This window comes from Glycine soja, chromosome 16, assembly GCF_004193775.1.
Source record: "Glycine soja cultivar W05 chromosome 16, ASM419377v2, whole genome shotgun sequence".
Lineage (NCBI taxonomy): Eukaryota > Viridiplantae > Streptophyta > Magnoliopsida > Fabales > Fabaceae > Glycine > Glycine soja.
In genome coordinates, this window is record NC_041017.1 from 29,260,693 (window position 1) to 29,404,871 (window position 144,179).

General features: G+C 31.2%; 9 protein-coding genes, 1 long non-coding RNA gene and 2 pseudogenes across 13 annotated transcripts in view; 3 read left to right on the forward strand and 9 right to left on the reverse strand.

Annotated features, from left to right (window-relative positions):
- Nucleotides 1-15,346: 15,346 nt before the first annotated feature.
- Nucleotides 15,347-20,284, forward strand: LOC114390274 (protein INVOLVED IN DE NOVO 2-like). Its single transcript, XM_028350981.1, has 6 exons — nt 15,347-16,848; nt 17,067-17,248; nt 18,367-18,456; nt 18,558-18,845; nt 19,369-19,578; nt 19,742-20,284. Exons 1-6 carry the CDS (start codon nt 15,873-15,875, stop codon nt 19,970-19,972), a joined length of 1,977 nt encoding a protein of 658 aa, XP_028206782.1. The 5' UTR covers nt 15,347-15,872; the 3' UTR covers nt 19,973-20,284.
- Nucleotides 20,285-20,563: 279 nt separating this feature from the next.
- LOC114391273 (AAA-ATPase At3g50940-like) lies at nt 20,564-23,312 on the reverse strand. The gene is made up of 2 exons (XM_028352350.1): nt 22,163-23,312; nt 20,564-21,315 (listed from the first exon to the last, which is right to left on the reverse strand). Exons 1-2 carry the CDS (start codon nt 23,162-23,164, stop codon nt 20,809-20,811), a joined length of 1,509 nt encoding a protein of 502 aa, XP_028208151.1. The 5' UTR covers nt 23,165-23,312; the 3' UTR covers nt 20,564-20,808.
- A 12,567-nt stretch (nt 23,313-35,879) lies between these two features.
- On the reverse strand, nt 35,880-38,784 carry LOC114389420 (AAA-ATPase At3g50940-like). Its single transcript, XM_028350090.1, has 2 exons — nt 37,573-38,784; nt 35,880-36,888 (listed from the first exon to the last, which is right to left on the reverse strand). Exons 1-2 carry the CDS (start codon nt 38,566-38,568, stop codon nt 36,286-36,288), a joined length of 1,599 nt encoding a protein of 532 aa, XP_028205891.1. The 5' UTR covers nt 38,569-38,784; the 3' UTR covers nt 35,880-36,285.
- A 21,071-nt stretch (nt 38,785-59,855) lies between these two features.
- LOC114390394 (abscisic acid 8'-hydroxylase 3-like) lies at nt 59,856-64,667 on the forward strand. Of its 2 annotated transcripts, XM_028351119.1 has the most exons (9): nt 59,857-60,193; nt 61,249-61,573; nt 62,002-62,151; nt 62,786-63,037; nt 63,362-63,448; nt 63,558-63,636; nt 63,775-63,881; nt 63,981-64,099; nt 64,180-64,667. In XM_028351119.1, exons 1-9 carry the CDS (start codon nt 59,943-59,945, stop codon nt 64,292-64,294), a joined length of 1,485 nt encoding a protein of 494 aa, XP_028206920.1. In that variant the 5' UTR covers nt 59,857-59,942; the 3' UTR covers nt 64,295-64,667. The 2 variants fall into 2 exon arrangements, with proteins under 2 accessions (XP_028206919.1, XP_028206920.1); XM_028351118.1 differs by having other exon boundaries at nt 59,856-60,193; nt 63,558-63,881.
- Nucleotides 64,668-65,094: 427 nt separating this feature from the next.
- Nucleotides 65,095-70,101, reverse strand: LOC114389938 (annotated as a pseudogene).
- Nucleotides 70,102-71,761: 1,660 nt separating this feature from the next.
- Nucleotides 71,762-77,102, reverse strand: LOC114389663 (salicylate carboxymethyltransferase-like). The gene is made up of 4 exons (XM_028350389.1): nt 76,944-77,102; nt 76,061-76,465; nt 73,037-73,291; nt 71,762-72,309 (listed from the first exon to the last, which is right to left on the reverse strand). Exons 1-4 carry the CDS (start codon nt 77,016-77,018, stop codon nt 71,953-71,955), a joined length of 1,092 nt encoding a protein of 363 aa, XP_028206190.1. The 5' UTR covers nt 77,019-77,102; the 3' UTR covers nt 71,762-71,952.
- A 13,491-nt stretch (nt 77,103-90,593) lies between these two features.
- LOC114389939 lies at nt 90,594-93,789 on the reverse strand (annotated as a pseudogene).
- Nucleotides 93,790-96,926: 3,137 nt separating this feature from the next.
- On the forward strand, nt 96,927-100,812 carry LOC114389108. Of its 3 annotated transcripts, XR_003661696.1 has the most exons (8): nt 96,927-97,677; nt 97,751-97,813; nt 97,890-97,972; nt 98,056-98,096; nt 98,207-98,392; nt 99,099-99,292; nt 99,540-99,698; nt 100,535-100,812. It is a non-coding gene; the product is annotated as an uncharacterized LOC114389108 (long non-coding RNA). The 3 variants fall into 3 exon arrangements; XR_003661695.1 differs by having other exon boundaries at nt 96,927-97,813; XR_003661697.1 differs by lacking the exon at nt 99,099-99,292 and having other exon boundaries at nt 96,927-97,813.
- A 7,786-nt stretch (nt 100,813-108,598) lies between these two features.
- Nucleotides 108,599-109,701, reverse strand: LOC114389940. The gene is made up of 2 exons (XM_028350639.1): nt 109,336-109,701; nt 108,599-109,207 (listed from the first exon to the last, which is right to left on the reverse strand). The coding sequence occupies exons 1-2, from the start codon at nt 109,699-109,701 to the stop codon at nt 108,599-108,601; spliced, it is 975 nt and encodes a 324-aa protein (XP_028206440.1).
- Nucleotides 109,702-111,064: 1,363 nt separating this feature from the next.
- On the reverse strand, nt 111,065-113,649 carry LOC114390386 (salicylate carboxymethyltransferase-like). Its single transcript, XM_028351110.1, has 4 exons — nt 113,517-113,649; nt 112,711-113,115; nt 112,299-112,553; nt 111,065-111,637 (listed from the first exon to the last, which is right to left on the reverse strand). The coding sequence occupies exons 1-4, from the start codon at nt 113,589-113,591 to the stop codon at nt 111,260-111,262; spliced, it is 1,113 nt and encodes a 370-aa protein (XP_028206911.1). The 5' UTR covers nt 113,592-113,649; the 3' UTR covers nt 111,065-111,259.
- Nucleotides 113,650-129,599: 15,950 nt separating this feature from the next.
- On the reverse strand, nt 129,600-132,476 carry LOC114390419 (salicylate carboxymethyltransferase-like). Its single transcript, XM_028351159.1, has 4 exons — nt 132,333-132,476; nt 131,519-131,923; nt 130,892-131,146; nt 129,600-130,243 (listed from the first exon to the last, which is right to left on the reverse strand). The coding sequence occupies exons 1-4, from the start codon at nt 132,405-132,407 to the stop codon at nt 129,953-129,955; spliced, it is 1,026 nt and encodes a 341-aa protein (XP_028206960.1). The 5' UTR covers nt 132,408-132,476; the 3' UTR covers nt 129,600-129,952.
- Nucleotides 132,477-141,259: 8,783 nt separating this feature from the next.
- LOC114390326 (salicylate carboxymethyltransferase-like) overlaps nt 141,260-144,179 on the reverse strand; it is a 3,020-nt gene continuing 100 nt past the window's right edge. Inside the window, exons 1-4 of the mRNA XM_028351029.1 lie at nt 144,147-144,179; nt 143,340-143,744; nt 142,868-143,122; nt 141,260-142,207 (exon numbers count right to left, since the gene is read on the reverse strand). The exon at nt 144,147-144,179 is cut by the window's right edge and continues 100 nt beyond it. Of these exons, the coding sequence (XP_028206830.1) occupies nt 141,830-142,207; nt 142,868-143,122; nt 143,340-143,744; nt 144,147-144,179 (1,071 nt within the window). The 3' untranslated portion in view covers nt 141,260-141,829. The remainder of the gene's footprint in view (nt 142,208-142,867; nt 143,123-143,339; nt 143,745-144,146) is intronic.

Sequence of the window (144,179 nt, forward strand, 5' to 3'; positions counted from 1 at the left end):
ATTGCTACTCCTTGTTTGAAGAAAGAAACACCTTGTCCTTAACCAATATACTGATATACAAATAAATTTTATCCACATTTTATTTCAACCTAACTATTATATATACTGCCGGTTTAGTTCAGTAACTCCTTGTCACCAAGGTTATCCTCCTTATCCAATATATTGACATAAAAAATAAATTTTATCCACATTTTATTTCAATATATTGCTAAGGACAGCATATACAATAAATTGGTATATGGATTGGCTAAGTTATCTTTTACCAATCTACAATAAACTGACAGTATATATAATAAATTGGTAGGATTAGTAGATAGATTTTATCTACTGTCCTTAGCCAATCTATCTTCTGCAACTCCTTGTTAGTTTAATTCAGTACAACATAATTTTATTTCATCCATGATAGCTTCTACGACTAAGCATTTGTTAGCTCCTATATCCACCTTTTTATGTAGGAGTAGTTATTACATTTACATTTTTTTAGACCTAACAAAAACATTAATACACTTAATTGACCAAGTACAGATTTAGGCCTCACCTGAATAATATAACACAAGCCGAAGTCTTGAAAGCCAGTTTTGTAACAAAGAACGGTGCATTCTGCATTTCATTTTCAATAATGAACTTCATTCAATTCCTTTACCAAGACAAATAGTTGCATTAAGATAATTTGTCCAATGTTACAGTTACATTGACTCAATCCCTAAGCAAACTCCAAAATCATCTCTATAGAATGGTTCATGTCGTCCTCTGCATCAAGCTTGATGAACTTGGTATCAATATGCTTTGGTGCAAAAGATTTTAAATGCTTATACATTATCCTGGAAACATTTATTGATACAACAACATGCACATGTAATCGTGCATGTCAGAAATTAAGAGACAAAGAAAGATAACGAGTCACTTCCTTGAATTCTCCATTCCTCTCGTTTCTCTACTTTCTATTAAAGACAAATCCAATTGCAAATAGCAAGACAATTTATAAATAACAAAAGTAAAAACAAAAAATTGAATATCATTTGAATCTTAGTACATATGGAGATTGCCACCTTAAGAGTTGCAATCCTATCGGCATACAGTTTTTTCAACTCAAGATCCTAACACCAACATTGTGTAGACTAGTTATAAAGAATGAGGGGATAAACACATACATATAAATCATTCATCCATTAACTCGTCAAGGTCAACCTCCTCATGTACTGAACTTGATTCTTATGCTTTCTCTTGAGCAAGCAATTCATGCAGGTATCATAGTACATGCTAGATTACACAAATATGTTGTTGTTGGCATAATAATTATGCATAACATAACTCTTCAAAGAAAATTAAATTAGCTTAAAAACAAACCACATAACTGACATAAGACTCTCGAGAAAGTAGTACTTCAAACACTATCACCCAAAACATACAGCATTTAACTATTCACCTGATAGGTCCGTAGTTCATCAGAAGCCCAATAAAGAAGGAAGGATCAAAAGGAATGTGAAGATACCAACTCACCTCCAGGATTTCCAACATTAACTTGTGTTTTCTCTCTTTTGGTTGTTGTTTGCATAGTTGAATATAGTTGTTGTTTCCTCATGATTGAGACACGTGTATGGTGATATTATAGTGCCTTTTATCGGAATTTTTACCAATATATACACTCTCTCTCCAAAAAAATTCTCAATATACATTACTTTGACTCTTATTTTTCAAAGTCCACTATCTATACGTAACATTGAGATTGAGAAGTCAGGATTTGCCAATCCGACTTCTAAATTGAGCTTTAGTTTTTTTTTTCTAATTTAAATTTTATTTTTAATTTTAAACTTATGTTTTAGTTTAAATTATTAAAAATATTTTAAATTTAAACTTCCGTAATTTTTTATTTTAAATATTATATGATATAAAAAATATTTTTAATTGATTTTAAAAGTAATTTTTTTATTAAAATAGTTTTTATTTGTTTAAGAAAATGATGTTATTAAATATATATTTTTTCTTATATTATTTAATTTTTAAAAGTTGAAAATATGCTTTGTTTGATAATATATTTCATTCACTATAATTTGTTGTTAACATGGTATTAGTTTGTTAGAGAATTCTTTTCCTCTTGCTTCTGCATTCTCTACTTTCTTTGTATTGATCGGTGATATCTTTCTTTCCTTTTTCACGGCTTCTACTCTCGAGACCTCTGACTCTTCTGTTATAGTCACCTCCTCCTCAACCAATTCTTTTCCTCAAGACATCTTCAATCCCTATTATGTTCAGCCTAACGAGAATCTCTCAAGAAAGACTGTGTGTAGGTACTAGTAAAATGAATTTTAGGAATAGAATTAGAATCAGCATAACCAGATTGTATCAGGTAATATAGTTCCTTAAACTCTCTAGCAGTGCCAATCATCTTATGGCTAGAAATCTGCTGCAAAAAACGAAGGTTGTGAGTGAAAGTAGCTTGCCTTAGCTGCTGCAAAACATTGGCATTTACCAATTAGATGTTAACAATTCGTTTTTACATGGCGATTTGATAGATGTTTACATAACAGTTCCTCTTGGGTTTACCACTCCTAATTCTGGACTAGTTTGCAAGTTGCAAAAATCTTTATATGGATTAAAACAAGCAAGTAAGCAATTGAATGCCAAGCTTATCGCTGCCCTCATTTCTTTGAGTTTCCATCAATCTTCTTTTGATTATTCTCTGTTTGTGAAGAATCAGAATTCTCATATTACCATTCTCCTAGTTTATGTTGATGATGTGGTTTTGACTGGTAACCATCTCGAAGAAATTAATTCTGTCAAGATTTTTCTGGACCAACAATTTAAGATCAAGGATCTAGGAGAACTTAATTTTTTTCTTGGCTTAGAGGTGGCTCGATCCAAGTCTGGAATTGTTCTATCTCAATGCAAATATGCCTTGGAGTTAATAATCGATGCTGGCTTGTTAGGCTACAAGCCTGTTTCGATTCCCATGGTACCCAATACCAAACTTTATGCTACAGTTGGTGTTCTCTTATCCGATCCAACAAGTTATTGAAGACTTATTGGCAGGTTGATATATTTGACTAATACCAAACCTGATTTATGCTTTGCTATGCAAAAATTGAGTCAATATTTGTCCAATCCGACACAGTCACATATGGATGCAGCTCGGCACATTCTGAAATACATCAAAGGTTGTCCAGGGAAAGGTCTTTTTTGCTCTTCAGCTAGTGACTTCAAGCTTCAAGGTTTTAGTGATTTAGATTGGGCAGCTTGCCCAGAAACAAAGAAATCTATCACTGGTTTTTCCATCTTCTTTGGTTCCTATCTTGTGTCTTGGAAATCAAAGAAGCAACCTACCGTTTCTAGATCATCATTAGAGGCAAAGTATCGGGCCTTGACAATCACTGTCTGTGAACTCCAATGGTTAAGCTATTTGTTTACTAATATGCATCAAGAAACTTATTTTTCGATTACTCTATATTGTGACAACCAATCAACCATCAAAATAGCTCGAAAACCAACATTTCATGAGCGCACTAAGCATATAGAAATAGATTGTTATCTAATTCGCGAAAAAGTACAGAATGAAACCATTCATCTCATGCCAGTTGCATCCAAGGATTAGTTGGTTGATTTACATACTAAAGCGTTCTCTTTTTCTATTTTTTTTCTTCCCTGTTGTCCAAGCTGAACATGATTGATATTCATGGTCTAACTTGAAGGGGGTTGTTAATATATTTCATTCACTATAATTTGTTGTTAATATGTTTGGTACAACTGTTAGTTAGTTTCAAGTATAATTGTTACATTGTTGTCAAATGACTTGTATATACTTTTATCTTATTGATGAATAAAATTGAGGAATTCATTTTACCAATTCATTCCGTTAACACACCTTCCCATTTGTTTGTTAAAACGTTTAACCCAAGCCCAATTACACGAAAGACACACTCAAAGGTTGTGTTATTATTGTGTCAAAAAATATGTCATTAGCCATCGTTGTCAAGCTCATAAGTTCCTTTTACTTTTTGTGGATGATGACGAACTAGCTCTGGTAGGCAAACCGACAGACATGACACGTATCCCTATTGCAAGTGAGGACCCGAAAGAACCCCAACTACGTCTTTATTTATTTGCCCAAGCTCTAACAAGGGTACCTTCTCCATAAACACTGCATTTTAAGAGGTCCATTAATGGCCAAACCATGATGATTCTTGTGGACTCGAGAAGTTCCCATAATATTTTGCAGACAAGGTGGGCTAATCAATTGAGACTAACACTAGATCCTACTCTGTCTTTTGTGGTAATGGTAGGAAATGGAGATCATTTGTTTTGCTCTGGTCTCTATCATGTTGTCCCCCTGGTGATTCAGAACCAAACTTTTGATACTCCCATGTACTTCTTACCGATTCATGGTGTTGATGTGGTATTAGGCATTCAATGGCTCAAATACTTAAGGCTCTAAAAAATTTGTCCCACCCACCTTAGCCATGTTTAATCAATTCAAAATCCTTCTTCATCAAAATAGTAGTGCCTTCTTACATCTTATTTCTTTTATAGAGCATGACCCACCCATACATTGGTCCCACACCCTTTACCCAAAGCAACCTTGAATTCTCCAAGTTTCCTATCATAATCCAACCTTTACTCCTGGACTTCTCATCCATTTTTTATGAACCCCAAGGCTTACCCTCCCCCCTCAGCACCATGACCACCAAATTCCTCTTCTACCTAATTCCAAACCAGTGAACGTAAAATTGTACCCTTACCCTCACATTCATAAGGAGGCAATGACAAAAAGCATTTAAGAGATGTTGAATGAAGATTTAATTGTGCCAAGTCACAGTCTTTTTTCTTCCCCGGTGTTATTGGTTCGCAAAATGATGGAACTTGGTGTTTTTGTGCGCATTATAGAGCTTTCAATGCCATCAGCATCCGAGATCAAATTTCCTATTCCAACAATTGATGAATTATTGGATAAGTTACATGGGGCAACCATTTTTCTAAAATTGATTTACTGTTGGGATATCATCAAATTCGCATAGTGCTGAAAGACACACACAAAACAACTTTTTGTACTTATGATAGACACTATGAGTTCCTTGTGATGTTGTTCGGTCTCACTAATGCTTCGGTAACGTTCCTAGTTGCCCTAGATGATTTGTTGCCCCCTTATTTAAGACGATTTGTGTTGGTGTTTTTTGATGATATGTTAATTTACAGTACTAATATTTCTTACCATTTACAACACCTAGCAATCATTTTTAATTTATTGCAAGACCACAAGTTCTTTGCTAAGTTGGTGAAATGCATTTTTGCAGTGGCCTAACTTTCATATTTGGGCCACATTATTTCTAGTGAAGGAGTTAAATCAAATTAGGAAAAAATTCAGACTATTCTTAGGTGGCAACATCATAACTCTCTCATGAATTTGCAAGGTTTTTTTAGGCCTTATGGGGTTTTACTGGTAATTTATTCGATAATACACTTATCTTGCTACACCTCTCACAGAGTTGTTAAAAAAAATCCAACTTTACATGGACACCAACAGTAGATTTTTCATTTATAACTCAAAAAAGCCATGACTAATGCTCTTGTGCTTCAACTCCCTCAGTTCAATATTCCCTTTGATCTAGAGACAGATGCTTCCTCTGTGACCATAAGGGTTGTTCATTCACAGTAAGGGCATTCAGTGGCTTATTTCAGTAAAAAAGTTATGTTCTCGAATGCTAACTGCATCTGCCTATGCAAGAGAAATGCTAGCCATTACTGATTCTGTGAAGAAATGATGCCATGATTTGATATGCCACAAATTCAAAATCACACGGATAAAAAAAGCTTGAAACACTTACTTTCTCAGGTTTTTCAAATGCCAGAGCAACACCAATGGGCACTCAAGTTGCAGGGCTTTGATTATGAGTTGATATATTGCCCGGGGCAAGAAAATTGAGTTGTTTATAGTCTTTCTAGGTGTCAAACTAAGGAAGAACTTCCTGCAGAATCTATGTTGTTGCTCTCAATTTCTTCGGTGGTTCCCTCTTTACTGGACCAATTGCGACAATATTGTTCTGCTAAAGAGGAAGGTAAAACCTGAATCGTTTAGTATAGCATAAACCCGATTTTCACATCTAGGTTTGAAGTTTGAAATGTACTCATCATGTTTAAGGAGTGCATTTTTATACTTGATGCTTATGAATGGAGACAAACCATTTTGACATAAATGTATGCTTTTGTTATTGGTTATCACTCAGGACCCAAACCAACACTTGCTCGCACAACTTCTTCATTGGCCGGGATGTCTTATGATGCCAACTTTTATATCCCAGTGCCTTGTCAGCCAATAGAACAAGTATAGTCCAACCAAACAACCGAACCTTCTCTAGCCTCTTCCAATGCCAACACAACTGTTGTCTAATATCTCCATGGACTTCATCACAAATCTACCCAACTTAAGAGGTCATTCAGTGTTGTGGGTGGTGGTGGATCGATATACCAAGTATGCTGACTTTATTGGGTAACCGTCCAAATTTTCTGCACCATCTCTGGTTGCTTGCTTCACAATAGAAGTTGTTTTCCTTTATGGAACACCTAAATCAATAGTTTTGGATTGTGATAAAATTTTCATTAGCAAATTCTAGAAGGCACTATTTAAGCTTTAAGGAACAACATTAAAATTCTCCACCACTTACCATATGTAAATCAACAAACAAATAGAGGTGGTCAACAAATCCATTGTGGCTTACTTGAGGTGGTTCACCTTAGATTTTCCCAATAGATGATTTCTATTTTTTCATTTAGCTGAGTATTGGTATAACACCTCAGTCCACTTAACTATTGGAATGACACCATTCCAAGCAATGTATGGTCGTCGGCCTCCGCAAGTGTCAGATTTCCTCCCCTCAGACATTGTTCCCATCCCAATTGCTCAGGCCATGCATAAAAAATGATTCATCCTCAAAATCTTGAAGGAAAATCTAAACTTCAATCACCAAAAGGATGAGAGACTAAGCGAACAAGCATAGAAGCAACGTCACTTTTGAAGTGGGCGAATTTGTTTCATTGAAGTTGTTAGGAATTTTATAATTCCTAATTAATTAACGTGAGCTACATATTATATTAGAACATTTATATTAGTTATTTATATTTTTTATGTGCTCAATATAAGTGATTTAATTTGGTGAGCTTATTAAACTATCAATAGAAAATTAATATGGGATTAATGAACGGAAACCAATTTGGTCCATTAGGGGATAATGAGTATCCTGATATGTTTAAAACATGAGACATGGTTATGGTCTCCAATACACCAAATCATAAACAGTTTTCTTCTTTTCCCATCTGAAGAGAGAAAACGAATGTCCCATAAGGAATAAGGAGATTTGATTGAGGAAGACCATCAAACCAATTGTTCATAATTATTTTTCAGATTCCGCTGCGTTGATCAAACATCAGGGATCGAAGTTGGTATTCCTAAAACTCTTCTTGATAATCTAACTAATGTGTTCCTGGTAGTTATTGATATTTTATAAGAATTCCCTAATATTCTATTAGAAGGTTGACGTTACCGGCAACATTCAGCTTGCAATCAGAGAGATTCCAAACTTCACGGCCACTTTTGTGGGCCTTATCACATTCTCAAACGCATTGGGGTCGTGGCTTATGAATTGGAACTTCCGGCCACTGCCAGAATCTATCCCGTGTTCCATGTGGGGCTGCTTCACCGTTACAAAGGACCCCTTCCACCATCTTCTTCAAAATTTCCTTCATTGTTGTTACTAGAGGACCAATGTGAAACCTTACGCCAACTTCAAGAGTCAACCATTCCTTCATTGGCTCATCTCGAAATGGGAGAGTCAGCATCTTCATCTCTCACCATCACGCCAACCAATGGTGTCCATTCACTGGATTTTAATTTCCTCCAATAGTCAGCACTAGGCTTCTTCCCAAGACCACCACTTCTGCCTTTGAGGACAAAATCACTTTTGAGAGGGAGAGTATTGATAGGCCCATAGTTTAGTAGAAGCCAAATGAAGAAGGAAGGCCTAAAAGGAATGTGAAGATACCATCTCACCTCAAGGATTTCCAACGTTAACTTTTGTTTTCTCTATTTTGGCTATTGTTTTCATAGCTGCTGATTACAGTTGTTGTTTCCTTATGATTGAGACACGTGTATGATGATGTTGTAGTGCCTTTTATCCATATATAGCCACTCAAGGGTTGCTTTAATAATATGAAGAAATTATTTCATAGAATATAGCCATAGCTATTTAGTGTAGCCTTAATTTTAGACCTAGCCGTCACTGATGATAGAGTCATTATCTATCATCACCATCTATGGTAAGCTTCTTAAACATAGCGCTATATTAAGAACATTTGATAAGAACACAAGAAAAGGATAATTAAAGGAAAGGAGTTCACAGAAAAAATCTTAACAGCTTCTAGTTAGAGTTAGTTAAACCTGTTAGGTTAGTTATGGTTAGTTACAACTAATCTAAAGCTGCTTCATGTACATATATACTATAGCCTTCTGATAATAAAACTGAGATGCATATTTGATCTTCCTAAACATCAACTCACTTCTTTTGCTGCACCTTGCAACTCAGTTATGGCTTCCATATTCTCTTTCTCCTTTCACCAAAACTTGATCTTCAACATGGTATCAGAGCTCTTCAAATGAGGAGCTCTGCTGCGCACATACATCTCTCTCTTCTTCTCGAACGATTCACTAACCACCATGAATGAAACAACTTTCAACAATGTCGAAAGCTATCTGTATCTTCATCCTAGTGAAAACCCAGCTACTGCCCTTGTCTCCCCAGTACTGGATTCAATTAACTATCACTCATGGAGTCGTTCCATGGTCACTGCTCTTAGCGCCAAAAACAAATTGGAGTTCGTCGACGGGACTGCACCGGAACCATTGAAGACCGATAGGCTATACGGGGCCTGGCGGCGATGCAATAACATGGTCGTCTCCTGGATCGTCCACTCCGTTGCAACTTCCATAAGGCAAAGTGTGCTCTGGATGGATAAAGCAGAAGATATTTGGAGAGATTTAAAATCGAGATATTCGCAAGGTGACTTATTGAGAATTTCCGACCTGCAGCAAGAAGCGTCAACATTAAAGCAAGGAGCCCTTTCAATAACTGAATACTTTACCCGATTACGCGTAATCTGGGACGAGATAGAAAGCTTTAGGCCTGACCCAATCTGCACCTGCAACGTCCGGTGTTCTTGCTCGGTTTCCACCATTATCGGACAAAGAAAGCTCGAAGATCGAGCTATGCAGTTCCTGAGGGGTTTAAATGAACAATATACAAACATTCGATCTCATGTCTTACTTATGGATCCCATACCACCCATATCGAAGATCTTCTCCTATGTGGCACAACAAGAACGACAATTATTAGGTAACTGTTCTCCTAATCTCAATTTCGAAGCTAAGGAAATTTCCATTAATGCTGCAAGGTCTACTTGTGAATACTGTGGACGAAGTGGCCACACAGAAAGTGTGTGCTACAAGAAGCATGGTATGCCCTCTAGTCATGAAACAAGATACAAAAGCAATGGGGGAAGAAAGACCTGTACCCACTGCGGAAAGATGGGCCACACGGTTGACGTATGTTACCGAAAGCACGGATACCCGCCGGGATATAAGCCCTACAATGGAAGAACCACAGTTAACAACGTGGTAACGATGAATGACAAGTTTCAGGAAGATCAAACCCAGCATCATGAAGCCCAAGATCTTGTTCGATTCTCACCTGAGCAACATAAGGCTTTGCTCGCTTTAATCCAACGGCCGTCGACGGGAAGCACGGCGCCGGAACAAACCAAACAGGTTGCATACATATCATCTTGTACCACTGACAAACCTTCTATCCCAGGTATATCTTCATCCATCATAAGCTCCTGGATACTAGATTCGGGAGCCACCGATCATGTGACTTGTTCCTTGAACTATCTTCATGCATATAAACCTATTAACCCAGTTGCAGTAAAACTTCCGAATGGTCACCATGTACAGGCCACCCATTCAGGCACAGTACACCTTTCGAAGGCCATAACCTTGTTCAACGTCTTATACATACCCACGTTCACTTTCAATCTCATTTCTATCTCTAAACTTGTGTCCTCCACTAATTGTGCACTAATTCTTTCTTCCAATTCATGTATGCTACAGGACACGAACAAACGTACGAAGATTGGTATAGTTGAGGAGAGACATGGCTTATATCATCTCATTCCAGACCAACACAATAAAACTGTTTGCTCGACCATTGTCCACCCTAAGAGCAATGTTATACCAATTGATCTCTGGCATTTTCGAATGGGCCATCTATCAACAGAAAGGCTTCAATGTATGAAACCCCATTATCCTATTCTGAATCATGATAAAAATTTCGTGTGTAATACGTGCCATTATGCGAAACATAAAAAGCTTTCCTTTTCCTCAAGCACTTCACACGCATTGCATAATTTTGATTTACTTCACATGGACATCTGGGGTCCTTGTTCGAAAACATCCATGCATGGTCATAAGTATTTTTTAACCATTGTAGATGATCATTCAAGGTTCACGTGGATACATCTTATGCATTCTAAGGCAGAAACATGAGACATCATTATGGGATTCATTACATTTATTGAAACTCAACATAACAAGAGAGTGAAAACAATACGGAGTGATAATGGGCCTGAATTTCTTATGCCCGGCTACTATAAATCAAAAGGAATCGTGCACCAAACATCATGCATAGAAACACCCGAACAAAACGGTATTGCGGAACGGAAACACCAGCATTTGCTTAATGTAACACGAGCCTTGTTATTTCAAGCCAACATGCCACCTAAATTCTGGAACTATGCATTAATACACGCAGCATATTTGATAAATTGCATCCCCACTCCCTTTCTACATAACACATCACCATATGAACGTCTTCATGGGCATATACCCGACATATCTCATCTGCGTGTTTTTGGATGTTTATGCTATGCTAGCACCATTAAAGCTAATCGTAAGAAATTGGAACCTAGAGCTCATCCTTGTATTTTCATTGGGTTCAAGCCAAACACGAAAGGATACATGCTTTATGATTTGCATTCACATAACATCATCACATCACGCAATGTCATATTCTATGAGGATCACTTTCCACAGATTGTTGATACACAACATTCATGCATAGAACCTAGCTCAACTCTACCAGAACCTTTCTCTAACATCCATTATGAACCAACTATAGAAACTACATCAACACAACCTTCTGTACAAGAACCCATAAGCCAAACACACACAATGGAACCCACTTCTCCGCGCCTAGACGCTCAAACCGAAGAACACAAGCACCCACATACCTACGCGATTATCACCATGCTCTCTCCTCACTCGATACCAACACTTCAACGAAGGTTCGTTACCCTCTTAGCTCAGTTCTTTCATACTCACGACTCTCACCCACACACAAGCATTTCATCATGACGATCACCTCCACAGTAGAGCCTTCTTCCTATGCTGAAGCCTCCCAACACGACTACTGGATTAAAGCGATGCGTGCTGAATTGGATGCTCTACAATCAAACAAAACTTGGAGATTAACTCCTTTTCCTCCACATAAAACGGCCATAGGGTGCAGATGGATATACAAAATTAAACACAGATCGAATGGTTCCATAGAAAGGTATAAAGCTCGTCTCGTGGCCAAAGGTTACACGCAAATGGAGGGCCTTGACTACCTTGACACCTTCTCCCCAGTCGCAAAGCTAACTACTGTTCGTTTTCTGCTTGCCGTTGCCGTCATGAACAAATGGCACCTGCGGCAATTGGACGTTAACAATGCCTTCTTACACGGCGAATTAGATGAAGAGGTCTACATGCAGGTTCCACCGGGATTAACAACTCCGAATCCAAACTTGGTATGCCGTTTGCAGCGCTCCCTCTACGGGCTAAAACAAGCAAGTCGTCAATGGTTCTTAAAGCTTTCGAGTCTTCTAACAGCTCACGGGTTCCACAAGTCTCAATCCGATCATTCACTCTTCCTACGCTTTACAGAATTAACCACCACTATAATCTTAGTCTACGTGGACGATATCATTCTAACTGGGAATAGCAGTTCTGAAATACAAACGATGATTACCATACTTGATCACACCTTCAAAATCAAGGATCTCGGAGACCTGAAATACTTTCTCGGCCTTGAAGTCGCGCGTTCCTCTAACGGGATTCATTTATCTCAAAGAAAATATACCTTGGATATTCTATCTGACTCAGGAATGTTGGGTTGTAAACCACACAAGACCCCGATGGATTACTCCACTAAGCTACACGCCGCCGCAGGCACCCCATTATCCGATGAAGCATCATCTTCTTACCGGAGGCTTGTTGGTCAACTTATATACCTCACGAACACGCGTCCTGACATCGTATATGCAGTACAACAATTAAGTCAGTACATGTCTAGCCCAACCAATATGCACCTTCAAGCTGCTTATAGGGTCCTTCGATATCTTAAAGGAACCCCTGGTTCTGGCATTTATCTCTCCGCCGTCGGCAATCCTCAACTAAGAGCCTTTAGTGACTCGGACTGGGCAGGATGTCAAGATTCCAGACGCTCCATCACCGGGTTCATTGTATATCTTGGCTCCTCTCCCGTTTCATGGAAATCTAAGAAGCAAACCACGGTTTCCCGCAGCTCATCGGAGGCTGAATACCGAGCTTTAGCTTCAACTACCTGCGAACTCCAATGGTTGACTTACCTCCTTCAGGATTTTCGAATCAAATTTGTAGAACCAGCTACCATATATTGTGATAATCATTCAGCTATTCAGATCGCCACCAACCCCGTCTTTCATGAACGAACAAAACATATCGAGATCGATTGCCATATTGTCCGTCAACGGGTTACTTCGGGTCATCTCAAGCTGCTTCCTGTGCAATCTTCCTCACAACTCGCGGATATCTTCACAAAGGCTTTACCCCCTACCGTTTTTCAGACTCTTTGTAACAAGCTGGGAATGTTGAATATCCATTCCCAGCTTGAGGGGGGGATCTTAACAGCTTCTAGTTAGAGTTAGTCAAACCTGTTAGGTTAGTTACGGTTAGTTACAACTAATCTAAAGCTGCTTCATGTACATATATACTACAGCCTTCTGATAATAAAACTGAGATGCATATTTGATCTTCCTAAACATCAACTCACTTCTTTTGCTGCACCTTGCAACTCAGTTATGGCTTCCATATTCTCTTTCTCCTTTCACCAAAACTTGATCTTCAACAAAAAACTTGAGCAATATTATAAGTTAAAGTGTTTTGAATCGTGCACTTCCATTTCATAATTCAATTCCATGGTAGCAGCACCAGTAGTTCAATTTTATTCACACTAAATGAAAACACGTGTAAATTGCAAATGCATAGCCAATTCAAGTAGTAAAAAGAACACTACAATATAAAATAACATGCATCCACCATTTTAAATATATAAATTATGATGCAATGTAGGACATTATTAGTTTCATTCATCTTTGTAAACAAACAACTATCAAATTGCAAAAATGTGTATACAACATCACTAAATCCTTATCCCACTAGGAGAGATCAACTAGATGAAACGTTGGAGAAAGAGGACCTAGGATATCACACAAGTGGTAAGTGTTAAGCGGAAATCACGCTACAACAAGTTCACGTTTACTTAAAATCAATTCTGTAAAATCACATTGGTTGAAAATCAATTCTACAAATGCTATCCAAACTGAAATCGCCCATGAAGATAGGAGACAGAGGAACCGAATGTGGGCTGGGTTGGGGCGGCTAGAAACGCTGGATAATCATGGCCCAAAATTTCTAACTCACTCTTCAAGGACAAAAAAAATATCAAAGTAAAATTATTTTCTAATATATATAGTAAAGTTTATTTTTTGAGTACTAGTGTTATATAAAGTGAAACTCTGATAATAAAAAAAGTAATTTAGTTAGAAGAAAGATTACACTAAAAAAAATTTAGTCAGATTTTTTTATAAAGGTTAAGCATGAGTAAAACTAATAGATATTCAATATCAATCTTAAAGTGATCAATATATATATATATATATATATATATATATATATATATATATATATATATATATATAATTTGAATTCAAGATCATTTTTTCAAAATGTTTAATCGCACGTTAGAAATCCAAGCATGAATTTATCAATGAGAATTAGCTCAAATAATATATACTTAATTTTCTTTTAAGTGGGATTTTGAATTTAAACTTTTTGATTGTAGAAAAATCTGAAGGAGCACTAGTCTCAGCATATAACCATATGGTGGATATTCTCAACTTGAATAAAATAAATGTAGTTTTAAAAGATATGGATATAATAATTAAACTAAAAAATCTAAATATTGTATCGCATAATAAAATCAAATTTAATTATAATTGTTTATAGAATATAAAATCCATATGGTATGCGTAAAAGAAAAAAGACCAAAACCGGAAAAGTGGCATTTTATCATTTTTATGAAATACTCAAATACATCATTAGTGAGTATAAATTCTTCCAAGTAATAAAGAAAACCACCGTTCAAAAGGTTAGACTGGCATTGGTTGTAAATAGTGACAGTGTCTCATTTTCATAAATTGTCATGTAAGTAACTACTATAAAAAAAATCATTTCTATAATTGTATAAGAAAAAATATAAAATATATTTTCATTTAATCACAAATTATCATTTATAATAAATCATCATTATCTCTAATAATATTCTCAAATTAATTAATTTTAATCCACATAAGGATTGATTGAAGTTGTTATTAAGTATTGAATTCGATTTTAGACTGATTTACTCTACTCCCCAAAATTGATCAATCATTTGTTACCCTTTTTTGCAGATTAAAATGTTCTTAACTGTTTTCATTCTTAGATCTAATTTAAAACATTGTTATTAGTGATCTTCCTAATGCTCAGCCATGTTTTGCAATATCAAGATCACCATAAACTCTACAAGAGTTTTCACCAAATTATTACAAGAATGCAATATTAGCATTCCTCTAACAAATAGTATAAGATGATTAGAGTCACCTTAATTAAGAAAATTAGGCTCGTCACGTTCTGCTGGTGCTGGCCGAACGGCAACGAAGAACGCATTTTGTGTACACTGTTTCCACGTACTCGCACCTGGGGGCCACGCGCTCCACGCTCCAATGAAAAATCTCCACGTCACTTGTTACACCACACGTTCCACACACCGTGAGCCGTGAGCCGTGAGCCGTGAGCCGTGAGCCGCACGCAATACAAAACCACCCAGATATACAGAGTCTTCTCAGTTACCATTTTCTCATTCCGATTTTTCATTTCCCAGGTCAATTTTCTCTCTGCATTTTTCATCCAATTCCTCAATACTCTCATGCACGATGCATGTGCTCTTGTTCTTATTTTGTATCAACTTGTATGCATATTAGGACTGTCTATAATGTATGATTCAATGCTCCAATGCTGCTTAATATGTATATTGTATTTTGGGTTAAGCACCGTGAGGGTATTTGGCTTCTCGATGGAGCCTAAGTATCTTCACAAGCTTCGGTTCTTTAGGCCCATTATGAGATTAATGCTCGGTCTGAGGGTTAATATGTATATTTAATGCCCTTTTTTTTAGTGTGGAAAAGTTATTAATCTCTCAATGGTTCTGCTTGTTATGCTTTTTTGTGTTTTTCCCCCCATTACATTGTGGGTGTCATGGTTGGTCTCTTATACGGTGCCATGCTAAGTTCCCGTTTCACATTTCAAGGAACCTTCTAATTTCTTATTTTTCAAGTAATGGAGGGTTTGAGTGGATGAAGTGATGTAAGAAATAAATTATTCGAGTTTAGTGCTTTTCCCTGGCTCTGAATGTGGTAATTAATGGAATTTGTCTGGAGCAATGGAACAACAATCAGTTCTAACCCTTTTTTTTTTCAGGTGGTTTAGTATAGTAGGAACTGTAATGGCTAACGGAAGCTCTGATGAGGATACTGATATTAGTGAATCTGAAATTAGTGAGTATGAAGACAAGTCCTATGAAGAACTGAACAATGGAAGTCAGAATGTGAAAACCTCGGATGAGACTTTTACTTGTCCATACTGCCCTAAAAAGAGAAAACGGGATTATTTGTACAATGAGCTCCTTCAACATGCTTCTGGGGTGGGTCAGAATAGTTCACAGATGACAAAAGCTAGAGACAAGGCAAATCATTTGGCTCTAGTGAAGTATTTGGAAAAAGATCTAATGACTGTAGATGTTCCATCAAAAGATTCAAAGCCGGTGGATGAAAATGAGCCTTCTGTTAATTCTGATGAGCAGTTTGTGTGGCCTTGGATTGGAATTGTAGTTAATATTCCAACTAGGTGGATAGATGGACACTATGTTGGTGAGTCCGGTACCAAGCTGAGGGATGAGTACAGAAGCAGGGGTTTCAATCCAGTTCGAGTCACTCCTCTGTGGAATTTCCGGGGTCACTCTGGAATTGCTCTTGTGGAATTCAAGAAAGACTGGCCAGGCTTAGACAATGCATTGGCATTTGAAAGAACATATGAATTAGATCATCATGGGAAAAAGGACTGGTTTGCTAATTCTGAGCAGAAGTCTGGCCTTTATGCATGGGTTGCCCGAGCAGATGACTACAAAGTGAACAATATCTATGGAGAACAACTGCAAAAGATGGGCGATCTCAAAACCATACCTGAGCGTATGGAAGAAGAAGCTAGAAAGCAGGATATACTTGTCTCCAATTTGACTAACATTATCCAAGTCAAGAACCAGCACTTAAAAGAGATTGAAGTGAGATGCCATGAGACTACGAACAAAATGAACCTTGCTATGAATGAAAAAGATAAACTCATTCGAACTTATAATGCAGGTATCTGTTTTATTGAGCCTTAGGATCAAATAGCCATATACTGCTTGAATCATTGTAGTGGTTGGCACCATAGGATATACTATTGCTAAGTTAATTTCCTAAAAATATTGTGCTGGAATTCAATTTTATATTTTAACAATTGATTATTATTTTAAAATTCTGCTGATCTGTTGTAAGTTGTAACAACATTGTTTTATGCTATAATTCATTGTCTTCAGAGATAAAGAAAATGCAGTCAAGTGCCAGTGATCACCTCAAAAGAATTTTTACTGATCATGAAAAGCTTAAATTTCAACTGGAATCTCAGAAAAACGAGCTTGAGCTGCGGAAAATTGATTTGGAAAAGCGTGAGGCACATAATGAAAGTGAAAGGAAAAAGTTGGCAGAAGAAATTGAGGAGGTATTGTGTTTTTTTCTTTTTTATGCTGCATGTCCTGTTGTATACTATTGTTTTAGATTGATTGATTATTGTGGTTGATGTTTAGATCAATCTTTTATGCTAGTAGATCTTGCCATGTGTATGGACAAGATATTAGGACTGTTATCTTCTGTCTATTTAGTGCACAATTCTCATTTGTAAGGGACATGGAAAATTATGACAATTAATGTTTAGTTTCTTTTTCTTTTTTGTGTTAGCTTCTTGCATGGTAGCCCTTGTGTCATCTTCCTAACATGCATGCTGTTGAAGGCCCTAAATCCAAAACATGTTAATATCTGGATGGCTGGTCGTTTTCTTTTAAAGTACACTATTTAATGGTTCAATCCTTGGTGGCAGTTTGTAATTTGTGTGTTTGTGTCTTTGATTTTGATCTAGGAGGTGATCATGTCCCTTGTTATGTCACAGATTCACATGAGACAGCTTAAGATTAGATGGAAATGATATCTAACAGTAAATGTTGAGTAAAATTAAAATTATGAGCTCTATTGAGTGGTCATATGCCAAAGACCATGTATTTAATGAAATGTAATTTGGGGAAGCGAGAGGGGACTAGAGTGATCAATATATAGTTGTATGCCTAAGAATTTCATGCCATAGGTTTTCTGTTTTTCCATTATTCTGTTTACTCCCATTAAAGATTTTGATTAAGGACTATGTAAATCATTTTTACATAATCTATTTTTGCTTTGTGATAGCAGACCTATAGTTAAAAAGGTCTATGTTAGTTGGAATAGGGGGAAAACTATAGAGGGAAATGTAACTAACAATTGAGGAGATGACATTTATAACTAACTGTACAGCTGTAATAAATTGGGGGGGGGGGGGGTCATTGTTGTAAATCAGATTTGGGAATGTTTGTGGACTCTTGAATTATCCCTATTGTATCTTTCGTACCTCTGGGTCGCATTGATCCAGAAGGGATTCTCAATAAATAGTCTCTTTACATTCAATTCTAGTTCTTCTCTCTAATTTCTGGTCGAACCTTGTCAATGTGCCTCTTAAATCATTCAAAATAATGTGCTTAAAAGGCTTATGGAAGGATTTGTTTAACACTGCTGGCATTTTTATTGGATTTGCAGAATGCAACAAAAAATAGCTCTCTTCAGATGGCTGCTCTGGAGCAAAAGAAAGCTGATGAAAATGTTATGAAACTGGCTGAAGATCAACAGGTGTGTGTTACCTATCTTTTAGCTATGTTAATAACCGAAAGTGTCCTTGTCAACACCAGAATGACATAGTATTAATGCTATTTGAATACCTATTTATACAGAGGCAAAAAGAACTACTCCATGCTAAAATCATTCAGCTTCAAAAACAACTTGATATGAAACAAGAGCTGGAGTTGGAGATTCAACAATTAAAAGGATCATTAAGTGTGTTGAAGCACATGGAAGATGATGAAGATGCAGAAGTTCTGAAGAAGGTAGATACTTTACAAAAGGATTTAAGAGACAAGGAACAGTCACTTGAAGAGTTAGATGCATTGAACCAAGCACTAATCGTTAAAGAGCGTGAGAGTAATGATGAGCTGCAGGAAGCTCGAAAAGCATTGGTTGATGTAAGTGTGTTTTTTCTAATATTTCTTCCTACTGATTCTTCAAATTAATTTGTAAGAGCATCTCAATGAGATCCATTCCAGTGTCACTATTCTTTCACATGGCTCATGGGATGGTAATGTTTTTATTGGTGATTTTTCTTGCCCATTTTGAGTGTTGTATGAATTGAAAAGCAGATGGTCTTGTAAGTTATAAATTTACATTCTTTTAGAGAATTCCACTTTTTCTATATTTGGTTAACTCTGTTGTTAACTTTTATGATTCATAGCAAGGTAGCTAAGTGACTTGAGTAAAATTAAAATCTCATGAGTTCTATTTCATCTAATAGACTTGTAATACTCGATGTTTTTAATGGCTCATTAGTTCATTTGATTATGCAGATGAGAGCTAACTGTGATTGTGTGGATATTCTCTGCTTATGTTATTTTCTGAAAATATTTTGCAATTCTTAAAGCTTTCTTGAACTTTTAACTGTCCAATATTGCTTATTCAAGACTTGATAGGAATCTTTTCTCTCACTTGCAGGGTATGAAAGAGCTATCATCTCATAGCAATATTCGTTTGAAGAGAATGGGAGAAATTGACACTATACCATTCCTTGACGCAATGAAGAAAAGATATAATGAAGAGGAAGCTGAAGAGAGAGCTTCAGAACTGTGCTCATTGTGGGAAGAGTATCTAAAGAACCCAGATTGGCATCCATTCAAAGTTATCATGGTTGAAGGGAAAGAAAAGGTGTGCCTGTTAAACATATAGATCTCCTGAAATTATCTTGAAGTCTACATGCTTCATTGCATGTCACACTTAATCAAACTTGGTTCACTCTGTTATTTATCTATATTCTCTCTTAATGACAATAAATGTTTTGTAATCTGGTTTCATGCATTTTTCGTTTCAGGAAATTGTTAGAGATGATGATGAAAAGCTGAATGAGTTGAAAAATGACTTGGGTGAAGGGGCATATAAAGCAGTGGTACAAGCTTTGTCAGAGATAAATGAACATAATCCTAGTGGGCGATACTTAACCTCAGTAGTATGGAACTATAAAGAGGGAAGGAGAGCATCTCTGAAAGAAGGAGTACAATTTCTGTTGAATCATTGGAAAGGGGAATGGTGTGAAGGTTTGTAGATAACTATATTAGGTTACTGAATTTTGTCTTTTGAACTGTGTAGCTATAACTAGATCTTAGAGAGAAAAAGATCTTAAAAGCTATTGGTATGCAGCTTAGTTCTTATAACTAACAACCACCTAGAAGTTAGCCTCCATATCCTAGTATGGGAGATGACATTGAAGTTAAACTTTATGACTATATCAACTGGCTTTTAATTTTAGCATGTTTCTTTGAGTAATTGGCATTTTGATATAAGATATAGGTTTAAATATGTTTTTGGCTCCGGTAATATATTGTCCTTTTGGTTTTAGTCTGTATAATTTTTTTTCAAAATGGTCCTTGGTAAAATTCCTTTTCTTGGTTTTAGTACTTGTTATTTTGTTCCTTGTAATATATCTTTTTTTCATTTTAGTTCCTATAATATTTTGATTATTTCGAATTATTCCCTTTGAAAATAATTTGATAGGAATTAAAAGCAAATGATCTACATATTACAAGGACAAAAACAAAAAAATATATATATTAGAAGGACCAAAACTAAAAAATGAAATTTTGCAAAGATCATTTTGAAAAATATAGTAATTTTATAAAGCCAAAAACCAATATAGTGCAGGAAATAAAAACATATTTAAATTTAAAATATATGTTATTGTCCATGATCCAACTAAGACAATTGTTGGATATAAAAATCTGTTGTATTATTTAAACATGAGCTAAATCTAAGTTAACGGATTTTATTTAATATCAACTGTATGTAAACGATTAGAGTACCTACATGCGAGGCAAAGTCGTAACTACTACTATATTTGGGGACACACTTTAGAGTTTAGACCGTTCCAAGGTGCTAAGCTGATTACAAAGGACGTCCTCTTGTCCTTCTTTGAGTCCCCACACCATTTTTTCTCTTGCTGATACAAACTGGTCTTTTCTGCTTGCAACCAACTTTGGACCTTTTAGATTGGTGAAGTTCTGTTTTATCTGAACCATCATTCTCACACACGTCTCCTTCCATCTTCTTCCTCTTGAGCAGCTTTAGGAACCCTTCTAGTGCCGTGTCAGCATCTTCGCTCTTCATCAGTTCCTCTGCCACCTGTGCTGGGGTTATCTGCATGTCCTCTATCAGCCCTTCAATCTCCCCGACAAGGCGGTGATCCGGGGCAATGTCTAGGTAGTTGGAGGCCAAAACCTTGAAGCCGTGGTAGGAGCAATAGGACATGTGAATGTGCATGTCCATTCTTCCTGGCCGCAACAGTGCCGGGTCTAGCCTTTCCTTGTGGTTGGTGGTGAGTATGATGATTCTCTCGTCTCCACAACTCGACCATAGCCCATCTATGAAGTTGAGTAATCCACACAAACTCAACTGCATCCATCCACAAAATTATATTGATTGTTTAATTTTGATTTCATTAGAACACATAATTAGTACTCTAGCTCAATAAACGATCGTTACTATTTACTATTTTTAGAATAGTACCAATATATATATGGACATATAAAGGAAAACATATTAATCAGAGTGGGAGATGTAAAGAAGAATGAATCTAATCCACTCGAATCGGCAACTAGTGAGAAATTTGAGCACGGGGTCTTAAATTCAAACTTCGCTATTTTTATTGTACAAAAAAAAATGTGTCACTGTCTAATTCTATTATGGAGGACATTCATTTCTCATGAAAACTCAACACATAATGTTCAGAGGGAAAAAAAATTAATCCCTCCTTCCTGCAAAACTGAAACCAAATGAAGGACAGAACACATAGGATAGATTTTCTGTCCATCCAGCTTCCATCCTTTGTCTTTCCTGTGTTCCAAACATACCCATGAGGAAATAATAAATAGGGAAAGAATGGTTCTTGAGGAAATAGTAAATAAATAGTAAATAGTGAACAAGAAGTTAAAAAAAAGAAAAATAAAAACAGCAAAAAGAAGTATAGGACAAGGAAGGCTTGTGAATGCTTGTATGCATACTACAATGAGAACCAAGCCATGTGATTGGATTGGAACTATGGGACAACCATTTCAAGCCAAGAATAATTCTTGGACAGAATAGTTACCTACCTACCTTTAGCAACTAAATTAGAATAGTTGGGAATCATGTAAAGCCAATCAAGGTACTTTGCAATTCAACAGACATAACATATTATAGCAATTAAATATGTACTAATAGGATAAAATAGGAGAGGAAGATACATAAGAAGATCACCAACCTGCACATCAGGTTGTTTACGGCCATCTCCATGCCTACGCCCTGGCAGATCGACGCTGCAATCAATGTCTTCAATGACCAGAATAGACCTGTTTGCAGTTGCCAGCAACAACTTTCTGAGATCAGAATCGGTCACTAAGTTGTCAAGCTGAAGATCATAGATATCAAACTTCAAGTAGTTAGCCATGGCCGCGATCAAGCTCGATTTGCCGGTCCCCGGAGGGCCGTACAACAAGTACCCGCGTTTCCAAGCCCTCCCAACTTTCCTATAATACTCCCTCCTCCTCACAAACCTGTTCAAATCCTCCATGATGGCACTCTTCTGCTCTGCCTCCAAAGCCAGTGTCTCAAACGTTGAAGGGTGGTCTAAATTAATAGAATCCCACTTGAACCCTCCATAACCGTATGAAGTATTGAGAGTGTGCATCTTCAACACCCTCTCCTCATCCTTCATCTCCTTGTCTTTCTCAAGAATGAAAGGCAAGTAACTTCCCAACACCATCTCCTTGTGCTTCTTCTCAAAGCTTAGCTCAAAGTACTTCTTTTCTGTTCTTGTTGGGTTGTTTCTGCTGTGATCATTGGAACTATTGCTCTTCTCAGACTCTGAGCAGATTAGTTTCCAATTGAGCTTAATCCCATTAAACCAATCAACTAGCTCTTCACCCTTTTCAAGCCTAATGGTGAGTTTTTTCTCCTTTGGACTCTTGCTGATGTTGAGTCTCTCATTTTCAGGGGTGATTTTGGTAGACAAGTAAACCTCTGCAGCGTCATAGACATGGTTGCGCGCTATGCCGCTGCAGTACTCTTCAATGGTGAGGGTGAGGACTTTGCAGCGAGCCTTGAAGAAGTAGCGGAAGGCGTTGGTGAGGTAGCCACGAAATGGTTGAGGAATGAGGTCGTTGGTTACTGAACGCAGGAGCATGATGGAGGCTGTCATGGAAGCATAAACAGAGAAGATTGAGGAGGGTGAAGCCATAGCCATGTTGCCTCTAGAGGAAAACATGGTGGTGGTGAGGGTGGCTAAGTGTGCAGAGACACGAGAGGGAAATTGAAACAAGTGCTGGTGAGTAGTGATGATGCCAATGTTGTTTTTAACTAGTTCTTCTATGCTTATGAGAAGAAAAATGATTTATGAACATGTATGTGGCATGATTCGGGACTGTTAATTTTTCATATCACACGTAATTGGTGTTACTATTTTTTTTTTATAAATTTAAAAACTTAAATACATATTATATAAAGATTGGTGGGACAATAAGCACATGGTGATATCAGAATATTTAATAATTTTTTCATGTAAGTGTTACTAAACACCGAGAAAAAGATCCAGATCAGATATAATATATATATATATATATAACCCTTTTTATGTAAAATGGTAATTTAGAACCTTACACACACAAATTATTGTATCATTGGAATAATTTTGTATCATCTTGTTGCAAGTCATAAGGTTCATGAATGTGTCTACAAACCTGGTACTGATACGTACACAGTCTAACCCCGTTCCTTTTAAGTTTTAATGGTCTTCCAATAACATAAAAACAATCATGTTTTAAGGCTTGATAATTTTAAGATAATTGTTATTAATGTTAAAAAAAATTATTAAGGCCAATAAATTTAACATATGATGATTTGTAATTGAATGCAGAGTGTTTATAGGATAATTTGATTTGATTTTCACATAAAATTATCCTAATTAAATATAAAATAGTGTTTATAGGATAGTTTGATTTGATTTTCAGATAAAATTATCCGAAATTAAATATAAAATAAAACAAATTAATTTTTTGAGGTTTGATTTAATGGTTTTTTAATTTATTAATTAAACTTATATAATTAATGTTATATTATTTTCTTAAAAAATACTTTTTTATTAAATTTTATTTAACATATTTTAGTTAAAAATTATTATTTTTACTTCTATTTAACATTAATACAAAATAATTTATTAACTATTTTTAATACAATAATAATTTATATATCACTCAATATTTAATATTATTTTTTAACTATATTACATATTTTTTTAACGTACAAAAGAAAAATAATTTGAATGAGTGTAAAAATACTTTACGGTACCCTCATATATCATATTTTCTCATCAAATCAATTTCTATCAAATCTATTCGATTTTTTCAAACCTTAATGCATATAAAGTTCTAAAAATCAAATTATTTTTTGTCGTTACAAAAAAGATTTAAGAGTTTGGTGCCTTGGTCTATTGGTTGGTATTGGAAAAAGTTCTAACATAGTTGTCAATTCATATGCAGCTTTATATCTTCTCTCTTTATAAAAAGCAGAAGCATGATGTAAAAGCAGCGGAAAACTGGAACAAGTCTCGTAGTAGAAACATCAAGTATGTACCACCCAATTCTTTTGTGTGGAAAATGGACAAAAGCATCAATAATTTGTCAACATTAAATTTTAGTGATGAAAAGTAGTGATATATATTAGATTAAGTAAAAGTAAATTAATAATTACCTGTACATTCTACAAATGACATTATCTTACCCGTCATTTCAACAAGTCTTCCTCAACCGTGTCCTGAAGAGTGGTTACTGATGCCAAACTTTCTTTAGGGTAGGGAAAAAAAAAGGAAAACATACTAAAATTCATTTATTTTTAATATTCCAAACACACTTTAGGCTTACTTTTTATATGAGATTAAGTATATAAATCAGAATATATATATATATATATATATATATATATATATGTTTGCATTAATTTAATTTCTTGAATTTAATTGGGAAACATTCATAGTGTAATACTCTTTATACCTAAGAATGGATTGACGCGTAAAATATAATTATTGGTTTTCGTGATAATTAGTTTAAAATTTGTATGTAAAGTGGTTTTTAATTAGTTTACAGTATAAATTATATTAATAACATTAATTTTTTTATACTTTTTTCACAATTTTTTATGATTTTTAAGATCGGATTGACCCGTTCAATTGATTAAATTGAGAATCGAATTTATATGATGGATTCAAAGACTCTAAAAAATTAAAACATTTTAGAACCAGTGAAAATCGGTTAAGAATTAATCAAACCGATCAAAAACAAAAATAATATGAAAAATCATAACTGAACTAATCTTTTTAAATTTTTATTATTGTTTTTAAATTATTTTTTATTTAATTTAAATTTTTTTAAGTTAAATAAAAATACATTTTTAAATATTTCACATAAATATCAATTATTTCCTTAATTATTATTAGCCTTTATCTAATAAAACATATAATTTAATCATTTATATTAATATATAATTTTTTAGATCCTAATTTTTTAATTATATATTATTCTATGAATTAAAATATTATATAATATTAAAAAATATAAAATCGATTCCACCACGATTCGATTCAACCACGGTTCAATCATTAAATAAGTACTTCATCTGTCGGTTGAATCACCTATGTGATTTTAAAAGCATTGTAAATTTTTAGCTGAATAATTTTATATTTTAGGAAGAACACTTTGCTATCTTTAGTGAAAATAGGTGGTATCTTGTATGTCAGAGGAGGAACCCACACCAAACAAACAAGTCTAAGATGAGAACTATGTTGGACCTCCTATAAATTGTTTAGTAACACAATTTTGTATTTCACTTTAACATTGGGCTATTATTATCTTCTAGAAACCTATTGAGTTATATATATTGGATTATTACAATTACGTATTCTATAAATTTGTTTGTTTTCTACTAGATTCAATCTTATCATTATGAGCTCTACAATTTTGACTCTATGATATTGTTGAGGCTAAGCTCCTCGTGAGATAAAGTTTAAATGATACTAGATTCAAGTTAGTAATGATTTTTAAGAATGTGAACTAATGATTTTTTAGAATGAGTATATAAGAACGTACAGGATTTGATGATACATCACAAAGAGCATGTATCAAACCATCAAAGATATAACTTATCCAAGAGTAGCTAAATAAGTATTTGATTGGAACGTGTAATATGAGAACGTACGTTCATATATTTATGCTCATGATGTATTTTTTTTGTTGAACGTCATATATTATCGTTGAAAGTAGTCATGATACTCATAATAACCATTGCATCCTCACACCACATAATTTTGTTAGCTAGTTTTTCTTCCGACATCTTGAAAATATTAATTTATCATAACTGATCCAATTGTTGAAAATTGGTTGGGTCCTTTTTTCTCGATCCAAGTAGGATGCTCACGTTGCAATGGAAAAATCACAAGCTCCATTATTGTAAACTTCTTCAACAAGGAACATAAGATGAGAAAACCAAATTGGTCATATATTTCTTTACTTTTGCCGAATGGAGAAATTATGCCTTTAAATGCATTTCTTCTCTTCCTTCATGAATTCAAAAGGTGGACCCGGGACCCCATGGTTGAGCAATGCAAATTTCTCGAGAATTACTGACAGAGACAATAATATATATATATATATATATATATATATATATATATATATATATATATATATATATATATATATTTCTTTTATTTCTATTCATAACTTTTCATTCAAATATTCCATTTTGTGAGATTTTTAGTTGAAGATTTAAATTTTTTAAAACTAATAACAATTTTTCACTTTTAAATCTTTAGATTTAATTTTTTTTATTTTCAATTTTAAAATTTGTTGTTAATTTTCTTGTTTTCTCTTAAAAAGGGTTTATGCAAGATGACAAAGCCGCACAAAAAAAGATGAGGTAATTGAAAGAAATGCAAGCTTAACATACCAGTCTTAGTGACATGGATGGGTAACAGTGACACTAGCAAGGCTATTGCTTCTTGCACCCCACGAATTTCTTCCTACACCCCATAATTTTTTAAATCCCCAAATTGTCCTTCCCATTTTATAACTTCCAATGGTGGTGTGAACAAGGATTCCCTTCCCTCTTTTTTTTTTTTTTGTTTTTGTTTTCTGGCAAAGAGGCAACGTTATCCATCTAATTCTTATTGTGCCCATATATTGTAAATGAGATTCTCATTAATAAATGGATTTGCAATCATTACGCACTTTCAACCTACAAGCCTTAATCAAATCCATTAGGCTACAAGAATCTAGTGTGAAGGCAAATCAGACCGAATACAATCCAAAATAGGGCTAGTGGGTTAAATGCTTCACACAAGAAGGAGTTGAAGAGGAAGTGTTCAAGGATGGAGACTCTAACGGTGGCATACAGGAAAGAAGTAATTGTTTGAATACTTTTGGATTGACAAATTCATAATATACATTTTTTTGTGCCTTTATGTTGTTCAGGAAGTATGCAAACATAATTCTCTATTAGGTTTTCTGGAATCCATGTTTTTCAAAAAAAAAAAAAAAAAAAAAACCTAATCCAAAATCATGTTTGCATCATTCCAAACCTTTCAATATGAAAGTATGCAAACATAATTTTGGATAAGATTTTCCAAAAAAGAATTTGGATTCTGAAAACCTAACTTGGAGTTTACATACTTCCAAAATTATTGTTTTGTAAAAGAGGGGGACAATTCTGCATATTCTAGATTGAATTTTTGAATATTTTGAATAGTTGGCTACGGAAGCAACAAAGTGGTTTAGGTTCGAAGAGACATACTGACATGATGGTCTAAGTTTGAAGAGAAGCGATGGAGCTATGTTTTTAGTTCGAAGAGACACGACAACGCGATGATCGACATTTGAAGAGGAGCGACAACACAATGGTTTGGGTTTGAAGAGACGCGCAATGGTAGATGAGGAAAAAGGGAAAAGAGCTAGGTTGAACCAATGAGTGAGGGGTATTTTGGGATGGTGATGTTTATTTTAAAGTTCAAGGAGGTGCAGGAAGCAACATCCACCAGCAACTATAGAGTGAACACATCCTGTATATCCCAAAAAGACTCTACAAACAAAAATATTCCTTTACCAAGGCACCCTATTTTGAAATGGCTATTTCTAAATAGGATACTTTTCAAGAATAGCTATTTTAAAATATAATTTTTTCATATTTCAGAATATCTATTATGGAACACATTTTCCAGAATGCTTATCCTATTCTAGAATAGATATTCCAAAATATGATTTTCTTGCTCCAAAATCTAAAATAGGATAACTACTATAGAAACCTACTCTGGAATAAGTGTTCTAGAATATGAAAAACTATACTAGAGAATAAGTGTTCTGGATAACAGAAAACTAAAGGAAATGAGGCAAATAAAATTGGTATAAAATTCTTCATTCAATATATCAATTATTATATTATTTATAGTAATGAGAATAGAATGACCTAGAACCTAAGAGGATAAAATGGAATCAAATCATATTCTCATAAATATAATATATATGCTCATAAATATAATATATATGGAAGGAAAAATAAGGAAAGGAAAATAATGTTCTGCTGTCAAATAATTTAAACAAGGATTATATGTTTCCTTATTTAAGCTAGGATTATATGTTTCCTCTATTAGCCCCCCACAAGCTGGAGGTGCAAAAATGTTTTGTAACTGTAGCTTGGAAAGATTGGTGTTGAAGGATTGAGGAGGGAGAGCCTTTGTGAATATATCCACAAGTTGATTTGAAGAAGGGACTGGGAGCAGTAACATGAGTCCAGCTTGGGACTTTTCACGGACTAGATGACAATCAATATCCAAGTGTTTGGTGCGTTCATGAAAGACAGGATTGACAGCAATGCGAAGAGCACTATGATTATCACAATAAAGTGTGAGAGTCTTGGAAAGGGGAATTCGTAGATCTCTTAGAAGGTAAGAAAGCCATTGTAATTCACAATTTGCAAAAGCAAGTTCTCGATATTCAGCCTCGGAAGAGGAACGTGATACTGTAGTTTGCTTCTTGGTTTTTCATGAAACAAGCGAATTGCCTATAAAAAAGCAATAACCAGTAATAGAGCGCCTAGAGTCAATACATGTTGCCCAATCAGCATCACTAAACCCAAGTAGATGAGGAGAGCAAGTCCTTGGAAATAATAAGCCTTTGCCTGGACACCCTTTGAGATATCGAAGAATGCGGACAGTTGTAGCATGATGGGCTTTTGTTGGTTTGGACATAAATTGACTTAGTTGCTGTGTAGCAAAGGCAATATCAGGGTGTGTGCTTGTCAAATAGACTAGTCTTCCAACTAGGCGTCTATAAGATAGGGGATCATCAAGAAAACCAAAGGAATCATAATGGAGTCGAAGAGAACTATCCATAGGAGTGGAGGATGGCTTACACCCAAGCATACCTGAATCTTTCAGTAAATCCAAACAATACTTGTGTTGGCATAATGAAATTCCGTTATCAGAATGTGCAACTTCAATTCCCAAAAAATATTTCAGTTTCCCCAAATCCTTAATGTGAAAATTAGTGTGAAGAATATGCTTAATGCGTTCAATCTCAGCAAGGGAATTACCGGTCAGCACAATGTCATCAACATATACAATTAAAGCAATAAATGCAGAATTATGAGCCTTGATGAATAGACTATGATCAACATGGGCATGTGAATAACCACAAATCAGCAATAGATTAGATAATTTTTCATACCATTGTTTGTTGGATTTCTTTAATCCATAAAGTGATTTCTTCAATTTGCAACTCTGACTTGATGTGTAACCAAGCAAGCCAGGAGGATCTCCATGTAAACATCCTCCCTGAGGTCCCCGTGTAAGAAAGCGTTGCTAACATCCAATTGATGGAGGTGCCATCGATTAATCGATTCTAGAGCAAGAACAACTCTAACAATGGTCATCTTAACAACATGGGAGAAGGTTTCAAAGTAATCTATGCCCTCAATTTGAGAGTATCCTTTTGCAACAAGACGAGCCTTGTGACACTCGATACTGCCATTCGGTAGTCGTTTGATTTTATATACCCACTTGCACCCAATTGGTCGTACATGAGAAGGGGTTTGAACAATGTCCTAGGTTTGATTCAACTGTAGAGCTTCGTTCTCACATTTCATGGCATCACGCCAACATTGATGTTTCACAGCTTCATGAAAACTGGTGGGTTCGTGCTAAGATGACAGAGTCATAAGGAAATGGCGATGAGAAGGAGAGACATGAGTGTATGAGAGGAAACTCTGAATTGGATATGTGCATGTTGATAAGGATTGAGCAGACTTAAGGGAAGGAATTTGAAACTGATAATCAGAAAGGTAAGAAGGAGGATGAGTGTCGCAGTTGGAGTGACGTGGTAAAGCATGGTTAGTCGGTGGTTCTTGGATGTGTTGATCAATTATGTTGGGATTTGGTGTGTCAATTGCAGGAGGAGTTGAAGGATTTGGGAAAGGTGATGGTGAGCCATTGGGTTGAGGAATTGTTGGTTCAGTGTTTGTTGTGATAGGTGTGGATGGGGTAAATTGAGGTGGTGTAGGTAGCGTATGTGAAATTGGGTCTATATGTAGTGTATGTGAAATTGGGTCAATATGTGAATGTGATTGGGCTTTGCTAGTAGAGAGGTTTTGGTTTGTGTGGAAGGGAAAGAAAGATTCATGGAAAACAACATTTCTGGAAATGAATATTTCTCTTGTGTTAATGTCTAAAACAACATATCCCTTGGTACCATTTTGAAAACCTAAGAATGCCCTTTTTCTTGAACGAGGTTGAAACTTGTGAGTTTGATTATGAGTTGATGCATAGCATCAGCAACCAAAAACTTTGATCATAGAAAAATCTGGGTGAGTTTTGTATAAAAGCTCAAATGGTGTTTTATAAGAAATAACAGGAGAGGGAACACGATTTATGAGGAAAATGACATGTTTTATAGCATAGGACCAAAAATTTGTTGGAAGTTTAGATTGAAACATAAGGGCCCTAGCTACGTTAAGGATATGTTGATGTTTGCGTTCCACTCTTCCATTTTTTTGAGGGATATACACACAACTAGTTTGGCGAATTATACCCTTTGAAGAAAAAAAATCTTTAAGATAAAATCCAAGACCATTATCGAATCAAATGCATTTAATTTTTGTTTCAAATTGATTTTCAATCAAATTAATAAAATTTTGAACATGTGTTTTCACTTCACTTTTTTTATTTTAATAAAACCACCCAAGTATATCTACTAAAATCATCAAGTATAGTTAAGAAATATCTATGTCCATGAATTAATGATTTAGAAAATGGTCCCTAAATATCCATATGAATCAACTAAAAAATTTTAGAGCTTCTACTCGAACTAAGAGAATAGGGCAATCGTTTTTGTTTAGCTAAATGACAAATGTCACAAATTTCATTAGAATCTTTTGAAATAAAAGGGAATTGTTGATTTAAGACATTAAGACGATTACCAGATAAATGACCTAATCTAAAATGCCAAAGCTTGGAGGTATTGATGTTGGTGGCGGTGATATTATTGGTAGATGGGCTTTTATCCTTTCCAACTATCAAGTGAAAAGGCCTTCCTTCAAGTCAGTCAAACCAATCGTCTTCAACGTGCTCATGTCCTGTATTTCACAAGAAATTTTAGAAAGATCACTAGAAAAAATAATACATGGGAAAGTATATAATAACTTTGGGATATACATAAGATTGAAGCTAAAATCAGGGACAAAAAGAACATTATGGATGATAAAATCTGGAGTGAATTTTATGTTGCCCGAAATGTGGGCTTGGATAGTGGATCCATTGGGTAAATGAATCTTTACTGGTGCAATGGTAGAATATGTATAAAAACAATCTAAGGAACAAGTTATATGGTCTATGGCTCCAGAATCAATTATCCATGGTGCAGTGTGTGAACTAAGAGTGTTAGGTGTGTGTGTGGTGGAAATAGAAAAAACAAAATGACTACCAAAACCATAATTGTGAATTTGATTTGGGTTAGAATGAGAGAGGTTGGTTCGTGTAAGAGTAGTCTCTGAGCTTGCACCACCAAGTCCAGAGGATTTGCTGAGAAGATTCATCAATTGTTGGTATTGGGCCATTGTGATGTGAGACAAGGAAGGTGGTGGTGGTGGTGGTGGAGTAAGATCGTCCTCACTAGATGAGTCGGAAGTAGCCATAGGAAGATGGCGACTGGAAGCTTAGAAGGCTCTTGATATCATTACAGAAAACTAAAGGAAATGAGACAAATAAAATTGGTATAAAATTCTTCATTCAATATATCAATGATTACATTATTTATAGTAATGAGAATAGAATGACCTAGAACCTAGGAGGATAAAATGGAATCAAATCATATTCTCATAGATGTAATATATATGCTCATAAATATAATATATATGGAAGGAAAAATAAGGAAAGGAAAATAATGTTCTACTGTCAAATAATTTAAGCTAGGATTATATGTTTTCTTATTTAAGTTAAGATTATATGTTTCCTCTATTATGTAGTATTTAAGCTAGGATTATATGTTTCCTCTATTACTAGAAAAGTGTCATATTTTGGAATAATTATTATGGAATAGGAAACAATACTCCCAGACATCAACCTCGTCAGAATCACACTATTGCGGCACTTGCATCTCAAACCCATTTCGATATGCGACAATAGCACCAACCTTAACCTTTTGTCCCCTTGTGCATGGCTACAGGTCTTGATATGCAGTGTAGGGAAGAGGGGGTAAAGGAGGACAATGGTGTGTGGTGCGACGGTGGTGTGTGTCAAAATAATGCTGTTTTGAAGTTGGTGCAATGGTGGGTGATAACGTTACAAGAGGATGTTGAAGGGCGGGACATAACAGGGTGGGAAGCAGGATTAACGTGTGTTACTAGTTACTAAAGAAAGAAGATTAGAAGAAAGAGGAAGGAACATTTTTGTCCATTCAATTTTCTTTGAGAGATGCAGAATTTAAAATGGGAGGTGCGGTATTCAAATGCCCATTTGCGGAAGAGGAGGCCCAAGTCTTGGTAAAGATACTTGTGGTGGAAGAAGCAAAAGTGATATAGTTGATCATGTGTAGTTCAAAGAAAATTGCAGAAGCGTAGCTTTTTTATTAATGCCTAAAGGGGTATATATATGGACAAGTTGCTGCTAATTACAAGAAAAGAATTTTAAATGAATTCCATACCAATAGGAGGACATGTTTAAGCACAATTTAATCATGTTATGACCCACATTTAGTCTACGTGCATGCTAAATTTTCATGTTTTGTTGATACCTAGACAACCACATGTACATGACCATCCCCATGTATAAAAACTTGGACGATCTTTCCCAGGCAACTAGACGACTATTCTCAGACAAAGTTGCTTAGAAGCTTGGACGAGCTATTCCTAGACCAAAAATGATAAAATAAACTGAATGTGTGCAGCTCCTCAAAATAGAAGCACTGGATGTGAAAGGCCCGAGAAAATTAACACCTAAAATTTGCTACACCCAAAAAAATAATGAAAGAAGAAGAAGACGACCTAGGTTGTCAAGTCGAAATAAAAACTATTTACAAAGATCAGGATATTTAAGAATTTGACTTCTCAAATGATAATCAACTATGCCTATACAGTAACAAATAAACAATCATACACAAAAGTTAATTGGCGAGGCTATAAGATATACTACAAAGACTAATAGTTCACAACTCAAGGATTTTTCTATATACATCAAATAATCATATATACTATGATAGGTATCAATTTCGTATCATAACTAACTTGTGTTGGTTTTGGAAAATTATTAGTTAACTAAGATTAATAATACACATTATCTTTGTCTCATAGGCTCGACATCCTAAAAGTTATAATGTATGATTAAGTTTAAGCTTATAATAAAATTTTCTTAAAAAATGTATTTGGACCTAACTCAATTTTATAAAATCTCTAACATGCATCCTCACATAAGGATTAAACATCTCGAGCATAAAAATTATAAGATCAAACATATGTTAATAATTCGGACTTTGATATCATATTAAAAAATGAATTTTGATATAATTCAATTCTACAAGATCGTTTTATAAGACAAGAATTAGCTTACACTAATATACATTATTTTGGTCTCATTACTTGTCAATGTGTGATCTCCAACATCTCCACCTTCTAATTTCAATACTTAAAGGATTTTGATCGGGATGATTAAACTTGAACCTATTAACTTTTACCTTTCAGGCTCAACAATTGAGGTTATAGTTCATATCATCATAAATTGGTTTATCATTTTAGACTAATTGGATTAATGGTCAACCTACACTTAGCATTGTCTTTATAATGAGTCTTAAAACAATATTTTGTCCATTACAACCTTGTAACGATGTCATAATGACCCAGCAATCCACAACGACTGCTATTCTACATAATGTCTAGTCGGTTGTCATGAATTGCTATTAAAGAGCCTTAACATAGTGATTGGTTGGTGTGAAGTAGAGGGGATGAAAGAAGAGAGATTATTTTAAACTTTGGTTGCTTGATTTAATTTTTCGTAGGAGGAGGCAGGGGAACGAAGAGAGCAAAATCACTCCTTATCTAATATTTACTCCCCACCTCTAGGCAATAGGGGATGCACATTGTTGGGTGTAGGGGGAATTACCCTCACAAATTTTATTTTTACATAGATATATATAATAATATTTATTTTTTGTCCCATAAAAATATTAGTTTTATTTTCATAAAATATTTTTTAAATGAATGTAAAAAGTTATAAGAGATAAAAGAGATAATAAATTGATATTAATTTTATCACTTTATTTTTTAATATTTTATAGCATGTGACAATGAAAAAATCATATAATATTTTTAAAATATGAAAATGTGCAAAAAGAGAAATTATAATTTATAAAAACATAATTATTTTAGATTTTTTTAACCTATTATTTTGTAAAAAATATATATTTTTCTAGGAAAATATTATAATTTTTTCCCATTAGAAAGAATTTTTCAGGAGAATTTGGAGGGGAGGAAGCAAGGACATTTAACCCCCTCTCTTTCCCTTGTGAACTAACAAAATAATAGTTACCTCCCCCTCCTGTCTCTCCCCTCCTTTGAATCATACAATCCATAAGATACATGGTGAAAAACAACTCACCCAGAGACATCGGTCTTTTGCCTTGAGAGGACCTACCAATATTCTCGTGAGAACAATTTCATATTTATCAAATAAAATTAACTGAAAACATTTTCAAATTCAAATATTAGCCTATGATGTTTATTGTATGAAAATGTCATTTTCGATTGTCATTAGAGTAATAAATCTTTATCATAGGGCTATTGTTATTTTGAATCCTATGGAAATAGATTGGATTTGTACAAATTATGGTTACTGTCTTTGAACAAATTATCGCTCCTCATGCAAAATCAAATTTTTAAACTTCATTTTAAAATACTAAGATTCATATGTAAAGTCTTTATGTAATATTTTTTTCATCTTTTATTTGTTTTTTCAGGAATAGAAGTACTTCTTTTGCAACTTAAAAAAGCTTGAGCAATAACTTATTCAAGTTCCCTGTTCTCCGACCTCGTCGTTGTTACATTGCGATTCCACCTTAAACCATTGTTCAATCAATGACCCGAGAACAAATATTTACGTTTCAGCTATTTTAAATTAGGTAATTATGAATGAAGTGTTAGTTTCCAATAGCGACAATTGCATAATCAACATCCAATAAGATATATATTCATAGTTCAGCTATTGTTAATTGGATTCATATGCTTTGCATTCAGGGATTCTCTGCATTCATGTATTTTAGGTAATTGGAACTGATTCGGATATCAAATACCATTTACCAACCATGGAATGTATACACCCAATTAGAATTATAAAGAAAACAATAGGAAGTAAAACACATGATAAGTGTATGACATGATGAAAAAAAAGATGTGGAAGGTAAAAAACAGAGATAAAAATATGGTGGACACGGTTTGACAATGGACATCCACTCCCGAACAGTAACAATCCTTTTGTCATCAACAGTGGTTATAGTATATTCTTTGGATTTAACAAGCAGAAAGTGAAAAAGAAAAATAAGTACCTCAAAATCTCAGGAAGATTCAAAACGATGGATAACCATACAGCACAATTGTATAGTTCAAACCAAACAAAAAGGTAAACTTTTATGTTAGGGACTAATCTTATCTGACCCTACAAAATACAAAATTTCAACAAGTGGTATTTAACTCAGTAATGCTTCTCTCTTCGTTATTGTCATCATCACTATCAAAATCTTCTTCACTACCATCATCAATCTCCTTCCTCTGCTGTTCCTCTTCGTCTTTAGCCTCCTGTTCCTTCTTTTAAGCCTCCATTTCCTGAGTTTCTATCTTCTTTATCATGAAATCTAAAAATTGTTCGAGGCTAGTTTCTTCGTTATTGTCATCATCACTATCAAAATTTTCTTCTTCACTACCATCATCAATCTCCTTCCCCTGCTGTTCCTCTTCGTCTTCAGCCTCCTGTTCCTTCTTTTTAGCCTCCATTTCCTGAGTTTCTTTCTTCTTTCTCAAGAAATCTAAAAGTTGTTGCTTCTTTTTAGCCTCCATTTCCTGAGTTTCTTTCTTCTTTCTCATGAAATCTAAAAGTTGTTCGAGTCTAGTTTCAATGCCCCTGCTCTTCAGAAGCTGCTCTGCTACCTCAGCAGGAGTCACCTGGGTTTTCTGCATCTCTTCCTCGATCTGTTCGAAGAGAGAATGCTCTTTGATTCCTAGGTAATTGGAAGCTAGCTGCCTGAAACCACAGGGAGTGCAGTAGGACATGTGAATGTGAACATCCATTCGACCAGGGCGAAGCAATGCAGGGTCAAGCTTGCCCTTGTGGTTTGTTGTGAACACTATGATCCTCTCATCCCCACAACTTGACCATAACCCATCAATGAAATTCAGCAACCCCGATAGTGTAAGCTGCAATAGTACCAGAAATTATTAGGCTGAAAATAATGTATTTGCAAAAGAAATTTAGGAGCCCACCAACTACAGTTTGCAATTGTCAACAACAGAACCTATTAGGAAGACTCAGTTTTGCAGTGTGAAGAATAAGTCCAACACTTACAACAAAACACATATTAATTAATATGAAATTTAATTGTATATAGAATTTAACAAAAATTAGTGTCTAACTAGATATTACCCAGAATGATCATTAAGGTCAGAAAACATACAAGAGGGCAAAAGTGACAGAATTCATGTTTGTTGCAATTCGTATGCAAATCCAGCCAAGGTTTTCAGTTTTCACAGCAGAGCAAAATCACAGTAATTAATCTATTAACAAAAGACAGAACAGAACAATCACAAAAAGAACAAACTTTTTCTATTTCTAAAAAATATTTTTACTTTAATAATTAAAAAGAAAACACGCATTGAACAGGAACAATTTTCCATCCTATAACACACACGTGTGACAGCACAACTTTATCCTCCTTTTTTTCAGTGAATCTCCACTCCCCACAACAGAATTGTACAGCCACATTGCTCACTCCACTTACGATCAACGTTTTAACAAGTCAACCAAAGCAACAATTTCCAATCCAACAACACAAAATTTCCACAGCAAAAGCAGATAGAAACATTAGGTCCAAGAATAAATACCTGTGTATCGTTGTTATTTCCAGAAGCAGCTCTGGACCTAGTTCTCCGATCATGAAACTCAGCAGTGCAATCAATGTCCTCCACGACAAGAATAGACCTATTCGCCATGCCAATGAGCAGCCTCCTGAGCTCCGAGTTAACCTGCAGCTCCGTGAGCTCCAAGTCATAGACATCAAACTTCAAGTAATTCGCCATAGCAGCAATGAGGCTCGATTTCCCAGTGCCCGGGGGACCATGCATCAAATACCCTCTCTTCCACGCCTTGCCAACTCTCCTATAATACTCTTTCCTCCTCACGAACCTCTCCAAGTCCTTCATGACAAACTCTTTCACGACGCGCTCCATCGCCAGCGTGTCGAACGTGGCCGGGTGGTTCAGATTTATCCCCACCCAGGCGTCACCGATGTTGCCGTAAATGTTCTGGTAGTCCACAGTGAAGATCTTAAGCGCCTTCGTTTCCTGCTTAATTGACTTGGCTTGTTGGAGAATATAGGGAATGTAGGTGTTGAGTACCATCTCCTTGTGCTTCTTGTGAAAAGTGAGTTCCAGCGAGCGAAACTCTGATTTCAAGGTGGATTTCAGGTCGCGCGGGTTGTAGAAGCTGTGGGACTCCAACTGACGGCAAACGAGGATCCAGATAAACTTCACGCTTCTGAAAACGTCCGTTAGGGGTTCGTTGGGCTCCATGGTGAGGGCGAAGGTTTTGTCTGTCACCGGGTTACTCACCTTGAGTCTCTGTGTGGTGGGAGAGATTTTGGAGCTGAGGTAGGTTTCCGCGGCTTCGTAGATTTGGTTGTTGTCGAGGTCGTCCATCTCTTCGATGATTAGGGTTATGTCCGGGGAGAAGCGCGAGAACATGCTGTGGATGCCGTTGCTGATGAAGGATCGGAGCTCCGACGGAAGGAGGTCGCACGCCACGGAGCGGACCACCATTGCGGTGGCGGCCAGAGAGGCCGCCGCCGAGAGCAGCGCCTTCGCGGGGGCCAAGAAGGACATTCTGATTATTTTTTTTGGATGTGTTTGGGAAGGGAAAACGGTGATTTTGGAAGTGTGTAGGTTTGGGAATGAATGCAAATTTTTTCAAATGGGAAAAAGCGGAGAAGGAGGAAGCAGTTGGGTTTCTGAGACACTGATCCGGTGATCCCCAAACAACGTATTTGACTGGGTAGAGAGTAGACTTGCTTAGCAAGGGAGAACGTTCATTTTTCTTTCTATAACGAATTTTCTTTCTTTCTTGCTTTTCTTTTATTTTCTTGGTAAGTGGAAAAGTTTTAAAAATTACACTTCTTAATGCATGGTATAATTTTTTAACATAAAATTTTGTTGAGAAAAATCGTAGCGATGATTAGTATTCACTCTTGTTGTTATATTTGTAAAACTCATTTGTCTGGTTTACTAGCTTAATAATCCGTGCTTTAAATTTATAGTTATAAATTTTATAATATTATAGTTTTTAATGTATTTTTAAATTTTGTTAATTTTAAAAATATTATCACTATATTTTTTTGTAAAACACATTGTATGCATTATTCCATATTAAAAATGTAAAAATTATAAAATGTTGTTAGCATACAAATTAATTTAAATTCTAAATATCATATTTTTTTTAAAAGGTATTCAAAGAAAAGAAAAAAAAAAGGTTTCCTTAAAGAAAGCAGATAAAAAAAAAGATGAAATTAAAAAAAATAAAACAATAGTAAGCTAAATACCTCTAAAAAAGAAAACAAAAGAATATATGAAACTAAAAGTCTAAAACAAAAAGAAAAGATTAAACTTTACTTTCATAAGATAAAAATATCTATACCCAAAAAATAATAATATATATTTTTCTTCGTATACGAAACCTGTCTTTTAATCATTTTATTTATTTATATAGTTGAGTTACGTAGAAATAATAAAATAAATAAAATAAGCATGCAAATATTAAATATCAATTATTAAAAAAAATTAAGAAAATCCAAAAAGAATGATGAAAAAGGAGAATACTTACCTCAAAGAAGATAAAAAAAAAAAAACTACACTACAGAAACAAAGAAATTCATAGTTGAAAAAAATGATTAAGCAAGTAAAATCAATAAGAATAAAAGCTCTAAAGTTGTTATGTGAGTATATAGATCCATAATCTTGAATATGTGAATAATGGAGTCAAAATGGGAAGACACGTTAAGGCAGAATAAATTCTTACATGGTCTAATGCTCACTCAGCAAAATATTTATATCGTTAGTTAGACATTTTAAAATGGGAATTATTGAATGTTCAAAATCAACCCAATTCAATAATAATAAAATAACAGAACGAACTGTTAGCAATAAAAAAACAGAATGAATTTTTAATTTATTAGCATGCAATAATATATATATATATATATATATATATATATATATATATAAAATCAATTAATTTAAGATTTAATGAATAATTAACTAAATTTAATAGAATAAAATATAATAAATACTAATCAATTATATAAGATTTTAGGTACGTAGGATAGTATAAAAAATATTTTTATTTATTAATCAAAATGAATTAGAATATTATATATGAATTAGAATACGTAGGACAACATAATTCATTTGTTAATAATTAATTAGTTACACTGAATTAATAATAATAATTTAGTTTATATATTTTAAAATAGAAATAATAATAATGTTAAAGGTAATATATGTGGAGTAATTATGACAAAATATTTATTTATAAAAATAAAATAATAATTGAATAATGCCCTGACAAAATAGAATGAATAATAATGAAAATAATATTTATTTAAATGAGTAATTGAATTGATATATGTCATTTAATTATAATGTTGGAGGAATTAAATACGAGATGATCATGTGATATCATTTCATAAAATAAATTATTATTATTATTATTATAATTATTATTATTATTATTATAATTATTATTATTATTATTATTATTATTATGTGATATGATCTTATAAAATTGAATATGAGATTTTGGTCTTTCACCAGCAAAAATTTTACATTTCACGATTTTTATGGTTTGGGGTCACGCCCAAATCACCCCAAACCTTAAATTAGGTCCCTAAGTGTCTAAAGTTCATCCCTAGCTATGTGGTTCCTAATCAATTTTAAACACTCAATTACCTTAAGATTATTCTTCCTTCTCCAGTCGTGACTCTCTGATGACACAAGTTTTTATGTAAAGCAAAACAAAGTGTAAGAGGGAGAGACTAGGTTTTTAATCAAAACCTAATGGACCTTCATAAAACTATATGGGCCTCTCCGACTAAACCCATTTTTAAAATAAAGCTTCACAAAACATAAAACTCTTCCATTTTATTTTTATAAAACCCATAGTTTTTACAAAACACTTATTTTCCAAATACTTGCCTTTTCACGACTAAGCCTAAAAAGCATTTTTCTAAAAAATAATCTTATTTATTTATTTATTTTTAAGTAAGAAAAAGTAAATTATTTATTAAATATTAGGGGCAGGGGGAGATGGATATCAGGTTTACATCGAAGGTTTGTCAGACTTTGCTTTTAAGATAGTGACTATTACCACGACACAATATTCATTTTCATTTTTTAACAACGTTTTTAATTGTGGTTGAATTGCCGTAATTAGTTGGCTTTTGTATAAATTATTTTATTGTTTTAATTATTTGACAATTTACATCATAATGCATGAAAATTAGGAAGTGTTTGTTTGTGTTTTTGCTTTTTATTTCTAAAAAAAATATTTCATGAAATAAATTTTAGAGAATAGGATTAAAGATGAAAAGATATAAAAAAATGCAAAAAAATAATTTTGGTAATTTACAAACCAATTGCATGAAAATATTGGCTTTAAACTATAGTTTTGCTGATTCTTCTTAGATGTTCTAGTTTTTTGAAGTTAACAAACCAATCGTGAAACCAATCATCAAAGCAATTCATAATTCATACCTGAATCAGCTAGTTGAATTTGATTTTTAAAATAACGGTATTTTACTCATTATCTTTGCAACAAAAAAATATTAATCATTTTGTTGGTGTGAAAATCTGTTGACTAATCAGTTGTCGGGTAGGTTAATTAACGAGTGATTCTCTTCTAGATGACTGACTCAAAGCATTATGTTCCTTGATTGGATTTCTAATTCACTTCAAAGAATGTTTTAGGGTTACTCCTATGAAAATGATTGAAAGCTTAAAGGAAATACGGTAAAGAAAATGATTGAAAGCTTAAAGGAAATACGGTAAAGAAAGATGCAAATAAAGGAATAAATAAAATATAAATGAAAGGTAAACAACTAAACATGATAGATTTGATTGATTTTGTTGGGAACTCAATTACATCATGATTACTTCTACTAATAATGTTTTTTAAGCAATTACAAAGCATCAACTATTTTTTTGATAATTGCCCACATTTGACAGTTACGAGACCATGCTTCTATCATAGGGAGTCATCATGGAAATTGCCCTGAACATTTTCCCATATTTTGGCCTATGTTTGCTTCATTTTTCATGTAGAAAAATAGTTGTTAACTTCCCACTATACCCACTTCTCTTACTTTTTAGGAAATCATGGATCCATGCATGCCAAGATTTGGAAAAATTGCGGTGCCTTTTAGGTTCAAATATTCCTTCCAACTTAGTCTTTCCTGAAATAGGTCTTATTTAACACTATTATGCTAACTGACTGAAGATAATATTAGTGGATAGAAATTAGTTGTTAGCAGTGAGTCTACATAAATAGTCATTAGCTACCAGAAATGATTCATTTCATTGTTAACCATTAAAAACAATTATTTTAGTCATCAATCATCATTAGCACTAGAACAAGTTAGAATTCATTGAGAACTAGAACAAGTTAGAATGCATTGATATGCAAGTTAGAATTCATTGAGAACTAGAACAAGTTAGAATGCATTGATATGCATTAGTCGACGACCGTCAACTGAATCAACCAGTGGAATTAGTCATTAGTTGATGAAAAACTGTTAACCTCAATGCATGGAAAACACTTTTAGCATCAATGCATTTCAAATTATCCTTTTGCTTTTATATGTAATATTTGATCTTCTTAATCATCAATCTATTTCAATTTATCCTAGTTTATATTATGAAATTTAATTATATAAAATAAGTTAAAATATTAATAAAAAATTAAAAGTAAAAAGTGAAATATGTTTTTGATTTTTATTTTAAAAATGAAAAATATTAATATTTAAATTAATTTTCTAGCTAGATTAGTCGTATCAAATATATTTTTTTTTTATTTTTCATTTAGCAAAATGAAAAATAGAAAAAAAAAAACCGTCTTTTTTCTTGCAGTAAAAAAAACCTGTCCTTAAACTCTAACTATAATATACTAGTAATATTTCTCTTTTACATGATCGACACAACATTCCTTTCGGGTTTTTCTTCTTCTTGTGTTGTCAGTAATTAATACCAAATACTAGCAAGATATTATATAACATTCATTTTCAGAAACATTACTGAATAAAAACCAAGAGTTACATAATTTAACATGATTTGTGTAAAATTTACTCGACGAGAAAAAAAATACTTTAAAAAACATATTGATAACATATTTAAAAAATAATTTGAGGGACCAATGCCGAAATATTAAAGAGAGAATGGCTTAGTTTAATATATGTTTTTTAAAGCAACTAGTTTTTTCCTTATGCCGACGCCCGGACTCTTACTCCTATTTGAATATTACCATCACATAGGCAAAGTTTAATAAGGATGTTTATTTTTATGATCATAATGTTAAGTTATGTTTAGAAAAAGTAACATAAAGTAAGAATACAAACAAACCTAATGCTATTGTAGATTGTTGGATGATGTTGTTCTAGTAATGAAAGAGAGGTTGCACAATAAAGAGAGATAAATAAATATATACATCAATATTCACCTGAAAAGTAGACATTTAAAATCAATATACTTTAGTGAAGGTGGTATAATAACAAACATCTAACAGTTGTCTTGGTTATGTGATATTGCAACATAAAGAAACCGTTTATAGTAATATTTGAGATTTTTTAAATGTTAAATATTACTAATATTTAAGAATATATATAAAAAATTAACTTGTATATTTAAGCAAATAACAAATAATCATATAGTCTAGTAATATGGTTCAGATTACAAAAATGAAACTTTGTCTAGACTGGTTAATAGAATTATAATTCAAAGTACGATGACAGACATATAATATATTCACGAACAAACAATTATAAAAAAACGTATGAGAGGTCTCATGATGTCAACCTGAAAAGTAGTAATGTTTGTCCCATGCGTCATCCATATTTATTGGTGGTTATATAATGATCATCTTTTTCACTTCCCATGATAATCTTTTGCACCTTAGCAAATATTTAGTCTATTAATTCATATATATATTCTAATAATGTTCTTAGTATATTAAGCACTAACCTTTTAGCATTTCGATGCGTCATCCATATTTATTGTTGATCAGTATAATGATAATTTTTTTTCACTTTTCGTGCTAGAAGAAATATCATGAATACGACTGTATATTTATTGCGATGCTATTACACTTCCCGTAATCGTCAATATTTATTTTCTTTATTAGAGGCCATGTAAAAAAATATTTGAAAGATTAAAAAGATAAACATAAAAAATACGAAAGTCAATAAATCTTGTAATAACATATACCATAAGCGAAAAAATCATAAATCTTAATAACATGTTACTTTATAATATGTACCACCACAATTAAATTGTTCTTAGTAATGTATATTTATTTTATTAAATAATAAATATTTTCACACAAAGAAAAATGTTTAAAAATACTTACAATTACTACTAATAAAAATAAAAATAATGGAGATCTCAGCATATTCATGAACAGATACAATGATGAAGAAGTTTCGTGAACATATATAATGAACAAAAATGAAAGCATGTCAAAATAGTACAACACCCGAGTATAAAAACTTAAAACTCCTCGAATATTGTTCAATAGTTGGGAAGGTGAACAACTATAATGAATAGTTAATAATGTACTTAGTATATTAAGCGCTAGGCTTTTACTGTGCATAATCCATATTTATTGTTGATCAATATATCACAATGATAATTTTTTTCACTTCCCGTAGTAGTAGACTTTTATTATTTATTATGAATATAATAATAATCTTTTTCACTTCCCGTGCTAGACTTTTATTATGAAAATATTGTTGTATATTTATCAATAGTGTTAAAATTCATTATGGAATGACTGAAAATTTAGTTTATTTGGATAATAATAATGTTTAAGTATTGGCAAAAAAGAATACATTAAATAAAATATGAATTTGAAACATGCGTCAAGGTGTAGACTTGTTAATTGTATTTCAAATGAAGTCGTTCCAATTAATTTGAATGGTCATGAAGAATGAGAAGGAGACATACTCATTCTTGGCAATAAATGTTGATTGACATTGATGAATTTGATTTATTTTGATGATGATTAAATTATATTTATTAATTATTTATTGATGTATATATTTAAAAATGTGTTTTCAATTTACGTTTTTTAGCAAATTGTAAATAATAAAATCCATTGCTTGAAAATCATAATTATTAAATTACAACTTTAAACTGTTAAAATAAAATAACATAAAAATTTTTCCATCAATCAAAATGGGGTCATCATCACTTTAATTTTCTAAAAAAAAAATGCTTGATTGTTAAGTACCTATTAATTTAAAATGAAAATTAACAAAAATGTGAATAAAATATGCTTATTAATTAAACGCTAATAAGTTGACAATGATTACGGCAAAAACAAATACAAAATTGAAGTTGTTTTAATAATATGTTAAAATTGATACTGTAATATTTAAAATTAATTGTTAAGTACATACTAATTAGGAATAAATCATCGACTAAATTATGATTATTTTTAAATCCTAACAGAATATGGTTATTAATTTGAAAATTATGATTATTTCTATATCCTAACATAATATTTAAAATTGATTGTTAAGTATCTATTAATTTGAAATGAAAATTAACAAAAATAAGAATAAAATATGCTTATTAATTAAACGTCAATAAATTGACAATGATTACGACAAAAAAAAATACAAAATTAAAACTGTTTTAATAATATATTAAAATTGATACTTTAATATTTAAAATTGATTGTTAAGTACCTATTAATTTGAAATGAAAATTAATAAAAATACGAATAAAATATGCTTATTAATTAAACATCAATACAATATGTAACATTTAATATTTAAAAGGAAAGTTTTCTCTTCTATAAAAGATACATATAATTTATAAAGAAAAAAGATAGAATTTGTAAGATATATGATTACACTTCATCTTTACATGGAAATTTATCTGTAGTTTTATAATTATTAAAATTCGCTTACTGCAAACACTATAAACTTATTTAAATTAACTGACTCAAACATATTTGTTTTAAAAAAAAAGATGGATGCATGATTGCAATTCATCTTTAGATGTAAATTTATCACTATTTTCATAACCAATAAATCTACTTACAACAAACACTGCAACATATTTAAATTAACTTTATTTTAGTATAACTTTTCATTCAAATTAATTTCAACAAATCTGGAAACATATCAAGTACTCGTAAGTGAGATAATATAACCGTATTAATATCGAATGATTATAAAATTGTATTAATCTACAATTGTATCTAAAATAATATAACCCATTATTATTATTATAATAATAAATTATTATATATGATTGTTATTATAAATTATTATCATTAATTATAAATGTTGAACCACGGTCTAGAAGGCTTTGTTTTTGTCTCCAATCATGAATTGACAATATTAGTCTAATTATTTTTATTATTATAATAATATATTATTATAAATTATTATTATTAATTACAAAAAAATATTTTTGTTTGTATTATTGTTATTAGATGTAAGGCTTTCACTCTAACCATCACACATTTGAATTCAAAATGGGATTGGATGTTCAAAAGTATCTGGAGCGGCACATTTATTTTTTTTTGGAAATATTAATTCATTGGAAATAATAAATGCTAATTGACATTGACAGAAATAATAAATGTTGATTGACATTAAAGCAGCAAAAACGTAGAAGACATATAATAGTGCGAAATTGAAGGAAACAAAACGCAGAATCATTAAAAGTAAATTGTTTTTATTTTTAACCTGTATAAGCACAAATGTCAAGAATATCTACAACATAGATTTTGTACACATTGATACGTTACCATGATAAGAACAAAATTGGAGAAGATTGAAGATCACTCGTGAACCTCAAAGTTAATCATAGTAATAGATATCATTTTTTGCAAGTAATACATATATGAACACGGTAAAGAAAGGAACCCGAACATGGAACACAAAAAAGATAAAAATAGGTAGCGAATGCAACACAAAGATCCATATTTTTCCATATTGTGCCATTAAGGCAAAACAACGACAATCCAACTATGTTCATCTGATACCTATGAATGGCGTCCGTTTCCGAGAAATTCAACTGGAATCCAACATAAAGAAAAAGAAAATAGAAAAAGTGATGTCAGTATATAGAAAAGTTAAAGATGATGAATAAATTAATAATAACAATTAAAGTATAATATAATAAATCTAGGCAAAAAATTCGAATATGACCAAGTAGAAGGAACAACAAAAAATTTCATCTTTAGTACTGCGAGAACAAACAAATAAAAAAAATACAAAACCCAAAAATAAAAAATCGTAGTGACAAATCCAAGCAACAGAGATACATGATCGCAATTCATCTTTAGATATAAATTTATCACTATTTTCATAACCACTAAAAAACGCATACAAATGCAATAAGAGATAAAAAGAAAACACAGAAGAAGATGGGGAGGAAAAACGAACCTGTAATCTATCCAACATACTATGATCTATGGTTTTTGTCTTGCAAAGGAAGTAGAATACTCAACCACTGTTAAATAAGACTGAGGAATACAAAAAAAATTCAATCTTTTGTACCGACAGAACCCAGAAATCAAAAGGAGAAATGAAATACATCACACACTTGTCCTCCAAATGTCAGACACTATTTGTTGTCTTTTTTGTTGTTCTCGGTGAGAACTTTACATTGGAGAAGTCTCAGGAACACAAAAAAATTAATCTTTTATCTTGCGAAAAGTCATCATAACCCAAAACAAAGGCATAAGACACAAAAAAATTGAAGCTTTTGTGTTGCAAAGGAAGAACAATAGTCAGCCACAGTCAAATAAGCTCGAGGAACACAAAAAAATTCAATCTTTTGTATCAACATAACCTAGAAATCAAAAGGAGAAATGAAATACATCACAAATCTGTCCTCCAAATGCCGAACACTATTTGTTGTCTTCTTTGTTGCTCTCAGTGACAACTTTACGTCGGAGAAGGCTCAGGAACACAAAACAATTTAACCTTTTATCCTGTGAAAAATCATCATAACACAAAACAAAGGTAGAAGACGCAAAAAAATTAAAGCTTTTGTGTTGCAAAGGAAGAACAATAGTTAGCCACGGTCAAATAAACCCGAGGAACATAAAAAGACTGAGGAACACAAAAAAATTCAATCTTTTATACCAACAGAACCCAGAAATCAAAAGGAGAAATGAAATACATCACAAACCTATCCTCTAAATGTCAGACACTATTTGTTGTCTTCTTTGTTGCTCTCGGTGACAACTTTACGTCGGGGAAGGCTCAGGAACACAAAAAAAATTTAACCTTTTGTCCTGCGAAAAGTTATCATAACACAAAAGAAAGACAGAAGACGCAAAAAAATTGAAGCTTTTGTGTTGCAGAAGAAGAATAATAGTCAACCACAATCAAATAAGCCCGAGGAACACAAAAAAATACAATTTTTTGACCGTCAAATAACTGTCAAACCAAGAAATCACGTGAGAGAAAACAACGGGCAAACCAAGCAACAACCTTTAGGTTTTTTGGCCAAAACAACCAAATGAAAAAAGAAAACACAGAAGGATAGGAGAGAAAAGAACCCATAAATCATTTTTCGGCCAACCCAAGCAAAGAACTGTTAAACCAAGCCAAAAAGCTTTGGCCTTTGGGTTTTCCTCTCAAAAGAGAAAACAACCAAGCAAGAGCCTTTGGGTTTTTTGGCCAAACCAAGCAAATGAAAAAAAAAACGCAGAAGAATAGTTTGGAAAAGAACCCAGAAATCAATGGAGAAAGAACCAAGCATATGAAAAACCAAAACGCAGAAGGATAGTCTTGAAAAGAATCCAAAAATCATTTTTCGGCCAACCCAAGCAAAGAACTGTCAAACCAAGCCAAAAAGCTTCGGCCTTTGGGTTTTCCTCTCAAAAGAGAAAACAACCAAGCAAGAGCCTTTGGGTTTTTTGGCCAAACCAAGCAAACGGAAAATGAAAACGCAAAAGAATAGTTTTGAAAAGAACCCATAAAAAATAATTTTTCGGCCAACCCAAGCAAACAACTGCCAAACCAAGCAAAAAAGATTCGGCCTTTGGGTTTTCCTCACGGGAGAGAAAAGAACCAAGCATCAACCTTTGGTTTTTTCGGCCAAAACAACCAAATGAAAAAATAAAACACAGAAGGATAGGAGACAAAAGAACCCATAAATCATTTTTCGGTCCAACCAACCAAAGAATTGTCAAATCCAGGAAAAAACCTTTAGCCTTTTGGTTTTCCTCAGTAAGAGAAACCAACGGGAAAACCAAGCAACAACCTTTTGATTTTCTGACCAAAACAATAGGAGAATGATGGATTCCCTCATTCCCACCCAGCATTTGGAGAACAACAGCACCAAAGCATTATCTTGGATTGCAGTGGAATAAGAGAGAATGAAGAACGGGTAGGAAAAAAAAGAAAGAAAATGAGAGAGAGAGAATGAGAATGGGAAAGGTGGAGAAAGAATAAAAAACGGGTAAAAAAAAAAGAAAGAGAATGAGAATGAAAACAGTGGAGAGAGAATGTTTGTTTGTAAAATAAAAAAATGTAAAAAAAAGAGGACAGATGAAAACGCAGCATTTTTTACTTCACTATAGCATGATGTGACATTTTTGGGTGGGAAATGAGTTAATGACATCGCGACACGTGGCCACTCGGGGCCTTGTTTGTATAATGATAGATGATTTCAGATGCAAAGAAGAGATTATAAATTTAAATTTTGATATCTGTATCTTTGTCATAACTTTGATATCTAGAGACGATTTGCATTCCCCCAAAACAAATATTCAATAGATATAATAAATCTGTCCAAACTTCGAACCAAAAATTACACGTGTTGTGTTGTGTTCTACTGCATTCTCAATTTTTTATTTTTCTTTTATTTGCATTGTAAAATAGGCCATTGTTTTGTTTTTTTGTCGTACAAAATACAGGCCATTTGGTCTAGTTCTTATTAATTTATAAGTAGATTAGATGAAATGACTTCGCAGTATTGTTGTCGAAGTTGTTGTCTATTGGGTAAAAGCCAAAGGTTGATTGACTGACTGGTTCTATTTTTTTTATTTATCAAAATCAAGAGATATATTAAGACATGTTAAAGAGTGTAATCTCAACTAATTGATAAAGCAATCATCAAAAGCAAAAATAACACACTCAATTATATTATAATCCAAAAAGAAAATAAGGAACCATGGGAAACCAAAACCCAAACCCAAACTCATGTACAATTGAACCTATAACAACAAAACATATTAATTCTTAAAAAACTCTTCCCAAATAAATAAATAAAAAAAGGAAGAGGGTCCCATCAAACCAAATCATTAATGGTAACACTATGTGAGACAAGTTTATCCATAAAAGAAATTTTCTTACTATAAATATGAGACATAAAAAAACAGAATGATAAAAAGTAGATAATTAATTCATTCCATATTAGAAAAAATCATAAAGTCTTTTGATAACATATTTTTATTTTTCAATAATATTTCATAATTCAAATAATTGATTAAATTCTGTAAAACCATTTCATAAGAGTTCATTGATATACATTTTTTTATTAGGTAAATTGACTTCAATTCTTGAATAATATATCAATTTTGTTACTATTGTAACAAAAGAATCTTTTTTATGTGAAAAGATATGTATCAATAATTATGCTTTCATGTATGGATAATTTTTCAATATCTTGTTCATTTACAACAAAATCTTTTCTTTATACTATGAGTTCTATTTCATTTAAGGGTTGGTTTAGGGAAAAAGGGCAATAGAAAATAACTGAAAGAAAAAAAGTTAAATGATTATTTAGGTTATTTAGTAGAAGAGAAAAAAAAAATATTTTCTCTTGTTTGATTATATATAATAACAAAAATAACCTAAATATTAAATAAGAAATGATATAAATATAAGAGTACTTTTTGTCTTTGTATAAAAAATAATTCCTTGCCTTCCTATCTAATTTTGGACATAACATGAAACACTCTTCCTTTCAACATCTATTTGAACCATTATTATTAGCCCTTAGATTATATTTGTTATTAAAATACTTTAATGATTCAGATTAAAATTAAATAATTTTTTAACAAATAAGAAAAAACAAAATGACAACTTTGTCCATATCTTCTTCACCTCCACCCCACCCCAATATTCAGTGAATCTTCAATCTTCCACTAGAATCTGGGAAGTCTCTAAAAAAATCAGTTCATACATGAAAAATCTGTCCACCAGAAAGATATGTTCTTATGGGTATGTCCTGTAAATCATTTTCATAACGTGAAGAACAAAACAATCTTCAATCTTCCATCACCATATACGAATTTGGGGATGACGAGAAGTGATGCATTCGACCAGTACACCAACAACCGCTAGTCCGCAGCGAAGATGACCACCACCGCCGCAAGAACCACCATTGAGGGTCTAAGTTTACGGTGTATCACAACCGTGCATCTAGGTGGGGAAGGTGTTTTCCGCCTTTTCATAATGCGCTCATAAAATTGAAGTGGTAGAACTGATCATTAGTAAGGGGCGAGGGGGAGCTAAGAATAAAGTCGTAGCTAGGTTACTATGAAAGGTGAGGATAAAATGGACTTTTGACCAATAAAAAAAAAAAAACTGATGGTTCACATGTGAACAACCTATTTGATAGTCCACCCACATCCTTAAAAAAAATCATTTGGATTGGTGTATAGTAGAAGGATATGAACCAGGACTAATATTTAAAAATATTTCCTTCACTCTTAAATTTAGGTTGCCTCACAACCTAATGTACGCAACTCTACGATCAATAAAAGTAATTAATGATTATTTTTACCTAATTTAGATTAATTTATTACTAATGATTCTTTTAACATAGTTCAAAAAATTATTCTTTCAACATACTGACTATCTTTTCCTTCAGATCAATAGATTTACTTCCAAAATAATAAATATCTCTTTCTTGTTTATTATATAAGTTCGTTTCTCTAATGTTTTTCATAAAAGATTTTTTTATTAATAAATTTAATTCCTATAATATCTCTCCCTCCAGAAAATAATAATAACTATGTCTTGAAACTATTTACTGTCTTTCAAAAAGAGAAATTATATTACTTTTTAAACTAATATATATTAATATAAAAACATTATTATTATTGGAAAAGTATTTAACTTTGTAAATTTTAAAAACTATAGTATCTTGGTTGTTCATCAAATTCTAATATTACTTTCCTAGTATATCAAGATTAAAAATATGAAGGTGTCTGAAACCCATACCTCCAAATTCCATCTTCATAACAAGCTTGTCCCAACTTAACCAATTGATGTCTTTTCTCATTTGTCTACTTGATCCCCACCAAAAAGAGTTCATCCTTTTTTGTAATTCATCTTCAAGGGAGGATGGAAGGAGGAAAACACTCATGTAGTAAATAGGAGCGAATTGAGCTACTGACTTAATGAAGATTTCCTTATCCACCTTGGAGAGATTCTTGGTGGACCAATGATTAATTATGTTCTAGAGTCTCTTTGAGGAATCCAAAGATGGCCCTTTCCTTCTTTGAATGATAGATGAGAGCCCTAGGTACTTTTTTGTGCCAATTGTTGTTGTGACTCCAAGAGAAGATGAAGTGTTTTGTCTCAAACTAGTGAATGTGTTAGAGCTAAAAAAATACCTTTGACTTTTGGTAATTGACCATTTGATGAGAAGCTTGGCCATAGGAATCAAGGATGTCTTTAAGAACGACACGGTCTCTATATTATCTACCTTGTAAAATAGAAAACAAAAGGTGTGTGAGGATATGAGTTCCTTTACACATCTTTACTCTATGAATGTCACATTTCATTTCATGATATTTTAAAAGTGTAGAAAGATAATGAGTCATCCTACCTAAGTTCTCTCCTGAGAAAAATTTGTCCAATTGAGTATCCATTAATAATCATAGCATATTGGACAATCTGAAGACATATATTAATCCAACTAAGTCATTTTTCATGAAAGCCCATTTTTTTATTACTACCAAATAGCCCCAATTAACTCTATCAAAAGCTTTGCTAATGTCAATTTCAAAGTAACTTCCCCAATTTTTCCTTTTTACTTACACCTCATGTGATGAATAATTTCATAAGCTAAAAGAACATTGTAAAGAATGGATCGATCCTCTACAAAACATTATTGCTCTTCAGAATTATGCAATTTGGAAGGAGAGGTTTAAGACACTTGGCTAAAACTTTGGACACATGATTTTGTAGAGGACATTGCACGGAGAGATTGACCAAAGTCTTTTATACAAACAGGGTTTTTAATTTTGGAAATAAGAACAATGGTTGTAGCATTTACCTTGGGAGGGAAAAGACCAGTTTCAAGCCATGTAATGTCATAGTGAAAAACTTCTAGGCCACAAAGATGTATTATTTTATATATATATATATATATATAAAAGCTGGATTGAGTCCATCAGGAACTAGTGATTTGTTTGAGTTCATCTGAAAGAGAGCAATTCTAAATTTTTCCATGGTAAATACACTTTATCAATAATGTGAAATGATATCAATAAATTAAAATATTAAAACTATAATTAACTTTAGATTTTGTGACATACATATTTGATTTATCACAATTCACAATTATTGATTTTTTTAATTAATAATTATGAATACACTTTATTTTATGTGAAAATAGGTTTTGTATTGACAGTGTAAAATTATTTTATGGTATATGATCATTAAACTCGTATTTTATACATAAAAAAAATACACTTTACAAAAATGTTGGTATGAAAAATAAAAATTAATTACATTTTTCTTTTTCTTTTTCTTTTTAATCTTTCTACATTTTTGTAAAATTGTGAGTTTCAATCCGAGAATAGAGGAATTCTAATGCAGGCTTCATATCTTGCATGAAATTAATTCTTAAGTTCTCAAATGATTTATTGATTATATGCCTAAAAAAATAATTGGTTAATTCATCTCTTTTATTTTCAACCGATCAAATATGCAAAGGCCGAAAAAAGCCCAAAGGCCAAGCTGAAGACTTAACAAATTAGCCTGATTAGTTTTTGGTCAATTAATTTTTAATTGGGGACATGCTAGGTGCACCTAGCAACATTGCTGGTGCACCCAACAATTAGGTGAATGGGCAAAATTGCCCTTTATTAAAAAAATAATTTTTTCTTCCGAAAGAACAATTTGTGTTCTATCGGAAGAACCTTCTTCCGGAGAAGTTATCGAAAGAACTTCTTCCGGTAGCTTCTCCAGAAGAAGGTTCTTTCGGTAGAACAAATTCTTCCGGTAGAATAAATTGTTCTATCGGAAGAACCTTCTTCCGGAAGAAGAAATTTTTTTTTTTTAAATTAGTTTTATTTTTAAACTTTGGCACAAGGGTAATTTTGCCCATTCACCTAATTGTTGGGTGCACCAGCAATGTTGCTGAATGCACCTAGCATGTCCCTTTTAATTGGCATTACTATAGTGGGATTTCAAAGAAATGGGCTTCATTTTTTAAGCTTCTCATTACCCGCATGAGTCCCATTGTCGTTAGTACCTTTTTTAGTACTCCTTGAGCTAATCCCTCATTGTTTTCGCGAATTAAGCTAAGGAATACGTTTATTTGCTAATATGATGGCCGGTCATAGTTCAATAAAGATTTTAAGTGGGTCCGCTTGGACTATGCTATGTATGAATGATCTTTTCTATTTGATAGGAGATCTAGGTCCTTTATTTATAGTTCTTGCATTAACCGGTTCGGAATTAGGTGTAGCTATATCACAAGCTCATGTTTCTACGATCTCAATCTGTATATACTTTAATGATGCTATAAATCTCCATCAAACTGGATAGTTATTTATAATTGAACAAAAGCGAGTCTGAATGGGTATATTTAGTCGTGGAGCATTCCAAGTTCCTTTTAGGCCTCTGTCATATCTAAACACCCCCCTCCTTTCCAAGTATACTCCCATTTATCTTTTTGTTCTTCTAATTTTTATTATCATATATATCCTTTATATCTAGTATGCCCATAACGTTAATACATAACTATTATTCTCGAAATGTACTTCCAGAAACAATGTTTTGTTTCTAACATTCCAAAAAGTACTTTCTAGAACACAATTTTATTTTTAACATTCCAAAAAACACTTTCTAGAATATTGTTTGTGTTTCAGAAATTATTTTCTAAATGTTAAAAAATAAAACTATGTTCTAGAAATTATTTTGTGAAATACTATTTTGTGTTTTGAAAAATAATTTCCAAAATGTTAAAAAAACATTTGAAAAAATTCAGGCAAAATACATGGACCATTAAAAATCCTATAAAAAGGAAAAAATGTACAGTAGTAAAGCAATTGGAGTGGAGAAATCATATAATTGATATTGTTCCTTTAAGTTGGATAACTCTAAGAGATGCTCTACTGCAACAACTTTAACAAATTTAAGATATAGTTATGTAGTTGCATGTATAAAATGAGATACATTCATGGTATTGTGTGAGTGGACAAAAATAAAACAAGGAAGAAAAATAGTTGGAAACATAAATATCCTACATTGAAATCTGGAGGATGAAAAATCCTAGTGTTAAAGCAAGAGATGACTAAAGGGAGGCGAGAAAGAAATCAAATGGAATGAAGGGAATGAAAGAGAGAAGCAAGCGTGGTGAAAAAAAGAGAGGGGAAATGTAATATTTAGGTCTAATTTTTTTTATTGATAAGAATTAAAAATTGTATTTGATAGTTTATAATAACTCATGCATCATATTCAACAAACTCAGTCAGACTCTTTGACATTTAAGTCTAGCTTATAAAATAACTCATTATAAATACAACTAGATAGTATTTAAAATTTGATAAGATTTTTTTCAATAAAAGATTTAGGTCTTCAAAATTAATTTCGTACTTTTACATAGGTATATCAAGTAAAACCAAAAAAGAATTATATTTGCAATTCTTATTTCTTATAATATAAATTATATGTATATTCACGAATAGAAGATTTCATTTTTCTACCATCTTATTTTCTGCTATCTTATTTTGTTATAAGAACACAATGAATGAAGAACTGTCAGACAGGGAGCCGGGATGCCTAAAACAAATAAATAAATGATTTTAAAATTTATTTGAGTTATAATCGAACACATGTCAAAGTGAAGTGCTTGCATATGATGCCCAATTTTCCAAAACCTTTGCATAGGAGTACTTCAAATAAGGACAAAATCAGACGGACAAATGCCAATAAGAGGAGGCGCCAGAATTTGCTGACCTATCCAAACAATTGAAGACCAATCAATTATGTTTTTCACTTTTCAAACAATAGCCACGAGAATTTGCCTGTGTTGGATATATAATTAAAAATTTGAATAAAATGTGTGATAATGTTTGAATAACTAGTAAATTTGTATAAATTATCTGGATAGATGCCAATTGAAAACTATAACGATTGAGGTCCACAAAAAATCTCTATGAGATCGGATGAAAACAATTGTGCTTGAGGTCAGTTAAAAACTATCCTGATTGATGTTGAGAAAAAAATAATCATAATTGAAGTCAATTAAAAATAGTTTTAACTGAAATTGAGAAAAAAATTAATTTATTGTTTAACATTAGATTTAAAATCAAATTGGTTTTAAACTATAAATAAATTTTAAATTCGGCTTCAAGAAAAAGTTAAACCAAGTTTATCTAATTAAATGTATTAAATGTATATGGATTTTAAAATTTAATTGGATTTAGATTGAATTTTCAAAATGTTCAATCCATGGTCACACTTAATCGTTCTTCATTAACTTCTATATAAGATATATGAATTTAGGTTTTTTAATTAAAAAATAATAATCCTTAGTTATAGTATTATATACTCCCACCCTTTTAGAATATGACTTTTTAGAGAAATAATTATTTCAAAATACATGTCATTTTACAAAACTAATGCTATATTAAATATTTTTTTAAAGATTATTCTTAATAAATACTTAGTAAGAGTAGTGTGTAAGAAGAATAAATAAGTCAATAATGAAAGAGATAAATGATATATTAGGAAGTTATCTAATGTTGTCTTTAAAATTCAACAAATTAATTACATTCTTTAATAGTTATACAAAAACCTTAAACTTTATATATTCTAAAATAGAGGGAGTATATAGTAATGCTAATATACATTCTAGTTGATATGCATTAACACTCCACACACAAAAATGGACTAAAACCCTATTTATTCTTTTATTTCTCAAAATTTAATTAATTTAAAAATATTATCATATTTTATCAATTAATTTTTTTAAAAAAATTTCCCTCTCCTTTTTTAGATAGGAGAGAAGTTGTAATAGATAGATAAGAGTAGAAAGAAAGATGTCTAAAAAAGATAAGAGAGAGAAAAAGATTTTTTATTTTTTAAATTAAATGTACAATAATATATCCTTAAATTAAAATTTGAGAAACAGAAGAGCTAGTATTTTTGGGGAAAAAATTTGGTTTTGAATGTTAACACATCCAAATTAAGAGATATTAATAGCCCTATATATATATTAAAGTTATTACAGTGAAAAATCATAAAATTAATTCTTCAACACAAAAATTATTAAAGTAAGTTTGACTCTCCTAAAGAAGTTTCTTTTTTTTTCATGTATGTTAGAATTAAATTTCCATCAGAATGTTTAAAGAATTCAATTGATATCCTCAACCTTATTAATTATATTATATAATAATTAATTAAAGATGTTGTGGTTCAACACTACTTGATAATTTCTTGTGATAGAAGGAGGAACAGGACGTATAAATTAATGTGGAAAAGAAAACAAGAGTGGTCTGTGTCCTAACTCATTTCTCGTCTGGTTGGAATGGTGAAATTTCTATGAGTCCCACTTCATAAAGATCTTAATTTGGTTATTTCTCCCCACTCTTCCTCTTCTATGGTTCAATTCTTTTTTCTTTCTATTCCAAATCTATTCAACCAAACATAATATGTGCATATTTTACTTCTAATCATCCTTTCTCTATCTGCCGGCATTCATGGTACTAAGTGACATTCCATCATATATCAATTCAATTTTATTCTCTTTTTGGAAACAAATAAAAACAAAACTAATATCATTTTTAGTTAAATCACTACCATAACTCATTTGAAGAAAATCTTTAGACCAGTCGAAGTGGGTCGTCACAATTTTGTTGCATATCAGAATCTAAGCTAACGCACCATTCCACTGAGACCCATTGATGTAATCACTGAAAAATGTTTGATTAATCATTCTTAATACATGAGCTCAGTCACTCACAACTCCATTCATCCATCTATAATGGCAGGCGCAACTTGTACCATTTCAGCTGTAAAGGAGCTTTCAAGCAACTGTTGAATAGTGGAAGGCATTTCAATCAGCATCCAAGTTCAGCTTAGGCCACTATTTCTTCCCAGAGAATTATTAGGTGAATCAGTGAAATAAGTGAAGTAAAGTTGAGTCAAGTCTTTGAAACTCAATTTGAAACTAAAGCTTGGCATAAAAAAAATTATGATGTCTAAGTTTGATTTATTTGTTCAAATAAATTAAATTTTAAGTGTATTTGACTTGTTTAATGATATGAAGTTTGAGTACGACTTTTTCTTTTTAGTTTATTGATAACTTAATTATTTTCTTTTTATTATTAAATCTCTTAATTATATAAGCATTTTTAAACTTTATTATTTTAACTAATATTTAATAGGCATTTAAAAAATAATAAAAAGAGATTTATTTTTAGTTTAGACCATAACTATCATCTCTAACTACACATGTAAGTTTTGAACTCGAATTAACTTGAAACAATATCACATAATCCACACTTTGGTGGTTAAAAAGAAAATAGAATAAAAAAATATTTTATATAAGAATTATGAAATGATAATTTTTCAATTAAATTTAAATTTATTACTAAAATTCTTTCTTATTTTAAATAAATATTTGTCATACACATGTATACAAATAAGTTATTAATTCAAGTGAAACTCGATTTAATGAGAGTGTTGTGAAAAATATATATTGAAAAGAAAAACTTTACTGAAAATAGTGAATCAAATTTTTAAAGTAGATATTTGTTTAGTAAAAGAAACAAAGACTACATTAGAAAAAACACACTTAATCAAGCTTTTTTTTTCTTCTTACAACGACAATAACAGGATTCAAAACTCTAACTTCTCAGGCTAGCTATCCAAACTTTCTGCCACTAGTTCAACGCTAATGGTTCACTTAATCATGTGTTTAATAAGTGCAATTTAAATGATTCACGAAAAATACAAAATTTCAATTTATTTTTCCAAAATTATATGCGTCACAACATTAATTGTTCAATAATTTAATTATACCAAAATGATTTCCCAAAATTTAAATTATTACTATATATTTTTTAATAAATCATCATTAATTATTATATCAACTGAGTTATACTCTCTTATTATCCTTGAACTATTTTATCACCAAATTTGATTTTTAAAGATTTAATATGTCATCAAATTATTCTTTCAAAAATCTAAAACATGCCACCGTATTATCATATATAGGGACAAAAGTGGTGGCAAATTTTTTGAGATAATAATTTGACAATAAAGTTAAATATGTGAGGTACTAAATTAGTGATAAAGTCTTAAAGAATTAAAACACAGACAAAAAGAATCCTTTGAGAGAATATTGTTATGAACAAAAATTTAAAAGAACTATATAATTTAAAAGAACTATATGATAACACATAACGTTCGATAACTAATTTGAGATTGTATTTTAAGGAGAAAAATGTTTTCTTATTTTATAATTTCTTTAGACTACTGTCTTCTTGTAATACGAATCTTCCAACTTTTGTGTCGCCAATCCTTAAAAGATGCTCCTCGTTCCAATATTTTACAAAACAAAGCATATGTTGACTTCTGTAACACTGTCGTCACGCCCTTATTATATAACATTCTAAGCTTTATTTGAACCATATATAACAGAGACTATACCTTAGAACTTGGTTTTCTTTCATTGCGATTGTTTTGAGAAAGAGCAACAACAAAACAAAAGAGATGTTGAATCTGTTAAGAGAAGAGGTACTATTGGTAGTGCAGAAGTATTATTACGACCTAATCATGGTCGCATTATTCACTATAGGAGTAACATATTTGGCTTCAAAAGCTTGGAAAAGAGCCACAACAAACAATAGAGAAGAAATCCCTGGCAGGTTGGGATTGCCTTTTATTGGGGAAACTTTTTCTTTTCTTTCAGCCACTAATAGCACAAGAGGATGCTATGATTTTGTCAGACTTAGGCGATTGTGGTATGTGACTACTACTTACTTTGGTCTTCATATTTATAAATTCAAAGTGCTTTTGTTTCCAACAAGAATCTCAAAGTATTATAGACTTGCTCAGAATCATGTTTATTATGGTCACACTCACACATAATGTTCTTATCTGCTTTTCCTCCTGAAGAGAAATATTAAGATTCATATATAACAGATACAAGGACCAAGTTCTAGTCTAGTAATTGATAGTTGTTTATTATACCTAGGCTGAACTTTCTACTCACCTAAAAGTTCTCTGACAAAACTTACATACAGTTATTATAGGTGTTATTTGTACTGTTTTCCAATTTGAATTAGAGTTTTACCCTGGTAATATGCAAAATACCGGTTTGCATTAAAAGACTGCATATTACTAAGGTAAAACTCTTATTCTGATTGGAAAATAACACTTATAAAACTCTAAGTTTTCCCCAAAGCTTTAACAAGTTAGAACATGTGGAGAAGTTAGAACTGATAACTCATGGAAACGCATTGCTTTATGTGCAAGACATAATGAACACGTTTTCTATTCATCGTGTTATACATGGATCACAATGAACACGTTTATTACACTGTTGAATTTTAGATTTATCGTGTTACACAGATTATATTGAACACATTTATTGCACAGTTGAATTTTTAGACTACTATAAATTTCTAGGCAGAGAGTGGTGTTGGTTAGAAAATAATCATTAACAAGTGAATTATTATTTTGGTTCAAAAATTGTACAAAACTAATGTATAGTTCTTAAGGTACTTTTGGTGTTATCCAATTAGAATTTAACTTTCAACTTAGTAATTCACATAATAAAAGTTTGAATTAAGATTAGCATATATTACAGAGATTAAAGTCCAATTCTTATTGGAAAAACTGTATCTTGTACTATATAAACTTGATCATAATGATTTGTAATTTTATATAATATTTAGACCTGAAATTTTAGAAATTAATCAAGTATATTGTAAATTTGTATTAAAGTCTACTTGACCAAAATAAATGGAACCATGAGGCAATGGAACATATATAACTTACTATTTTATTGAAGTAGGAATGGGAGATGGTTCAAGACAAGGCTATTTGGGAAGATCCACATATTTATTCCTAGTCCTGAAGGTGCAAGGACCATATTTGCTAATGACTTTGTTCTATTCAACAAGGGTTATGTAAAATCAATGGCAGATGCCGTGGGACAGAAAAGCTTGTTATGTGTACCCGTTGAGAGTCACAAAAGAATAAGGGGTCTTCTATCTGAACCATTTTCCATGACTTCCCTATCAGCATTTGTCACCAAATTTGACAAAATGTTATGTGGAAGGCTGCAAAAGCTAGAAGAAAGCGGGAAAAGTTTCAAAGTGTTGGACCTCTGTATGAAGGTAAAACCAAAGTTTTACTAGTTTAATTTTTATGTATATAAAAGTTTTTATATTCTCAATCAATTAAAAATTATAATATATATATGACTTTTAAGATAATTAACGAAAAAATCAATAAATTTATTATAACAAAAATTTGTCATTACATTATAACAAAATTCTTTTACATATATTATTTATTAGAAGAAACGTTACATGGTCCTAAGATCATTTAGGCCCATCTAATCTTCATGTAACATTTTGTCAATTCTTTTCTAAATTGAAAAATGTGGTTATGTGTCACTGAAGATTAACTGGAATGACATAATCCGGAACATGAAATAATTTCTCATATTTACTTAGTAAATGGATTAATTTATCAAAATTTGACGCTTCGTCGTATAATGCCACTCTGATTCCTAATGCCCATGAAATGTTTGCATTTAAAGATGACATTTGATGCAATGTGTGACATGCTGATGAGCATAACGGAGGATTCATTACTACGACAGATCGAGGAAGACTGCACTGCCGTCTCTGATGCCATGTTATCCATTCCTATAATGATTCCTCGCACCAGATACTATAAAGGCATCACGGTTAGTGATATTTTTAAAAGTATACTGTATTTTGTTTTACATGTTAGCCACATATAGTTGATCTAAAAAAATAACTAGTTGTATCTAAATTTGTGTTGTTTACTAGGATTAAATTTAAGTGGAGCCAGTTACCCTTTAATCATTTAGATATGAGACACTTTTAGTTTTATTCTCCCAATAAAAAATTTAGTTATTTTAGTCCTTCGAATTCATTGAATATTGATTTTAGTCCACGATAGTAAATTTGAAGAAACAATTTTTTTTAGTTTTTCAAAATGAAGTTGAAGGACTAAAGATTTCCCGAACTTGAGGAATTAAAAAAACATATTTTAATTGGAGGACCAAAAGTATTTCAAATCTAAGAGATTAAAAACATATTTAAATTTTAATTTTTTTTCTTAGCATGAAAAGTTTAAAGTAAATAGTAAAATAAGTAATCTTAGGGATTGATGGAAAAAATAACAACAGTTGATATAATAAATGAAAAACTTTTTTTTTACACAAAAATGATCGACATGTTAGAATATCAAATATTGATTTTCTTAGCAGCAATTGAAATTACTATATTATTCATTTTAACCTAGTAAAATCCAAAGTTTTATTATGGTTGAACTAAAAAAAATTGCTAAAGCAGGCTCGTAAAAGGGTCATGGAAACTTTCGGAGAGATCATTGCCAGACGTAGGAGGGGGGAAGAAACTCCAGAGGACTTCCTTCAGTCCATGTTGCAGAGAGACTCACTCCCAGCCAGCGAAAAACTTGATGACTCGGAGATTATGGATAATCTGTTGACATTGATAATTGCTGGACAAACCACCACAGCAGCAGCAATGATGTGGAGTGTAAAGTTTCTACATGACAACAGAGAAACACAGGACATTCTCAGGGTGAGATACTGCACATATTCTAGTGAAACTATGGACCCAAACCCAATTAAAGATTTTATTATTATTATTATTATTGTTGTAAGTATCATTTTGGTGCTAATAGGAAGGGGCAACCCCTCTTTTATTTTTACTAAGTCTAGTTCAATTATAGTTAAATAGAATTTATGAGTAATTATAAACATTCAGATAGTCATTGATTCTTATGGATAATCATATTTTTCTTTCTCAAGGGGGTATTAGATACGAGAGGGGAGTTGGTTATAAAAAACCATGAGCTCACTTGTACGATAAGATAAAATGACTAGTGTTCATCTTGACTTACAGGAAGAACAATTATCTATAACCAAAATGAAGCCAGAAGGAGCTTCAATTAACCATGAAGATCTCAACAGCATGCGTTATGGTTTGAAGGTTAGAGTTTGTACTTTAAAAATGATGTACAGACTATGAAGTAATTACTTAGCTCTAAACTGGAAGCACCTAATATCAAGAATCAATTCGTCATTCGTGTTCTATCCAGGTAGTCAAGGAAACATTGAGAATGTCCAATGTCCTGTTATGGTTTCCTCGTGTTGCACTTGAAGACTGCACGATTGAAGGTGAGGAACTCAACTCCTCTGAAGATATCAATTCAATTATGTTCATTAAATATTTTAGATTAATTATAGGAGGGCTTTTATCGTTAGTTTTTCTTGTTGTCATGACTGTGTTACTAACTATACAAGTGGCAATAACAGGGTATGATATAAAGAAAGGTTGGCATGTTAACATCGATGCAACTCACATACATCACGACTCCGATTTGTACAAGGATCCATTGAAATTCAACCCACAAAGATTTGATGTAATTAGATTTCTCTAGTTATTTTGGTTGTCTTGATCTCGATTGTTTTTTTGCCACGTTCTCGTGTCAGGAAATTACTTTACGTAGTTACATCTGCAGGAAATGCAAAAGCCATACAGTTTCATACCTTTTGGATCAGGGCCTAGGACATGCCTTGGGATCAATATGGCGAAAGTGACAATGTTGGTCTTTTTACACAGACTCACTGGTGGTTACACGTGAGTATTTTGAACCATGCCAAGATTCTTATTCTTCTTTTTTGTACAAATGGACGACAATTGATGATACTGCTCTGTAGGTGGACCCTTGATGATTTAGATACTTGCTTAGAAAAGAAGGCACACATACCCAGGCTAAGGAATGGCTGCCCAATAACTTTGAAGTCCTTAAGCAAAAGCATGCCAGAGGCATAAAAGAAGGTCGTGGAGATTTACAAGACAAGTATTTCATTTTCACTGCATGAAGGCCTAAGAAAAAAGCAGCAGACAATTGTCTATATCTACAGATTGATGAGATTTGGAGCAAATAGTATCACTGGAAATAAATCCATGCAAGAATTATATATGTCTTAATCCAGTTACTACACTACCAGGGATTGGTAAGCCTAATATATAAATTGAGTAACAAACTGAATGTAAGGTTACCTGGTGGAGGATGGTAACGTTACCTGTTTAAACTTAGGGAGGAATCACAAGAATAACCAGCTGCTTGTTAGAACAATCCGTGTGAGAGAAACCAGCTTCTTTACTTCATATATATTTTATGTGTATGATTTATAAGAATCAACCACAGTATATATAAGTGGAGGGTAAGGTCGTCTTGTGTCTTTTGATAGTGGCCCACTACAATAACCCACACAAAACAGAAAAGTGCCTATGAAGCCACGTGAAAAAACTTATAACTATTGGGATAAACTGATAATCCATGGTTTTTGACATCTAACTAATCAGAGTTTTACACGCAAATAAAATGATTATTCTAGTCAACAAGTAGTAATCTATCAATCTGTGCAAGCCCATCACAAAATACATGGTTGATCCCACACTCACTCTTGGCTATATGTATTGTGGATCGAGATCCTTGGAAGTGCAAGGTACGCTTTCAACAGTAAAAAGTAGTGTTGATATATGGGTTACAGATGGATAACAAACTAGGGGTTTGTTATAACTTTTTCATGAAAATATTGTCAATGGTTACCACTTGCATTTCAAACTGCACCCTCTGCACTTTAGAGGATCAAAACATAATGTCTTGAACATTACTTTTAATCCATTATTTCCAAAATTGTATATCAGTAAATTCTATAATGTTCACAAATTTGGTAGGTACTAATCACAAATAAAAACAGTCATATTAGCAATGTAGCGTACAGCACACTGGCATGAAAAGTACAAACATGTTAAACCTTAATGAATAGAAATTGACTTGTACTGTTTGACTGTATTTGTAATAGCCTGCTCCACTGGAAGTCTTTCCATACTTGAAGCCCCATAAAACCCATGAACTCCTTTGGTTCTCTTCAATACAAATGCTGCCTCTTTTGGACCAGATATTGGACCTGCATATTCCAGTACAATATTCCAAACTGGGACTAAATGTTGGTAAACACTAACCACTATTTCATGAAGCAAAGTGAACAGTGTATGTAGAGAGGTTCAATAACTATATCAAGACTCACCCTTTTCTAGTTGCCAAAATTTACTGACAAAAATTACCCCTACAAACTACAAATTTAGCTCACAAGGTAAACAGCAAACACAGTTTAACTAGCTAAGATGATATGGCTCACACCCCCTACCGCAAAATTTACCATCAACAATCAACAAATACATTCACTAATCTCAACGAATCTCACACCAAAAACTAACACTCAAGTAACAACTCTCACTAAAAGATATCCAAGAAATTGCATAAAGGTTTCCCGTTGGATGTTGCATTCTTCACTGAAATATAATTGAGCAGAGCACCTCAACACTTTGAAAACACATTATAACCTGAGTCCAATCTTTCTCTGTTTAGTGTTTACAGATCAAAGCCTTTCTAATTCCTTTGTACTGAAACCCTTCCTCATCCATGCTTTTTTCTTTTCTTTTTTGGGTTTATTTTTCTTACTCTTTTGGGTTGGCCATACACAATTTAAGCCAAACAAGTTTTCCAATGTGGATGGAAAACATAAAATTATTCAATACATTGCTCTAACATAAGACATAGGAAGGTGCTTTTCAGTTATTAATTAATAATAAGCACTCTGCATTTTGTCACTAGACCACCCAAATAATAACTTGTTTTGATAAGCACCCAAATAATAATAATTGACTAGTGAACACTTAATTTACTATTTAATCTTAAAATAAACATGCATAAAGGCTTCGAGGTGACTTTCATACCTCCATGGCACAACACGATGACACCAGGATTGATCCTATGTGCTGCATCTGCAATAGCTTGTACATGAACTACACTTTCTTTAAGTGAAACAGATGTTTTTGCACCTATGGAGCCTGTTGTAGTTAGACCCATATGGGCCACTATAATATCGGCGCCAACTTTAGCCATTTCAATAGCTTCATATTGATTGAAAGCATATGGGGTTGTAAAGAGACCCATTTTATGGGCTTTCTGGATCATCTCAACTTCCAAGCTGATAATTTAATGGGAAAATGAAATAAAATTGTAAGAGGTGTAATAGTTCAACTAATATGATATATTGAGAAATTCTTTTCCAAATACCCACCTATATCCCATTCCCGTTTCTTCAAGATTTAGTCTAAAATTTCCATCAAATAATCCAACTGTAGGAAAATTTTGTAACCCAGAGAATCCAGTAGACTCCACCTGTTTAAGGAAATAATCCATTCTACGGAAGAGACCAGTTGCACATACACCAGCAAGAACTGGAACCTTCTTTACTACCTGAAAACAAAATATCAATATGCTAGACATAATGTAAAAGAAACAGATTCAGTGCTAGTCTGGCAAGGGGGTTTCATAATTTCAAAAATTACTTAATACCTAGCTGACCTGACCTCGAGAGTTAGTATTTCCACTTTCTTAACTGTCATGAACCAACTATTTAAAATCCTTAAGGCATTATGTGAATGTACTTGAATGGCCTTCTATGTGACCTTTCTAACACATTACCTCATACAAGAGCCCTTTTGGTTTTGAAGCATGGACAAGCATGGGTGCACCTACCTTGTGTTAAAATTTAACTTTTTATTGGAAGAACGAGGGTGGATGGATCAAATTCTAGATCACTTGGTCATAGAGCCTCCGATACTATGTTATGAAGAACTCTTCAAAAGGATATCCTATTAGGTCAAGTCACATGAATGGTCTTTTAAATTACATTTCTATTCTAACATTAACCTGCAGATCAATTAATGAAAAATTTAGTGCCAATAATCTTCTATGTTTATACGAGAACCAGAGAAGTCAAACAACAGAGTCTAAGAATTTATTATCTCCTTTAGGGATCATTACCAGTAAGTTGTGATGATGACCCAGACCCAAATTGCTTTCTGCTTTAGCCATTGGACCTTTACCCTGAACATCCTACTGTTCCCTTCACCTCTTCAACACCCCCCTACTGATGTACATTGTTTTGAAAAAGGTTTCTTCCTTAAAGACTACCAATCAAATTTGGTGACATTTCATTGTTTAGTTTCTCCACTTACCACCACCTATTTGAAATTTGTGTATGTTCAAATTAAGAAGCATCTGAAAAATCAGGCATTTGTAGTGAAAAGTACTTGAATAAAAGTTAGTAGTTGGACAACAGTAATACTTCTAAAGTGTCATGGAACAAGTAAAAAAATAAAGGCATACTGGCAAAACTTCATTGGCCATGTCAAGAACGACAGCATTAGCATCGGAAAAAGGTAATAATCCAGCTAATGAACCTCTTCCAGCCATTCGGAAGCGCCCTGAATTGTACAATACTATTAGATCAACTCCTCCAGCTTCTTCAAACTTAGCAGATATACCAGTCCAAGCACCAGCTCCTATTATAGGAATTCCTTTACGTATCTGATGTTTTAGTTGCTGTAATATAAGCTGTGTTTTCTCCAAAGTTTTTGCTTGCAGAAATGAAAAACATTACTTGCACAGTTAGACATAAAGGAAATATTTTCTACCCAAAGTAATTCTGAGGACCTTACTTCAGTCAAATTGAACAGTAGTTTAACACAAAAAGAAACTATTGGCTTTTAATAAATATTTTCATGCCAACACAAATTAAGTTTTACAGGAGCAGAAAACACATAATGTGAAAAAAATTGAAAAATGAATTCTTTATGGCAAAATACTCAGGAACATAATGCAAATTCAAATGAAATGAGAACCTCTCCTTGCTTCTGGGAATTCACTAGGTGTATAGACAATTGTTGCAATGCTTGACGCATTTGAAACATTATCCTCGTGAAATTGTTCAACAGATTCAGGACTAGCTACTTGTTGCTGAGTAGAATCTTTACTAGTTTTCTCATTAATCTCTAAAAATGCATCAACCAATGCATTTGCAAATTCAAGGTCATTAATATGATGAGGATACGGCTTTACCTTAAAAATACACGACTCTTAACTTCACAAAATCCTCATAGCAATAAATTAAATAAAATTAAAGAAAATTGAAGCTTATAGCTATGGTAAATAATACTATTGACCAATCATTGTACCTGTCAATCATCATTAGTTGGAATAAGGTTTTGTAATTCACGAAGAAGAGTTCCCGATGCCTCTGGATCATAAAAAGGCTTCCCGGGTGCATCTAAAGCAGAGACACACTTTTCTGTAAGGCAAACACAAATCATAGATGATGAATTCTTCAATTTATTTGCTATGAAATCTGCAAATTTTCTGTTCTCATCTACTGTTGTTCGCATAAGTGAAACCTGGAAAGAGAAATAATTGATTTGTTATGTTAGCATAAAAACAACTTCATCCATTTTAACACATGGTAAACATCTTCAGTTACAGCAAATGATAAAATGTATTGTGAATAGTCCAGCATAAGATCACTTATAAAACTACATTGCTTTGGTAGTATTCACAGGATATGCAGCTAGTTCCAAGCAGAAAATGACGGGCAAAATCTTCCATTGGATCTTAAAGTAATCACAGCAAATATGACTAGTTTTCAAGCAGAGACCAAAACCTAACAGTTAATACCTTAATCATATAGAGTAGTCACCTGTTTATTGTGTTCATATATATTTCTCTGCTGAAACTTTAGTGGTATGGTATCTTTCGCTCCAAAGCTCACCATGTCTAATGCTCCCACACTCAAGACTAAGGGGACTTTATTCTCTATGACGGCATCAAAACGAGAACTTTCACAAGCCATTACACCTCCAACTATGTAATCTGCTACCTCTGTTGTTGAAATGTCAAAAACACCCTACGTAAAACAAAAGAAAGGAATATGTGTAACCAACACAAAAAGAGGCAGGAATACACAAAGAAGTATCTGAAATGAAACAAACAGAATACAAGTGAATTTGAAAAGAGGTTATCCCAATTCATCTAATGGATCACACAATTATAAGCTATGTTAAGAGTTTGCTTTCCCAAAAGAGCAAATGTATCATATATCTAAAATAAATTGAATGTGGTATAATATTAATAAATAATCCATGGTCTTTGGTTAGGGAAGTACCTGTCCTCTTGATGTATATGAAACATGCCCAATCAATTGGAAGCTGCAATCACACAGGATCAGAACTTAAACCAAAATCTCGCACGCCACATCCGTAAGGAGCATTGATACAAATAGAAAGGAAATTGTAACATGAAATCCACTCAAACAAGAATCTCCATGCAACTCACAAAAGTCAGATAATAAGCCTCAACAGAAAATACAGTACTAAGTGGCAGCATTCTAACATAAAAGATCAAAGCAAAATTGTCCAGATACAGAAATTCTTATACTAAGCTTTCAAATAAGACTTAGGTGTCTCACATACCTGTATAAACCCCTCTCTAACCAAATTCTCCATCGCCCTGCCACCAACCCCAATTGGGAGAGAGGCGAAGGGAGACGACAAGAGTGACGTCCCTCCACTCCCCCCAACACCGATAACACCACCAAGACACTCCGAACTTTTCTTTACATGAACTCAACAAGCCTCACTGACTCTACTTTAGTGTGGGGTGGGACATCACATCGTAATAGAATAGCCTTGACATTTGGTACTAACTATTAACTAGGGTTTCACGCCATGGATGATACGCTATCTTCCCAAAATCATTACATCTACATTTTTACATATATTTCTGGATATGACTTCTGTTGTTTTTGTGTTGTCTCATTAAAATAATAATGTATAAAAGTTAATATTTGTGTGTTATCTTATTAAAATAATAATGCATAAAAGTTAATATTTAATAATGATATTTAATTTTAAAAATTACAAAAACTATATAATTTCAAAGGATAGCAGAGAGAAAGATAAAGAGAAGTCAAATTCATATTTTTGCTGTCATTTGGATGTTTTCTTATGGGTTAATTATGTTTTAATTTTTTTAGGTAGGGTAAAAATTTGTTAGGAAGAAGTAAGTTTGATTAACATAGCAAACATTTAGATAAATTTTTAAGAATTATATAATATTTTTATTAGTTATTTTAATTATTTATTATATTAATTAATAAGAATAATATAATATTTTTTTATTATAGTAAAAAAATTTAAGAAACTGAATAATTCTTTAAGATATTGAGATTCAATTAAAGAATTCGTTTTTTCTAATAAATATTTTTACGTGAAGTTTCATGTAGAAGACATTCTTGATAGCTAGTGAAGTGATGAAGAATATTCTTTACACCATGTGGTAATTACAATAATTAAGTCTTATGACATAAACACAATGACCATAACAAAATTGTATGGAAGCATTGATAGTCATTTGAGTAAAATCATGCGTCCAGTATGATACAAAAATGATGGAATAAAGAGGGAACAATAATAAGACAAACATAATTTAGAGATCTAAGTAAGATTAAAACTGTAAATAATTTTTTTTCTTGATAAATGTCAGTTATTAGTATTTTGTTAGAATATTAATCCAAGAGATTTGAATTCATAATATTTTTTTTTGTTCGACCATTAACTCAATCTTATAACTCCTACATAAACTTATGTAGAAGAGAGGGAAAGTTGAGTTTCAATTATCTTGAACAAATATATATCTTTTTTTAGAAAGTGAACAAATGAAAAAGGCCACACAAACTGGACTAAAAGTTCGCAAATATCATTGTTTTTCTTTAAAAAAAAAAATTACCAATTTTTACTTTAATTTTACTTTTTGTCGGGTCAGTCGTGTTAAGAGGCCCATATGCAAGAAAGTGAAAGAAACTTGGATGAGAGCTCACAACAAGATTGAGTTTTTCTTCGGTGGTAGGGGCTTTCTCTCGGATACCATGTTAGAAAACATGGTTTTGGGAAGAGAATTGAGAGAAAAAGGAAACATTGCATTCGATAGAGTAAATAAGAGAGGGAATAAAGTGATTACATCTAACTTTTATACGAGCTAACAAATTAATAACAAAGGATTAAGGCTTAATTTAAATTGGGAGTATAGTATTTAATATTGGAGGGGAGAATCTTCTATTGTTTCTTGGTACTTTATTGATACAATAGAACCACATCATGCCTATATATAGCTAGGTATCACTTCACCGCCTTATACATGACGAGTTATTAAAGTTTTTTAAACTACTTTCCTTTACTTTTTATATACTTCGTTAATTGATAAAATCTTGGTTAGTGATAAAATTAAAGCAACTAAAGTAAATTAAAGAGAACTTAAACTTTTATCGAGTTTAATCAATGTGTGGCGAGTAACAACATAAATGAAATACTCCGTATAATAGACGAATCACGTATCGTAATTTCACGTAATAAAATATTTTATAACAGAATGGAGAAAATATATAAAAGAAAGCTCTACTACCAAAGGTACAACAGAATACTCGTAGTTATAATTTGCTAGAAAAAGAAGAACAAATCAAGCAAACAGTCACAATAATTACAACGACAAACCTTTTGAGAAACTTTAGATGCAAACTTCTTGCTTATGGTTTTCTAGTCAATAATATGGTAACATTGATGAACTTAGTTTTCTCCTTGGACATACGATCAGCCAAGATTTCTTGGTAACGGCTGAAAAGCTCATCAATGATAGCTTCACCAAAGTGGCTAACCAGCATAGATTCTGCCACAGCCCTCATGCTCTGTGTCAAATTGTATCCGCTTTCAGATTCAAAGTCAAGAACACTCCATTCATCCCAAGCGCTCCAGTGCACTACAGACACCTCTAAACAATTAATGGCAAATGAACCTTCTTTAAGAACTTCCAATTTCACTTCAGATGGGGATGGAGTGTAGAAAGGGATGTTAAAAGTATCCAATTGCTCTTCCTTTATTATTCCCTGCAGCAAATAGCAAAAAGATTCATATCCATGCATCTTTTAATTTGCTAAATTTATTGATAATTATACGTTTCAACAGATAATTAATGTGCATTGTATTTAAAGCTTGTTTAAATCCAAACAGTTGGAAGAGTTAAGGGCACCAACCGGTTTCCTATGATAATTGACATGAAAAAAAAGGATAAAATAACAAAGTTCTGATTCACTCCCTAAACTATAAAAATTATGATAATTATGTTTGTTGTTGCAAGTATTGTGAAATCAATTTTTCATTATATTATAATATTTAATGATAAATTTAACATTAAATTATAAAGCTCAAAATCAACTTGTCAATAAGGTTTTTGACAAAACATAATTATCACATCCAGCGACTAAATAAAAAAATTTATTCTTTCAGGAGCTAAATTTTAAATTTACACATAAGAACAAATATAAATAATAAATAATAGATAATACTCCATTTGTCTTATAATAAGTGTCTTGCAAAAGAAAAAATAAATACCAAAATATGCGTTAGTATAACTTTTTAATATAATATTTTAATTATTTTTTTTTCTAATATCTCTAATGAGTATCACTTTAGCTTTTAAATATAATATGAAGAATAAAATTATATTTATAAAATTATTATTTTCTTTCATTTATTTATTAAATTTTCTGATTTGTATAAAAAAATTACAAAACTTATTATGGGATAAAGAAATAAATTATTCGGCATCTGTACCTGCAATACCATATCATTAAGAGCCGTAGCCATAATTTCCCAAATGTAGCAACCATCTTTGCTAGATGGATCATCACTTCTTCTTCCCATAATTGTCAAAATCATTCGACCTCCTTCAACTAGTTCCTCTGCACGACACTTGAGAAAAAGAGAGAAATCTCTTTGATATTGCTCATAGTAAGCTCTCACAACATTTGATGGGCTTGTTCTGCCTAGGTAAATATTGCTCTTATTGTTGTCTATACACTCGGGAACCTAATTAAATCAACAAACAATTAATTGTTATTTATATTCCATATTTTATTATATACTAACCTTTATATATCTCTATACCAACATAACATACTAATTATTAATATTTATCGATATATATATATATATATATATAAATTACAAATATTTTTATTTAAATTATTTATAAAATTCTTCAATTAGTTTACACTAATTTTTTTTTACTAATTTTATAATATTTAAAGTCGATGTTAATATTTTTTGAATAACTTAAAAATATTAAAATTAATTAAATAAGATTAAAAATATGAAACAAAATATTAACTAAAATAAATTATTATTTTAATCTCAAATGAATAATTTATATCTCATTAACCTTTTCTGTACGATGAGTTGTTATAAGTCTATAAACTTATCCTTTTTTTACAGATCGTATCATGATTTAAATCTATGACTTCATGCATTCTTTTAAAATTATATTCTACTTCTGAGAAGAAAAATTTACTAACTTTTAAGTTCTCTATAGGTATATTTCTCCATATATTTATATTGTGTGGTATACAATTACTAATAGATATTTTTATATACTTTATATATTCATGAGATAAAAATATTCATGAGTGTAATTATTTATATGTTACAATAATTCAATATAAATATGTATTTTTATAATTTATATTTACTAATATATTTATCTAAAGTTTTATCTCTTGTGATGTACCGAGACAAATATATACATTAAGTAACTTTTAAAAAATTATGGATGAAAACATAATATTTTGAAGACATTGTTTATTTTTGTAAGTTTTTTAAGATTCATATGGCTAAAATGAAAATGTAAGTAAGAATTTATGATCATTACAAATTTATATAAAAAATCATGTGAAATTTCTATCATTGGTGGATCTATAGTAATTTTATACATAGTAATATATATCTAAAACAATTTAAATATAAAGAGACATTGAAAGTTTAGATATAAAATTAACATTGGATTAGATTTAAACTCATTGAATAAAAAAAGATATTTACATTCTCAAAAAAGATGAATATCAAATTCAGTACATTGATTAGGTAAAAGTATCGAAAGAAAGAAAAGATATGTATATTCAAAAATAAAACTATCATAACAAGAAAATAAAAACCAATTAAAAGAACTAAAACAAATTACAGTCTATGTTTACTTTACATGAAAAGATAAAAAAAAATATAATTAATCTAGTTAAGGGAAAATTGAATTTGTTAATATATATATATATATATATATATATATATATATATATATATATATATATATATATATATATATATATATATATATATATATATTAGCTGGGTAAGAATACACTTTAATGCTATGTTTGGGTAAAGAGAGCAGTGGGAGGAAGGAAGTAGGGTAGAAAAAAGTAGAAGGGAAGAGAAAATGAGTAGAATTTTTATTTTTAAGGTGTTATTGAAAGCAGATCAGAAAATTGTTCTTTATTCATTTGGTTAGATAGAAAAGAGTAGAGAAAGAAAATGTTTTTTTTTTAATTTTTTTGTAAAGACATGTTTGCTACTTATATATATAATATGAAATAGTTTTAAAAAATATAATATAATATTTTTTAAAAAAAATAATAAAATATTATCAGACAAAAAAGCCAAAAAGTAACCTGCTTCCCACATATAAGTTTAAATAGGAAATAAGATTATTTTGTTTTATCTTAGTTCTAAAATAGAAGCACTGTATGAATAAAAAAGAAAAGAAAGTATTGAGCCAGGTTTATAAACAGGGCTAAAAACATAAATTTAACAATACTCTCTCCCTTATCAGTTTTCTCAGAAGAGGTTTTATTTCTAAGTGGGTTTCATATTTATTTTTCTCTCTTCCCTATTTTTTTTTCATCCAAACTATGTAAAATGACTTTTTCTCTTCAACTTCTTTTTTAGTATTTTCTCTTTTCTTAAAATTTATTGAACCAAACAATGGGTAAAGGAGAGAATATACTTATATTGAAATTACTATAATAATAAATTAGAGAAAAGTATAAAAAATATAATAAAATATTTAACTATATACACTCAATTTATATGACCAAGAATCCATTCATTTCAATGAAAAATCACTTTTTTGTGCTTAAAACTTGAAGAAAATCACTTGACTTTAGAAAATGTTCCCAAGTGAGTAGAAAATAGCTTTCTAGAAAACATTACAGTAAACTTTTCTAATTTTTTTTTTTTTTATGTTGTATGCATTTTGCGGTAAATTACTCTTAGACTTTCTTTTCCTTCCGCCTTTCTTTTAAACAATATCACAATGAAGAACGGCATAATGGGGTATACTGTCCACAACAGGAAACCTTTCCAAACATAAGTCAATAGGAAAAGGACAATACTGTTAAAGACTTGTCAATTTTTGCTTCTTAAATCTACATACTTTGAATATGGACATGGATACCAATATTGATATGTTTTTTAACCATATAGTAATTATGACTTTTGACTTTGGGTGTATTTTCATGGTATTTTTATAAGTTTTGGTTATTTAGGTTGATTATGAAATTAATTTTTTATCTGAGACTTAGTTATATTTAAAGTTTTTTTGTCAATTTTTAAAATTTTGTTTAGAAAAATGATCATGAAACTCAGGTTTTCTTATGCGAATTCAGTGTGTTGTAATTGAATGTCGATATGAATAATATGAATAGGTTAAACTCTCCTACAAAATACAAATGTCAATCGAACTAATATATATATATATATATATATATATATATATATATATATATATATATATATATATATACCTACCTTAGATAGCCATTGAAGGCTATAAGAGGAATGGATAAAATGCACACTTTGGTTTGAGAAAATCCTGCCATAGAAAGAACCTGGAGCACCAAAGAAGTAGCATGGACCAATCCCACTTTCCATTTCTTCACACAACTTCTGTTTGAAGCTGTCAAGGGACTTAAATATGTTGTTGAAGTCATTCCCAGGAAGATCGTTAAAAAAAACCTTGTATTCCGGAGATTTATGGTTCAATTCTAGGCAAAGCTTCTCCACAGTTTTGATGAAGTCTGACACGACAATTAAAGCATGTTGCCCAGAAGAGCAACCCAAATCTGCCATTGCCAACCTTCTGGGGAGTGTGCCGCAATAGAGGCTTTTTATGGCTTCTTCTCTTAAGGGCTTTGTCAAACAAATCAACTTTTGCTGTAAGTTATATCCAATGACACTGAATAATTAGTACCCATAAGTTGTACTTCATTTATAGGTGCGTGACATTTTCTTTCTTAATTCGTAAGAATTAATCAAAAACACAAATGCCAGTATAATTACTCTCGCATGTCATGGTAGTTATCGTCATTTATAAAACAGTAATCATCATTTTCATCACTAAATATGTATCAATTTTCTTATTTAAATTTTTAAAAAAATTATTTTAGATTAATGTGATTATCAATTTACCCTTAAAGATATTTTTTTAAAATTTTCTTCAACTTAGGAACTAATGTCCCAACACCTTTTAGATTTAGGACTAAGGTGACTTTTTTATAAATAAAAAAAATTGTCTTTCTCCCTATAAATTAAAGTGCAAACATATAACCAAGGATAAGAAAACAAAACCTTTTTTTATTGAGTAAAATGAACATGTACACAGAGCACGATGTTACGTTGTAATTAAGTATACCTGAACAAAGGAGTTGTTTGCATAGCTTGCGTCTCCAACGCCACCGTTCATGTGCAGTACCTTTGCTACTTCCATTATCCTTAATTTCCTTGGTTTTATTTCTACTTCACTCTTTCTCTGTTTTTTTTTTTTTTTTTTTTACTTTTGTGCTTCTATGCGTTTGATCGAACCTCATACCACACCTATATATATATAGATGTGCAAACCCTTTTTTAACAAGAAAAAGTTGTTTTCATATAACTTCACATAAATTAACATTTTTCGCGGCCACATATCCATCTTCAATTGCCCAAAAAATCTCATGTGAAGCTATTGATATTTGATCCAATAGTGGTTCCTTTACAAAGTAGTTCTCGTTGTCAATTATTGGCCACAATCAGAAAGGAATAAGAGCGTTCTCATTATGTAATGTGAATAACCAGTTTTAACTGAGTGTATTTTTTTAAAAAAGAAAATGGAGAAATATTAGGAGAAAAAAAAGATAAATTAAAATAAAATCTTTGAAGATATTAAAAAAAGGAAATTAGAGAGAATTTTAAATTTTTTTTTTTGAAGATTTGAAAAAAGACAAGAAACCACAATGAGAACCTAAAAAGAAATATTTTTTTAAGATTTGAAAAAAAAAATCTATTTTGCTATGTAAAAATTGACATAAAATAGCACAAGTCCACAGTTAGATACAGTGCTACGTACGTGCCATAAAAAATACACTCGAGACAAAAAAAGGAGGCTTATGTTCAGAGAGGCTGTGAGCTTTTTTTTTTCATTGTCATTGTATTATAGTTATTTCATTAATTTTACATAAATTATTCTTATTTTTCAATTAGCTTATTATCTATAAAAAAAATTATCTTGCTATCTGACTTTTTAAAAATTTTATTTTTTTACCTGTTGTTCATTTTCATCGGTTAACTGATAATGTGATAAATTAATAAAATATCATATCATAAATAAAATAATGATATGATAAACTAATTGAGTGTCACTTCATTATTTAAGGAATTTAGAATAACATCGGATAATAAAAATAAAATTTGAAAAATATTAGATAGTAAAATAAAAAAATGTTTTTTAAATACTAAAGTTGATATAAAAAAGAATATATTACAAATATAAAAAATATATTTAAGTTATTTTAATTTAAAAATTACGTTATTTTTTTCTTTATTTTTTTATATTTCATAACCTTTTTATGTTTTGTTTATATGTCATTAATTTTTTTTTATTATCATGTGTCAATAATGCAATGCAACTCATCATTTCAAATTCAAGGGTTTCACGTCACTGTAACTTTTCCTTTTCACCATTTTATTTACTTTGTTTCTTTTCCTTGCTTTTCTTCCATATTATGTATTTTGATCTTAATATTTCTTGAATAATAAAATAGGAAAGATTATGACGTTCGGTGATGAACATGGAGCTTGCGTTTTTTTCTTTCTCTCTTGCTCGTTTTTTGTGACATTAATTAAATAACAATTCTACCTTTAATTTTATATATCTAAATTATAAGGATCATAGAATAGCTATCTTGTTATCATTTTTTGTTATGGGATGAGGTTTTAGTCAGCAGAAGGATCACAGCGCCTCACATCATCAAATTAATACATGCAATGTCATGTACGTAACTAGCTAGGAAGGAATGTCCATAATCCAGTACATTTCCTTAACAAGGAAAGCTAATCAAATTAGCAAGCCATAAGCTATTTTGCTAACATAAACTTTGTATAGAGGAAAAAGTTTAACCAAAAGTTTCACGTTCCAGTCATGAATATGCAGTTGGATTAAATATCTGAAGGAAATTTGTATTGTTTACAATAATTTTATCCGACTCGAATATGATTATTCTTAGTAAAAAATACATTTAATCTACAAAAATTAAAAAAGAACATTACTTTCTTTTTCTAAAAAAATCATCCCAATAATGACGATGACTATCTTTAGCCATATTCAAATTATAAGGGTTGAACAACGAAACCTAAAGTATAACGTAATCAAACAAACAAATTGTTGATAGAAAGTGAAACACTTGTTGGTATGGAGCTTATCAGTAAAACCTTAACATTATGATTCAATTTTGAAGAAAATTAAAGATGCTATAGGGAAGGCAATATTGTCGCTGATGCCTGATGGCCTAGCTAATCATGGTCATAGTCTTTCATTGGGCTTGCATCTTTTTTCCTACCCTGTTATAACAAAATTAATTTTGAATATAATTAATTTAACATAATTGATTATTGTAGAATTGATTTTGATAAAAGTAAAGATTACTTTTACTTACTTTAATCTTATCATAATTTTTTTACATTATACTTAATTTTATCATCATTTTAAAACTTATCCAAACACATATTGATAATGGATGTTACACGTGGTTTGGGTGGGAGGGGGGCAACTATCAATATTGTACAGTGGCTTGGACACAACTTTTGCTTAAGTTATTTCATTATTAGTAATATTTTCCTTTTGATTTTAAGAGAAAAAAATTGTTGTGGTCTAATATGGTGGACATAAGTAAATAATGTTGGAGAGTGATATTTTTATTATTTTAATAAATAAATTAATTATATTTGAAATATAAAATTGATGGCATTGTAAAAGTATTAACAATTTATTATTTTTTATCATTATAAAAATATAAAAAAATAAAATTTATTTATACATTCACTTATATAAATATATTGTTATGAGACCCTACACCCTAGGGTTAGATGCTTATTTATGACCAAACATTTAGTTTTAAAAAATAACGCATCTCATAAAGCAAGTAGGAACCAAACCCATAACAAATGGTACGACAGCTTATAGCAACTAGCAAGCCATTATATGATAACATTTGTTTTTTTTTTTTAATATACAAACAATTTATCCCATATCATTGATGATTCTTATTTGGAAAGATGACTGAGAGAAATTAAAAAAGAAAACAATCATTTAAAAGTGTTCCAAAGCCTTCATGGCGTGACTTCAGTCATACAAATCTAACACTACACAATGATTTTAGCATGAGTTTAATAATAAGATTTGATACGTGAATCATGTTTTAAGAAATTTTTTATTACTAATAAGTACTTGTAAATAATAATTTAACTCCAACTATTATCAGCTTCTAAAAGTATCTATAATATGTTTAAAATATTAAATTTTGAAGAAGCCATTTACAACAATTTTTTAAATAATTAAAATTATTAATTACGAATTTAATCGTTTAATATCAATTATTATCAGTTTCAAAATACATTTATAACTTTAAAAAAATTAATTTTAAGAACACATTTATAATAACTTTAAATAATTAAAATTAACAAATTTGAAACTACTAATAACAAAAAAAAACATTTATAACTTTTATTTAAAATTTTAAGAAAAAAATCAGAAATTTTTTTAATGATTAAATTAAGAAAAATGAGTTTAATTATTTAATGTCAACTATTTCAATAAAGCATTGATAATATCTTTTAAAAGTTTAAAATTTCAAAAAAAAATTATAACAACTTTTAATGAAATTAAAGTTACTATATTTTAATGTAATTATTTGGCTAAATTGCTTTTTTATCTCCCAATAATTCAAGTTATCCAATTTTGTTCTCTTTTTTCAGCAATTTTAATTTAGTGCCTAAACTTTTAAAATTTTGTTCAAATCTCAATTTAGCATTCGTTGATTGTTTAAGTTAATGGTTGACATAAACACAAAAAGAAGGTAAAAGATAGAACTTTTTCCTAACCTATAGTGTCTTAAAGCTTATAAGGAGAGATGAGAAAGGTAGCTAGACACTTTACCCATAAGAGTGAACTTTCCTTGACCCACCAACAACTTATATTACACGAGCACAAAACATCCCAAATCAAAATCCCAACTCAGGTTTTTAAATTCAAAATCTCTCTTCCTAACCAAACCATTGAAGAGAAAAAAAAAAAAAAAGGAAAGAGAAGACTCACCAATTAAGAATAGGCTAAAAATGTTTTTTTATCTTTATAAATATGAAAATATTTAAAATTCGTCTTTACAAAATTTTAGTATATTTTTTTGTCCTCACAAAATTGAAATGTATCATTTTTTGCCCGAACGTAGGTTCAGTAATCCGAACCTACAATGATGACTTTTAACATTGGTTATACATATAAACAATATAAATGTAACATTTTTTTATATTAATTATGCATGCAACCGATGTAAAATGTGGCATTTTTTACATCGATTGTGTATATAACTAATGTAAGAAAGCTATGCATGTAAGTTCGAATGTCTGAACCTTATTTTGAGACAAAAAAATAACACATTTTAATTTTGTAAGGACGAAAAATATGTTGAAAAATTTACAAGGATGAATTTTGAATATTTTTATATTTATGAGGACAAAAAAACATATTTTAATCTTACAAATAAAAGGGGCTTCCCACCTAATGGGAGAGGGGTAACTCTATCTTAAGAAGGAAGGGTCCACTACTTCAATCTTTAAAGAGAAGACAAAAGGAAATAGTGTGTTGGGGAGGGAGAAAGAGCTTTTAGATTTTTTTATCTTTGGGAAAGGTTTTAGGGTTCTCTAAAGATCCCCTCTTTCTATCCACACTCACTCACTCTTCTCAAGGCCCATAATAAAAGTCCAACACAACTTAACTCACTTCTCAAAAGAAAGATAAAACATCTATTTAATTTATATTTTTCAATAACATAATATAAATTTAATTTCTCTTGTGATTTAATTAGAATCACTATGCATTTAGAAAATTACAATGTTACATGATTTGAAAGGTGCATAGAAAATAATAATTCAAATTCAAAACAATATCAATAAATATATAGTAGAAAGAGAGGAAAAACTACTCCATCAACCACCAATTACAAAGAATTATAAAGTAAATTAAGGATTATATACTTTTTTTTTGTAAATTTAGGTGAAGAGACAAAATGAATTAATATTTTCAATTATCTAAGTGTAGTTTTCAATTTTATGTTGAAATTTGAAATTCAAACAACTTAAAAGAATGGGAATAGTGTTTTGATTATTAATAACACAACAATCGAGCTAGAAATCTCTTTCACGGTGATAAAAAATCACACAAATATTGGCATTGTGGCATTATTATTTTTGTAACTCATCTTCATCAAACTATTCTAGTAGTAAATACTCAAGTCCATGATCATTAACCTAAAAATCTTCATCATTAGTCACACCCTCCGACACCATCGTGTCTAAGGAACAAGTGTGAGAGATGTTCCTTTTTTTGCCAAAAAAGCTAAGAGGGGATGATTGAGGATTAATCATTTCTTGGTTAGTGTCCTACTTATTTCCACCTCTTATATATATGATAAGCTCATTGTCTTTTTTAGTTACAACACCCACATGCATATAGGTGAAAAAAATCCTAACACCACATCGACAAGATAAAAAAAAAAAAAGCAAACATTTCGGCATTATTAAAAAAAGGCACTTTTAAGTACCATTTCAAATCTTAATCAACAATAATTGACATTTTCATAATTTTCAGCCTACCAATTCAACTCTATTTGTCAACCAAATATTTCTATAATAAGTACCAATAGTTACATGTCATTTTGCAATTAAATCATGTATTTCAGAACATGAATTTTTTTTTACGCGAATCATATAAGCCAAGCTTGGAAGAAATATAACATTTCCTAAATATGAAGCAACAAAAATTTCTTCTAAGCATTATACAATCAAGGTTTTTAATTCAAAAATCATTATATCATAAAGTGCATCAAGCCACAAATGAATTGAAAGTGCACCAAACCCAAACATATATATTTAGACTCACAATGAGAACCAAAATTAAAAGTCCTCTAAATCACAACAAACTTAGATTAACAAAACCAATAGGGTCTTAAAATAGACCGTACTTAGACAAAACCAACACCAGAACATATAGATATAATAACACTAAATTCCAACAATAGACATTACATTCACACAAAATAGATGAAATCATGCTTGAGTGGTAAGTTAAAGAAATCACTTACTGTGAGAACTGAACACGATGACTGACAAAGAACATCAACTTTAGTGTGGTGGCACAAATTCATTGATAGAGAGAGAGAGAGAGACAAGATGAGATAATGAAAGAGAGAACAAAATAGAAGGAGTATGAGAAGCCACTTACCAATGTGATGGTGACAAGGTTGAGGTAGCTTGATACGAGAGGTTCGACAGTGGTGGCAACAACATGAATTGTGGTGTCTTGGTTGTGCTTTAGGTCACAACTATGATGGAGTAGAGAATTATAGAAATGATGGTTAGGGTTCATGGTGGCACTAGGGTCATGGTGGTGGTATGGGTTCGTGGTGGGTGGTTTAGGTTCATGTTGTTAGCATGTTCGTGATAGAGGCGAGGTGGTGAGGGGGGTTTGGTTCATGGTGACAACGAGGTGATGGTGGTTTGGATTCGTGGTAAAGGTGAGCTGGTGGTGGAGCCATGGGGTTGTGATGGTAGTATGGGTCAAGGTGGAGGTGATGTGGTCATAGAGGTTTTGGGTTTGTGGCAGTGACAATTATTTTAATTTATATAATACTAATACTACCGATATTAGAATAGACTAGTGTATATACCTATGTTAAAATCTATCAATTTAGCTTTCTCTTAAATCAATGTTTTGTGAGTCAACAACATAAATGAAATATAATAAGCATATAAGCCAATTATATATCATAATCTCACTAATATTTTTATTTCATGGAGAACATCTATACCAATAAATAAAGGAAAAATCCATTTTAAAATTGTTTTTTGTCTCCACTTTTACATAGACATCTTTGCCCCTTAATTATTCTAAAATTCCATATTATATCTTTAAGGTCCAACCACAATAACAAAGATACAAATTGAAAGAAAAATTAAGTAGAAATCCAAAAAAAAAAACACACATCACTTTTATATATAATTATCCATAACTACCATGATTTTTATTTTGAACTTTACAATCTCACGATCCATAGGTGACTTTCAATTTATCTCTTTTCTCTCATAATATTTTCTTTCTAAAAAATAATAAAAATTAGAAATTAAAACAAGGGTAGAAATTAAAAAATTTCTATAATTTTTTCTCCATTTTTTGGAAAACTTTTTCTCTCACTTTTATTCTCTTTCTAAGAAAGTTATTAAATATTTTTTTTTTTGAATTTTTTCATGTTTCAGATTTATTTAACCACTCACATAACTACCCACATTTATTTTTTATTCTGTACTACCCACAATTTTGCTACCAAAAGTAAACTACTCACAATTTTATTACTACCAAAAGTAAACTACTCAGAAAAGTAAAAAAGAAAAAAAATAAAACATGTTGTTTTTAACATTGCACATCATCCTCTATTCTTCTTCATTGGTCTTTTACTTTTGTTATTTGTATTTCTTTCCTTTATTCCATTTTCATGTTTTTACCTTCTTTGCCTAATTATCTTTTTGGTTGTAATTTGGCTTCCATGCTGTTCAAAAATTCATTTTGTTTAAATTCAAAAGGATGAAAATTGTAATGCATCAACTATAACAATGCATTCAAGGTCCATATTTTTTTTACCATTGTTTTCATGTTTGTCAAGTGTCACATTGGTGAATGCTAGGAAAAAATTCAACACATTCGATACAATCCAAACTTCCATGATCCGTCAATTGTGATTGCATACTGGTGTGCTTCAAGCAAGAAGAAAGTAGCAAAGGAAATATTTCTTTCTATACATGAAAGAACCTGTGCTTCAAGCAAGAAGGAAGTAAGTAATGACCAGGTGTTCTATTAATCCTTCTTCTTTTACTTCATCTATTTTGTTATTTTTTTATTTAACACATTTTATTCAATACATCTATTGTTATATCTCTAATCTTTCTATCATCATCATTTATTGTCCTATTTCTTTTCTTTTTCTTCATTTAATCAACTTTTTGGTTCTTCTTCCTCATTTAATCAATGTTGTTTTAAAATATATTACTAACTCCTAACAATTAGAACTTTTTTTTTCAATTTGAAAATCTTAGTTTCCTTTATTTTTTTAAAAAAATTTAATTTCAATCTCAATTTAAAATCCTTAGTTTACTCTCATTAAAATTTGAAATCAAGTTTTTTTTGTCCCAAAAATATTCTGATGTCTTTTTATTCTTGATCTATTTTTGTTATCGTTTTCTTCATCATCTATTGTAATATTTTATCCTTTTCTTTATCTATTTTATTTTATTTTATCAACTTTATGGTCTCTCTTCATATTAATCAATGATTTTTTAAAACTTTACTAAATCATAACAATCAATATTGTTTTTCAATTTGAAATCAACTTTTTTAATCCATAAAAGTTCAGATTTATTTCTAATTTCTTTGTCAAATAATGAGCAATGCATGTGACAAAATCCAATAGATGATTTCATAGGGATTGTTCATGTGTAGTTGTTGGGTTTGTAGTGTTATTTGTTATTATTTTTGCTCTTTCCATAGAGATCCTCAAATTAAATGAGATAGTTTATAGAATACATGCTTTCAAGGGGAAAATATATATTTTAAAATTGAAACCCTTTTTTCATGTAAAAAATTTATGTTACTTTAGAATTTTTTTTTTCAATTTATTGAAATTTTTTCAGCTTCTTTAACATTTTTTTTTTCTAATTATTTTCCTCCCTTAAGTCCCTTTAAAAAAAAGTAATAAAAATAACTAGTTTCAAATTGACTTCTTTAATTTTTACTTATTAATTGTTTTTAGAATCACATAAGCCATCAACAAATAAATCAAAGGAAACAATAAGTAAAAAAGCAAAACAAACTAAAACAAATAATAAAATTAACATATATTTAAATACATAATAATATTATCAATTTCAACACATAAAAATACAACAACAAAATAGAAATATGGAGACACCAGTGTGACACTTTTTGTGTTTCCATTAGTATATATAAGAAGAAAAGACTACTACATAAGGTGCAACAAAATACTCCTAGCTTTTATTTTTCTTAAGCTTATAATGTTTTGTTGGTTCATCTTAAAAACTAAATAAAAAGCAAAGAAAATTTGAGAAACCATATATAGACGCAAACTTCTTGCTTATAATTTTCTAGTCAATAATATGGTAACATTGTTGAACCCAGTTTTCTCCTTGAACATACTATCAGCCAATATTTCTTGGAATCGGTTAAAAACCTATTCAATGATAGCTTCACCAAAGTGGCTAACCAGCATAGGTTAGGTTCTGTCACAGACCTCATGCACTTTGCCATATTGTATCCACCACCACTAAGTGATGATTCAGACCTTTCATATTCAAGAATGTTCCAGCCATCAGGAACATTCCAGTCCACCTCAGCCACCTCTATATGATTGATGGTTGAACCTTCTTTAAGAACTTCCAATTTCTTATCTTAAGAACCGTCCTTCTAGAGACAAGATCAGCTTAGATGCTTGGCACAAAAGCCAAATTACCATGTTTACAAGTATTATAAATAAGAGTACATTGGTCAAATATATATAACTAATTATATGCGTTCATTTTAGCATAATACAATGTTGGTAAATATTGGTGTTATAATTTAAAATTTATAAATATATATTACTTATATTAATTCTATTTTATAAAATAAAATATTTATTTTAGATTTTTTTAAGATTTTATTTTAATGAGTCAATAGTGTATTAAGTTTGTTTTGATACTTTTAAGTTGTTATCCAACGGTCATATTTTCAACGGTCATATTTTGTTGTTGCATAAATGCTTATATATATCTCTTTCCTCTTTTCTAAAAAATAGGCACAAGTAGTCTTGTTTCTTTTCTCCCAAAAATTTTCTCTTTCTTTTCCTATAAAAAAAACTTATTTTTTGAGAGCAAAAGCATTGGTGTTCAGAAGGTGTTGTCGTATCTTGGGAGAGGAGCGCAATCAAATTTTCCTACCAGTGCAGTGGGGTGTTTTCTCTCTAAGGATAGCGTTTGCCCGCTTCAACCCAAGCTAAATAATTCTTTCCCTGATTTATTTTTTTCTTGTGCTTATTGTATGATATAATGCATTGTTAATTCATGTGTTGCCAATTATAGTTATTTTACTACTGTTATTTTGTTATTTAATTAAAGGCTTTGCAATTTTCTTCTTATTTATTTTCTTTCATTTTATTTTATTTTCTAACAGTCTTAGAGAGAAAAAATTTATACTTGCATAGTCTTTTCTGTAGTAGCATCATGTTTTATCAAAATATCTATAATGGATATGATTGAGTCCCTTTCCAGTAAACCTAGAAAATTAATGGAAGAAAACACAATATACTATGCTCCATTAAAAATGTTTTTATTATATTATTTAATTTCCTTAGATTTTAAATTAGTGGGAGATTGTTGGAAAATATTTTCTTATAATTTAAAATTAAAATATATTTTCTTTATTAATGATAGTTTTAAAGATAAAATGCTTTTAGAATTAGTTTATGTGAAAAATTAAAAGCATCCCACTAATTTCATTCTTATATGTTAGGAATCTATGTTTTACTTGATCAATTTCCTTTGTGAATGTTACAAGTATTTAATGTTGAGAAGTTTGTTTGATTTTTATTTTCTGTTTCTTAACGTTATTGTTGTAAATATTTTGTTGTTACACATTAGTGACTGGTTGCCTCTATATATGTAGCTTCTTGCTATAATAATAATAAACATGTGAAAATACAACACACAAAACAATAAAATGAACACTTGAGTGAAACTTTATATTTTGTATGTCATTTCTTGATATGGTATCTTATATTTTTCAAAAAAGAAAAATAAAAAATCTTTATGAGCTATGGAGAAAAAGAGAATCAAATCTGAAATATCTTAAAATGTGGAGGGGTCTAGTAAAGGTTAACATCCTTATTAATAAGAAAAGAAAAATTGATAAAAAAAAATTTTAATTGTATTTTTGTTGGATATTCTTTACATAATATTACTTATAGAATCTAGAGATGTCACGTTATTTGAAAATGTTTTTCCTTGAAAAATAAATTGTTAAATTTTTATATGATTTAAAACAAGCTCTAAAGCAATGACACAAAATGTTTGATCAAGTTGTTCTTTTGTATGATTTTCAAATTAATGATAGTAATAAATGTGTGTATGTGAAACAATTTGATGATAATGGATGTGTCATTTTATGTTTGTATTTGGATGGCATATTGATATTTGGTAATAATATGTATTTCATAAATGATGTGAAGTCTTCTTGTCTAGAAATTTTGATATGAAGGACCTTGGTCCTGTATATGTGATTTTGGGTATTAAGCTTATAAAGAAAATGATGGCATAGTTTTAACCCAATCGCAGTATATTGAAAAGCTATTGAGAAAGTTTAATTATTTTGATATGAAACATGTTTTTATTCCTCATGACTCATCCACTAAGTTAAAGAAAAATTTGAGTAAACTAATTTTTTTTTCATATAAATATTATCAAATTATTGGTTTTTGTTGCATTTAACAAACTTCTCTAGGCCTACCTGACATTGCATATGCAGTTGGTAGATTGGAAAGTAATTGAGAGGTTTAGTGATGCAAATTGAATTTTTGATTTTGATGAAACAAAATTGACAAATGGTTATGTCTTTACTTTAGCTGGTTGTGCAGTATCATGAAAATCTACTAGACAAACTATTATTTCACATGAAAGCAAAAATTATTGCTTTAGATATTGCTACTAGTGAGGCCGAATTTCTTAAAAATTTATTATGCGATTTGTCATTGTTGAATAAGCCTATACCTCCAATTCCAATGCATTCTGATTGTCAAGTTGCTATATCTAAAGTTACTAGCAAAAGTTTTAATGAAAAAAGAAGACACTTAAGAGTGAAACATAACTCTATTAGAAATTTGATTTCTCATGGTGTCATTTCTCTTGACTTTGTCAGGTCAGAAAACAATATTGCAAATCCGCTCATAAAATGGTTGATGCGCCAACAAGTACTTGAGTCGTTCAGGGGAATGAGACTAAAGCCCATTATTTAGTTACAACAATGAACACCCGTCTCCGTGTGATTGGTGATCCCATGAATGGAGTTCAACGGGTAACAACGAAATTGTTTGTTGACTAAAGTACACCAAAATGAAATTTGGCGAAACTGTTCTGTTTCTCATTCCTATGACAAGGTGTATTATAAATTGTGGCAATATTAAGGTTGAGGTATTTATATATGCGTATTTTTGGTATAAAAAAATACCTCTTAATGAATTCGATGACAATTATTGTAGGGGTGGGGGTCACAACCCACTCTTTGAGGATTCACCTAGTAAGTGTGATGGTGGGACCGCCACTGTGAGATATGGGTTAATCTCTAAGTGACACTCACGAAACAAGATACAAGCGCAAGATCATGTAACGTGCTACCACTGATTAGAACCGTATTGAACGCCAATATTGTAGGGGCTGTGTACTAAAGTCCGGTTAAAGAATATGTAGTTCAAGACAATTAAGTCATTATATTTTTCTCGGGTGGAAGTTCATAAACATTAGGTATAAGGCTCAAACCCGGAAGGTTCCTTATACCGAAATACAATATCACATGCTTTTTCTCTTATATATGTTTCTATACAAGTTATCTTTTAAAAAATATATTTTAAAATTTTAAATTATGTGGGGGAATGTTGGTAAATATTTGTGTTATAATTTAAAATTTATAAATATATATTATTTATATTAATTATATTTTATAAAATAAAATATTTATTTTATATTTTTTTAATATTTTGTTTTAATGAGTCAACAGTGTGTTAAGTTTGTTTTGATACCTCTAAATTGTTATCCAATGGTCATATTTTCTGATGGTCATAATTTATTGTTTCATAAATGTCTATATATATCTTTTTCCTCTTTCCTAAAAAATAGGAACAAGTAAACAGTCTAGATTCTTTTCTCCCAAAAATTTCATCTTTCTTCTCCTAAAAAAACTTATTTCTTGAGAGCAAGAGCATTGGTGTTGGTTTGGGGATCCTTTCGCTGCACACGATCGGAACCAACGGGTTGTCGTATCTTGGGAGAGGAGTGCAAACAAATTTTCCTATCGAGGTGTTTTCTCTCTAAGGATAGTGTTTGTACGCTTCAACCCAAGTTAAATAATTTTTTCCCTGATTTATTTTTTTCTTGTGCTTATTGTATGATATAATGCATTGTTAATTCATGTGTTTCCAATTATAGTTATTTTGCTACTATTATTTTGTTATTTAATTAAAGGCTTTTCAATTTTCTTCTTATTTATTTTCTTTCATTTTATTTTATTTTCTAACATAATACACATTAATACAATAATACAAGAAACATTTTTCTCTAATCTTCTCTCTATTTTCTCTTTCTACTTTCTCTTAATCACGAATCTTCTATGTCTTGTGGCGAATTCCATATCACTTAGAAAAGTTGCTTTTTTAAAGTATATAAGAAAAAGTAAAAGGCTTCTCTCTTCTAATTCTTTCTACAAATTAAATTTTGTAAATTCAAATATTAAACTAAAATTACTTATTAAGTTGATAAATTTTACAGATTTTAATAAAATTTTAAAATTGTTTGATATTTCATTAAATAAATTCAATTCAATGTCTGATATTTTTTTAAAATGTAAATAAATATTAATTATAAGACTAAATAACTACACATGTTTTATTTATCTTAAGTTTTGCATGATCATGGAGTTAACAATTAAGAACATATTCAACAGTTAGATTAACTCCTACAAAATACAATTATCAATTGAAGTAAGATCTCTTTAGATAAATTTGTTCAAAAGTATTTATAAGAAAAAAAAAATTTTAAAATGCATTGAATTTTTCATTAGATACAATCAACTCATGTTCTCAATTTTAGAAAAGTTAAGGAAAATTTCTACAATAGAAGTAAAATAAGTTAATTTTAGTTTATAAGAAAATTTGGATTTTAGTTTATAAGAAAAATTGGATTCATTTTATTTTCTTATAGCTTAAATTTATTTTCGGTTCTTATAGTTTTATGATCGTGTAATTTTGGAAACTCAAAAAATTGTATTGCAAATTTATTTTTTTATGTTTTTAAAATTTAATAACTTTGATGCACTATTAGTCAGTCCTCAATCTTCTAACACAAATTGACAATGTGATATCTAAGTGATAAAGTGACAATGATATGTTGATGTGATTGATAATATGATGGTTTGACTCGTATATATACTAACAAGACATTGATAGTCTAAATTTTGATTTCTACTACCATATCAACTCACTAATGTCTGATAGGACAACAACATATATTTAAATTTGTTATGGTAACATCTCAATATCATGTCATCACTTAAATGCGAGTAATTTTGGCTAAATAAAGAGATGGCAAGCTAACATTGGCCTAAAATTACTAAATTTTAAAAATGCCATATATCAAATATGCAACAAGTTTTTTTGAAGAGCCATAATTGCACAATCTGTAAAATTATATTAATCAGGAGTGGATTTAAGCTTTTCTTACAAGTGATTATGTAAAAGTTATTATAACATTTCCATAAAAAAATATTTAATGAATACATACTTACCTTAGATAGCCATTGAAGGCTGTGTAAGAGGAATGGACAAAATGCAGGCTTCGATTTGGGAAAAGCATGTCATAGAAAGAATCGGGAGCCCCAAAGAAGTAGCATGGACCAATCCTAGTTTTCATTTTATCACACAAATTCTCTTTGAAGATGTCAAGGGACATAAAGAGGTTGTTGAAGTTGTTCCCAGGGAGATCATTAAAAAATGCCTTGTATTCAGGAGATTTATGGTTCAGTTCTCGGCAAAGCTTCTCCACAGTCTTGATTAATTCTGACACCACTAACAAAGTGTTTGGTCCAAAAGAGCAACCCAAATCTGCAATTGTCAAGCTTCTGGGGAGTGTGCTACAGAGGCTTGTTACAATTAGGCCTAGATTTCTTCTTGGTATCAGAGCCAATTCTGATCCTCGGACTACGCTTCCGCTAGCCCTCGCTTGTGGTGACAAACACCCACCATTTGTTGTTCACGCATCAAGTCCAAGAAGTGCTTGGCGTGAGGGGGTGTGTTGGAAATAATCCAAGTCCCACATTGGCTAACAATAAAGCCATATTAGACTTTATAAGTGAGGGGCAATCCTCACCCCTTGAGCTAGTTTTTAGGGTTGAGTTAGGCTCAGATTTCTTCTTAGTATCAAAGCCCAAAGAGTGCTGGGCGTGAGGGGGTGAATTAGAAAAAAAATCCAAATCCCACATTGACTAGAGATAGTGTCAAGATATAGCATATAAGGTGAGGGCAACCCTCATTCTATGAGCTAGCTTTTAGGGTTGAGTTAGACCCAGATTTCTTCTTGGTATCAGAGCCAGTTCTGATCTTGGGACCACGCTTCCGCTAGCCCTCGCTTGTGGTGACAAGCACCCACCATTTGTTGTTCACGCATCAAGCCCAAGAAGTGCTTGGCGTGAGGGGGTGTGCTGGAAATAATCCAAGTCCCACATCGGTTAACAATAAAGCCATATTAGACTTTATAAGTGAGGGTCAACCCTTACTCCTTGAGCTAGCTTTTAGGGTTGAGTTAGGCTCAGATTTCTTTTAACTTCCTCTCTTATTGGCCTTGACAAACAAATAGCCTTTTGCTGTATAACCAATGACACATAATAATCAGTAGCCATGGATTGACAGAGAATATATTTCATGATGTATAATGTGGCATTGATTTATCTTATTTCAAGAGCAAAACTAGGTTGAAGTTGAAAAAATTAACTTATTAATTTATAAGTGTTTGATAAAATTGACTATTGAAGTAGTTGAAAAGTGTAAAATGACAAAAAATATAATAAATTCATAATTTATTTAAAAATGGTAACTAGGAAATTAGATAAATATATTGAGGATAAAAATAGAAAAAAATATAAAAAGTTAGAATCAAAGCTAACGTTTTAAAAAATATCACTTCAAGTGAGATTTCAAAAAATACTAAAAGTTACTAAAAAAATTTATTTACCAAGCAATCAAATAAGTTTTTCAACTAATAAAAAAAGTTTAAAACTAACTTAAATATTTTGTCGAATATAAGATTAAAGTGGTAACCAAACTTATCCTTGAATCATTTTTCCTTTCTTTTGTCATTACTTTCCAAATTTTTACAAAGTGTATATACTAATGAGGAAAACAAAACCATTTTATTGGGTAAAATGAATGTTAAATTGCTTTGTGTGTCTCTAAATTATTTGATTTTTTACTGAATTATTTATGATTTTTTAAGCAAGTTTTTCAACTTTTCTTTAATTATATTTCATGTAACTCAAATGATTGACGAAATGATGTAAATACCTTGTTGCTTTAAATGTGTGTGAATGATCTATTCAGCGGAAGAATTTGTATTTGATTCCCACTATGTAAATTTTCTTGGACCAGTATCACGCACCACCAGCGGATTAGTCTTTGACCTAATATGTTGGGGACACTCATAGTCTGTGCAAAAAAAAAAAACTCTAATCATATACCTTTTTTATTAATTGAGTTATTAGATTTTTAAAACCACCACAAATTATTATTTTGGTGGTTTTAAACCATTAAAAAGTAACGTCAGGACCTATTGTTTTAGTTCAGAGGGAGAGAAAAGTTTCATTTGGCAAGCTTCACAAACATATGGCAGGGATTAAGGTGAATCAATAATAAAGGGTTAACCGGATTTGGTATATGTGTCAGTTTTTGCACTTCCAAATTTTGTGTATTTGGTTGCTCCGTAGCTTTATCATGTTGTGTTAGAATGCACTATTCTGTTGATGCTAGAGGATAGGCGAGTAGTTCATAAGACTTGTGGCGTAATGTTTGTTGAAATAAGTGTACATCTTGATTTCCATAGCTTGCATCTCCAGGGCCCCCTTTCATGTGCACAGCCTGTGCTACTTCCATTATTATTATTTTAATTTCTATTTCACTCGTTTTGGGTCTCATGCTTTAATTTGTGCTTCTATGCCTTTGATGGAAACTCATACCACACCCATATATTTACATATAAAAAATAAACATATTTTAACATGTGTTTTTTTTTTTATGAAATACAGTACTTTTTAACATCTAAAATTGTGTATGCTTTAATATGAGTTATTTTATTGAATATTAATTATGAGTCTTATATGCAACAAAAAATATTTATGGATTTATAATAACAAGTAGTTTTATAATGTAATACTAATACTGCTCATTTATCACCTTTAAAATAATAATAGATTATAAAAACTATTAAAAAGAAAAATAAATAGTTTTCAAATATTTTATTTGAAATATATATAATTTTTTTAAAAAAAAACAGTATGTTTGTCTAAAATGGGAAAAGAATGTCAGTATTTTCACAACAAATACTATAAAAATAAATAGAATAATTTATTGAACATAAAAAATAAATAAAATTCTTAAATATTACTATTTCTATAATCAAACTCTTAAAATAAAAGTATTAGTCAATCAAATATTAAAAAAAATTAAAATAAAAAACATAGGGGGGGCCAAGGCCCCCAGCGCAACAATACAAGCCCGTCCCTTTTGCACGGAAGCTCTTTTCTTCATAAGGTTTTATTTTTGTGGCTATCATCTTTGCATGTTTTATCCCATCGTTGTCATTTGTCAATTATTGACCATTATTAGAGATTATGGTAAGGATCCAACTAACGAATGCCAGGATGCCACGAACTACATATTGAAGTGATGACTGATCATTAAGTTTGGATTGGATCATTTTATATTTAAAATAATGATTATTTTCTTGAAAGAATATTTTAAGAAAATATTGATAATTCGATAAGTAATTAAAGTGTTTCTTATTTGTGGTTTAAGTTTAACATTTATATCGGTTATATATATATATATATATATTAATTTTAATTTTAATGATTGTTTATTTATCTATTGGTTATTGGTTTAATCATATAGGATCCGATTTCTGCAACTTTTTCCTATTAAGAGTTAGATTAGTGAAAATATAAGGATCAAGACTGAAAAATATACAAGAAAAGTATTTTAATATATAAAATTTATAAGACTTAAAGCTTATTTAATAAAAAATGAAAGAGAGGCTAATAAATTATTATTGTTGAAATAAGAAAATTTTGTTTTTGGAAAATTGGAATCATTAAAAAAATGATTTTTTATTTGAAATGGTTCCTTTGCTGCTGCTTCACATTGATACAAATGATCAATTAGCACAAATCAAACTTAAAATTTTCTAGCACCAAGTGTACGGATTAAGTTTTTTTTTTTTTTTATAAAAAATTTTGTACGGATTAATTGACACGGACTATTTTATCTTAATCAATGATATGACATCTGAGTATAAATTAAAGTTTTCGTAAGAAAAAAGTTCAGGTACAAAGTATGTGTTAAATACTAATATTTTTTCCATAATATCTATTTAAAATAAAATTGTTGCATGAAAAAATAAATGTTATTTATTATATATATATTTTTTAACTGAACCCGTCGTGTTGATATTTAATTGAATTGATTAACATGTTTAAAAATAATGTGTACGTGTATTATTTAATTGGATCAACAAAGTTTAATAATTCTTATAATACTTTTAATTAAAATAAATCAAATAAATGAACTACAAAATTATTAATTTAAATAATTGATACCAAAATCTAAAAAATGACTCAAAGATATCTTAGGAATTTTATATACCTTAAGAATTTTATTCCTAGAAAAAGATTAATCATCTATTAAATTATAACATAAGGCTCAGAAATCAGAATCCTCCCGTATTAAAAAGGAACGTTATATCTTTTTGAGAGAGCGTGGGATAAAAAATGAATTAATTAACCCTAATAAAATAAAAATAAATCCAATTATATCTACAAAATCCGTCATCCCAAAATAATTTCGTTTTAGGCTGTTTTACATATTAAAAAACTAATAATCATATTAAAAAAAATTAATAAATAGATAAAAAATAATAATAATTTTACAAGACTAACTTTATTAAATTGAAGAGTAGTATTGGTATTACATTACAAAGCTAAAGTAGAATTTATTAGGCGTATTATTAAAAAAATATTATATTGAAAAACTAACATAAACTTATTTTGAAATATAATTTTTTCTTTCAAAAAAAAATGTAACTCTTATTTTGAGATCGAGGGAATAGTGTTTCTCTCTCATGTCATGGAAACATTCTTTTTTATGTAACGGTATGAATTCATTACACAAATAAGTCATTATATTCTTCACCCTATTCATTACACAAGTAAGTCATTGTAATCCATTTTTGATTATGAGTTTTTTTATTTATTAAATAAGTAAATTCATAATTTTTAACTTATCAGAAAATTATTTAATATTTAATACAAATCACAATTATAATGTTGATAAATATATTAATTTGAATTACAATAATATTCTAGTTTGTAAGATAATAAGGAAACTTTGATAAATTAAAGTTTTTTTTTAATTTAATGATTTGTTTTTAAATAATTTTGATAATAATAAGAAGTAGGAATTGGAAAAATAAAATTTTGAGAAAAAATTAAGATGGAAAAGTAAAAGGTTTAAAAATGTGTAATAAAATAAACTGTCATGAATTCATAAAAGATGAAAATTAAATATATACATAATGATCTGTTGGATCTTTAGTTAATTTTTTATGGTATACGTAGTTGGTCCCAAAAATTGGTTGTCACCAATTTTATGTATAGACTTCTAATACTAGTAGTGGAATTATATGATTTCGACACATGTATATGGATATCTAAATATATTGATATAATACCACGACTAAAAAACTTATTTTTTACGACACACATTCTAAGACGGTTATACGAAAACAGTTTTAGAATGTGACGCGGTGACATTTTTGTAATTAAGATCATTGTATTTAGTTTTTACAACGCACATTCTAAGACGATTATGAAAATTCGCTTTAGAATGTAATATGGTGGCATTTACGTAATTATTGAAAACTTAAACTACGACGGGTTTGAAGAAAGAACCACCTTCGTATTGGTTCCTATGTTTACTAAGTTACTAACCCTATTTATTCTCGTTCATCTGTCAACCACTCCACCCCCCGTCGCACCCCACTCTTCCCCTCCAAACCCTAAAGCGTGTATCACTCCCTTTCTCAGTCACTCACACGGTGCCACCGCACACTTCAGAGACCCCACCACCGATCGTCCAGCCGCTCTTGCTGTTGCAACACCACCAAGCCCTTCAAACCGAAGCTAGGGTTTCCAAGCTAGCGTCCGAAACAACAGTCTCTCCCACCTCCGTGATCGCGTTTGAGCACTGAGCTTCGCAGAGCAACGTCGACGAGCTAAGCAGCTCTGGCGCGTTCAAGTTCTCCACCCGAAACGACAACTCCAGCGATTTGTCCGATTTGGGGGGAAGTTCGAGAGTGCTGGAAACTAGAAGCTCCAGTACCATTGAGTTTTGGGACAAGTAAAGGAGAAGTTCTGGCTTGTCAAGGGTTTTGGAAGATGGAAAAGAGAGTTTGGATTTCAACGAGTTTAATTAGCAAGATTAGGTGTTCACTGAGTCCATGCTGAGTTTGGAGTATCCATCAACTCGGGTTTCTTCTCTCAAGGCTGAGGATATCGATGCCAAATGTCCCCATGTTATTACTTTCGATGTGGACACTTATGTGCTTCAATTGACAGTTTTACCGTGCAAAACTACATATATTGAATTATTAATTCAGATTGTGTTTTGTAGTTTTGGGAATGTACATAAATGGTGGTGCCTCTGGGAGCAATTGGGCTTTTGAAATCCTTTCGACCCATCTTCCTATAATCTCGCTGCATACCTATGGTATCTATTATGCTTTCTCATGTTGCCTGCATCTCTTACAATGTCGTCCACTTCTCTCACTCTCTGTGTTCAGGAAAAAAATTGAAAATATTCCTCAACAAAAACGGCATCGACTTCTCCGATTGTTAAAACCTAGGTCTTTTATTTTTCCTTAATCTTTTTTTAATTCCACATTTATCTTTTCTTACACTAACACTGTAATTTTCTAATAGAAAAAGAAACTTACACTGCAAGTTTTTGGGAAGACTTGTATCAATGACCAATGTCAATTTCCAAGATCAATTCCTTTAGAAAGGTAAATTCACCATTTCGTTTTTGCTTTTTGCTCTTGTACAGTTGATACATTTTGAAGAGTTAACACCTTTGCTACTTTTTAAGGCTATATTTACTGGCAAGGATGGGCAGACATATGGGGAAAGGTAACTTCTTTTCTTTTATTTTTTTTTTTTGGATGGGGGAGGTATTTGTCCCTTGTTTCCTTCCAGCCAAATGTTATTTATTACAAACTTATTTCATTTATTCCTATTAGGCTGGAACGAAGCTTGTATGTTCTTTCCTATTCCTGTCAGTTCCTTCTAAATCTTCAAATTCTTTGGGAGAACAACCCTCCAGTCTGGCTAGCAGAACATTGCCTGACTACGTTGAGCATGGGATAGTTTAGAAGCTTCTCTTAGTTGGTTGCAGTGGATCTGGAACGAACATTATTTTTAAATAGGTGATTTCTTACTTGATTTGTGAATGAAGTCATGTTTAAATTTCTTTTGGATTTATTAGTTACATTAAATTGGACAAAATATGGTATGTACTCCTGTAGGCACCTGCTACCATAATAATTGTTTCTTAATTCTCTTAAATTGAAAGGAAAGAAACTTCTGAGTTTTCTAAACACTAAACATGAGTATTTTACCTAGTTAATCACAATAAATTATGGACATTGGACAATAATAGTTTGAATCCTGCAAAGGTTACTGTAAATGTTAATTGGATGCACATTTATGTTACTCTCTTTTGTGTCATTTGGTATTTCCTTGTTTAGAAAGGCCAATAATGGCAATATGTATTCACTCTCACGCACTTGTCAATGAAGTGCAAAAGCATAGATACATGTTAGATAGCCCTGCTGGCACAAATAATTGTGTATACTTCTAAATTTATCCCTAGTTGATATATTATATAACTTGGGACATAGAAATTAACATATCATATGTCATTAAACTTTTAGGTGACTCAGTCATCCTGATACTGAACTTTAGAGAAACATAGCATATTAAGAAACGTGAAAAGACATTATAAAGTACTTATGCTAATAAGAATTCATTGAACATGTTATTTGATTGAACCAAAATTTAAATATGTGATTCTTTACTAAACAAATGCCTTAATTAATTACTAGCCCAAATTACAACTTTATTTTATTGCAGATCAATACTGAGTCATCATTTCCCGTATCACTACTCATTATATACATAAAAATAAAAAGTGATCAATTATCCCAAAATTAAGACAAACAAATTTGCTTACCCAAAGAGATCGTGGCATTCGATGGTGTGGTGGTTGAAGGATGCACTTTGGCTAACCAAGATGGCACAAGCCGTGCCCTTCCTATAACACAAAGGTATCTTGCTTGGCCTAACATAGCAACTAAGAGAGAAGCCACTATTCCCAAACTTGCACCTAATATATATAATGGCTTGAGATTTTTTCTTATTAGGCATTGTTTCTGCTTTGGTCTTGACTCTTGATCTATTTGGTCCTGTAGGTTTTGGTCTCTAATATTTCATTATATTTCTCTCAGTTTCCTTCTTGGCCTATAAGAAAGTAGAATCCCAAAATGACAAAAGTGCCCGATATCTTATTTTCAGGTTGACAATCGCATGGTTGCACAACTACTTGAGAGTATACTATTCATAATTGATGTTGTGCTTCCCATGCTAGGGAAGTTGCCTCCCAGTATTGTTGGGGAACTCGAGCAACATTTGAAACAAATTATTGTCGGGCATTCTTTCTTCGCAGTTGTCCATGTTTGTATCAAGTACTTATGGTTTCTTATCATTGTTTAGTTATGTTAGCTCTGTTATTTTAGTTCTGTTCCGCTTTATCCTGGAAATGAGCAGCTGATCGATTCATGTGATGCAGAGTTCTTAAATTTTTCCTCATCATTAACAATTTATAGTTGCAGCATAAGTTTTTTATGCATAATGTGAGAATATTTAAATATTTTTCTTATGTAATACATTAATACCCTCGCAAAAGCATGTTTCTTTCAACAATTTTTTTTTGTTGTACTTTATGAAATGTTTCTGAAAACCTTGAACTACATCTAAGATTCTTATATGTAATTATATTACGTGTTACTTTTGTGGATTAGTATTTTTAGGAAATTTGTTTTTCTCCCCTTTAACAGAAGGGAAAATGCTTCACCTTTCAGCTACTTATGGATCTTATTATTTTTTCTTTATCAAATGCCTTTGCCCTGTGAGTAAGATGTCTGGAAAAAGGGTTGTTGTAGTTGAACAACTTATTCAGTTCTTCTTCAAATGTTGTAATACTCAGAAAGTTGATAACAAATAGGTTTATTGCAAGAGTCATGTTAAAATTTATGTTTTGATTACTACATCTGCTATTGATCAGATTTTATTCACCTGTAATTCCTAGCAATGTTTTTCAAATTATTGAAAACCTGAAATTGTATACGGAAATCATTGAGTAGCTGTGTCCAATTTGGCAGATAATAGAATGGAAAGAGTTTGCAACTTTCTTATACATTAAGTCATGGGAGTAAAGTTGGATTTCTCATGAATCTGGAGCAATTCTTATCAAATGTACTAATGTTAACATTTATTTGATTTGATGATAGGTAGTTAGGTACCAGACATGGTGCAACAGTCCTCAAGGGTCTCAAATTAGAAATATTCTAGCGGTGAAAATCTATGATCATGTAGTGTTGCCTAGATCCAATATGAAGCTTTAGCCAAATCAAAACCAGATGTGTTGTTGTTCTTTGCTGGAGTCATCCCAACTTTGTCTCATTCCGAGTCCCGGTGCTCGTATTCTTGGTGGTGGGATAGCCACCTACCAAAGAATTCAAAATGGCTTCAGGAAAACCTTGCAGGTCTCTTTCTCCTTGTATTTATGTGTTTCTACAATTATGCTAGAGGAATCTGAATATATATATATATATATATATATATATATATATATATATATATATATATATATATATATATATATATTGTTTGAACTTGTTACATTTTCTAGTTAGGAAATTGAGACCACAATAGAGGTCCATAAATTTTGTATACTAACATGCGTGTGTATTGTATTTATCTATTCCTCCAAATCTTTTGGATTGATGGAATGAGGTAAAGCTAGTAGTAGAAGCTATGATAGCACAAAAAAAAATTCAAATTCTAAGTCGGTTACGTAAAACACGATCTTAGAATGACATAGCTACTAAGGCGGTTATTTGTACAACCGATGTAGAAAACAAAATACAGTGTTACTTTTTTAAGATGATTATTCAATAACCGATCTATAAAGACAGATACAAAAATGCATTTCTAAGACGGTTATACACATAACCGATGTAGAAAGCCAGATAGAGTATTGCATTTCTAAGATGGTTATACGCATAACCAATGTAGAAAGCAACACACATTCTAAGTCGGTTATGCAAATAACCGTCTTAGAAACACTTATATACTAAGACGGGTTGAAAACTGACGTTATATAGTCCACCAAATTTTATAACACCTCTATTTAAGACAGTTGAAAATTGTCATAGAATGACCCCAATAATCGACTTAGAAAGTCTTATTTGTAGTAGTGTACTAGTAACTATATTTGTATAACTTCTCCATAATTGTGTCAAATAATACTTCAATTATAAAAAATACCCTATTCTCCCGGGCTTTCCAATTTCTTGTGCACGAATGAAATTATCGAAATTATCAATCCCAATCAAAATAACTCCATTCGATTACACAATCAACTTTCTCAAGCTTTTGACCATATTTTAATCATTTTTGAAGGAATTATTCTACTCATCCCGAGACAAGTACATCAAAATAGAGTTTTCATAATTTGATCAAATTTTATAACAGAGGTCATAAATATTAAGGTTAATTTTATAACATTAATACTCTCTTTTATTTATTTATTTATTATGGTTAAACAACCCAAGACAACACTTATTTTGAGAAGAAGAGGATATCATATTATGGAACACTTATGTTTAGTAAGGTTATGAGGAGCTTAATTATAAGCTCTTTTGATCAAAGCTTTTGTTTAACAAATTTATTTTAGTATCCTATTTTTTATAAACTATTTTAAATAACTTATTTTCATAAGTTACTTGAATTAACTTATGAAAAATAAACTAATTTATAAATTATTAATTAGCTATTTTTCTTCTTCTCAAAGGGACGAGCAAAACCTTGCTAGAGCATCACTGGCCAATATCAAAGGCATGAGTTAGTTTTGGTTTTGGTTTACTACATAGCAGCCACAAAACTTGGAAGTGAACCTATTTATATACTACTACATTTATTTTCAACATAGCTATTCCTCCTTACTTAAAATTTGTAGCATTGTTTGTTGTAATTCTATTTATATTATTGATATTAATAGAATTGCTATCTCTCCAAAGTTACAACATGGTGGTAAGCCCAATCTCCCAAGTCCCAACCAAACTAGTGCAAAGGTCAATGATAATATCACCATAAAGGTTAGGCATTACTAGTACAACAAAAAGTGCAAGATTCTTCACAACTTCCTCATAAGTGAATCAACTCTTTTTGCATGATATTGGCTTTGTGTATTATGGCAAAAATCCATTCTCTTCCATGAGCCTTGGCATAGTGAAAGGCACACTCAGCTACCCTTAAACTTGCTTGAAGTGTAATGATTGACAAGCATGCACTATTCAACGATTGTTAATGAATGACCCTTTTTCCAATAGGGGTGGTCATTCGCCCTTTCAAGCCAATTGCAAGAATCCCAAATCATAAATTCGTGAACAATCCCAGGTCATAAGTGATGTCACATCTAACACAATTCTCAAAACATGTCTTTAGTTCACTTTGAATCAACATTTAAATGTAAATCAGATAATTGAATATTGCCTTGTTTGCACACGATGTGAACCATAAACTTAACCATGCATGCAACCTATATAAGAACCGATTGAGTTGAATCTAATAACTGTATAAAATATTCAAGAATTATGTCACTATATAGTAGGCACACATGAATTTGTTGGTCAACAATAACATATTGCTTCAACAATAATACTGGTTTTATTTTTCCCATAAGTTAGACACATTATTGTACAATCATTTGAATACATGGAAACTGCAGAATATATACATAAATTTTGTCACTATATTTTAAATGATTGCACACATGAATCTAATAACTATATTGTAGGCACACATGAATATGTTGGTCAGCAATAACATACTGCTTCAACAATAATACTGATTTTATTTTCCCCACAAGTTAGACAAATTATTGTACAATCATTTGAATACATGGAAATTGTAGAATATATACATAAATTTTGCTGCCTCTTCGAAGACAGAATCAAAGATATAAAAATATGGAAAAAGTACAGATACTTTCCTGTTAATGCTCTCCCTCCACGACTTGAATGCAGGAATCTATAATTGCACTTCTAACAGGATCCTGAGAAAAAGTTCTAGAAAAAAGTTTAACATTTTCACACTCAATCAAGCAGAAGAATGAAAGCAAAATCAGAAAGAACCCTAAAAAAAAGCCAATTCTTAATTAAGCAATTTATCTATCTTCATTCAAAACCGAATCCATGCAATTTGAATTCAAAATATAAATATAGAGAATCCACTCAAAAAAGGCATAGACATGAAGTTGATTGTTACAAAGAGGAACAAATTTAAAGCTGCGAAGGAGGTTACCGTTGAGCACAAAGTAATGCTTCCGAGAGAACCAAAGTCGTCTTACTAAAAGGATGATACATGATTATTTTTGTAGTTGCCTCTGAAAAATCAAATATTAGATACATGAAAACCAAAGAATAGTTATTGCATATGATATACCAAATTATCATGCTTAAGGTTCCACTCAACGGTTCTTCTCTGACAAATTCTAATCCATTGTCTTCATAGTAATTGACAACATCCAAATCCAATTTAGAAGGATCCAATCAGAGAGAAAAAAGACAACTTAATATTCTTGGTTATTTTAAATAAGCAGAAATTTTCCCGTGGAATTATCAGTTATTTTACTTGCCATTTTTCCTATCAATTATTTTCAAAAAAATATTAAATATTCCTGTAGACATTTTCTGCAACAAAATCCGTAGGAACCATTAAAAATTCTTGGAAACTTTTTTTTTTTCTGATTTTAATTCGAAACAAATACTCATATTATTAACAAAATGGCAGCAAAATTTGGAAACTTTTCAGCAGAAAAATCACATTTTTCTTTGGATAGTTAGGAGTAAATAAGGAAGATATGGAGAAAGATCAAGTAATAGAATCAAATGGTGCAATAATCTCTTCCAATTTCCAACCTCATCTCTACAACAAGGATTTTTCAGAAAATCTACTGCTATGTTATTCTACCAAGAGGATGATCTCTTGAACAAGTAACTGATCGAGATCTTTCAATTATCTATTACTTGCTACATGGGATCAACGTTGATGTCAACTATCTTATATTAAGATATTTAGGCCAAGTCCTGTACTCTAGCAAATCCCACGCCTTATCCTATGGAATGTTACTTACTTTAAGAGAGTATGAGGTGCCTCCCATGTTGAAATTGTAGAATTTTAAGTCAAAAAATAAGATGCATTTAATGCATAACGGGATTTGAATTTTTACCACTAAGGTGAAGCTTATTTTACTAGATGAAACTTATTTGAATGGATGCATGAATAGTTATTTTTGTTTTAACTTCCAATATAACTTATTTATTATAGTTGATAACAATCTTCATTATAAACAAATAAGAGAATTAGTTGAGACGATACACATGAGAAGAGAGTTTGTGAGAAGAGAGATTGTGAAACAAAGTCACTTTGTTGAGAGAAAAGTGTCTTTGTATGAAAGTGTTATCACTTTTTGTAACCATTGAGTGGGGTACTCAGGTTTGTAGAGTGATAACACAATATAGGATGAGTTGCAATATTATAATCTTTGTTGTATTCTCACAATCTTTTCTTAGTGTGTAATTTTGTTTATGAAAGCGTTGATTACCTAACAGTGGTATTAGAGCTATGACCGAGAGCATACAATGGTTCGAGATACTGTTGTTTGATGGAAAATTAAATTTTATGATTTGGCAGAGTACTATTCAAGACTTTTTGGTGTAGCAAGGTCTTGGCCAGGCAATAAAAGATGAGAGGTCAACTTTTATAAATGAAACTGAGTGAACTAAGATCCAAAGGAAGACTATAAGCATGATTCAGTTAGCCCTTGCTCCTGAGATAAAACACTACATGTTGAAGGAGAAAACACCCAAGGCCTTATGAGAGAAGCTCGAGAATATCTATGCATCAAAGTCGCTAACCAATTGCTTTTGTTTGTAGATGCAGTTGTATCAACTCAAAATGATGATGTGAGGAGATCTCCATGACCACATCATCAAGTTCAATTAACTAGTAAACCAATTGTTGAATGCAGATGATAAACTCTTTGATGAGGAGAAAACATTGTTGTTGTTGACCTCACTACCAAGATCCTTCAAAGTTTTAGTTCAAATGTTGCTTGTGGGAAGTTCAACTTTGAATTTGGATGAGGTGGTCGCCGCTCTTAAAGAAAATAAGAGAATGATGAGAATTTGAAATGTTGATTATGAAGACCATGCAATAGCTATGGTGGAGTCTGAGTGAGAGAGGAATCATTCAAGGAGACATGATGGGCCAAGAGGAAGATCAAAATCGCAATCGTGTCCGCAGCAAGATATGAGTAACATATAATGTTACTATTGCGGTGTGAATGGTCATGTGCAAGTGAGGTGCAAACAAATGAAGGAGGACTTGAAGAAATTAAGAGATATGAACAAAGATGGCATAAACTTTCAAGCTAATGTAATAAAAAGTGTTGAAGATGAAGATGATGTGTTTTTGGCAAAAGACGAGGTTGCTAAAATAAAATGGGTGATGGATTATGCTGCCTAAAAGCATATTTGTAGAGATTGAGAGATGTTGGACACTTTGAAAATCAATGGAGAATTCGACCATTTTAAGTTAGGAAATGGTGGAAAAATGATGGTTGAAGGCATAGGGAGTGTGAGGGTGAAGCTCCATGATGGTGTTATTTGAACTTTCTCAAATGTGAGGTTTGTACCTTCTGCTGTTGTCAATATGATTTCTATGGGGAATATAACATTACAAGGGCACAAGTATGTTGGTTCAAAGTAGGGATGCAAGGTGTACAAGGGAAGATACTTTGTGTTGCAAGGATAAAAAAATAAAGATAACATTTACTATTTGGATGATCAAACCTTGAAGAGGTATCATGATAGCAAAGTGAAGAAGAAAGTGATTTTTTTAATGTTGTAGAAGTGTTGGTAGATAATTCCGTTGGAGGGGGAATTTGTTCACTTTCAAATTGATCGAATGATATTTCTCTTTTGGCTTGAGGGAGAGAATTATAGAGTTTCAAGCCAAAAGAAAAGGTGTATTTAATGCATAGTGGGAATTGAATTTTTATCACTAAGGTTTAGCTTGTTTAAATGCAAAGTGAAAGATTGCATTTTACTATATGAAACTTATTTGAATGGATGCATTGGAAGTTGTTTTTGTTTCAACTTCCAAGAAAACTTATTTATTATAGTTGGTGACAATCTTTACTATAAATAGAGAAGAAAATTAATGGAGAAGATACACATAATGAGAGAGTGTGTAAGAAGAGAAATTGTGAAACAAAATCACTTTATTGAGAAAAAAATGTCTTTGTGTGAGACTATTATCACTTCTGGTAATCATTGAGTCAAATATTCAGGTTTGTAAAGTGATAACACAATTTAGGGTGGATTACAATCTTACAATATTTATTGTGTTCTCACGATACTTTGTAGGTGTGAGTAATTTTATTTGTGGAAACATTGATTATCCAACAAGAATCTACTAGTGAAGAATATACTTTCTTTGGAAAAGAAAACATAAAGAATATAAGGTTAGGAAATCCTCATGTGAAGAGTCAAAAAGCATAAGAACAAGGGTGTTGCTAGGTGCACCCAATGTTATTGTTGGTGCACCCAACATCCTTTAAAAATTCCATAATTGCCCCTGCATTTTTTCCTTTTACGGATCAAGTTGATCCGTAAAAGACTTACAGATCAACTTGATCTGTGAGTCCCCTACGGATCAACTTGATCTGAAAAAGACAGGCGGATCAAGTTGATCCGCATGAAGCTTGCGGATCAAGTTGATCCGCGAGTCTTCTACGGATCAACTTGATTCGCGAGTCCCCTACAGATCAACTTGATCTGTCCTGTCTTTTGCGGATCAAGTTGATCTGTAGGGGACTCGCAGATCAAGTTTATCCATAAGTCTTTTATGGATCAACTCGATCCGTAGAACACTCGCGGATCAACTTGATCCGCACTTGACTGAATTTTATTAAAATTTAAACTTTATTAAAATAAACAGAATTATCATTAAAGTAATTAATTAGTAATAAATAATGTAGATATGTTTTAAATTTTAAATGATATTTGTAATTTAGTAAGGCAATAATAATATAACATTTCTAATTTACTTACTTCCATTCATAATATTTCGATGAATTTCAAATGAATTTGGTATAAATTTCGGATCAAGTAATTTAAACATAATTGAAAAATAACACTAATATTATTAATCAAAATAACTTAAAATTTACAAAATGCTCAATCAAATATATTGTCCAAAACTGGTAATATCTAAAGTGAGTAAACTATTGCTGATCCGTGCGCTGCCTACGTCAAGACCTCACATACACATTGCTGTCTTCTGTGACACCCCTGGCAATCCTGAGGCATTTTAGGATGACCTCATGTGTCGATGTGCCTGGCGTGACTTTATTTAGGGCGAGATGATGCTCCAACATGTCAGCGATCGAATGGCAAGCCTCATGTTAAATAGAAAACAAACGAATTATACAAATTAGTATTAAAACAATTGAAGTAAATGGCATACATATAACCAAATAGTAACACTTAGCACTACATGTCTGGGCTCGTCCGCATCAGAATCCGCATGTGTCGATGCTGGTGCTGGCTCCTGAGGGATATGACTGGGCTGCGTCGCATATGCATCTCGGGAGGATCTGATGTCTGTGGTGCAGTCATGAGTGGATGCGATATCACGAAGAACCAGCCGATGTAGTCGGCCGCACATTGACTTGGCACAACACATATGTCACTTGCTGGCGCTAGATGGTCTGTGTAGTGCATCCACCTATCGTCTACGACATCAAATGACACCCATGAATTGACAGGGTGTGCAGGAATACACTGGATGTAGCCGAACTAGCGCACAACCCTCTCCGGTCTATATCTGACAACAATAGGCCCCTAGCGGAGCTGTCCTGAGAAAGATGAAATCGGATGAAAGTCCTGGACTGGTCGGTGCTCCGCATATGGCATCCAGCAGACATTTGGAATCCTGAGACGATCCAGGCATTGCCTTACGTCGCTGTAGATATCTTCTTGACAGTATTCTTTGTGGCAATCCATCGACACGCACGTGGTGACACCTTATCATAGTCCGGATCAGCATTGCACTCTTCAACTGACGGAAAGTGCTCATATATCCAACACTACAGAGGTTACATCAAAATCATACAAATTTCAAATGAACGCGTGAAATAAAATACCCTCATTAAAACATTTTTGTAATTAAATTATGAAAAACATCTTAATTACTTGTAACAACGTGATGTAACCAACAACCTGTCAGTTGGTGCTGATACTGGCATCATTAAGCTGATCGTACATATGGACGAGGCCAACAGCTCCCCATGCATACCTCCTAGTAAGAGTGAGGTCACGTAGGGCGTATAAGTGTACAACATGAACATGGGTTGCACTCTTATTAGCAAAAAGAGTGCAACCCAGAAGATGCAGAAGATAAGCACGAGCTATAGCTGTCCAGTGCTGGATTTGACATCTACACTGGTATACGTCTCGTAGCCACTGCAGGTGTGCGTATAGTCCACCACAGTGTCCTGTCTCGACCATGGCTACCTCTGGTGAGACCATCAGTAACTCAACCAACAGCAGCACTGCCTCGTCGCTGTGCAGAGGCTGAAAGTCATGAATGCGCCAACGATCGACAGATGAAGAAGAGACACGACGTCGTCCAACATGATGGATACCTCCCCCACTGGAAGATGGAAAATACTCGTCTCCCGAGGATATAAGTCCCCGATCACCGGTGTCTACTGAACACACGATCAAAGGACTTAATTCTATCCCAGCAACCATCTTTTCAATTGTAGGAACAGGCATGCCTAAGTTATGCACCTTTCTCCCGTGGGAGGATAACTTCAACTCAAGACGTTCCTGAATTAAAGTATAAAGGAACAAACAATTTGTTCAAATAATATTTTAAAGTAACAAAAAACTCAATAAAAAATAATACTTAACAGATAACTTAAATTGAATATTATAAATACCTATCCGGACCATACACTGGCTGCAACATGCTCAGCATACTCCGTAAGCACTGATGGGTCCCTGGGTCCACCAGGAAATCCCTCAAGCTCATCTGCATCATCCTCTGAACCGGTATCTTGTGCGTCAGTCTCTGCACCAGTGTCTTGTGCATCAGCATCTACCATGGGCGCATCGCCAGCTACAACAGGCTCAACCTCTGGTACCGCAAGCGAGTCTGCAAGTACATCCTCGACAACAATGACAAGTACCGGTCGCCTGCGTGCCGATGTGGTTGGCCTTCGACGCTGGGGAGCACCGTCAGAATCTTGATGATCCCCTCTCCCCAGACCTATATCAACAACCCTACCTAAGGCATGGCCTAATCCTCTAGTCCTAACCATGATTTGCAAATGCCTACCACCATTTCCATCACTAAACTACACAATTTCATGACAATATTAACTTGTTCAAACAAAACAAAATTTGAAGGTGTAATTAGTTCTTCATTGTTTTTAATGTGTGTTTATATTGTATTTTTTTGTGTGGTTCTTCTTATCATGATTTGCTAATTTTGATTTAATGATTTCATAGGTATGAAAGAGCAAGAAAAATGTTAAATCTATGAAGAAACCAAAAGCTGATTCTATAAGTAACTCTGAGGAGGGTAGAAGTCCTGATCTTCAGGGTTGCTGCTCTGAGGATATGCAATAGCACAGTGAATACAATGTACAACATATGATAATACTCAAATATTTATTTGTTTGCAACCCTGAATACATCATCCTGTAATTCCTAAATGCTTCTTAGGAATTTGTAGACATATATTTATCTTCTTTTGGAAAAAAAAAGTATGAACTGGGTTTTGATGGAGCTGAGTTTTTGAAATGTGGGCTTTTTGAATTAATGTGTGTATTTAGGTCTGAACTAGGTTTTAATTGAGGTGAGTTTATTGGGTATTTGTGACTATATTTAATTGTGTGTAAATATTTATCTTTTTGAAAAAAAAATGTGTACTAGGTTTTGATGGAGCTGAGTTTTTGAAATGTGGGTATTTGGAGTTTTTATTGTATTTGAAGTTGAGTAAATGGATTTATTTTTATATTTTTAATTTTTTGGGGAAAAGATGTAGTGGTTTCATGGGGCTATGGGGATGATTTGGTGTAATGTGGGTATAGGGAGTTTTGGTGGGGTGAAAGATGGAGTTTGGGCTTAACAGTGTTTATGATTTTTTGTTGGTTCAGCATAGAGTGAGATTGGGGAAGTACAAGAGAGATTCAGATTCATCGCAGAGGGAAGGAGAAAACTTGCAGGCCGCGTGGAGCCCTGATGCCAAATTAATCGCTATTCTTGTAAGTTTGTTAGTGTATTGGTATATGATTGGATTTACGCAATGAATGATCAACTTTACCTTATGTTTGAAGGATAAATCTGCTCTTGAATTCATATTTATGTTCCTTGTATTATACATCCATATTTTCCATTTGTAGACATTTGCATTCTTTCTTCACATTTTCAAGGTCCAGCTCTCAGATAAAAGAATACATACTGGTGGGAAGCAACCCTCTGCTTTGTGCCTAGCTACTATTTCTCTTCTGCTTACGGAACAAGTTCCTTTTGCAGTAAAGGATTTGTCAGTGTAGGTTTCCTGCTTGTTTTCATTTTATAACTTTCTTTATCTATTTGAGTTAATGTGATTGAACAAAACTAGTATTGGTATGGATTATGGAATGAGTCAGAAATGAAATATAGTAGACCGAATACCAATTATCATAATCTCACACAAATAATTTTATTACATAATAGTTACTACAAAAGGTACAACATCATACTAGTTTTTTTTTTCTCCAACTTAACATTTTGCTAGTTCATTGCTAGAAAACAAACAAACAAGCAAACAGTCACACCAACCACATTACCATAACAATCCAATTTGAGAAACCATTAATAGATGCAAACTTCTTATGCCTTTTTAGTCAATAATATGGTGACATTGGTGAACTTAGTTTTCTCCTTAGACATACGATCAGCCAAAATTTGTTGGTAGCGGCTAAAAACCTCTTCAATGATAGCTTCACCAAAGTGGCTAACAAGCATTGGTTCTGCCACAGCCCTCATGCACTGTGCCACATTGTACCCGCCATCACTAAGTGAATCAGCCCTTTCAGATTCAAATTCAAGAGCGTTCCAGTCATCAAAAGCATCCCAATTCACTTCAGACACCTCTAGACGATTGATGGCAAATGAACCTTCTTTAAGAACTTCCAATTTCACTTCAGATGGAGATGGAGTGTATTGAGGAATGTTAAAAGTATCTAATTGCTCTTCTTTTATGATTCCCTGCAGCAAGCAGTAAAAAGATTCATATTTCATGCATCTTGCCAAAGTTAGCCAATTATATGTTTGAACAGACGATTAATTTGCATTGTATTTAAAGCATTTTTTCTGGTCTACTATGATAATTCACATGAAAAAATACAGAGAGTGTGATTAATAGCCAAAATGAAATTATAAAGAATGTTTATATATAGTAACACACACAATTCTTACGTAATTGATCAGATCATCAAATGTTAAAACAATTCTTATGTAATCCCCAAATTTATTTATTTCAAAGAACAATTAAAGAGCATATAGAAAACATTACGGCTTATATAAAAAAATACAGATAAAAAAAAACTAAATTTGGCGAGAAGGATTGGTTGGTATATAAAGATTATTTTTCCACTTTTTGGTATTAAAGGTTGTGCATTAATTATGTTTGGTTTAAAAAACTAATAACAACGTGGTGTTAATACTCAATTTTTAAGGTACTTACGAAAGAGAAACTTCTGCGTCATAATTTTTTTATGACAAAATATTGAACAGACAAGTTTTTCAGTTTACATTAACCGTTACATCAAAACAGCATCATCTTTTGGGGAGTCACATTTTATCAACTTATGAGAAACTGGATCTGTAAGTGTAATAATTCACTAACAAATTACTGGGCGAAGTATACCTGCAAGACCATATCATTAAGAGCAGTAGCCATAAGCTCCCAAATGTAGCCACCATCTTTGCTAGAGGGATCATCGCTTCTTCTTCCCAAAAATGTTAGAACCATACAACCTCCTTTAACTAATTCCTCTGCACGACACTTGAGAAAAAGAGAGAAATCTCTTTGAAATTGCTCGTAGTAAGCTCTCGCAACATTTGTCGGGCTTGTACTGCCAATGTAAACATTGCCCCTGTTGTTGTCTACACCCTCAGGAACCTAATGAAATCACCAACAAGCAGTTAGCTATTTTGCATAATTCTTAAGGCCATAAATGCTAGTGACACTTTCTCTGACACTCCCTAAATCACTAATTTTGATGAGTTTCACTTCTAATACTAATAGAAGTAAGCAATATATATATATATATGTGTACCTTAGATAGCCATTGAAGGCTATAAGAGGAATGGACAAAATGAAGACTTTGATTTGGGAAAACCCTGCCATAGAAAGAACCAGGAACCCCATAGAAGTAGCATGGACCAATCCTACTTTCCATTTCATCACGCAACTTCTCTTTGAAGCTATCAAGGGACTTGAAGATGTTGTTGAAGTCATTCCCAGGAAGATCATTCAGAAAGACCTTGTATTCTGGAGATTTATGGTTTAGCTCCCGGCAAAGCTTCTCCACAATTTTGATGAATTCAGACACAACAAGCAAAGTGTTTGGTCCAGAAGAGCAACCCAAATCTGCAACCGCCAAGCTTCTGGGGACGGTGTTGCAATAGAGGCTTGTTATGGCTTCCTCTCTTATGGGCTTTGTCAAACAAATCACCTTTTCCTGTATAAGTTATAATCAATGACACTGAATAATTAGTAATAAGCATATATTGTACTACATTCATGTGTTACTGTCTTTTATCTTTTACACATGTTTGAAATTGATTTTAGGTAATAACCAAAGCCGTTTTGGTTGAGGGGAAGGAGAGAAAAATAGAGAAAATAAATTGTGTGTATTCCTGGTTAATCTCATACCTTCAAAAATTTCTCTTATATTTTTATTCTCTTTATTTTCATCATCTAAACTAAACACAACATTCGTGTTACCCAGATCAAACTTAACTAACATACAATATTGTGGATATTATTAGCATTGCTATTCAATCAAATTTATGTTTATTACTTTTTTATTGGGTAAATTTACACAGGAAGCATGATTTTAAGTTGCATGTATAAGTATACCTGAACAAGGGAGTTGTTTGCATAGCTTGCGTGTCCAACGCCACCGTTCATGTGTAGCACATGTGCTACCTTCATTCTTGTTTCTATAATTTTATCTCTACGTACTTACTCGTTCTATGTTCTTTTACTTTTGTGCTTCTATTCCTTTGATCGAACCTCATACAACACCTATATATATAGACGTGAAAACTGTTTCCTAACAAGAAAAAGTTTGTTTTCTTCCCATATATAATTTTTTTACAAAGAGAAATGACGTTTTTCTCGTGGCTATATCCAATTTGCATAAATTATCTCGTACGAAGTGATTGATATTTGATCCCAAAGTGGTCCTTTACAAAGTAGTTCTCTGTTCCCATTGTCAACTGTTGACACCGTCTGAGAGTGCATAAATGATAAGGAAAAAATTAATAGACACCCAAATACTATTACACCATATAAAGAGATAAAAGATAGATAAATATAAGTATTATAATATGAAAGGAAGAAAAAGATAAAGACAAAAATAAGTATTTATTCGATGTTTAAATTTTAAGGATTTCTAAATATTGAGATTCAAATAATTAAGGTATCAAACTTACGATAGCTAATTGAACCATATACAACATGAATGTGAGGACTAAATACTAATTAAGTTTGGATGTGTTTATTTAATATATAATTGTGTTGAAACAATATTTAAAGAAAATATGGAAAATTTAAAAATAAAATTATATATGTTTAAAGTGATTTGTTTATATATTTGAGGCCTAAATTTAACTTTTATATTGGTTTTATATTTTTTTTCATATAGAAAAATTGGTTTCTGTAGCTTTTATTTAAGCACTGAAACTATAAGAACCAAGAGTGAAAACATATGCAATAACAAAAATATTCCAATAGATTAAAATTATAAGAGTTAAAATCATTTAAGTAAAAATGGAAAAGACACTAAAAAATTAGTATCGAAATAAGAAATATTTAAATATACTTGGAATCATCAAAAAAACTAATTTATGATTTTTATTTGAATATGTTCTCATGTTGCTCCTTCATTTTAGATATTAATTAGGATTGATCAACAAGTCATGGTTTGAGTGGTACTAGATTAATCTTTTTAAACAAGATTTTCATTTTGAGTTTTGTAAATAAAAAAATATGATTAAGAGAAAAGATGTCATTAAAGATGAAAAGTTAGATTTTTCAATAGAGATTAATTATTAATAAATTAAATTGATAGATATTTTAAACCAATGCCAAAGTAAAAAATTGGAGTTATTTTTTGACTAGCTACCATCTGTATTTGTTTTTTTTTGTTTGACAGAGCAATCAGGATTGTTATTTACACTACTAGAAAATAGATGTTTAACATTGATTGTTAAGGACTTTTAGTATTGGTTTGGCTATTAACTAATGTTAAAACTATCAACGTTAAAAGTATCAAAATTAACATTGCTTTTTGAAAATCAATATTAAACTAAACCACACAACATCAGTTTTCTAAAAAATCATATTTGTATAGTAAGAAATAACAAAAACAAATGCTCCACAACATTCATGTTTAGAGATGGTATTTTTTGTTAAACAACATCAATTTTTTAAAAAAATGATGTTTTTGTGCAACAACATTGATTGTTTTGAAGACCGATATTATTTTTTGGAAATTTTTTAAATACCCTGACTATTTTTTTTAATTATCTTAACTTAACCTGCAAATTGAAAAATAAAATCAATTCAAACAGTTTTTACCAGATTGTTCAAATTTTGTCCATAATAATTGAATATTTGCTATCAATTAAAAGAAATATTTAAAGTAATGAAAGTCAATACATAAAATCATTTATAATCTAATCTAAATTAACAAAACTCTATAATTCTAAAATCACTTAAACACAGTGTATCATTTCTAATTTTTAGATAATATCTTGCTCACTAAATGTGAATTGTCTTCATTCTCTCTAGTTCTAATAGTCTTGGATCAATAAAATATTACATGATGTAATAAAACATAAGTTAATAGGTATAAATAATAACAATTATAACAAATTGAGTTAGTTTACAAGTAAACAATTATTATTTCCCAATTATCCTTGAAACCTCTTAGGACTATAGTTGACATCCAATACATTACGTAATACCCGCACTCAATGGTATTAATATCGATTTTTTAAAGACCAATGTTAATAAACTCATTTGAATTACGAATATGTCACCATGTTTTTATTAATATCGATTTTATCAAAAACTAATGTTAACATAATGACGTTAAATCTATTTTAATTTTTGAAGTAGGATTAGGACGAATTAATCAAACTAATATTAATTTGATTCAAAATATAATTTAAATATTCAAATGCATGCACCTGTATAATTTTTTTTACAGAAGTTATATGTCATTACAATTAACGTTTCTTTATATATATATATATATATATATATATATATATATAGTCATACTAATGCGTGTGATTAACCCAACACTTGTGGGCTAGAAACAGTATCCTCCAATTTTATGGATTCCGATTGAACAATGATCTTTAGATTTTTTTTTTTATTATTTAAGAAACTGTATCTTTCATTTCAGTTTATTTTTCTTTTTATATCACGTTTATATCACCTATTATATATATTATATATTTTTCTCTCTCTCACTAAATACTATAACATTTGAAGTGTCTAAAATTCATTTTTTATCTAGATTTGTTGTGGTGGGTTTTTCATGGCATTTACATTTGTAATTATAGGATGAAGATCAGACCAAAATCTTAATATATTAATTAGATTTAAGTATGTATTTAAAGTTTGAGCTGTCTGATTTTTATTTAAGAGTTATAATGTATTGCGTGCATAAATTCCAAGAAAAGTCAATTATACCGATTCCGGGGTGTTCCAAATTTTATATGGTAAATTCGTTAGTAGATACTGTTTGCGTGTGTAGACACTTAAAGAGGGAGAGGAAGAAAATAAAAATAAATTATTAGTAATGTAAGATGATATAGGAGAAATTGAAAAAACAAATCCATGTAGAGTTTTAACACACTATTTGAGTATTTATAAATCATAATTCTCTTAGTTTTTTTTAAGAGTACTCTCTTTAGTTATGAAACATCCTCAATTAACGAGTTCTGGTTACTTTGTTTTGGTATACAGGAGTTCTTGTTAATTATTCGTGAGTCCTGTTCCCATGTGTATGATATGGGGCCATGGGTGTAAATGTGCACCACACATGCAATTGTAGCCTTAGACAAAAACTGTATTCGACTGACTGTTGCCGTACATAAGCAACAGCTAATGTAGGCGAATTTTTCTATTCACAAAAAATCACAAAAATGAAATGTAATTATTGGTATGGAAGTTCACAATTTGTTTTTGTTAGATATTTGCAAAAATAATAATAGTCCTTCAGTCCTACTCGTCTGCAAAAGACAGAAAAGCATCGGTTGTAAACTAACCAAACCACCCTCAATCATATCAAAACCACCACATTTAATTCAGTAATTGATCAAATCAACATATTTCAATTGAAACAGCTCCAAACATTTTAACTATTATACATCTATACCCATCACCCATAAATTTGTCTCAACTTACGGACGAAATCGTGGAACGCATTTACATATACATAGACAAAAGTTCTTCTACCCTAAATATCCACAGAATACAGTACTAATATTTTTCGTTGTCTCAATATGCAAATGAGACTTTGATGGTTGATGAAGCAAGTATGGAAAACTTATGGGCTCTTAAGACTATTCTCAAGGTTTTGAGCTTGCATATGAAATAAATATAAAACTTTGGAAAAGTAGTTTTTTGGCATTAATATAGAGAGTTCTTTTCTAGTAAAAATTGCTAATTAATTTCTTGCATTGTGGAATTTGGTGTCCTTTCAAATTCTTGGGTTGCTCATAGGTGCAAATCCAGGAAAGATTCCCTTCCTAGATGTTGTGGTTGTAGAGTTAACGAAACGTGAGTTTAATGTGAACCCATAAAAGTTTAAAACCTATGAACACATAAGTCATTTGAATTATACTTGCCTCAAGAAAGCTAAAAATTGGATTTAGTACTAATTCACTTAACCTTTGAGTACAAGACAATGCGAAACCAAAGTGTTTTAAACACCATAAGGTTGATCAAATCTTGATAACTCAAAAGATCTAAAAAGAATCAAAAGAAAAAACTTCCATCAATGTCAAGATCGAATACCTACTTTCAATCAACTTCATTCAAATCTACAAGGTTACCTCTATTTATAGGTCTAGTTTCACTCTAAATTTTCACTAGGAATCAATTAAATTTTAAATCCCACGTAGTATTTAAAATTCACTAGAAATAAATTCTCACTAAACATCATAATGGTTTTAGGAAGTCTACAAAACAGAAAAACTAACCTAAAATATGAAAAATCATTTGACTTATTACATCAAATTAAATATGAAAATTCATGAAAGATTATAAAAAAGCCATAATTGATTCTTCAACCCATAGACTAAGTAATGCCTCCAAATAAACTTCAGCTCATATAATTCTTAATTTCGAAGGATACCTTTGGTCCTTCAACACATCCATCATTTGAATTAAAATGTGTTTCTTCAACACATCCATTGTCGTTGTTGTAAAAGATACGTTGATCCTGGTGAAAGTTCTACGTTGTTCTTGTTCCTCACCTCCAGGCAGAAGGTTAGGCTTGAATTAATTAAGAATTAAAGTGTCTTTTTAAAATGCATTAAATTAAAAATTAAAAATATCAAATATATAAAATGGTCTTTAAGCTTTAATTACAAAAAAAAAAAGAAGTTAAATTTAATAATGTGAGAAAATAAGTTGTGTGATTATTATCTTTAAATTTATTGAATTTATCTTTAAATTATAGATATCAAGTAATTCTTGTTGGACTCTAATTAAGTTGAACCTTCTTTAGCTTTCGTTTTGCTAAATTAAAAGACTGATTAAACGTGAAATTAGTTAAAAGATGTATTTAAAAATAAAATGTTTGCCTCGATTTCATTTTGAAATCGTAATCAAATTATGGCCAATTAATCCATTTGATGCGGTAAGCATGCAGAGGTCATGGTATTAACGTGATGATGTACGTACTGTAATCATAAACAAATCTATGGCTCACTCCTCCCTCTTTCTCTTTTTCTTCCTCCATCTTTTTCTCTTATCTTTCTCTTTCTTTCTAAATCAAACCCTAAACTCTATTCTCAGTTTGCTTTCTCTCTCCAATTTGACTTGTTTATTGTCGATGCCAAACCCGAACCACGTACCTACGGGACTTCAATTCGTGTTTATTAGGATTTTTCTTCTTTTCAGTTGAAGCTGATGTGTCAATATATGTGCCATTTTCTCTTCAACTTTGCTTCCACTTGCAGGTACTGCTTCCGTTTCCGATCGAACCATGTTTGCTTCATTTTAATGTTTTGTCATTGAACCAATATGTATGCATACGTTCAACACAAACTCTCTCTCTGTAATACCGTTTGTTTATACCGTACATCTCTCTGCAACTGTGAACTCAGATTTAATTTCAACATTTTTCTTTTGCGGTTTGAGTCCTTTTACTTTTCAGCTGCTCTGGATTTTTAGTGTATGAAAACTGGATTTTTAATTTTACTTCATCCACTTATGTGTCTATGGATATTTTGTTTTGTTTTGTTTAATTTTTTTTGTTTTTAATTATTTTGGTGAGTTTTGGTGTTGGAACCAGTTTTTAGGGAAAGAGGTGGATCCTAAATTCATAGAACCACCCCTTACTTTAATTTCCCGATAGAGTAATGTGCTTATAGACAATGACAAGACACTCTTTTATTTATCTCTTTTTTATAATTTTATATGTATATTCTTGATTGCATTTTAAGTTGTGGTCCTTTTTTTTTTCTCATAATGGTTTTTATGTCTGTAGATGTTAGGGTCTGAGTGGGAAAAAAATGAGGCTTTTTATTTATATTGCAATTGTTACTAGGTAAGCAATATATGTTATTTAACAAACATGATTATCCATAAATTATATTATTAAAAATATTTTGAGTGAAGTATACTTCATATTTTAAGGTTAAAATTGCATATAGTATATTTTAATACATGCAAGCCACGGCTAATATAATTTTTTTATATTATTAATTAATTTTTTTGATATATATATCATTATTATAAAAATTAATAAACTTATTATAACAATATATTATGTGATGGAATGTTGATATAAGAAGACACTTTATAGTATTAAGAATATCAAATCTTTAAAAATAAAATGATTTAAATTTTTTTGTTGAATTCGGGATATTTTATACATGTTTAAATATGTTTTGTCACGAAATTAACATATTATTTGAAAGAGTTTCTCATATAAGTGGCTCTTTGATAGGGAGCATGACTATGTGTAGCCCTACCCACAATCTAGGAGAGAGACCCACACATCCACATATCTGCATGACTACATACAACATTAGGATAGTGCGATTATTGTAGTGAAAGTGCAATTATTGTAGTGAGAGTGCGGTTATTGTAGTGGGGAGTTATCCTTTTGTACATATAGTTGTTGTAAAGAAAGGTTCTCGTCCCGAGGCCTTTAAATATCGAGAAGTACTAAATAAAATATAAAATATTCAGCCTTAAGTTTGTTATTTCATTTCTTCCTCTTATAGATTGCCCTTAGTCTCGAACTTAAGGAAACCACCACTAATATTTGGTCCGACCTGTCGACCATCCTCAATGGCTGAGCATAACACACACTCCAAGATGACCGACCATTTGGAAGAGGCTGTTCTCCGCCTCACCCAGACCCACCATGATCTCTCATTGTGCCTCGACTCCATCTAAGAACAGTTGCAACTCCTACAACTTCAACTCCAACACCCTCCACCACCACCACCTCCACCATTACCTCCTCCACATTCTCCTCCTTCTTCCTGCCACCACATCAAACTCGATGTCCTGTGCTTCGACAGCACAGACGCTATGGGATGGATCTTTAAGATCTCCCAGTTCTTCGACTACCACCACACACCCAATGAAGAATGTGTCACCATCGCCTCCTTTTATATGGACGACCCCACTTTAAGCTGGTTTCAATGGATGTTTTGCAATGGCCTCATCACATCGTGGACGTTCATGTTGCAGGCGCTAGAAACCCGATTTTCCCCGACGTTCTACAACGATCCCAAGGGAACGTTTTTCAAGCTTACTCAACGAGGGTCCATCAACGAATACCTCCATGAGTTTGAATGTCTCGCTAATCACATTACCAGTTTACCCCCTTGTTCTTGCTCAGTTGTTTCATATCAGGCCTCACACTGGAGTTGCGCCACGAGGTGTAGGCACTCCAGCCCATCTCTTTTCCCTAGGCTATATCCTTGGCCAAGTTATAGGAAGAGACACTTGACGACCACCGTCGCAATTGTCACCAACGACCACCACTCGCCCACAACCTTTCACCCAACCCAACCACTGTTGTAAAGGAAGGTTCTCGAGACCCCGAGGCCTTTAAATATCGAGAAGCATTAAATAAAATGCATAATATTCAGCCTTAAGTTTGTTATTTGCTTTCTTCCTCTTGGAGACTGCCCTTAGTCTCGAACTTAAGGGAATCATCGCTAACACTCCTAATGGGAGAAAAACTAAATTGTTTGAAAGAATTTCTTAATTGACATTTTGCTAAGACAATATTTAACATATTATTTATCTTATCGCAATACCAAAAAGAAAAATATTGAAAAAAGAATTTGAGTAAAATATTACTCTCCATACAAGTATATATTATTATATATAATAAACTTGTTAATTTTTATAATAATTATTTTAAAAATTATAATTAATATACTAAATGAGAAGACTTTTATTATAAGTGGAAAGATTATGAGGGAAAAAGAGAAGTAAATCATGACTATTGGATCAAGGGTTAAGATTAAAAATTAAAATCATGTGACTTCTTTAAGTAGTCATCAATAAAAATATTTGAATGAAAATTAAAAATGAAACTCACTTGTTATGATTCTTAATTTTTTTCTATCATGTGTGAGTCATTTCTCATGAAATTTTTATTATGTTTATGATTCTTTTGTTTCAAAGTTTGAATGTTAGTTCTTATAGTTGTTTATGTATATGAATCTAATAAAATAAGTTACATGTCATGAATCAATCGAAAAATGATTCAAAATTGAGAACAATAAGTTTTATAGAAGGGGGTAACATGTCATTAATTAAATAAGCAAGGGGATCATTTTAAAACTTTTAAAAAATACGAGATTATTTGTATATTTTAGCTTTAATTTTTTTAACTTTTCTATAATTCATTTGAAATTACCCAAAGATTCATTTTTATTATAGAATTTTGTTATATTTTATATTATGTATTTATCAGAGGTAACAAGACAAAATCATTACTATTGAATCCAACAATGGCGCTGCCAAGTATAATCATCGCAATAGAGTCATCAATTACAGATAATGATGTTACACCTATAATTAATGCCTTTTGGTATCGTTGTCTTGTATATGAATTCAATGGTGAAATTCAATATAGGGCAATTCAAATTATTGACGAAGAAGGTGTTTTGTGCATGTTGCATACATTTGTGAATATGACAAGTGTAATATGTATGGAACTTAAAGTTGATGTTCATAATTCATTATCACCTACTCAAGTTAATGACCTAAGTTGAGCCGACATGGAGCAGAAGTTGGACAGTTCCCTGAAATTAGAATGAATAATTTAACATATTTTGTTGTATTGCGTTTAAGTTTTTCTTAGTCTTTATTATGTAGTTGTAGTTGTTGCATGCTTTGAAGTTGTTATTTTTAATTTACTTCAGTAATAATAGTCTACATATGCATGATTTCAAATATGTGGAGCAATGTCAGACCTAACCCTCACATGCACCGACAACCCCATTAAAGTGTGGTGTTGCACACTGTTCACTCACATGCGTACGTTTAACCCCATTAACATGTTTCTGAACAATCTGTGTGACCTTGGCATGTGATGTGAAACACCACGGTCAACAATTATGATGCAACGAATAGTCTGCCATGTTCATTAATGTGTGCACACTGTTCACTCACTTGTGTGCACTGTTCCACAGTTGCACAATATTCACTCACATGCATTGAATATCCTACCTAAGCCTCTCACCTAACCCTCGTAACTAACTTTGCCACCTAACCCTCGTAACTAACTTTGCCACCTAACCCTCGCACCTAACCTTCCAATCTAACTCTCCTACCTAACTTTGCCCCTAACTCTCATACTAAACTTTCTCAACCTATATATAATATCACCATTTGACAACAACATATCACACACAATAACTTTCTCACAAAACAAAACTCAATTTGTAACTCTCACAGTATTTTCACTCATATCCCATAAGCACCACCATAGCTCCACCTAAAGAAATTGCAACCATCATTGACCACAATGGTCACATTGTAGATGACCCAGTTCAAGAATCGATGTACACATCTACGAACTCAATATTTATTTACGTCAGTCGTTCTATTACATTTACACAATTCATTTGAAAAATTAATAATCGTCTCCCTGCTCGAGCAACTGAAAAAGTTGTTCAATTGTTATTTCGTGTCCCTATTTCATTTCATCTGGATCAGACATGTTTTATTTCAGCACAACTACTCGACAAAGACGATCTCAGAGGCGCGATGGAAACAATTCTCCAGAATCCACAATTGAATTCTGCCGAATTCTGTGTTTTTACTGACCTTATTCCTCAACCACAACCATCGTCTCCACAATCTTCATTTCCACAACTACAACTACCGCCTCCACAACAATTATCGTACAACAACATAGACCTCAATAATCCACTATCTTCGTACAACAACCTTGAAGCACAAGACCCCTTTGACATTTATACTTCATACACACAACTATTATCCAAAAATGATTCTTTATTTGATGCCCAAAAAACCTCCTTTGACCAACAAAATCATCCTTCATCCCCATTACGCCACCTTCACAATAACCACAAACGCAAACATCAAACCAAAATGAACATCACATCGCTAACGAAGATCCCATTATACGATTTCATGACGAAAACATGGATGATTTTAATGAGGATGAGGATCAACAGTTCTTTGATCATATCAATCACCAAAGCAATGACCAAAGTGATGACCAAAGCGATGATGAGGGTGTCGACAGACCAACAACACCTCTGTCACATCTGTTGCAATATCACCAACCTAGGTGTCCAGTAGACTTGAACTTTGACTACCTACCACACTATATTGATCGACACTATTTTGTTCAGCAACAATATAATGTACAACCACCAACCAGTGCACTCGAAGTGAGCATGGACTTCAATGAAAAAGCACAATGTATTCGAGTAGTCAAAGAATACAATATCAGAAATCATTTTGATTGCAGAATAATTTATTCTGACCAGAGAAGGCTAAACTTCGTGTGTAAATTACATGAAAATGGTTGTACATGGAGCTTGGACCCATGCAATTTAAAATACATAACAAATGGATTATCAAGAGTATTAGAGGTCAACACACTTATCTCGCACCAATGCTTAGAAAAGATCATCGACAACTTGACAAACACGTCATAGAACAGATCATCCAACCAATTGTCAAAACAAACCCAATTGTCTCCATCAAGACGTTGATTGCAGAGATCAAAACGTTCATGAATTATACCCCATCCTACAAGAATACATGGTAAGCAAAGCAAAGAGCGTTGGAGATGATTCATGGAAACTAGGAAGAATCATATGCCAAACTGTCAAAAATTTTACGAGTTTTGCAATCTTGTGTTCTTGGGACTGTGGTCGCTGCTCAAACAAAATCCATCTATGAGGAAGGAGAAATTGTACCGGGCAAAAGAATGTTTAAACGTGTCTTTTGGTTATTTGGTATTAATGGCTTTGCATATTGCAAACCCATGGTACAAGTAGATGGTACACTGTTGATAGCTACCGCACAAGATGGAGCTAACCATATCTTTCCAATTGCATATACGCTATTGTAGAAGGGGAGACAACTTCAGCCTGAGGTTTTTTTCTAAATAATTTGAGAACACATGTTACTCCGTAAATTAATATTTCTCTCATTTCAAAAAGACACCCCTCAATTATAAGTGTCTACAACAACCCAAGTAACTTATGGGTTCTCGACACATCCCATTTCTTTTGCAAGCGTCACATTGCACAAAACTTTCTTCGCGGTAACTCAAACTACAAACATTTAAAGAAACCACTGATGCTGGCTGGTGAGAATCTATTTTATTTATTCATTAAACTTTACTTTCAATCAAATTTTATAACGTAATATATTGATTGAATATTTACAGGTTGCGCATACATGGAGAAGATGCACATCTTGGGGATATATGTGCGAATAAGTCAAGTGCAGTTGAATGGCTTGATCAATTATCCAAACAAAATTGGGTACAATGCTTCGATGAGGGGAAACGTTGGGGGACATATGACTACCAATTTGTCTGAGTCTGTTAATTTCATGTTAAAAAACACAAGACATTTGCCAATGTCATCGTTGGTTAAAGAGACGTATTTCAAGACCGCACAACTCTTTTCTATTAGAGGTCAAAAAACTTAGGCAATCATCAACTCTAGCTCACAGTATTCTGAAGTCGTCTCTGATGCATTGAATAACGGTCAACAAGAATCTAATACACACATTGTAAATGAATTCAACAAACACAATCACATTTTTATCATAACAGAGATCCAATCCCCACTTCAAATACCTAGACCACCTGGAAGGTTTAGAGTAATGTTACAATCCCAAAAGTGTGATTGTGGTGAATATCAGGCTAAACACTTACCATGTTCTCATGTTGTCTGTAAATCTGTCAATGTTGATCCCATGAACTATGTGCCGATGTTATTCACTTTACAACATATTTTGCATGTCTACGACAACTCATTTGATTTACTGCCACACACGAATCAATGTGGCAAGAATATGAAGGAGATCAGTGGGGTCCTGATCCAAGGAGAAAGATGACTGCAAATGGTCGTCCCGTTTCAACTCGCATTCCTACTGAGATGGACGAACATGAAAATGAACGGGAAAGTATAAAAAAAATGTGAAATTTGTCGGCAACATGGTCATAACAGCAATAATTGTCCTAACATATCTTCATCTTACATTTTTCCTCAAGTATGATTGTATAAGTATTTTATTGATAATGCAATATAATGTTTTTCTATAAATAAATTGTTAAACAAAAAGTCTTATCATTTTTAATTAAATCTAATACCATAAACAAATTAATTATAATAATAAATATAATTATATTAATAATAATTATATTACAACATTCAGATTTTTAAATAAAATATTCACCTGAAAAATATGTGAAGTTAATTAAATAATAAAAGAAAAACAATTATATTTAATAATATCATTTTCTTATTAAAAAATAATTAAAAACAAAATTATAATATTTAATTAAATAAATAAGTAATACTAAAATTAATTAAACAAAATTTTATATAATATAATATTTATTTTATAAAATTTTAAATTAAATTCACAAAACAGGTGTAGATTGGTGTGCATGTACGGAAAAAAGAACCCTTTTTTGTTATAATGCTTTTATGTCTGTTGATGTTAGGATCTCAGTGGAGGAAAAAATGAGACTTTTTATTTATATTGCAATTGTTACTAGGTAACCAATATATGTTATTTAACAAACATGATTATCCATAAATTATATTATTAAAAATATTTTGAGTGAATTATTCTTCATATTTTTTAAGGTTAAATTTGCATATAGTATATTTTAATACATGCAAGCCACGGCTAATATAATTTTTTTATATTATTAATTAATTTTTTTAATATATACATTATTATTATTATAAAAATCAATAAAATTATTATAATAATATAGTATGTGATGGAATGTTGATGTAAGAAAACACTTTATAGTATTAAGAATATCAAATATTTAAAAATAAAATGATTTAAAATTGTTTTATTAGTGCTTATAAAAAGAGAGATTTTGATTTGATGACCTTTGTGCTATTGCCGCCTTCCTTAACTGTAGCGTACAGTGTTGTTATTAATTTTTTGTCGAATTCGGGATATTTTATACTTGTTTAAATATGTTTTGTCACGAAATTAACATATTATTTGAAAGAGTTCCTGAGATAAGTGGCTCTTAATGGGAGAAAAACTAAATTGTTTGAAAGAATTTCTTAATTAAGATTTTGCTAAGACAATATTTAACATATTGTTTATCTTATCGCAATACCCAAAAGAAAAATATTGAAAAAAGAATTTGAGTAAAATATTACTCTCCGTACAAGTATATATTATTATATATAATAAACTTGTTAATTTTTATAATAATTATTTTAAAAATTATAATTAATATATTAAATGAGAAGACTTTTATTATAAGTGTAAAGATTATGAGGAAAAAAGAGAAGTAAATCATGACTATTGGATCAAGGGTTAAGATTAAAAATTAAAATTAGGTGACTTCTTTAAATAGTCATCAATAAAAATATTTGAATAAAAATTAAAAATGAAACTAACATGTTATGATTCTTACTTTTTTTTTTTTTATCATGTGTGATTCATTTCTCATTAATTTTTATTACGTTTATAATTCTTTTGTTTCGAAGTTTGAATGTTAGTGTTTATAATTATTTTTTTATGTATATGAATCTAATAAAATAAGTTACATACCATGAATCAATCTAAAAATGATTCAAAATTGAGAACAATAAAGTTTAGGGAAGAAGTAACATGTCATTAATTAAATAAACAAGAAGTTATTTTAAAACTTTTAAAAATTAGGAAATTATTTGTATATTTTAGCTTTATTTTTTTTTAACTTTTCTATAATTCATTTGAAATTACACAAAGATTTATTTTTATTATATAATTTTGTTATATTTTATATTATGTATTTCTTGAATAAAGATAAATAAGATTTTATATAAATATGTATTTATAACTATATATTACTTGTAAATATAATTAAGATATATATAACACTAGCTAAGCTGCCAGTATCTTACACGAGTATTAAATTCATATTTTATTATTTATAAAAATAATTTTTTTAGATTATTTTAGATTTCAATATATTATTAATTACTTGATTTAAATTTTAATAAATGTATGATAATAAATATACAAATAAATATTTAAATATATTTTCATATATACACATGCTCCATAAAATTGTTGTCAACAAGGATGTTGTCTCAAGTAAGAAGTAAGATCTCATTGGTTATAATGATTTGTTACTTACTTCCTTTTGCTTTTTCTTTTAAAAAAAATATTGATTTAGTTCATTTTTTTATAACATATTATTGTTGCAAAATATTTAGGGACTCTATCAATGACGAATCATCATAAAAATTAAAAGTGACGTATATTCACCTGACAGAATCTTGTTTTATAACATAAGTATATAATCAATATACTTCATGTAAATTAGTGTAAAATAGTGATAATAAATTTCTTATTTATATTATTATTATTATTATAGCATAATAAATATTTAAAGAAAATTATTATAACATAATGAAATAAACAAAAACAATTTTAATTGTAATACATATCCACCGTAAATTATTATAACATATCAATTTATTATCATTATAGTTTTAATACATGTTTACCATAAATATTATAAAATTATGATTATGATAATAATAAGAAAACATCATAATTCGAAATTTTTTCATAAAATTTTGATCATCTTTTGCCGTTAAGGGATATTCAGAATTTGGTGGAAAATTTATTAATTATTCGTTAAAAGGAAAGTATAATTATAGTTCTTAGAATTGGGTCTAAATGTGTTATAAAATAATATATTAAATATTTTAAAAAAAATTCATAAATTGTGTCTATAATTCTTTAAGTAGAGCTTATACTAATAACCAATTTAATTACTAATTGTGAATAAGTATAATTAGAATTTGTAAATTTATAAAAACTATAATTATAAATATTTTATTGTTAAAAATCTCGTGCTTAGGAATATTTAGAATTGGGTAAAATAATATCTATTCATTATTTGTTAAAAGGAAAGTATAATTATAATTCTTAGAATTGGGTCTAAATGTATTATAAAATAATATTAAATTAAATTAAAAAATTGATAAATTGTGTCTGTAGTTATTTAAATAAGGATTATATTAATAGCAAATTAATCGCTACAAGTTCTTTCCAATACTCTCTTACAAGTTCTCATCGCCACAACCTTTTTTATTTCTCTCCCTAAAATAGAATATTTATTCCCTTATTCCCATCTATAATAGCAAGCTTCGTCTCCTTGCCTTCTAAAAATGTGATTGCGCTGTGCTTCACCAAATTCATAGAGGAGGAAATGTAATCTTTTTTCGATTGTCGCTAGCCATAGATGGAAGAAACTTTACTAATTAGACGAGTCCTCAGTGTTTCTGCATTAAAGCTAGCCCTCTACTTTGAATTGCAACCTGTTCTACATACTTGTGTCCTCTGCAGAATTTGCCATCAAAGTCGCCCTAATTTTCTTTCCCTTAATTTCTCCATTATTGTCAAGGAAATAGGTTTGGCATGTGTGGAAATTAAAAGACCCGTTATGATGAAGGTCTAAGGAAAGACTTTGAAATAATTTGGGACAAAATATGTTCATTTGCAACAAGAATTTTGTCCAAAATTCATTTCCCATCTGAAATCCATAAAAAATTTATCATAATCTCACATAAATTAATAATTTTATTACATAATAAAATATTAAAAAAGTTACTACCGAACCACACAATACTAGTTTTATTTTTCTCCAACTTAACATCTAGCTAGCTAGTTAATTGCTAGAAGAAAAACTAACAAGCAAAAACAGTCACAACTCAGAACAACTACAGCCAAAGTTAATCTGATTCAGTCATTGACCCGATTGAAGTAGTAGGTCACTGATCTAATTCATAAACCAATAACTAGCTCGATTTGATCTAATATATATGTATAAAAAAAATCAATTATATCTGTATATATCATATATATAGATATATAACTAACACTATTTGATTAAGAAAAATTCATTCATACTTAAAAATCTAAAATAACAATTGAAATATTAAAATTGATAACACAATTACACAAGTCTCAATTTTTTTTAACGCTTATTTTTTGTTTTCTTTTTTATGTGAAACAAATTTTAAAAACGAGACAGGATCGTCGAATTTACACCAACCGGAAGGGTTTGACCGAGTCATTTCAGATCAAATGCATGATCGGTTTAATAACGAAATCGACCCGGCTATATCATCAGATCTCAATTGGACCGATCCGAGCCGGCTAGTCGAACCGGATTTTTAAACTATGACTACAGCAATACCATTTGAGAAACCATATATAGATGCAAACTTCTTGCTTATGCTTTTCTAGTCAATAATACGGTGACATTGATGAACTTAGTTTGCTCCTTGGACATACGATCAGTCAAGATTTGTTGGTAGCGGCTAAAAAACCTCTTCAATGATAGCTTCACCAAAGTGGCTAACAAGCATTGGTTCTGCCACAGCCCTCATGCACTGTGCCACATTGTATCCGCCATCACTAAGTGTATCAGACCTTTCAGATTCAAATTCAAGAGCGTTCCTGTCATCAAAAGCATTCCAATTCACTTCAGACACCTCTAGACGATTGATGGCAAATGAACCTTCTTTAAGAACTTCCAATTTCACTTCAGATGGAGATGGAGTGTATAGAGGAATGTTAAAAGTATCTAATTTCTCTTCTTTTATGATTCCCTGCAGCAAACAGTAAAAAGATTTATATTCATGCATCTTTCCAAAGTTAGTCAATTATATGTTTGAACAGACAATTAATTTGCATTGTATTTAAAGCATTTTTTCTGGTCTACTATGATAATTCACATGAAAAAATACAGACAGTGTGATTAATAGCCAAAATAAAATTATAAAGAATGTTTATATATAGTAACACACGCAATTCTTATGTAATTAATCAGATCATCAAATGTTAAAACAATTCTTATGTAATCCTCAAATTTATTTATTTCAAAAAACAATTAAAGAGCATATAGAAAACATTATGGCTTATATAAAAAAAAGCTAAATTTGGCGAGAAGGAATGGTTTGTATATAAAGATTATTTTTCCACTTATGGTATTAAGGATGTGCATTAATTATAAGTTTGGTTTAAAAAACTAGTAACAACGTGGTGTTAATTAATACTCAATTTTTAAGTTACTTACGAAAGAGAAACTTCTGCGTCATAATTTTTTTATGACAAAATATTGAACAGACAAGTTTTTCAGTTTACCTTAACCGTTACATCAAAACTGCATCATCTTTTGGGGAGTCATTTTATCAACTTATGAGAAACTGGATCTGTAAGTGTAATAATTCACTAACAAATTACTGGGCGAAGTATACCTGCAAGACCATATCATTAAGAGCAGTAGCCATAAGCTCCCAAATGTAGCCACCATCTTTGCTAGAGGGATCATCGCTTCTTCTTCCCAAAAATGTTAGAACCATACGACCTCCTTTAACTAATTCCTCTGCACGAAACTTGAGAAAAAGAGAGAAATCTCTTTGAAATTGCTCATAGTAAGCTCTCGCAACATTTGTCGGGCTTGTACTGCCAATGTAAACATTGCCCCTGTTGTTGTCTACACCCTCCGGAACCTAATAAAATCACCAACAAACAGTTAGCTATTTTTGCATATTTCTTAATTAAAACCATAAATACTAATGGCACTTTTTTTAGATACTTTTTCTATGTTAAAATTTATTGAAAATCAATAATTTTGATGAGTTTCACTTTTAAATCAACATAGTAGTTAAATGAGAATCAAGACCAAATTGCTGATTTTCAAAAAATTTCAACTTGATCAGAGAAAGAGCATTTGAAAGAGAATACACAGAGAGAATCTTATTGCCATTCCCCAAGGCACATATTATATTAAAAGCTCCTACAAAATACAAATACTAATAGAAGTAAGAAAAATATTTTATTAATATATATATATATATATGTGTGTGTGTGTGTGTGTGTACCTTAGATAGCCAGTGAAGGCTATAAGAGGAATGGACAAAATGAAGACTTTGATTTGGGAAAACCCTGCCATAGAAAGAACCAGGAACCCCATAGAAGTAGCATGGACCAATCCTACTTTCCATTTCATCACACAACTTCTCTTTGAAGCTATCAAGGGACTTGAAGATGTTGTTGAAGTCATTTCCAGGAAGATCATTCAGAAAGACCTTGTATTCTGGAGATTTATGGTTTAGCTCCCGACAAAGCTTCTCCACAATTTTGATGAATTCAGACACAACAAGCAAAGTGTTTGGTCCAGAAGAGCAACCCAAATCTGCAACCGCCAAGCTTCTGGGGACGGTGTTGCAATAGAGGCTTGTTATGGCTTCCTCTCTTATGGGCTTTGTCAAACAAATCACCTTTTGCTGTATAAGTTATAACCAATGACACTGAATAATTAGTAATAAGCATATACTGTACTACATTCATGTGTTACTGTCTTTTATCTTTTACACATGTTTGAAATTGATTTTAGATAATAATCAAAGCCGTTTTGGTTGAGGGGAAGGAGAGAAAAATAGAGAAAAGAAATTGTGTGTATTCCTCGTGAATCTCATACCTTCAAAATTTTCTCTTATATTTTCATTCTCTTTATTTTGATCATCTAAACTAATTAAACACACCATTCGTGTTGCCGAGATCAAACTTAACTAATTAACATACAATATTGTGGATATTATTAGCATTGCTATTCAATCAAATTTATGTTTATTACTTTTTTATTGGGTAAATGAACACAGGAAGCATGATTTTAAGTTGTATGTATAAGTATACCTGAACAAGGGAGTTGTTTGCATAGCTTGCGTGTCCAACGCCACCGTTCATGTGCAGCACCTGTGCTACCTTCATTCTTGTTTCTATAATTTTATCTCTACGTACTTCACTCGTTCTATGTTCTTTTACTTTAGTGCTTCTATGCCTTTGATCGAACCTCATACCGCACCTATGTATATAGACGTGAAAACTGTTTCCTAACATGAAAAAGTTTGTTTTCTTCCCATATATAATTTTTTTAGATAGAGCAATGACGTTTTTCTCGTGGCTATATCCAATTTGCATAATATATCTCGTGTGAAGTGATTGATATTTGATCCCAAAGTGGGTCCTTTACAAAGTAGTTCTCTGTTCTCATTGTCAATTGTTGACACCGTCTGAGAGTTGCATAAATGATAAGGAAAAAATTAATAGACATCCAAATACTGTTACACACCAGATAAAGAGATAAAAGATAGATAAATATAAGTATGATAAGTATTATAATATGAAAGGAAGAAAAAGATAAAGATAAAAATAAGTATGTATTAGATGTTTAAATTTTAAGGATGTCTAAATATCAAGATTCAAATAATTAAGGTATCAAACTTAGGATAGCCACTAATTGAACCATATAAAACATGAAAGTGATGACTAAATTAAGTTTGGATGTGTTCATTTAATATATAAGTAATGAACAACGAATTATGTTGAAACAATATTTAAAGAAAATATGGAAAATTCAAAAATAAAATTTTGTTTAAAGTGATTTTTTTATATATTTGAGGCCTAAATTTAACTTTTATATTGGTTTTATATTTTTTTTTCATATAGAAAAATTGGTTTCTATAGCTTTTATTTAAGTACTGAGAATATAAGAACCAACAGTGAAAACATATACAATAACAAAAATATTCCAATGGATTAAAAATATAAGAGTTAAAATCATTTAAGTAAAAATGGAAAAGACACTAAAAAATTAGTATCGAAATAAGAAATATTTATCCTATATTTGGAATCATCAAAAAATAATTTATGATTTTTATTTGAATATGTTCTCATGTTGCCTCTTCACTTTAGATATTAATTAGGATTGATCAACAAGTCATGGTAAGGGTGGTACTGGATTGAATTTTTTTAAAATAAGATTTTCAGTTTGAGTTTTGTAAATAAAAAAATATAATTAAGAGAAAAGATGTCATTAAAAAAGAAACGTTAATTTTTTTAATAGAGATTAATCATTAATAATTTAAATTGCTAGATATTTTAAACCAATGTCAAAGTAAAAAAAAAATAGTTATTTTTTTTACTACAAGCAGTATTTTTTGTTTTTTTTGTCCAGAGTAAGCAGGATTGTTATTTACACCCCTAGAAAATATACTTTTTATATCGATAGTTATGGACTTTCAATATCAGTTTTCTAAAAAATCGAATTTGTATAGTAAGTAATAACAAAAAAGAATGTAAAATATGTATAAACCAACATCAATTTTTAGAAAAATCGATGTTGTGAATTGATGACAACATCGATTTTTCTAAAAATTGATATTAGTTAGCAGAAAATAACATTGATTTTTTTTCTAAAAATCCATATTTTTTTTTTCACAACATTGGCTTTTAGAGATGTTATTTTTTGCTAAACAACATCGATTCTTTTAAAAACTAATGTTTTTTCGCAACATTGATTGTTTTGAAAACCATATTTTTTGGAAATTTTTAAAATATCCTATCAATTTTTTTAATTACTCCAAATTAACCAACAAATTGAAAAATAAAATCATTCCAGACAATTTTTATTAGGCAATTCAATTTTTTCCCCTAATAATTGAATATTTGCTATCATTTAAAAGAAATATTTAAAGTAATGAAAGTCAATACATAAAATTATTTGTAACCTACTAATCTAAATTAACATAACTCTATAATTCTAAAATCACTTAAACATCTAGTGTTTTCATTTTTAACTTTTAGATAATATCTTACTCACTGAATGTGAATTGCTTTCATGCTCTCGGGTTCCAATGATCTTGGATCAGTAAAATATTACATGATATAATAAAACATAAGTTAATAAGTATAAATAATAACAATTATAACAAATTGAGTTAGTTTACAAGTAAACAATTATCATTTTCCAATTATCCTTAAAATCTCTTAGGATTATTGTTGATATCCAATACATTACGTAATACCCGCAAGTCATGTTAACATCAATTTTGTAAAGACCAATGTTAAGGAACTCATTTGGTTTAGGAATATACTACCGTATTTTTGTTAACATCGATTTTATAAAAAACTAATTCAAAATATAAGTTAAATATTCAAATGCGCCTTTATATATATATATATATATATATATGTCCCAGGATCAGAACTGACTATGATACCATCTTAAAATAAATAATATGAAAAACCTAACTCAATCCCACATGCTAACTCAAGAAGTGAATATATATATATATATATATATATATATATATATATATATATATATATATATATATATATATATATATATATATATATATATATATAATGCGTGTGGTTATCTCCTATCATTAACCCAACATGGCCCTTGTGCCTTGGGCTAGAAACAATATCCCCCTATTCTATGGATTTGGCCGATTGAACAATGATCTTTAGATTTTTTTTCTTTTTCTTTTTTTTTAAGAAACTGTATCTTCCATTTCTCTTTATTTTCCTTTTTATATCACGTTTATATCACCTATTATATATTTTTCTCTCTCTCACTAAATGCTATAACATTCGAAGTGTCTAAAATTCATTTTTTATCTAGATTTGTTGTGGTGGGTTTTTCATGGCATTTACATTTGTAATTATAGGATGAAGATCAGACCAAAATCTTAATATATTAGATTTAAGTATGTATATAAAGTTTGAGCTGTCTGATTTTTATTTAAGAGTTATAATGTATTGAGTGCATGAATGCCAAGAAAAGTCAATTATACCGATTCCGGGGTGTTCCAAATTTTATTTGGTAAATTCGTTCGGAGAAAGATTGGTAGATACTGTTTGCGTGTGTAGACACTTAAAGAGGGAGAGGAAGAAAATAAAAATAAATGATTAGTAATGTAAAATTATATAGGAGAAATTGAAAAAACAAATCCATGTAGAGTTTTAACACACTATTTGAGTATTTATAAATCATAATTCTATTTAGTTTTTTTTAAGAGTACTCTCTTTAGTTATGAAACATCCGTAATCGAAACAAATTAATCCTACTTCAATTAACGGAGTTCTGGTTACTTTGTTTTGGTATACAGGAGTTCTTGTTAATTATTCGTGAGTCCTGTTCTCATGTGTATGATATGGGGTCATGGGTGTAAATGTGCACCTCACATGCAATTGTAGCCTAAGACAAAAACAGTATTCAACTGTTCCCGTACATAAACAACAGCTAATGTAGGCGAATTTTGCTATTCACAAAAAATCACAAAAATGAAATGTAATTATTTATATGGAAGTCCACAATTTGTTTTTGTTAGATATTTGCAAAAATAATAATAGTCATATACAGTCCTACTCGTCTGTAAAAGCCAGAAAAGCATCTGTTGTAAACCAACCAAATCACCCTCAATCATATCAAACCACATTAGCAGAACCCATAATTCTGTATTTGATCAGATCAACATATTTCAATTGAAACACCTCCAAACATTTTAACTATTATACATCTATAGCCACCACCCATAAATTTGTCTAAACTTACGGACGAAATCGTGGAACGCATGCATTTACATATAGACAAAAGTTCTTCTACCCTAAATATTCACAGAATACATTACTAATATTTTTCGTTGTCTCAATATGCAAATGAGACTTTGATGGTTGATGAAGCAAGTATGGAAAACTTATGGGCTCTTAAGACTATTCTCAAGGTTTTGAGCTTGCATATGAAATAAATATAAACTTTGGAAAAGTAGTTTTTTGGCATTAATATAGAGAGTTTTTTCTAATAAAAATTGCTAATTAATTTCTTGCATTGTGGAATTGGGTGTCCTTCCAAATTCTTGGGTTGCTCGTAGGTGCAAATCCAGGAAAGATTCCCACCTAGATGTTATATAGAGTTAACGAAACGTCAGTTTGATGTGAACCCATAAAAGTTTAAAACCTATAAACTCATAAGTCATTTGAATTATATACTTGCCTCAAGAAAGCTAAAAATCGGATTTAGTACTAATCCACTTAACCTTGGAGTACAAGACACTACGAAACCAAAGTGTTTTAAACACCATAAGGTCGATCAAATCTTGATAACTCAAAAGTTCTGAAAAGAATAAAAAAAAAATTTCATCAATGTCAAGATCGAATACCTACTTTCAATCAACTTGGTTCAAATCTACAAGGTTACCTCTATTTATAGGTCTAGTTTCACTCTAAAATTTCACTAGGAATTAATTAAATTTCCACTAAGAATTAAATCCCACTTAGTATTTAAAATTTTCTAGAAATAAATTCTCACTAAATATCATAATGGTTAGGAAGTCTACAAAACATAAAAACTAACCTAAAAATATGAAAAATCATTTGAACTTGTTACAACAAATTAAATATGAAAATTCATGAAAGATTAAAAAAAAAGCCATAATTAATTCTTCAACCCAAAGACTAAGTAATGCATCCAAATAAACTTCAGCTCATATAATTCTTTCGAAGGATACCTTTGGTCCTTCAACACATCCATCATTTGACAATGTGTTTCTTCAACACATCCATTGTTGTTGTTGTAAAAGATACCTTTGGTCCTGGTGAAAGTTCTACGTTGTTGTTGTTCCTCACCTCCAGGCAGAATGTTAGGTTTAGAATTAATTAGGAATATTAAGAATTAAAGTGTCTTTTTAAAATACATTAAATTAAAAATAAAAAATATCAAATATATAAAATGGTCTTTAAGCTTTAATTACAAAAAAAAAGTTAAATTTAATAATGTGAGAAAATAAGTTGTGTGATTATTATCTTTAAATTTATTGAATTTATCTTTAAATTATATATATCAAGTAATTCTTGTTGGACTCTAATTAAGTTGAACCTTCTTTAGCTTTCGTTTTGCTAAATTAAAAAACTGATTAAACGTGAAATTAATTAAAAGATGTATTTAAAAATAAAATGTTTGCCTCGATTTCATTTTGAAATCGTAATCAAATTATGGCCAATTAATCCATTTGATGCGGTAAGCATGCAGAGGTCATGGTATTAACGTGATGATGTACGTACTGTAATCATAAACAAATCTATGGCTCACTCCTCTCTCTCTCTTTTTCTTCCTCCATCTTTTTCTCTTATCTTTCTCTTTCTTTCTAAATTAAACCCTAAACTCTATTCTCAGTTCGCTTTCTCTCTCCAATTTGACTTGCTTTATTGTCGATGCCAAACCCGAACCACGTACCTACGGGACTTCAATTCGTGTTTATTAGGATTTTTCTTCTTTTCAGTTGAAGCTGATGTGTCAATATATGTGCCATTTTCTCTTCAACTTTGCTTTCACTTGCAGGTACTGCTTCCGTTTCCGATCGAACCATGTTTGCTTCATTTTAATGTTATGTCATTGAACCAATATGTATGCTTACGTTCAACACAAACTCTCTCTCTGTAATACCGTTTGTTTATACCGTTCATCTCTCTGCAACTGTGAACTCAGATTTAGTTTCAACATTTTTCTTTTTCGGTTTGAGTCCTTTTACTTTTCAGCTGCTCTGGATTTTTAGTGTATGAAAACTGGATTTTTAATTTTACTTCATCCACTTATGTGTCTATGTATATTTTGTTTTGTTTTGTTTAATTTTTTTTTGTTTTTAATTATTTTGGTGAGTTTTGGTGTTGGAACCAGTTTTTAGGGAAAGAGGTGGATCCTAAATTCATAGAACCACGCCTTACTTTCCTTATAGAGTAATGTACTTATGGACAATGACAAGACACTCTTTTATTTATCTCACTCTTTTATTTATCTCTTTTTTTTATAATTTTATATATTATATTCTTGATTGCATTTTGAGTTGTGGTCTCTTTTTTGTTCTCATAATGGTTTTTATGTCTGTTGATGTTAGGGTGTTGTGGTCCCTTTTTTGTTCTCATAATGTTTTTTATGTCTGTTGATGTTAGGGTTTGAGTGGGAAAAAATGAGGCTTTTTATTTATATTGCAATTGTTACTAGGTAAGCAATATATGTTATTTAACAAACATGATTATCCATAAATTTTATTATTAAAAATATTTGGAGTAAAGTATACTTCATATTTTAAGGTTAAATTTGCATATAGTATATTTTAATACAAGCAAGCCACGGCTAATATAAAAAAAATTATATTATTAATTAATTTTTTTAATATATACATAATTATTATAAAAATTAATAAATTTATTATAACAATATAGTATGTGATGGAATGTTGATATAAAAAGACACTTTATAGTATTAAGAATATAAAATCTCTAAAAATAAAATGATTTAAAATTGTTTTATTATTCCTTAAAAAAAGAGAGATTTTGATTTGATGACGTTTGTGCTATTGCCGCCTTCCTTAACTGTAGCGTACAGTGTTGTTATTTTTTTGTTGAATTCGGGATATTTTATACTTGTTTAAATATGTTTTTGTCACGAAATTAACATATTATTTGAAAGAGTTTCGCAGATAAGTGGCTCTTAATGGGAGAAAAAGAATTTCTTAATTAAGATTTTGCTAAGACAATATTTAACATATTGTTTATCTTATCGCAATACCCAAAAGAAAAATATTGAAAAAAGAATTTGAGTGAAATATTACTCTCCGTACAATTATATATTATTATATATAATAAACTTATTAATTTTTATAATAATTATTTTAAAAATTATAATTAATATACTAAATGAGAAGACTTTTACTATAAGTTGAAAGATTGTGAGAGAATAAGAGAAGTAAATCATGACTATTGGATCAAGGGTTAAGATTAAAAATTAAAATCATGTGACTTCTTTAAATAGTCATCAATAAAAATGTTTGAATAAAAATTAAAAATGAAACTCACTTTTCATGATTCTTATTTTATTTTTTTTATCATATGTGATTCATTTCTCATGTAATTTTTATTAACATTATGATTCTTTTGTTTGGAAGTTTGAATGTTATTTCTTATAATTTTTTATTTATATGAATTTAATAAAATAAGTTACACCAATCAATAAAGAAATGATTCAAAATTGAGAACAATAAGTTTTACGAAAGGGGTAACATGTCATTAATTAAATAAACAAGGGAATTATTTTAAAACTTTTAAAAATTAGGAGATTATTTGTATATTTTAGCTTTATTTTTTTTAACTTTTCTATAATTCATTTGAAATTACACAAAGATTAATTTTTATTATAAAATAATATTATATTAAATTACAAAATTGATAAATTGTGTCTGTAATTATTTAAATAGGGATTAGATTAATAGAAAATTAATTGCTAATTATAAATAAATATAAGTATAATTATAATTCTTAGAAATTGTAGAATTAAATTTATAATTTTTCGATTAATCACTAATTATAAAGAACATTTGTAAATATTTTATTGTGATTTTTTTATAATAGAATCATGTATACATTTCATTGATAAAACAATTAAATTTATGATTGATTAAATATTTATTTATTGCAATTGATTTGCAATGCAATCCATGATTATAAATCTAAGTATATATTTTTGAAAAAAAAAATATATAATTTAATTTCATTTAATATTTTTTTAAGAAATGGATATAAGATTGTCATGTGATATCATCCTATAGAATACAACTTCATATATATATATATATATATATATATATATATATTAGATTTAGTTTAAATCATTTATAAAATATGTCTATAATATATAAAATATTGATTACTGTTATTATTTTATTCTTAGTTTTATTTAAGACTAAAAAAAGCTTTCCATTCTAACAAAATTAAAATGTGTTATTTATTGGCTGAGAATAATGTTCAAGGATTCAATCTTGTATTGATGTTTTATAAAAATGTCACATTTTACATCGATTATATACATGATCGATGTAAAAACTGTCATATTTACATTAATCATGTATGGTTATATGTATAATTAATGTAAAAAATAAATAACATAGGTTTAGATTTATCTAAATCAGCATTTAAGTAAAAAATGACATATTTCAATTTTGTAAAGACGAAAAACACTGAAAATTTTATAAAGACGAATTTTAAACATTTTTATATTTATAAGAATGAAAAACATATTTTATTCTTGATTTAATTAATTAATTATAACAATTATTATTTAAGATTGCATTAGATTTTAGAAAGGAAAAAAAATCATTTATATCTAATTCTAATCTAAATTTGATCGAATGGTAATAAGGTTTTAGGGCAATTTGGGCCGTCAAATATAGAGCACAAAGAGCCCAAAATTCGTTTGTCTTGTACATTTCTTTCCAATACTCTCTTAGAAGTTCACATCGCCACAACCTTTTTATTTCTCTCACTAAAATAGAATATTTATACCCTTATTCCCACTCATAATAGCAAGCTTCATCTCCTTGCCTTCTAAAAATGTGATTGCGCTGTGCTTCACCAAATTCATAGAGGAGGAAATGTAATCTTTTTTCGATTGTCGCTAGCCATAGATTGAAGAAACTTTACTGATTAGACGACTCCTCAGTGTTTCTGCATTAAAGCCCTCTACTTCGAATTGCAACCTATTCTACGTACTTGTGTCGTTTGCAGAATTTGCCATCAAAGTCGTCCTAATTTTCTTTCCCTTAATTGCTCCATTATTGTCAAGGAAATAGGTTTGACACATGTGTGGAAATTAAAAGACCAGTTATGATGAAGGTCTAAGGAAAGACTTTGAAATTATTTGGGACAAAATATGTTCATTTGCAACAAGAATTTTGTCCAAAATTCATTTCCCATCTGAAATCCATAAAAAAATTTATCATAATCTCACATAAATTAATAATTTTATTACATAATAGAATATTAAAAAAGTTTCTACTGAACCACACAATACTAGTTTTATTTTTCTCCAACTTAACATCTAGCTAATTGCTAGAAGAAAAACGAACAAGCAAAAAGTCACAACTCAGAGCAGCCAAAGTTAATCTCTTCCTGTCATTGACCCAGTTGAGGTAGTGAGTCAGTGTTCTAACCGGTAGGCCAGTTATTAGCTCGATTTGATCCAATATATATTATTGAAAAATACTTAAGTCTCACATCGACTGCCTTAATCTTTGGAGTATAACACAAATACTTAAGTCTTAGGTTTTTTTAACATTTTTTTTTGTTTTCTTTTTTAGGCGAAATGGAAATATCGGACAGGATCGCCGAATTTACTCCAAATCGGGCGGGTTGGACCGGATTATTCTGGACCAAATGCATAACCGGTCCAATAATCAAATCGGACGGGTTATGTCATCAGATCTCGATCCGACAAGCCTAGTCGAGCCAGATTTTTAAACTATGACTACAACAATCCCATTTTGAGAAACCCTATATAGATGCAAACTTCTTGCTTATGCTTTTCTAGTCAATAATACGGTGACATTGATGCACTTAGTTTGCTCCTTGGACATACGATCAGTCAAGATTTGTTGGTAGCGGCTAAAAACCTCTTCAATGATAGCTTCACCAAAGTGGCTGACAAGCATTGGTTCTGCCACAGCCCTCATGCACTGTGCCACATTGTATCCGCCATCACTAAGTGTATCAGACCTTTCAGATTCAAATTCAAGAGCGTTCCAGTCATCAAAAGCATTCCAATTCACTTCAGACACCTCTAGACGATTGCTGGCAAATGAACCTTCTTTAAGAACTTCCAATTTCACTTCAGATGGAGATGGAGTGTATAGAGGAATGTTAAAAGTATCTAACTGCTCTTCTTTTATGATTCCCTGCAGCAAACAGTAAAAAGATTTATATTCATGCATCTTGCCAAAGTTAGTCAATTATATGTTTGAACAGACAATTAATTTGCATTGTATTTAAAGCATTTTTTTCTGGTCTACTATGATAATTCACATGAAAAAATACAGAGTGTGATTAATAGCCAAAATAAAATTATAAAGAATGTTTATAAATAGTACGCACACAATTCTTATGTAATTAATCAGATCATCAAATGTTAAAACAATTCTTATGTAATCCTCAAATTTATTTGTTTGAAAAAACAATTAAAGAGCATATAGAAAATTACGGCTCACATAAAAAAAATACAAATAAAAAAAAAACTAAATTTGGCGAGAAGGATTGGTTTGTATATAAAGATTATTTTTCCACTTTTTGTGGTATTAAAGGTTGTGCATTAATTATAAGTTTGGTTTAAAAAACTAGTAACAACGTGGTGTTAATACTCAATTTTTAAGTTACTTACGAAAGAGAAACTTCTGCGTCATAATTTTTCATGACAAAATATTAAAGAGACAAGTTTTTTCGGTTTACATTAACCTTTATATAAAAAATGCATCGTCTTTTGGGGAGTCATTTTATCAACTTATGAGAAACTGGATCTGTAAGTGTAATAATTCACTAACAAATTACTGGGCGAAATATACCTGCAAGACCATATCGTTAAGAGCAGTAGCCATAAGCTCCCAAACGTAGCCACCATCTTTGCTAGAGGGATCATCGCTTCTTCTTCCCAAAAATGTTAGAACCATACGACCTCCTTTAACTAATTCCTCTGCACGACACTTGAGAAAAAGAGAGAAATCTCTTTGAAATTGCTCATAGTAAGCTCTTGCAACATTTGTCGGGCTTGTACTGCCAATGTAAACATTGCCCCTGTTGTTGTCTACACCCTCCGGAACCTAATGAAATCACCAACAAGCAGTTAGCTATTTTGCATAATTCTTAAGGCCATAAATGCTAGTGACACTTTCTCTGACACTCCCTAAATCACTAATTTTGATGAGTTTCACTTCTAATACTAACAGAAGTAAGCAATATATATATATATATATATATATATATATATATATATATATATATATATATGTGTGTGTGTGTGTGTGTGTGTGTGGGTACCTTAGATAGCCAGTGAAGGCTATAAGAGGAATGGACAAAATGAAGACTTTGATTTGGGAAAACCCTGCCATAGAAAGAACCAGGAACCCCAGAGAAGTAGCATGGACCAATCCCACTTTCCATTTCATCACACAACTTCTCTTTGAAGCTATCAAGGGACTTGAAGATGTTGTTGAAGTCATTCCCAGGAAGATCATTCAGAAAGACCTTGTATTCTGGAGATTTATGGTTTAGCTCCCGACAAAGCTTCTCCACAATTTTGATGAATTCAGACACAACAAGCAAAGTGTTTGGTCCAGAAGAGCAACCCAAATCTGCAACCGCCAAGCTTCTGGGGACGGTGTTGCAATAGAGGCTTGTTATGGCTTCCTCTCTTATGGGCTTTGTCAAACAAATCACCTTTTGCTGTATAAGTTATAACCAATGACACTGAATAATTAGTAATAAGCATATATTGTACTACATTCATGTGTTACTGTCTTTTATCTTTTACACATGTTTGAAATTGATTTTAGGTAATAACCAAAGCCGTTTTGGTTGAGGGGAAGGAGAGAAAAATAGAGAAAAGAAATTGTGTGTATTCCTCGTGAATCTCATACCTTCAAAAATTTCTTATATTTTCATTCTCTTTATTTTCATCATCTAAACTAAACATAACATTGGTGTTATAAGATCAAACTTAACTAACATTCAATATTGTGGACATTATTAGCATTGCTATTCAATCAAATTTATGTTTATTACTTTTTTATTGGGTAAATGAACACAGGAAGCATGATTTTAAGCTGTATGCATAAGTATATATACCTGAAGAAGGGAGTTGTTTGCATAGCTTGCGTG

Bases quoted from the DNA above. Each gene is read 5' to 3' on its own strand.
- LOC114390394 (XM_028351118.1), top strand. From the start codon at position 59,943: ATGTTGAATCTGTTAAGAGAAGAGGTACTATTGGTAGTGCAGAAGTAT. The intron at 62,152-62,785 runs GTTAGTGATATT...TTGCTAAAGCAG, and splicing joins GATACTATAAAGGCATCACG to GCTCGTAAAAGGGTCATGGA. The intron at 63,882-63,980 runs GTAATTAGATTT...TTACATCTGCAG, and splicing joins TCAACCCACAAAGATTTGAT to GAAATGCAAAAGCCATACAG.
- LOC114389940 (XM_028350639.1), bottom strand. From the start codon at position 109,701: ATGGTTAGGACTAGAGGATTAGGCCATGCCTTAGGTAGGGTTGTTGAT. The intron at 109,208-109,335 runs GTATGGTCCGGA...ACTTTAATTCAG, and splicing joins CTGAGCATGTTGCAGCCAGT to GAACGTCTTGAGTTGAAGTT.
- LOC114390419 (XM_028351159.1), bottom strand. From the start codon at position 132,407: ATGAAGGTAGCACAGGTGCTGCACATGAACGGTGGCGTTGGACACGCA. The intron at 131,924-132,332 runs GTATACTTATAC...TAACTTATACAG, and splicing joins CAAACAACTCCCTTGTTCAG to CAAAAGGTGATTTGTTTGAC. The intron at 130,244-130,891 runs GTATACTTCGCC...TGTTTGCTGCAG, and splicing joins TTAATGATATGGTCTTGCAG to GGAATCATAAAAGAAGAGAA.
- LOC114390274 (XM_028350981.1), top strand. From the start codon at position 15,873: ATGGAACAACAATCAGTTCTAACCCTTTTTTTTTTCAGGTGGTTTAGT. The intron at 16,849-17,066 runs GTATCTGTTTTA...CATTGTCTTCAG, and splicing joins CATTCGAACTTATAATGCAG to AGATAAAGAAAATGCAGTCA. The intron at 19,579-19,741 runs GTGTGCCTGTTA...TTTTCGTTTCAG, and splicing joins TGGTTGAAGGGAAAGAAAAG to GAAATTGTTAGAGATGATGA.
- LOC114391273 (XM_028352350.1), bottom strand. From the start codon at position 23,164: ATGTTTTCCTCTAGAGGCAACATGGCTATGGCTTCACCCTCCTCAATC. The intron at 21,316-22,162 runs GTTGGTGATCTT...GGATGGATGCAG, and splicing joins GTAAACAACCTGATGTGCAG to TTGAGTTTGTGTGGATTACT.
- LOC114389420 (XM_028350090.1), bottom strand. From the start codon at position 38,568: ATGTCCTTCTTGGCCCCCGCGAAGGCGCTGCTCTCGGCGGCGGCCTCT. The intron at 36,889-37,572 runs GTATTTATTCTT...GTACTATTGCAG, and splicing joins GAAATAACAACGATACACAG to CTTACACTATCGGGGTTGCT.
- LOC114389663 (XM_028350389.1), bottom strand. From the start codon at position 77,018: ATGGAAGTAGCAAAGGTACTGCACATGAACGGTGGCGTTGGAGACGCA. The intron at 73,292-76,060 runs GTAGGTATATAT...TGATTTAATTAG, and splicing joins GCCTTCAATGGCTATCTAAG to GTTCCCGAGTGTATAGACAA. The intron at 72,310-73,036 runs GTACAGATGCCG...TATTTGCTGCAG, and splicing joins TTAATGATATGGTATTGCAG to GGAATAATAAAGGAAGAGCA.
- LOC114390386 (XM_028351110.1), bottom strand. From the start codon at position 113,591: ATGAAGGTAGCACATGTGCTACACATGAACGGTGGCGTTGGACACGCA. The intron at 113,116-113,516 runs GTATACTTATAC...TAACTTATACAG, and splicing joins CAAACAACTCCCTTGTTCAG to GAAAAGGTGATTTGTTTGAC. The intron at 111,638-112,298 runs GTATACTTCGCC...TGCTTGCTGCAG, and splicing joins TTAATGATATGGTCTTGCAG to GGAATCATAAAAGAAGAGCA.